Raw genomic sequence first — 144,179 nt, forward strand, 5'->3', positions numbered from 1 at the left:
TTTTAAATATATTTCATTGATTTTCTACAGGGAGGAAAAGAGAGGGATAATTAGAAACATCAATGAGAGAAACATAGACAGGCTGTCTCCTGCACACTCCCCACTGGGGATGTGCCCGAAACCAAGGTACATGCCCTTGACCAGAATCAAACCTGGGACCCTTCAATCCACAGACCGACGCTCTATCCACTGAGCCAAACCGGTTAGGGCAATAGAAGATCCTTTTGTATAAACCATGAGCCAAATTGTATTGCAGTTACTGTCATGACATACAGGGTCATGGCGGACAGAGCTCTGTTATCCTACAACACTAGGGAAACTCAACCCAGTGCCTGGCACTGGCATCATAAAGGCATGCCATTGTATTCCAAAGAGAGATGTTTGCCTCCCCAACGTGGGACTGCTCCTTCTCCAGCCCCATGTGTTCTCTGCAGCCAGAATACTCGCTCCTATCCTAGCTATGCCCCCAGCTACATTTGCCTAGCCCAAGCTTAGGTTTTAGCCTTGCCCACTCTGCCTCCCTCCTCTCCAGACCTCAAGCACAATCTGCTCCCAAGACCACCTCTTGGTCCTCTTACCTGGGACTCTAGCTTGGATTCCAGGCAAGCGCAAGTGGAAGGCCAGTTTCTGCAGTCACTGGATCCCTGGGGAGTGGAGCTTATGTAGATTACAAAGGGGCTTGGCTTCCAAGGTGAAAAGGGTGGGAGGAGCATTTGGGTTTCAGTCCAGAGGAAAACAAAGGCACCCTGAGGAATGAGTCTGCCTATAGGAGTCTTCCTTGCCATGGGAATCTCATCTCTCTGCTGGTTCACAGGGATAGCAGGGAAAGTCACGAAGGCCCTGATGCTCAAACCCCAACCAAGTCTTTGTTTCACCAAATAGCCCTTGGAAGTTAGCAAAGGGCACATAATATGTAATCCAGGGAGAGGGGGGGAAAGGGAGGTCCTGTCTCTCCCCAGAAGTCCTGGAGTGGCTTTGACCAGAATTAACAATCCCCTAACAGCAGCTCTCCTGTGAAAAGTAGGAGAGGTATCCAGCTGTCTCTAGCTGGCAGGCTTCCCAGATCTGGAGAAGGAGGGGAGAGTGCCTGAACAGTTTGGGTAAGAAGGAAGACTCTACATGGCCTCACCCAGTTGTGGTCATTTCAACATTCCTGAGGTGAGTGTGTGACAATTTTTATCTTCAGTGACCACTCATACTGTAGGTCAGAGTTAAGTAGAGAAACTGAAGATAAATTAAAACCCAAATTCTCTTTCAGAGAAAAACTAGAGAGCATCACGTTTCTTAGCAGCAGAATTTCCTCCTAGGTAGAGATCTCTTTTTGTTGTGACAATTTTGATACTGTTTGAGTGAGAAATAGCAAAATTCCCTCCATGCTCTAGATTTATTATTTTTTTCTAGGAAAATTATTTTATTTAGCTATAATAACAATCTCCAACAGCTTGAAATAAAAATTTCCATTCTTTTCCATGGAATGGTATGGTTTGTATGTCATTTTCTTTCAGAATGTCCTGTTTTTCATTAAAATAACTTATATACCACTCACTGTGTTCCACTTTCTATTTAACACTCAGATATGGGCTTTTGGAAAGGACATGTTAGTTCTGATCAAATAATTGAACCGATACTCCCTCCCCTGGAAAATGACCTTGAGGCCACTTTACAATGGACATTCCCTCTTGCTTAGACCACATTCCACTTGCTGAGACCATTATCTCTCCCCTCCAGACCTTCCTAGGATCCCGACCACCCAGAGAATTCTCCTCCCAGAAATGCCCAACTAGAGTCCTTTAAAATCTCTGACTCCCTGTCCCTGTGTGCTGGCACCATTTTGGGTCTCAGCCCATCTGGTATCCAGATGACCTAATAATTTTAGAATCCCTTACCACTTTGGTTTCATGTGTTCCTCCTTTGGCGACCCTACCAGACCACAGTCAGCAGCTCCATGAAGTAGTGAACTGGTCTTTGTTTTGGAAAGTATTGCAGGTATTTATCCAGAAATAATTTCAATAAATTGTGAACCATCATCAAAACCTGCTTCGTTGTTAATTGGCAACTCCCACAGTTTTCCCTCTTTTGTTCACTGGCTCATCTTTTCAAAACCATTCCGAAAGGACTGTTCATTCACTGCAGCTAACTGCTTAGAAATTCTACATCCCAAAGTGAAGGTGCTGTTTCTGTTTCAGGTGCCTCCTCAGTAACTGCTTTAACATAAAAAAAAATTAATTTTTTTATGAATATATTTTTCCTAAAACAGCTGACAGACTCACTGGCTCTGAACTGCAGGGACATTCAGGGAGGAACTGGCCTCAGGGTGAGAGCTGTCCATGCTCTGGATTGAAAGTGTCTCCGTCCAAATTATACTTTAGCACCTTAAGAGCTGGGCAAGTTACACAACTTGACTTATTTCCCTGCTTCGCAGTTTCCTGGTCTCTAAAATGGGGATAATGATATGTAACTTTTAGATTTGTTATTACACTGAAATAAGGTCAGATGTACAAAGCGCTTCAAGTAGTGCTTAGAAAGCATCTATCAATGGTAGGTCAGTGATTGTTCATAGGGAATGGTGTTGAGATTCTGTGCAAAGGAAACTATTTAAATAACATTGGGTCATCTCTGAATTGCTTTTTACAGGGAGTGGCGTCAAGTAATAGGCAGACCTTGGTTTTGCTAAAAACTTGAGCTTAAAATAGCAGGCAGTTTTGAAATCCTGGAGAGAGGAGGAAAGAGGTAGAGGAGAGAAGAAAGGGACCTTGGTAGAAAGAACAGAATTCTTTTAAATCAAATTTCAAAATTGTCTTCTGCCATGATAGCCAAGACATCTTTAGTCAAGTCAACATTATTTGCTAAAGTGCGGGAGTTTGGAAGTAGCAGGGGGGTTAAGGAAGCCATGGCATAACGTGAGCTTTTAGTTTCATGTTTCTGTAGTTCACCCACCACCTCACCCTCCACCCATGTTTTGTTTGTCTTAGTCCTTAGATCAGTGGTTCTCAACCTTCCTAATGCCGCCAACCTTTAATACAGTTCCTCATGTTGTGGTGATCCCCAATTTCATTGTTACAAATTGAAAATAATTAAAGCATAGTGATTAATCACAAAAACAATATGTAATTATGTAAGTTTTTTTCCAATGGTCTTAGGCGACCCCTGTGAGAGGGTCGTTCCACCCCCCAAAGGGGTCATGACCCACAGGTTGAGAACCGCTGCCTTAGCTAGTACTCTTGTAATCTTGAGTGGGGTTGGGAGGAAAAATTTTCATACCCATTTAGGTTCCTGCTTGTGGGCCTGTGAATTAGCTGATGAAAGCCAGATTAACAGGAGAGACCAAAGTTTATTCACATGCAGATGAAGAAGCACAAAAGGGAGGAGAAAGGATAAACTGGAGTGTTCATGCAGGCTCCCAAGACCACAGGACATTATAAAACCACATCAGTGACGGGCCTGATCCCAGGTGCAGGTGGGAAAGTGAAGGGAAGTACATTTTTGGCCCTCCCATAGATGCCTGGAAATTAATCTCTGAAATCCTCCTAGAGCAGTGGTTCTCAACCTTCTGGCCCTTCAAATACAGCTCCTCATGCTGTGACCCAACCATAAAATATTTTTGTTGCAACTTCATAACTGTAATGTTGCTACTGTTATGAATCATAATGTAAATATCTGACATGCAGGATGGTCTTAGGTGACCCTTGTGAAAGGGGTCGCGACCCACAGGTTGAGAACCACTGTCCTAGAGCCAAGGACAAAAGGATAAAATGCTTTCAAGGCTGTGCAGGTTATCATTCCTATTGATGTTTCCCATTTTATTAGACTTCTCATTTCTCTTTCCAAGTCCATTTCACTTCCATCCATCCAACAGTGTGAACTGGGAAAAAAAAGGGTTCCAACATCTGAGCCCTTGTTTGAGGCCAACCAGGTACAGGTTGCACTTTCCCAGAGGGCGGCTCTGACCTGTGTGTGAGCCCACCAGGTGCAGTCAATAGCCTGGTCTCTAGAGCACACAGAGAAGGGCCCAGTCTCCTCCCTCTCACCCTATGCCTCCCAACACTATCAGTTTTCCTCAGCCCCAAGGACAGAGTGCATCTTCCCTATGTCCTTTCCCACCCCAAGTGCCACCCTGGGTCTTCTTAATGGAGGTCAGGTATTGCTCAAGGTGTCTGAGGGAAGACAGACTTGGGAGAAGACCTAATTACCTTTCAGCCTACGTAGTGCAGTGGTCTCCTTGGTTCCACCCATTTTAGGAAAGTCTTCCTGCCCTTCCCTTGTAGGGCCAGCACCAGTGCCTCCATTCCTTATTTAAGGGTAACCCACTTGTGCCAGCTCTTGTGATAGCTTATCACAGTGCCATTAATTATTGACCTGGATTTTTGAGTGAAAGAAAACAGCTGATAGGTCTGGCCTGGTGGTTCGGTTGGTTAGAGCATCATCTTGTGCACCAAAAGGTTACAGGTTCAATCCCTGGTTGGGTTGTGTGTTGGGAGGGGAAGATGGGGGAATGACCAATGGATGTTTCTCTCTCAAATCAATGTTTCTCTCTTTCCCTCTCTTTGTCTCCCTTCCTCTCTCTCTAAAAAAAATAATCAATAAACACATATTTTCAGGTGAGGAAAGAAAGAAAGAATACAACTGATAAGAGAGGAAAGCAGGACACCTGAGGGAGCTAGGGAGCCTGAATTCTGCAGTTTCCACCAGAGCCACAGACCTTGTCTTCTCCTGAGAAGAGCTAAGCAGTAATTCGAGGACTTTGTTTTAGATCCAAGTGCTGAAAATTCTCTCCCCAGAAGCAGCCCCTACAGTTGTAATGCAAATTAGACATTGATAGGAGCTCAGTACAGGTGAAGATGAGGTTATCAGAATGCAATGGGAGAAAAGGGGTTGAGTGGGGGGAATCGGGGAAGATTTCAGAGCAAAGATTACCTTGGGAAGACTTTTAAAGATAAATAGGTGATTTTTTACTAGGCATATAAGAAGGGCAATTCAGATTTAAAAAAAAAAAAAAAAAAAAAAAAAAAAAGGCCAGAAAGAGAAGTAGACGCTCATGGTAGAGCACTGTGTATTTCCATATGACTGGGAGGAGGTGAAGGATGGCACAGAAAAGAAAACTCTGGACCCTAATAGAAGTACCTTCAATACCAAGCAAAACACTTCAATATGTAAAACATAAAGACAGTTACTTTGAACTCAAGGAATGGAAGGACATAAACAATGGAAAGGAATTTCCATCATTTTCCCATTATACACACAAGGAGACCGAAGGTTACAGCAGTCCCAAGGTCAGACAACACCTTGGCAGCAGAAACAGAAACCAGCCTCAGGTCCCCAACTTCCAGGGCAGTGTCCTCACTACACTGTCCTGCCTGATGTGCCCTGGGTGGGGAACATGCCCCCAGGATGTGCACCCAAAGGACTACAATATCTCATGAAGTTGATCTTTTCTTCTAGTTCTGATTTCCTTGAGAGTTTTCCCACTGCCCTTCCTACTATGAAGTGTGGTGAATGAAGGCAGGATAGCTTTGCTGCTGCCCCACTTGTGGAGTTCTGGAGGCTGGGGACTCATACTGAGGTACCATCAGGGGTACTTCCATTGCAGCAGCTGGGGTGAGGGAAGTGGAGGCAGAGAGTGAAGGAGTGGCTCAGGGCTCCCACCTCCAGGCTCTGGGTGCATTGGTTGATTCTACCAGAGACGCTGGAGGAAGGGGAGCAGCTTAGGAGGAAGAGGTCCCCAGGAGAATATCTACTCCAAGCAGCATCTCTCCCTCTCTTTAAGAAGCCTCACCTGCTGGCTCCATCAAGGAAGCAAAGTCTTGAGAACACTCATTTGCTTAGAAATTTTGGGGGTCTCACATCTTCCATCTCCTGCTTTCCTCCTTGTGTTAATCATCAGGACTGGTGCAATGAGCACAATAGTGCTTCTTTTCCCAAAGCTGGGCGATATTGTCAAGAACAAACCACGTGGATGAGTTTGTTCATGCAGGCATATCAAGTGAAGAGAATTCAGCTTTAACCTGTTAAGGGGACAACTCTTACATCTGTTAATATAAAAACTATTTAAACCTGTAAAGAATTTTTGTGAGTTTATTTGAGCCAAACTGTAGACATATGCCAAGAAGCAGAACCTCAACAAATTGAGATAATGCTCTGGAGAATGGTGGTTTACATCTGTACTTATATATTGCAATCTAAGGAAGGGACATAGGTGAGTTACATGAAATCCATTGGTGATAGATTAGAGAGGTTGGAGAAAGCAAAGCAGGGGGTGGGGGAAATCCCTGTGATGGATAAAAAGTAAAATGATGCACACATACTTAGGTGGGTGCAGGAACAATACTATCTAATAAAGAGGTAATATTCAAGTTGACCATCACTCCAACACACAAGATGGCCTCCCCCATGTGGACACAAGACGGGCTCCAGAAGATGGCCAGCAAGGGAGGGCAGTTGTGGGCAATCAGGCCTGCAGGGGAGGCAAGTTGGGGGCAACAAGGCCTGCAAGGGAGGGCAGTTGGGAGGGACCAGGCCTGCAAGGGAGGGCAGTTGGGAGGGACCAGGCCTGCAAGGGAGGGCAGTTGGGGGCAATCAAGCCTGCAGGGGAGGGGAGTTGGGGGAACCCGGCCTGCAGGGGAGGGCAGTTAGGGGTGACCAGGCCATCAGGGGAGGGCAGTTAAGGGCAATCTGGCCAGCAGGGGAGTGATTAAGGGGCTATCAGGCTGGTGGGCAGAAGTGGTTAGGGGCAATCAGGCAGGCAGGCGAGCTGTTGGGAGCCAGCTGTCCTGGAATGTGAGAAGGATATCCAACTGCCCATTTTGGATATCCCTTGAGGGATTCCAGATGGGAGAGGGTGCAGGCTGGGCTGAGGGACTCTCCCCCGACCCCCACATGAATTTTGTGCACCAGGCCTCTAGTTAACATGATAATAAAGGAATTTGTGGTATCTGTCCTGGTGCCCAGCACATTTGGTTGTGCCCCAGGGGGTCCAGAAAAAGGGAAGTTATAAGTTACTCAGACACTTCAAGGGTATGTTATCATAGATGCAAAAAGACACATAGGCTCAGTTAAGGTAAAGGTTGACCTTGTCAGTGAAGATACTGGCCTAGGACATAACTGCCCACCGTAACTGCTTTTAGTTAAACTTCAATTTCAGACCATCCTTTGTGGTTACTTTACGACTCTGCCCTGCAGGCCTTCCCTGAGCTTGTCAGGTTAGCATGTGGCCCCTTTCATCCACACATCTAATTAAGTGGAGCCTTTTATTGTCTCACTAAGTCCAAACTTCTGACCTACTGGCTGACCTGTTTTGACTTGTGTATTAACATAACTTCTTTCATTGCACTCTGATCTGGCAGGAGTTCCCTCTCTCTGAATATGGGTCTCACTTCTCCAGAAAGGCTAACACTTAATCCCTCTCTGCTATTTAGCGTACTGCCCTAAACTCACCTCTACTTTTTTTCCCCCTTTTTGCCAGTTTATCTCTCACAGAGGATCTAGAAAAGCAGATCTCAGCAGAGCTATGGTTGTTTTATATGAACAGGAGAATATCCCACTGTCAGCAAGAACATGTGTGAGCATAAGTGTTGGTGCAGGACACCCAGCCCCCTCCACCAGCTGGGACACCAGGCCTCTGTCAGCAGGTCATGCAGTGACTGTGGTCCAACCATGTCACTTCTCTGAGCCTTAGAATTGTTTTCTGAGAAATGAAAGCGTGAAGAAAGATGATTTCTAAGATTGCACTCAGTTAAAACAATTTTTCAGTGTTTTCTGTTTCTAAAGATCTTCCTATCAATACTTCCCAGAAAGAAAGATTGGATCTCAATATAACATCTACAGTATTTCCATAAGATTTTTATGTGCTTTTATGGCAGTACTCACCAATTATTTGCCTTCAGTTTAAACAAAAAAGAAATTCATTCACGAGGAAATGCAGAAAGGGAGAGAAAAATTCTTATTTACCCCCACTCCCACCCTCCTGAATTCCTGTCAAAATACCAGCAAAAAAATGAATTTTTACCCCAATATGGATATTAGTATTTCTTTTCTTTAAAAATAGGTTTTTTCATTGATTTCAGCGAGGAAGGGAGAGGGGGAGGAAAAGAAGCATCCATGATGAGAGAGAATCATGGATTGGCTGTCTCCTGCATGCCCCCTACTGGGGATCAAGCCCACAACCCGGGCATGTGCCCTGACTGGGCATGGAACCTTGACCTTCTAGTTCATAGGTCGATGCTCAACCATTGAGCCACACCGGCCGTGCTTAATATTTTTAAAAAGGCACAAACTCTGACCTTTTATTTAAAAAAACAATGTGTTCAGAATAGAAGTTTAAAGCTTTAATTGTATAGCTGAGTTGCACAAAAAATAAATATTGCAATTTAATATACTAATTTACTATATGTTGATTTTTATAGTAGGGAAAACAATGTCAGCCTGTATGTGGTTCCATCATCAATTCATTGGGTAAATGAAAATTTTAAGAATACAGTCTTATCAGAGACCCAGAAATTAGAGATAAATCTAGGAATAGAGTTTATAGAACTATAGGCTCTCAATTAATTTTGGGAGCAAGTCAATAGTAAGTAATTATTCATAAAAAAGCTCTAGTATATATTTCTGTATGTTACCAAGTGGGTGGTAAATATTGAAAAGGCACAAAATAATAAAATACCTGATAAACAAATAGAAATATGTTATTTGTATTTTCATCACCTATAAAAACATTGATGTTTTAGTGCATAATTCTCCACACTTTTGTCTATGCTATGTATATGTTTTTATAACATACAGGATATTGTATACTATGTATATACTGCTTTAGATTCTGCTTTTTTTAAAAATGCATCTGGGCTTTTGTTAAAATTAAATTTCTTAACTTAGTAGTGAACAAATATATGTTCACTTTGGATTAATTTATTGACGTTTACACTTAAAATTTGTTCGTTTTTCTTCAAATATGTTATATTACACATAACAACAAAAAAGCTTATTCAAAACTATGCATCATAAACATTTATTCCAAGTCAACAGATATCTATATTATTCTGAAGGCTTTGTAGTATTTCATGTTAAGGATGTAGCAAGATCCATCAAACAAATTCTCTATTGTTGGACTTTAATAGCATTTACAACTTTTTACATGTATGCATTCTAAAAATAAAAACCCATTTAGTCCGGCCGGTGTGGCGCAGAGATTGAACATGGAACCATGAACCAAGAGGTCATGGTTTGATTCCATTCAGGGCACATGCCTGAGTTGAAGTCTGGATCCCCAGTTGGGAGCATAAACGAAGCAGCCAATCAATGTTTCTATCTCTCTGTCCCTCTCCCTTTTACTAATACTCTCTCTAAAATCAATAAAAAGATATTGAAAACAAACAAAAAACAACATCTAGCCCTCCCCAGGTAGCTGTTGGTTGAAGTGCCATCCCACACACATGACGTCTTTGTTTCTAAAGGACAGTAAAAACAGTCTCAGCACCATTGTGGGGACTAGGGAAATCTTCAATTAGCCAAGACCCTCCCTTTGTGTCATTAAGAACCTAATAATCAAGCCATAAATATAATCGCTAGAAACACAAATGACATAATTATCTGAACAGCTGGTTGCCAACTTCCCAAAAGCAGCCTCAGTATTCAAAGAGCTGCTTAAACTACACAGCTACGAACTAGTTAGTTAGTGCAGAATGATAATTGTGTTACACTTCATTTCAAGCAACTTTTTTTTTTTTACAGATAAAGTAAAATATTTTTTGAATTTAGGGAACTACTCAAAGTAGGTTTCCCTTAAACAGCAACTTTCACAGGCACCTTTACAATTAGCTTGGGTTTTCTAGAAATTACTAGTTAGAACCTGATAGCTGTGTAGTGCATTGGGAAGCTTCTACTCTAGGAACCTTAGATGTTCCTTGGGCCATACATGTTCTCTTTCTCTGTCCCTCAGTTTCCTCATCTGTAAAATGAGAATTTAACACAATGGTCTCCAAGGTCCCTCTCTCTTATTCTATGACTGCAAGGAGTGCCCAGGTATTGTAACAGGACTCATAGAAAAAGAAGGTATTCCAGTAATTAAGGAGAAAACTATCATTTGGCAAAGAGGATAGGAAAAGCCATTCCAGGAAAAGTGGAATGGCTCTGGCTTTTGTCAAAAGTGCAGATGTCAGGTAATAAGCAGGCAGAGGTAAAAGGCTGGTCAAGTTATTGTTGGAAGCATTTACCAGTGTGTTCCACAAATTAAAGTAGATGGCTAAGAAAGTGGACCAAAGCAGGATGGCAAAACCCCTCTTTAGGAGTTTCCATTATTCTGTATTTGAGCAAAAGCAAACTGTAAATAGTTATTCTCAGAAGAACACCTTGAAACATTTGGTTAAAAGAGAATGGGCATAAAGCCCAGAGTTTGTGAAAAAGTGAATGATTAATTATTTTCTGTTTGGAAATAAAGCCATGTCAGCAGGCCTGTGTCCCATTCTCCCTCTATCAGAACTGTCTCCCCTTCCTGGAAGTGGAGGCGTGATCCTTCTTTTCATGTGAGCATCATCCTCTTTTAACCATTACTTCTCTTCTTAAGTAAGTTTCATGCCTATAGACCAAAACTATGTAAGAGTTATAAAGAAATGTGGAGATTAAACTCTTCCCTCCATCACACAATTTTACTATTAGTCTTAAGGACAGAATTAAACATGTGTACTCTGTATAAAGGGGGAAAGTGCACCAGCACTAGAGTCCTTAAAAGGAGAACCCACCCTGTCTGTGCAGGGAAACTGTTGGCTTGAAGAAGGGACATAGAAAAACATTTCAGAAAAATGAGAATAACTTTCAAGTTCAAGCTATCAGAACATTTTTAAATATATGAATATATTTTTCAATTGGTAATTGTTTCACATTACAATCACTGGCAAAGATACAGTGTTTATTAATCATAAACTATAATAGCTTATATTTTGAAACACAAATAGATAAGCATTTAGATGCACTTTAATAAAATGGTAAAACTTTTCCCCCAAAAAATAAATTTCTGTTTCCTCATAACCTCATTGTGCCAAGCTGAAAATAAAACAATTAGGATGAAAGCAATCATTTACCATTCACCTGACTCTGCATTGTCAACCATGTAGGCAGGTTGTGGGTTTCCCCAAGGTTGCTCAGTGAAATCCTAGAGGCAGAGAAAGGATGTGGCTGTGTTCAGAGGCTGGAGGCTGCTCCCGCCATCACTGCCAAACTAAACCCAGAGGCTGCTCTGTCTGTGTGAGCTGGGCTGGAACTGGTGTTTCAGGCCAGGGGTCTGTTTGTGTGTGAATGTGACATTGGAGTGGAGTCCCTTGTCTCTGTTGTTAGGCGATTCATCAGGGAAGGGTTGTGTTGATCAAGTCATCTTGTCCCCAAAGGCTGTGGGAGGTGGCTGCTGCCTCAGTCTCCTGGGACTGCTGAGGCAATCAGGGTGTTGGAATGGGCCTGGCAGCCATCTTCCCTAACAAGTGACTGGTTGATAACTTTTTTAAAAAAAATAATACTTTATTGTTGAAAGTATTACACATGCCCCCTCCCCATCCCCCATTGACTTCTTCCAGCCTTCCCCCACTCCCTGCCCTGGCCTTCAGCACCCCATAGTCTGTATCCAAGGGCCATGCATATATGCATACAAGTTCTTTGGTTAATTACCTTCCACCTACCCACTGTCCCCCACCTTCCCTCTGAGATTCCACACTCTGTTCCATGCTTCCATGTCTCTGGATCCACTCTGTTCATCCATTTATTTTGTTATTTAGATTCCACATATAAGTGAGATCATGTGATATTTGTCTTTCTCTGACTGACTTATTTCACTTAGCATGATACTCTCCAAGTCCTTCCATGCTGTTTCAAAGGGTAAGAGATTCTTCTTTTTTTACTGCTGCATAGTATAAATGTACCACAGCTTTTTTATCCACTATCTCCTGGTGGGCACTTGGGTTGTTCCTAGATCTTAGCTATTGTAAATTTTGCTGCTATGAACGTAGCGATCCATACATTCTTTCTGATTGGTGTTTTAGTTTTCTAATGATATATTCCTAGAAGTGGTATCACTGGGTCAAATGGAAGTTCCATATTTAATTTTTTTAGGAACCTCCATATTGTTTTCCATAATGGCTGCACCAGCCTGCATTCACACCAGCAGTGTACTAGAGTTCCCTTTTCTCCACATCCTCCCCAGCACTTGTCATTTGTTGATTTGTTGATGATAGCCATTCTGACAGGTGTGAGGTGATATCTCATTGCTGTTTTATTTTGCATCTCTTTGATGATCAGTGACTTTGAGCATGTTTTCATGTCTCTTGGCCATCTGTATGTCTACTTTGGAGAAGTGTCTATTTAGGTCCTTTGCCCTATTGTTAATGGATTGTCTTCCTTTTGCTAAGTTGTGTGAGTTCCTTATATATTTTGGATATTAACCCTTTATCAGAAGTATCATTGCCAAATATATTCTCCCATACAGTGGACTCCCTTTTCGTCTTGTTGATGGCTTCTTTTACTGTGCAGATGCTTTTTTATTTTGATGTAGTCCCATTTGTTTATTTTCTCCTTAGTTTCCTTTGCCCTAGGAGATGTGCCAGTAAACATATTGCTATGTGAGATGTCTGAGATTTGCTGCCTATTGTTTCTTCTAGGATTTTTATGGTTTCATGACTTACATTTAAGTCTTTTATCCATTTTGAGTTTATTCTTGTGTATGGGGTAAATTGGTCTAGTTTCATTTTTTTGCATGTATCTGTCCAATTTTACTAGCACCATTTATTGAAGAGACAATCTTGACTCCATTATATGCTCTTGCCTCTTTTGTCAAATATTAATTGAGCTCAATGGTTTCCGTCGATTTCTGGGGTCACTGTTCTGTTCCATTGCCTGTTCTTCTGCCAGTACCAGGCTGTTTTGATTATGGTGGCTCTATGGTATAATTTGAAATATGGTATTCTGATTCCTCCAATATTGTTCTTCTTTCTCAAGATTACTGCAGCTATTTGGGGTCTTTGTTGATTCCATATAAAATTTTGAAGTATTTGTTCTAGATCTGTGAAATACGCCATTGGTATTTTAATAGGGATTGCATTGAATCTATAGATTGCCTTGAGTAGTATGGACATTTTAATGATGTTCATTCTACCAGTCCATGAAATGTGATATATTCTTCCACTTGTTTATATCTTCTTCTATTTCTTTTTTCAATGTTCTGTAGTTTTCTGAGTATAGGTCTTTTGCCTCCTTGGTTAAGTTTATTCCTAATTAGATTAATTTTTTGTTGCAATGGTAAATGGGATTATCTGTTTAGTTTCTCTATCTGAGAATTCATTATTGGTGTATAAAAAGCCATCAATTTTTGGGTGTTGATTTTGTATCCTGCTACATTGTTAAATTAATTTATTAAAACTAGTAGTTTTTGGTGGGGTCTTTAGGGTTTTCTATGTATAATCATGCCATCTGCAAATAATGAGAGTTTTACTTCCTTCATTCCAATTTGGATGCCTTTTATTTCTTCTTCTTATTTGATTGCTGTGACTAGGACTTCCAGTACTCTGTTGAATAAGAGTGGTGAAAGTGGACATCCCTGTCTGTTCCTGTTCTTAGGGTAAATGGTTTTAGTTTTTGCCCATTGGGTATGATGTTTGCTCTAGGTTTGTCATATATGTCCTTTATCATGTTGAGATATGCTCCCTTTATTTCCCCTTTGCTGAGAGTTTTTATAAAAATGGGTGTTGGATTTATAGAATGTTTTTTCTGCATCTATTGATATATCACATGATTTTTGTGTTTCAATTTGTTTATGTGATGTATCACGTTTATTGATTTGCAAATATTGTGCCAGCCTTGCATCCCTGGAATAAATCCCACTTGGTCATGTTGGATGATGATCTTTTTAATATATTGCTGTATCCAATATGCTAATATTTTGTTAAGGATTTTAGAATCTATACTTATTAGAGATATTGGCCTATAATTCTCTTTCTTTGTAGTGTCTTTATCTGGTTTTGGAATTAGGATAATGCTGGCCTCCTAAAAAGAGGTTGGAAGTATTCCTTTATCTTGGATTTTTTTTTGAATAGTTTTAGGAATATAGGTGATAGCTCTTCTTTGTATTTGGTAAAACTCCCCTGTGAAGCTGGCCAGACCCAGGCTTTTGTTTGCTGGGCGTTTTTTGATTATTGCTTCTATTTCATAAGTTGTTATTGGCCTATTAGGTTTTCTGATTCTCCCTGATTTAGTGTTAGGAGATTGTATTTTTCTAGGAGTTTCATCCACATTGTCCAGCTTGTTGGCATACAGTTGTTCATAGTATTTTCTTACAATCCTTTGTATTTCTGTGGTGTCAGTGGTTACTTTTCCACTTGCATTACTGACTTTATTTATTTGGGTCCTCTCTCTTTAATTCTTGATGAGTCTGGTTAATGATTCATCAATCTTGTTTATCCTTTCAAATAATCAGCTTATGGTTTCATTAAGTTTTTGTATTGTTTTCCAGTCTCTGTGTCTTTTATTTCTCCTCTAATGTTTATTATTTCCTTCCTTCTACTTACTCTGGGCTTTTCTTGTTGTTCTCTTTTTAGTTCTCTAAGTTGTAGGAGTAAATAGTTTATTGTTATTTTTTCTTGTTTTTTTGAGGTAGGCTTGTCGTACTATGAACTTCCCTCTCAGGACTGCTTTTGCAGAGATTTTGGATTGTTGTGTGTTCATTTTTATTTGTTTTTAGAAGATTTTTGATTTCTTTCTTGATCTCATTGGTAACCCATTCATTGTTTAATAACATGCTAGATAGCTTCTATGTGTTTGAATGTTTTTGGGTGTTTTTACTGCAGCTGATTTCTAATTTCATTCCTCTGTGATCTGAGAAGATGCTTGATATAATTTCAATCCTCTTGAACTTGTAGCACTTGCCCTGTGTCCTAACATGTGGTCTATCTTTATGAATGATCCATGTGCAGTTGAGAAGAATGTCTATTCTGCAGCTTTGGGATGAAATGTTCTATAAATGTCAATTAAATCCATCTGACCCAGTGTGTCCTTTAGAGTCACTGTTTCCTTGTTAAATTTTTGTCTGGAGGATATATCCAGTAAAGTCAGTGGGGTGATAAAGTCCTCTATGATGACTGTATTATTAATTCTTTCCTTAAAGTGCTCTAGAAATATATATATATATATATATATATATATATATATATATATATACATGCTCCTATATTAGGTGCATAAATGTTTACCAGGGTTATATCCTCTTGTAGGATTGATCCCTTTAGTATTATGTAGTGACTTTGGTTGTCTCTTGTGATGGCCTTCATTTTGATGTCTATTTTGTCAGATATGAGTATTGCTACTCCAGCTATTTTTCTTTTCCATTTGCATGGATTTTTCTATCCCTTCACTCTCATCCCATGTGAGTCTTTTGTTCTAAGGTGGGTCTCTTGTAGACAGCATATAGTTGGGTCATGTTTTTGTATCCATTCAGATATCCTATGTCTTCTGATTGGAGCATTTAAGCCATTTACATTTAAGGTTTTTATTGATAGGTACTTAGAGATTGCCATTTTAATTCTGTATGCCTAGGTTTGTCTCTTTATTTTTTCTTCTCATTACAGCAGTTCCTTTAGGATTTCTTATAATGCTGGCTTGGTAGTGATGTACTCTTTTAGCCTTTCTTTGCCCAGAAAGCTCTTTTTTTGAACATCTATTTTGAATGGTAGCCTTTCTGGGTATAGCAATCTTGGTTGCAGATCCATGCTTTCCATTACCTTGAGTACTTCATGCCACTCCCTTCTGGCCTATAGAATTTCTGATGAGAAATCAGGTGTCAGCCTTTTGGGAGTTTTTTTGTAGGTAACAGTTTTCTTTTCTCTTGCTGCCTTTAAGATTCTCTCTTTGTCTTTAGTTTTTGACATTTTAACTATGATGTTCCTGGGCATGGGCCTGTTTGGGTTCTTCTTGCTTGGGGTTCTCTGTGACTTCTGAAATTGTGTGACTTTTACCTTTAGCAGGTTAGGGAAGTTTTCTGCCATTATTTCTTCAAACATGTTCTTTCTTCCTTTCTGCCTCTTCTGGCACACCTCTTATTCTAATATTGTTACATTTCATGTTGTCTCACAGCTTGCTTAAGCTGTCCTCCTATTTTTAATTGTTTTTTCTCTTTGAGTGATTTTTTTCAACTGTCTTCTAATACAGTGATTCGATCCTCAGCTTCCCCTAATCTGTTCTGTCTTCCTTCCAATGTGCTCTTTATTTGTGCTATGTCATTCTTAATTTCTGTATTCATAGTTACTATATCTTTTCTCATGCTGTTGAGTATCTTTACCATCATTACTCTGAACACTATGTCAGATAAATTTCTTTTTTTAATAAATCTTTATTGTTCAGATTATTACAGTTGTTCCTCTTTTTTCCCTCCATAGCTCCCCTCCATCCTGGTTTTCACCCCACCCCATGCCCTTACCCCCGCCCCTCCATTGTCCTCATCCATAGGTGTAAGATTTTTGTCCAGTCTCTTCCCGCACTCCCCACACCCACTTCTCCCCAAGAATTGTCAGTCCACTCCCTTTCTATGCCCCTGATTCTATTATATTCATCAGTTTATTCTGTTCATCAGAATTTTAATTCACTTGCTTTTTAGATTCACTTGTTGATAGATATGTATTTGTTGTCACTTTGTTGTTCATAATTTTTATCTTTACCTTTTTCTTCCTCTTCTTAGAGAATACCCTTCAGCATTTCATATAATACTGGTTTGGTGGTGATGAAATCCTTTAGCTTTTTTTTTAATCTGTGAAGCTCTTCATCTGACCTTCAATTCTGAATGATAGCTTTGCTGGGTAAAGTAATCTTGGTTATAGGTTCTTGCTATTCATCACTTTGAATATTTCTTGTCACTCCCTTCTGGCCTGCATAGTTTCTGTTGAGAAATCAGCTGACAGTCATATGGGTACTCTATTGTAGGTAACTAACTGTTTTTCTCTTGCTTCATTTAAGATTCTATCTTTGTCTTTTGCCCTTGGCATTTTAATTACGATGTGTCTTGGTGTGGTCCTCTTCAGATTCCTCTTGTTTGGGGTTCTCTGTGCTTCCTGTACTTGTAAGTCTATTTCTTTCACCAAGTAGGGGAAGTTTTCTGTCATTATTTCTTCAAATAGGTTTTCAATATCTTGCTCTCTCTCTTCTTCTTGCACCTCTATAATTTGGATGTTGGTATGCTTGAAGTTGTCCCAGAGGCTCCTTACACTATCTTCATGCTTTTGAATTCTTTTTTCTTTTTGGTTTTCCAGTTGGGTGTTTTTGCTTCTTCGTATTTCAAATCTTTGACTTGATTCTTGGGATCCTCTAGTCCAGCGGTTCTCAACCTGTGGGTTGCAACCCCTTTGGCGGTCGAACAACCCTTTCACAGGGGTCGCCTAAGACCATCCTGCATATCAGATATTTACATTACGATTCATAACAGTAACAACATTACAGTTATGAATTAGCAACAAAAATAATTTTATGGTTGGGTCACAACATGAGGAACCTTATTTAAAGGGCCAGAAGGTTGAGAACCACTGCTAGTCTGCTGTTGCATCTCTGTATATTATTCTTTATTTCAGTCAGTGTATGCTTAATTTCTGATTGGTCCTTTTTCATATCCTTGAGGGTCTCACTAAATTTCTCGGAGGTTTCTAGAAGACCCTTGAGTAACGTTATAACTGTGGTTTTGAACACTATATCCAGTATTTTGCTTTCATCCATTTCTTTCATTTGTGATTTGTTTCTTTGTCTCTGGATTTTGGCTGCTTCCCTGTATTTGTTTCTATGTACTGGGTAGCTGCTAAGTCTCCTTGAGTTGATAGAGTGGCCTTGTGTGGTTGTTGTCGTATAGGGCCCAGTGTCTCAGCCTCCCCAGTTATATGAGGTGGACGCTCTTGGTGCACCCCTTTGTGAGCTGTGTGCACAGTCTTGTGGTTAACCCTTGATTGCTGTTGGTATCACTGGGAGGAATTGACCTTCAGGCCAATTGGCTGTGATGACCAGCTGTGTCTACACTGGAAGATCTGTTGCCCAGGAGACACCCTTATGGGGCAGGATTTGCTTCAGTAGGGCTTTGGTGTTCACTGAGTCTGCCTCTTGAGTGTGTCTCTTATGGATGTGAAGAGTTGTGATCTGATATGGTTTCACTCTGACCATTGGGTACACTGGCTCTTGGCTCTCCAAGGAGGCACAAGGTCCGCCACTGTCTGCAGCCATCCAGCAGGAGCTACAGAGAGATCTGAAGATTCCTCCTCTTTGTATGGGGTTTGGAAGTTCCCAGATGAGGCACAGTTGTGAAGCAAGGCCACTGCTGCTGCCAGGTAGTGGGTCTTCTTTTGGAATCTCTGGGGCTCTCTGACCCAGCTGCAGTTTGTTTTAGGCAAAAGAACAGGCCATTCATATGCAAAAGCTGCTGCTCACAGCTTGGGTGTGGTTGTAAATTGGGTGGGGCAGGGTCTCTGGAAATCACTAGGGTGGAGCAAACAGCAATGGCTGCCCTGAACCAGAGAAGTCCCTGGTTCTCTGTGTCCCATGCCCCTGTGCAGGAACAATGATTGCTGCGAACACCTCTAAGTGTAAGCCGCCCTCCTGTTCCTGTCCCAATGCCAGACATTCCAGTTTCTCCCTGTATGTGTCTGGGTCCCCCAGAGTCTCACCAGGAACTGGAGTTTAGAGCAAGCGGGAGCTTGTATCTCCCTTCTGGCTTAAAAAGCTGCACATCCAGGTGCAGCACTTTCCATGCCTCTGCACCTCTTACTGGTTTCAATGCGCTTTCTTCACCTCTCTAGTTGTGGAACTTCCACTCAGCCAGCTTTTCCGCGGTTCTGGATGGTAGTTGTTCTGCTGTTTTTGGTTTTGATGTGGTTGTGAGAGGCAGCAAGTATAGGTAATTACCTATGCCGCCATCTTGATTTCCAAGATAAATTTCTTATCTCTGTTTTTCATTTATCTGTTCTTCTGGAGAATTCTCTTGTTCTTTCATTGGGGGTTGTTTCTTTGTCTCCTCATTTTGGCTGCCTGTTTGTGTTTGTGACTATGTATTAGGTAGATCTGCTATGCCTCTCAATCTCTAGTGCAGGACAGTGTCAAACTCTATTTCAGTGTAATTAGATCAGGCAAAGATTCAAAGCCTCCAGAGAACACTTCTGTCTACAGATAAGATTCTGTCTTGAATTGCCCTCAGGCAATTGTCCACAAGTGTGGCAAGAGTTTTTTTTCAACCTGGTGGAGCAATTGCTTCTGCTGGGAGGCTAACTGCTATTCTAAGTCTCTTAATTGGCTTCATTATCTCCCCAACAGAGAGGCAAGGTGTTTTCCAATAGGTGTGTCAACTGTCTTCTCCCCAGGCAAGGCTGCCTGTATAGCAAATGTCTGCATGAGAAAGATGACTTCTGCAGCATGAAGGAATGACTTAGCACAGAAAACCAGGTGTCTGCCTTCTGAACTCTAACCCCAGAGCCCCCAATCCTGGCTTCTGCTCACAGAGCTCTAGTCCATTCTGCCCTCCCTCTGCCAGAGCACAAGGTGAGTGGTTCCATAGGGAATTTTGTGCCTTGGTCCTTTGAGAGTGTGCCTGAATTTCCAGCCATTTATCCCTGGCAGACAGCAACCCCACTGACTTTCACAGCCAGATGTTATGTGGTACCCTTCTCAGTTCCAGTGCTCTATGCTGGAGGGCCAGCTTGGGGATTAGACCCCAGCATTCTCACTGGTAACTGCCCACAGCTGAGATATCGCTCCAAAACTTCAGTTGCTTCCAAGCCAGCCTTTTGGTGACTCCACCCCACTTACCAGTCTCTATGCAGTTTCCACTTTTGGTGTTCCTTAATAATTTCTTAGAGCTCACTTATTCAGTGTCTCTTTAACCCTTTGTATGCCATAAGCATCTATAGACACTTTTAAAATCATTTTTCATGAGAATTTTCAACTGAAAATATTCAAGAACACCTGAATTGTGAGTTGTATTTATTTTTATAATACTCATTGCAAATTGATTTTTTAATTAAATTCAAAATATTGTGGCATGTGGGGATGGTTTCCATTTTGGACATGTGGCAGTTAACTGGTTAAAAAGTGATATGTGATTAATTTAAAATAAGTTCCACTGTCAAGTAGCTTGTCTGCCCACAAAAGGACAATGAGGATTTGGGTGCTCTGCTAGGTGCCAGTAGAGGCCCCACTCTATGAACCCCATATCCTGTTACCTCTCTATGCTCCTAAAAGACATTGAACTTTGGTGTTTGGCAAAACAAATGTTCTGGTTAAGTCATGCCTGTCCCTTCCTCTAGAGCAGTGGTTCTCAACATTCTGGCCCTTAAATACAGTTCCTCATGTTGTGACCCAACCATAAAATTATTTTCGTTGCTACTTCATAACTGTAATGTTACTACATGAATCGTAATGTAAATATCTGATATGCAGGATGGTCTTAGGCGTCCCCTGTGAAAGGGTTGTTCGACCGCCAAAGGGGTCGCGTCCCACAGGTTGAGAACCGCTGCTCTAGAGGCTTCAGTAACCCTGAGGCACCAAGTACTGAGGGAAAGCTGTTTATGGCAGTTTGCTTGGTCCTCTTCTCACTACCCCCAACTTTTTTCCTTTTAGCTCAGGATTTGGTTGGGGATGCAGGGAAGAAGGGAGAGGACAGGAGTTGGGGGGATAGTGAAGGTCAGGTAGGACTGTATCCCAACACAACTGAAAAGAAGGTGAAGTTTGTCTTTTTTGGGGTTCTCCATGCTGCCCATGTCACCAGAAAGGGATAGGACTGGGCCCCATCAGGTCTACCCAGGCACGGTTTGGGATTTGTGGGTTTTTTACTTCATGTAGGAAATAACTCAAGACACAAGCCCAGCTGATTTTGCAACTATGTTTAATAAAGGTTAGGTTAGTAAAACAAAGGAAGGACTTAGGATAGAAGAAGCAAGATGACAGTAACAGAAGTGACCCTCGACTGGGCTGCCTAGACTCAGGAAAGGAAGTCAGAGTAACAGAAGTGAGCCAGGGCTGGGCTGCTAGATCACCGAGAAGTACAAGTCTGAGTGACAGAAGTGAGCCAAGTGGGGACTGCTTTTGGCTCACTGAGAAGGTAGGCAAAAGGAGGGCCCTCAGAGCTTAGGAGAAAGTATTATTACCCACATGAGGAAAGGGAGGAAAGGGTGTGCTCAGGGGAGAGCATGCACTTGGTCCTTTGTCTTGAGGATTTTATGTGTTTTCTGTAGATGGGAATTTTGGGGAGACCTCAATCAGATTATTTATCAGCTTTTTAGGTGTGTACTTTAACATGCTTATGTATCAGATGAGAGTATAGCAGGGTTTGGGATCATTTTCTAATCACCTTTACCTCTATCTTGGATTTGTCTGGCCATAATTACTTCTTTGTTGTTGTTATTTATTCCCGTGACTTCCTTGGTTCTTGGGTTTAGTTGGCACTAATGGCACTGCACGGTCTCTGTTCTTTATCTACTTGACTAGGGTGATTAAGCTACTCACTCTATGGTTTGGGAGTAGAGCTGTAAACCACCTGCTCCTAAGTGTCCTTGGTTAGGGAAGATAGGGTCTTATGATTTATTAGCTGGTTGTCACGATTGCTTGGCCCTTTGTTTAAATATTTTGTCTCCATTTCCCTTATTCTATTGGCAGAGAATTTTCCTAGTTTTTTATTAACCTGCCTCATCCACTTTTCTTTCTCCTTAAGTCCTCAGGCCCTTCCAGTTACCAAAACTGTTCCTAAGATAGGCTCCAGAGCAGGTGCCCAAGCATGTGTAACCCACTGGCAGCTGTTTAAAGAGTTAATCTCTCCTAAGGAGTGCTTTGGAACAGGGACCGGTACCTTCGAAGTGAGGGCATATCCGTGGGTTTTAAGGATTTATCAGTAAGCTAGAAGCAGGGCTTTACTGGGACTCTTGGAAGCCTTTCTACTCTACCTGCCTTGTTTGGTAACCATTACCAAACCCAGTTGTGCTGGTGAGCCCTGGGAGAAGCCAGGATAATTTGCATGGTTGGGGTCCCCAGAGTGAGATCAGAGAATACATTTTTAAACCATGAAGATAATAAAAAGCCCTTGGGGCCTAGGTGTCATTCACTGTTTTAGAAACTAAGACTGTAGAGATGAAAAAGACAATTATTCTTTTCTCAGGGTGTTCTATCAAATGGAGAGACAATGAGATCAATTAACCATTAAAGGAGTATTGGTTATCAGTGGAAATAATCAGTTTCGCAGCTGTGCTACAGGGAACAGAATTGGGACGGGGGAGGTGGGGGGAGGCTCCTGGTTAGTCTCTTTTGAACAGCTGAGGATGAAAATAAGGAGAAGCCCAGGAAATATGGCAAGAATGTTTCTGAGGCTTAGTAGCTGGGAGGTTGAAGTCAAGGGCAGTGGGTACTAACAGCTGTCACATAACCTTCTCTACAAGTGCTTTCCTGGTTCTGTGAAATCTATGAATAACCTACTTATTGGCATGGCATCCTTTCATGAAACCAAATTATGTGGGTAAATAGGGCAGGGGAACAGCATTCTGCTGGGAGACCAGTTTTTGGAGTGGGCCCATAGATCAGAAACAGCATCTTCTGGATCCAGATCATGTATGTGAACAATGAAAGCTTGATCATGTTATGGGCAAGAGTAAGACATCAGAAAAGAGGCAGCTTTGGGACAAAGGGCCATGCTTATCAATATTAAACATTGCCTCCTGGAACAAATCTTTAATCCACTCCAAAGGGTAAATATTTGACCTAGTCATGCTCAAAGAAAAGGTGAATGAACTCTCCTTGTTGTGCACAAGCAGTGTCCTTAGTTTTCATATCTCTGCCAGGATTAGGGATCTTTGGAACTAGTTTCCCCACCCAGTTCATTTGATCACTATATAATCAGAACCACAGGGGTCCAGTTCCCACAGCTGGAACCCATCTCCAGAAACAAAGAACCGGAAGCCATCTTCAGTTGGAGGGATTCTTCCAGATTTTTGTAAGATTCTTACCCCTGAGTAACCTATTGCTGTATTTGTTTATATATACATACTATTTCTAGCCATCTAGCCACTTCAATGAAACATCTTTTTCTCCCTTTAAAGCTTCTGGGTCCAAGCTTATGAATTAAGAAAAAAAACAAATCAAATTCTAAAGTTTAAAATGAAAGCAGATTTCTTTTGGGATTGTCTATATATGTGTGTGTAAAGAGAGATTAGTGAGACTGGGAGCAAATTGAGGTTTAGGAGGAATTCCTGAATTGGGATAAAATCCCCAAAGTCCTGGGGAAGCCAATTGCTGAAGGGCATCTGGATGCCCCCAGGGAATAGGCATTAAATGTGGCACAGTGAGGAAAGAAACCAAAAGTATGCTTTTAGTTCTGTTTTCTTCTAATCTTCTCTACTAATATTTTCCTTTAAAAAGTTTTGATTACTCCTTAAGAGCCAAGTGGAATACATCCAAGATCAAAAGAAGGTACATTGGCAGGTTGAAGGGAAGAAAGAACAAAAAGAGATAAAGGGAGGAGTATGCATTGGGTGTTATGCTTTCACTTTGAGGGATACTGCCCTAGAATATATAAAATTGTGAAGCCATATGTATGGAAATTATAACCATAGTTACTAATCATAGACTGTCAAGTTAACTCCCTAGTGTGTAAAGTTGGATGGACCTCTTGAATTCAAAACATTGCCTGTGGAGAGAGGAAAAGAATATTAATTCTTGTGAAGATTGAAGAATTGTTTTGAGACAGATGATTAAGTTAGTCTGAAGAACAGTGGGGAGAAATTTCACTAACAAAAAGTTGACAGTTATGTGCTTGAATATGGAAGGTTATGTGCGAGTGAGTTTGGCCACCAGATGTGAGCTTCTAAACCCTTGGCCTAGGCAGATTCACTAGAGTAACAAAAATAATGTCTCAGACTTGTTTTCTCCCAAATTCATTTTACCACTTTGGGGAAAATTTAGGATTGAATATATGAGTGAGCAAGTTGTGAGTGGGGGAGCAGATATTAGATAGAGGTGGCCATGATGTGTACCGACTGGGATTTGCTTTCTGGATGTCTTAGGAAGTCAAGATTACAATAAGCCTGAGCAAAATTTAGCTGAGTCCTTACAGAATTAATGTGCAAGTTCTGCAAATTACAAACAAAGTCTTTCCTTTACCTCTCCAGACTGGGATGGGAGGCCTTCAACCTTCTACAAGCAAGTGGCTTTGTAGGATAGAAAGCCCCTGTGTGGCATCAGTCCAGGGCCTTAATTAAAGGTGGTCTGTAGGCTTGGCTTACACACTGAGCCTTAAGAAATGATACATTTCAGTGAGATTGGATCACAGGTTTTCTTATCACCTACTAGAGGCCCAGTGCATGAAATTTGTGCAGGAAGAGGGTTCCTCAGCCCGGCTGGCACAGTCTTTAATCCAGGACCCCTTGGGGGATGTCTGACTGCCGGTTTAGGCAGTCAGACATCCCTCTCGCAATCCGGGACTACTGGCTCCTAACCACTCACCTGCCTTCCTGCCTGAACACCCCTAACCACCTCTTCCTGCTGGCCTGATGCCCCTAACTATTCCCCTGCCAGCCTGATCACTCCATAACTGCTCCCCTGCTGGCCTGACGCCCCTAACTGCCCTCCCCTGCTGGCCTGATCCCCCCCTAATGCTCTCCTGCTGGCCTGACACCCCTAAATGCCCTCCCTTGCCTGCCTGATCTCCCCCTAACTGCCCTCCCCTGCCAGACTGATCACCCCCTAACTGCCCTCCCCTGCCAGCCTGATTGCCCCTTAACTACCCTCCCATGCAGGCTTGATCGCCCCCTAACTGCTCCCACCTGCCTGCCTAATCGCCCCTAACCACCTCTGCCTCCGTCCCTGCCACCGTGGCTTTGTCTGGAAGGACATGTGGAAGATGTCTGGTCTAATTAGCATATTACCTTTTTATTAGTATAGATTTCTTTCACAAGGTGTCTACCAACTAAACTTATACAACCTGTCTCTATAATTCCACTAGACTTTTGCTAGTAAAACTGGAAAAGATTCTCTTATGCTTAATGAGAACCATGGAATTTCAGACTTTAGTTTTAGCAAACCTCTCTTTCTACAGATGAACAAACTTAAGCCTTAAGAGAAAAATTAAGTCAATCACTAAAAAAAAAAATAAAAATATTGTGGATCTACTGTGAGGCAGGCACTGTGATTCAAGGTGAATAATATGAGCTCCCCGCTCCTGTAGCATATACACCAATAGGAAACACTGACAAGAAGACAGATAATTGTTTGCCTGGAATACATGGATAAAGGCTTGGAAATTACACCCATGAAAATTGGAAATAGGTATATCTTTATTTTGTGACATCCTTGTGGGCAGATCCTGAGTTTTGTGACTTTTGCTTTGACACTGTATCTAATCGGGTGTCCTTGGTCTTTATTATTTAAGCATAGAGTGTTTAGACAGAAACTCCAGACAGGCCCAGCAGCTCAGACCCCCTTCTTTGAACAACAATATCCCCACAACCTGTACAGCACTGGCACCTCCTACCAGGACCCCTGGTCTCCAATACAGCATGGAAGACATTGGCAACATTTCTATCCACCACTGCCACCTAATGACTCTTTTGGCTACTACAGCTCTACTTCCTGATTTTGAACTCTGGGATTCTGGCCCCAGGCAGAGAGGTGTTGACTTGGTGACCCTAGGGCTAGGTCCTGTTCCATCTTGGGAACCTGAGATTCTATAATTGCCTTTGATGTTAGAAGGCAATATTTGTCTATCAAAGAACAAGAGACCTAAATGAATCTAAATCAATAAAACTTAGATGAGGTCTTCCACAAAACTAGAAAAAGAAAACACACCCAGAAGACTAAAAAGCACAATGTAAAGAGCTTGGCAAATGGGGAGCATGGCAGGCCAGCAGCTGTGCTGAAGCAGTGGGCGCGTATGAATACTTGTTATTCTTTTAGGGGTGCCTTTTCCCTCTTCAGTCATGTACCATTTTTTTGCTCAAGTCCCAAGAACATGCTTTCACTTGATTCTATTATAAATTATAATTAATGTTCTTAATGAAAATTTTTTCAGCTGTTATTTATTTCAGTATTGTGGAATGACCAAACATTTTCTTAGTGTATAATTTCATATTCTTCAACAGTGTGTCAAATTTGTGTATCGTTATTATGAAACAGACAAGATGAATCAATGCCATATGATGATGAGAAGAGTGTTCACTTTGCTCCCTCTCTCACATGCCTTCCCAGGAAATCATCAGATCCCTGGATTTACTGGTCTTTCTAGATTCACAGTCATACTCCAAGGGCTGTTTAGTAATACTACAGGCTTAGTGCTAGAACCTGTGGCATTTTTAAGGGTGTAAAAATATTTGACATAAAAATGTTTATTGATGTACATATAAGAAAAGTTCAAAATAAAGATTACTATTTAACTTAATGTCTATTAAAATGTACCATTTGTTTTCTTTTAACTTAGGATTTATATGAATTACATCACACTTAAGAATAACTTGAAGGTCAAATTTTTCTTCCGTTGTAAGAATTTCTTATTATGTGTGATGGTTGCTAAGAAATCATAGCCAATCATAAAGTAAATAAGTTGCTCATTCATAAACAATTTGAAAAACAAAATTATAAAAATTATTTTCAAATTTATTGTGAAAAGTCATTTTTATTATGGGATGTGGGAACACTGACATATATTTGATATAATATGGGGGAAGATATGACAGTTTTTAAAGGCTCTGAATGTTGTTTAAATTTTTCTCCAAAGAACTAAAAATATTGTCAGAAACTTCCAAATATTTTTCTGGAAACACCAAATATTTTTCAATTCTTCAATCTTCACATTTCTTAACACATAAAGTTTTTAACATTAATATGAAATTTGTTTTCTATTTTGTTATAATCTACAAGTGGCCTTCTGCATGAATCTGTGTGTGAGTAGCTCACTGACGCTTGCCTCAGCTGGCCGCCTCGCCCACTGCTGCTCATAGCTCTCGGCTGCAAGTAGCTTGCTGCCCCACCCTCCTGTAGCTCTCAGCCACTTGTAGCTCGCTGCCTCTCCCTCCTGCTGTTAGGTCGTTGTGTGATGGTGTCCAGGCCAATTTGCCTATTACCCTATTATAAGTATAGATACTTGTTTAATTCTATTTTTAATAGCTATCATTGAGAAAATCATACTCCAGAAAGAAGCATTCTGTTTATTTGATAGGTATGTTTGAGCGTGTGTGACACACTGCCCCTAGCAAGTGTGAATTCCACAGTTTAGACAGAAAACTCTTGAGAGATGATGGCAACAATCCTCTTCTCTTTCTTATTCTTCTTTTCTGGAAGATGTTACAAAATCATTACAGCAAACTGTAAGGACTTTGGCTTGATGAAAGTCCTGAGGAGGTTTTCTTTGTTTTTGTTGTTTTATCACATAGTAACATCATTTGCCTATTGTGTAACAGTGTGTGTACATTTATTGGGGAAACTAGAAAATACGAGTGTTCTCTGAGAATAATTCACCTTTTTCCTAAGAATAAGCTTGAATTCCTCTTCCTCCAGACTTCTGTAAAAGTTGACCCAGAACCACTTCCAATCATTGCATGAATTCTTCTATGCTCTTCTCTGTTTTTTTCTAACTAGTATATAATAATTCCACCTTTAGCCACAAACCAACTAATTCTTAGGGAATTAAGTCTGTCTCCCTTCACCTCAGGGCAAAACTGCTCTCAACTGCTCTCCTTATAGCCAGCTGATTTATTGACTTGAATACTTAGAATCTTGTCTTTAACAAACCTCTTATTAACCCTTCCCTGAGCTCAGAAGACCCTCTTTGCCCAGGCCAGTGTGGTTCAGTTGGTTGAGTGTCATCCCATGCTCCAACAGGTTGCCAGTTTGATACCTGGTCAGGAAATATACCCAGGTTCTGGGTTTATTTGGTTTTGGTGCATACAGGAGGCAGCCAATGGATGTTTCAGTCTCATGTCTATGTCTCTCTCTCTCTCGCTCTCTCTCTCTCTCTCCCTCCACCTTTCCTTTCTCTCTAAAATCAATAAAACATATTTTTTGAAGTCCATCTTCTTTATAGGCTTCCTATCTTACTGTCTCATCTCAGTGAACTGGAGCTCCTATTCCTTCCCCATGGATGCTACATCTCCTTTTAGGGAGGACTTGGTATGTCTTAATGCTCTCTGTGTGCCAGGACCGAGCACAATGCCTTGTACCTAGAGGAGCTTATGTAATGTTTGTTATTCAATTAATTAATAAATGGATTAGAGTGTGAATGGATATTTTAATGCTATGACTGATAGACAGGTAAGTACTCAGAGTCTTAAGGGATATGAAAGAATGATTAGGGCAGGAAGTTGTGTTCAGGAAACTTAGATTGATTTTCCAAAAGAATGGATTGACAAGAAATGTGAGATTAATGAGGAATAGGAAAGAAAAGATATAATGTAGGTGACTGAGGATACTGGACTCATGATGCCCTATCACTAGCCCAGCAGGTCCCTGTCCTTTTAGTCTCATTTGCCCTTTCAGCCTAATTTGGCCTACCGTAACTTTTGCCCTGGGCAGGAGCCTTGTTGGAAGAGATGATGATGGGCCTGGGTCCCCTGTTGTTGGTCTTCATGCTGGGGCCCTGTCTGACCCCACCGACCCTGGCTCAGGATGATCGCAGGTACAGACACTTCCTGGACCAGCACTATGATGCAAATCCACGTGGCCGGAATAACAGATACTGTGATACCATGATGAGGAGACGAGGCTTGACTTCACCCTGCAAAGACACCAACACCTTTATTCATGGCACCAGTAACAACATCAAGGCTGTCTGTGAAGATGAGAATGGAAAGCCTTATAAAGAAAACTTCAGAATAAGCAAGTCTCCTTTCCAGGTCACTACTTGCAAGCTCAGAGGAGGGTCCAACCGGCCTCCCTGCCGGTACAGAGCCACAGCAGGGTCCAGAGACATTGTTGTTGCCTGTGAACATGGCTTGCCTGTCCACTTTGATGAGTCTTTTTACCGTCCATAGCCAGCAGGCCACTAGCCCAGAGTTGGCTCTGCCCTCTATTCCTGGCATTTCCCCTACACACTCTAGAACAGGATGGCCACATTCATTGCCAGGGGCCCAGAAAATGAGCTGCCTGGATCTTTTGTTTTCTGTTTTACAATATATTAACAAATAAAAATGTCTCTGAAATCAGTAAGAAACATCAAAGTCTTCTCCTCAATTTGGCCTATTGATTTTTCCCCTTTTTCTCTACTCAACTGCCCGCAGACAGGATTACATGGAATACAAAGGCCTTTTCCCCTCTCAGTTACTTCCTTCTCAGTCAATAATAGGGAGGTAGACCTTCCCTTTTTGTGAGTGTAAGGATGTTAAATTCATCTTACAACAGAACTGGGAAGTTCCAGGGCACATGGCTGCTAAGCAGAATTTTCAGGAGGGGCAAATTATTTTTGCTGTCAAATAAGTCAATATTACTTTTACTAGTACAAATGTTAAACTTTGAGTAGTAGTGTTTAGAACTAAATACCAACAGATTAATTAAACTTTATCTACCTATCTCTTAAATTTTTGCATTTTTAAAGATATATTTCAAATAAAACACAAGGCATATTCATTAATAGATTCAAATCTATACTCTAAATTTTCTATAAGAGGCAAACCAGATTAATAAATTTATTTCAGTATCCTGTATTCCAAAATACCTAGATATTTAAATTTTTTTTACTATTTAACCCAGCAAACTCCAAAGTTTTAAGTTACCAAAAACTTTGGAAAACTATGTTTAGGCATATATATCTACCAGTGAAAAAGCTTTATCATAAACCCTTTATTTTAATTACATCTATTTATTATGTTTTAACAATGTTGTGATTTTAAAGCTAATTGTTTTTACCCAAGGCATTTTCTTGGCAAATTTTGTAACAGGGGTAACTCATTGGCCTTCAGTGGCTTTAATGTGAAAATGCTATTTTATTTTATTTTCCTTTATGAAAATAGGAGTTGCCTCTCCCCTGCCCACCTTCACTGCTATTTCTGCAACTTACTGGAGGGTTTTTCTATAGAGCTGTTCGTCCCAGTGTTATGGGCAAAAATAGAACATTGGGAACTAGTTATGGTTATGGGAAATATTAATCTGTTAGCCATGATTGCCTAACCAGGACATAACACCTGGCTGGGAGTCATACGTCCCCTCCCTTCTTGGAATGTGGTACATTCTTATTCAAGAACTGCCCATTATCATGGAAACATTAACCTTGTTGCCCAAACAATGGAGTCCCAACCCAGACTGCATTGCTTACTTCCCCATGCCCATAATCCCTACTTCCCCATGTGATCTTTGTCCCTATATTCATAAACCAGAGAACAGCAAACTAAAGTCCCCAAAAGATAGAAAGCCAAAGTTACATTAGACACACAGACAGAAATCTCACCAGCTAAGAGTTCCTGGTGACTGATGCCCTAAGAGGGAGAGCAGAAAGAGTACACTCTGACAATCTCTGTCCCATGTTCAGCCTCGATACACATAACTGGGCTTCCCCAAAGCAGGACATGCCCCATCTGTAAACAAATTAACCCAAACAACAAAGAAACACAAAACATCAACAGAAACACTCTTATGCAGGTGCTCACAATGCACTAAAATTTACACCACAGAGTGCCCTGCATTAAAAAACCACTGAAGCAGAGCAATATCTCCTGTCCCTGCTCGGGGACTGACCCTCCCCTGAACCTCAGCATTCTCCCAAATAGACTATTAGGGGAAGAATTATGTCTAGGCTTAGATAGAATTTTTGTTTCCCATCCTCAGAAAGTCCCTTGTGACTCTGTTCCTGCTCAGTCCCCTATATTGGAGATGTCTCCCACTATGCTCAATCCCCCCCATTATATGTCTCGCACTCCCCGAGATCCTTTTGTCCCTCTCTGGCCATTTCCCTTGTGGGAGAACAGAAGAGCAGATCAGAACTCCGCACTTGCTTTATGTGTCAGACATTTCCCAGTCACATATACCCGACCTCCAAGGATACCCAACCACCAAGATGGTATTTCCACCTTGGAACATGCATGAGACTTGCCTGTTTGCTGGGCATGTACCCTCTTTGTATCATTTTCGCCACCTTCCAAAGAAAAACAGTCTCGGACTTATCTATGGCCCCTGCAAAGAGACAGGGCCCAGGCAAAGGGCCACCCAAAATTGGGTGGGATGTGTCTACCCTTCAACCAGGGTCCCTTCCTAGTCTGGGCACAGATATCCCAGACACGCCCCCAAATTTTGAGAAATGGCTCACTTGTCTGAATTTGAAATGATGGACTGAGAAACAGAAACATGGCAAAAATGAGACTATTAATAACACTCTCAAGAGCGGGTGTCCATCATATGGCACACAAGTTAGGAGGGGAAGATAGACTATTTATGAGTCCCTCCTTTGGTTCCTCATTGACTGAGTCCTATGGGGTCACCTGTTTCTTCATACATCGCCTAGGTCTTGTTGTCTCCCATTGGCCATTTAAAATATTGGCTGAGACCCTTTTCTTTTCTTTAATTTTGGCTGAGACCTTTCTAGTTGATTCCACCTCCCTTTGTTTAGGGGAACCTTCTTGGAAAAATGTGCTATCAGCCACATGCACAGTTCTCATACCTTCTCCCCACTCCCCACAACCTGTTCGCTCTAAGGAAATTCAGTAACTGCCTGGCCACATGATATTTCTTTTCTATAAAGTTTGAATCAGAGGCATGTTTCTGACACTGAGCACCTACCATATACCTGGCATTATAAGTACTTAACATTGATTTATCATTTATTCTTCCTAAGATCCCTAAGTGAAAATTATTATTATGCTCACTTACTTAAGAGTAATAATGCTGAGAGAGGTGAATTAATTTCCCCAAGATCATATAGTTAATGTGGCAGAGCTAGTTCTTTGGGATCACAGTATCAAAAGAAGTTCTTATTGAGAATCAATATCATAGAGTGGAGAGAAACTTTGGGGCAAGCTCTGACCAAAAGTATATGTTGGGATAGTTTGGGGATCATTTCATTATCTGTTGAAGCTACAGCCTTAAGATACTTTCATTGATGTCTACATTGGATTCTGTTGGCAAATATTTGTTGATGTCTTATTAAATCAATTGGTTATTGTGGCTGTGGCTGTGGATTTGCTCTTGCATGAATAGTTTAGGTCATCCTGTAGCCAGTTATCTTTCTAAATCATATCTTGGACACAAAGAAGCAGGATTAGAAAATGTAGATAAAACCATGCAAAATCAGAGGTGAAAGATTAACCACGCAAGATTAGATTTAGGGAAAATAACCCAAAGTGTATTGTTGTGATTAAGCTATTAACCAAGTGCTAAGTGTTCCTTCAGAAATTCTATCCATTAGTCTAAGGATGAGGAGTTAATCAAGCATCATTTCTCCCTGCTCTCATATCTCATATATACAGCTATAGGCACTGGTATGTGACATAGAGCTTTCTAGCTTTTTGTATACAGGCAAAAGGCGGCTGTGACTATAGGAGATAGCAATTTAAAGAATGAAGTTATGTTTGAAACTGGTATGCAGGTCCCTAATCAGCCATTTCAGTCACCCAAACAGTGTGACCTGCCATCATGAAGAGTCTTTGAAAACAAAGGACAGTAGTACCCATAAACATCAAACCAGGACTTCAGCTATGATCCTCCCTTCTACTGCATGTGTAAAAAATGGGTCTGTATGACCCTCAAAAAATTGTCCTTTCTGTTTTGGGTTGCTCACTTCCTGTTGAGTCAGAGATTAATTTTATTTCCTCTAGTACAGCGATTTTCAACTGGTATGCCGCAAGAATTTTTAAAACACACAATACCTGACTATTTAGTCAGGAGCACTGACCTCTTTTCCCTTAGATTGTCAAATTAAAAAATGACAACCAACACAATAGCTGCCTGGTGTGAATGAATCAAAATTATACCTATTTATTTTGTCAGATTGACAAATAATATATTTTTTGGTGTGCTGCAGAATTTTAGTATTTACTTTATGTGTGCCATGAGATGAAAAAGGTTGAAAATCGCTGCTCTAGTGAGTCAGCCCTGCCTTATTGCCATGGTCAAGGAGATTCACAGTTCATGAGTTCATAAGGCCAATCCCAGGAATGACCGTCAGGTGGCAAGATCTAGCTAGCTGGTGTTGGTGAGCAATTCCCACTTCCACTCCTCCCCTGTTTCACCCCTAATTATACTCTTTTGCTAGAGAGAAGCAACTCTGAACATAAATGTCTTGAGTATCCTGAATATTCGGGGAGTGGAAACAGAGAGGCTGTAGAAAATGTGGGAAAAGCACTGATTTTAGAGCCAGATAGGTCTGGGTTTTCTTTTCTTGGTCAACAGAAGCAATGTTCTGACACTATATGGCAATGCTTTCTTTGTTGTGGCTCTGAAGGTTTTTGTTTAGTTTTTGTGTTGTTGTTTTTAAGCTCTATAAAACATACGTTTATTTTCTACTGTCAAAAGTGCCAACAAGCCCTGACCGGTTTGGCTCAGTGGATAAAGCGTCAGCCTGTGGACTCAAGGGTCCCAGGTTTGATTCCAGTCAGGGGCATGTACCTTGGTTGTGGGCACCTACCCATTAGGGAGTGTGCAGGAGGCAGCTGATCGATGTTTCTAACTCTCTATCCCTCACCTTTCCTCTCTGTAAAAAATCAATAAAATATATTTTTTTAAAAAGTGCCAACAAAATGAGTCTGCAATTAGAGACGACAGAAAACTAGCAACAGCTATTGATAAGACAGACACAGTATCAATGATACATGCATGATGATGGAATATATCACCAAGGCCTAGTTTTTAGGTTGTGCATAGAAACAGCAAGGGAAAAAAGACAATCCAAGTTCTCCTTTGTGGAGATTGTGCTGTTGAGATTTATTTTTTAAATTTATTTTATCAGTTAATTCCACAAACCTGGGAAACATCTTCATTCCCTATACCCATTTCATTTCATTTGTTCATTCCCTTATTTTGTTTATTAGTTTACTCAACCAGTATATACTATCTTCAGAACCCTTTGGCTGGATACTCTAATTTTTATTTTGTGAGGTTTTTTTTTTTTATAGGATTAACAAGATTTCCAAAAAGACTTGATTTTAATACCATAAAAAAATACAGCCCCATGAGTGAAAAGATCAAATAATTAAGAAATACACATGGGAGAACCAAGATGGCGGCGTAGGGAGCGGACCTGTGTGTGCTGCTCTCTCACAGCATCATTGAAACTATCAACTATGAAGTAAACAACCGCCACTCAGAACCATGGGGAAGTTGGCCCAGTGGGAGATCTACAACTGGAGGAAAAGAAAGAAGCGCAGTGAGACTGAGTGGGAGCTACGGAGGCACCAAAACCAGAGGTACGCAGTCACACGCCACGCGGGCTGCAAATGGATTCTCGGTTTTTTACGAACCCTCGAATCCTCTGGGCTTGCTCGGGGCGGGTCTCTGAGGCCCCAGATCCCACAGGGAGAGGCGGCCACGGCCTTGCAGTGGTCGGAGAGCGAGGGAAGCTCTGATACGAGGCTGCTCGCCGGCACCGAGGGACAAGAAGTCCTGGTGTCCCGGGGAGGCGAGGGGCGCGGAGACGCCGCCATCGCTATTTCATCCACGCTGGTGACTCCCTGTGACCCCGCCCTACCCTCAGGGCTGTGCCAGAGGCACAAGAGGGAATGACTGTGCTTTTACAAACTCTCAAATCCACTGAGCTGGTTCGGGCGGGTCTCTGAGGCCCCAGGCCCCAAGGCGAGAGACGGCACAGCCTTCCAGCGGTCAGGAAGCGAGGGAGGCTCTGGCGCTCGGCTGCTCGCCGGCACTGGGGGACGCAAAGTCCTGGTGTCCTGGATAGGCAAGGGGCCGCTGAGTCTCCGCCCCGGCGACTCCCTGTGATCCCGCCCTAAGCAATTTACATTCCCATCTGGGCTGTGCCAGACCCACAAGTAGAAGCGCCTTTTCTTCTGCAAACTTTCAAATCCACTGAGCTGGTTCAGGCGGGATCATGAAGCACCAGACCCTACAGGGAGAGGCAGCACGGCCTTGCAGCCATCAGAAAGCGAGGGAGACTCTGTTGCACAGCTGTTCGCCGGCACTGGGGGACACAAAGCCCTGGCAGAGAGTCAAGGGGCCGCGGAGACTCAGCCAGTGCTATTTGCTCCGCCATGGCGACTCCCTGAGTCTCAGCCTTAATCAATTTACATCCCCATCCAAGCTGTGCCAGGTGCACAAAAAGACCCACCTGCGCTTTTGCAGCCTATCCCAACAAATTGCAGACTTCAACTGCTCGCAGCCATGAGAGACACACTCAAGAAGCAGACCCAGGAGAACCAGGATGGCGGCATAAGGAAGAGACCTGTGCGTGCTACCTCGCACAACAACATCGAAACTACCAAATATCAGACAAACACCTATCATACAGAACCTTGGGAAACTTGGCCCAGTGGAAGCTCTACAACTGGAAGGAGAGAAAGAACATTGAGACTGAGTAGGATGTGACACCAAGTACAGAGCCCAACCCAACAAACTGCAGATTTCAACTCCTCGCATAGAAAGAAGCGCATTGAGACTGAGTAGGATGTGCTGACGCACCATGTACAGAGCCCATCCCAGCAGGCTGCAGATTTCAGCTCCTTGCATCTGGGAGGGACGCAATCGGGGGGGCAGAGTCGGGTCCGGGGCCGGCCAGGGCTGGGCCTGACTCGGCCGGCACTGTGGAACTGCTGTACCAGCAAGCGCACAAACATGCCCACTGGTCCCAGTCTCTGGTGGGGCGCTGGGGGACAGCAGACAGGCAGTCTGTGCACTTGGTGGAGGGCAGGAGCGCTGGATGTGCAACCACCAGGAATGCCTGGAGATTTTGTCTAGTGGGGAGCCGCCGGCAGGGGACAGAGGGCCAAACTTCCTGTTTCCCCGGTAAGGCTGGGATGGCCCCAGTGAGGTTGAAACGGTCCAGGTGTGGTAGGGACGACCCCGGTCAGGTCGAAACGGCCCCGGTGTGGTAGGGACAACCCCGGTCAGGTTGAAACAGCCCCGGTGTGGTAGGGACAACCCCGGTGAGGTTGAAACGGCCCCCGTGAGGTAGGGACGACCCCAGTCAGGTCGAAACGGCCCCGGTGTGGTAGGGACAACTCCGGTCAGGTTGAAACAGCCCCGGTGTGGTAGGGACGACCCCAGTCAGGTCGAAACGGCCCCGGCGTGGTAGGGACAACCCCGGTCAGGTTGAAACGGCCCCCGTGAGGTAGGGACGACCCCGGTGAGGTTGAAACAGCCCCCGTGAGGTAGGGACGACCCCAGTTAGGTCGAAACGGCCCCGGCGTGGTAGGGACAACCCCGGTCAGGTTGAAACGGCCCCCGTGAGGTAGGGACGACCCCGGTGAGGTTGAAACAGCCCCCGTGAGGTAGGGACGACCCCAGTCAGGTCGAAACGGCCCCGGCGTGGTAGGGACAACCCCGGTCAGGTTGAAACGGCCCCCGTGAGGTAGGGACGACCCCAGTCAGGTCGAAACGGCCCCGGTGTGGTAGGGACAACTCCGGTCAGGTTGAAACAGCCCCGGTGTGGTAGGGACAACCCCGGTGAGGTTGAAACGGCCCCCGTGAGGTAGGGACGACCCCAGTCAGGTCGAAACGGCCCCGGCGTGGTAGGGACAACCCCGGTCAGGTTGAAACGGCCCCCGTGAGGTAGGGACGACCCCAGTCAGGTCGAAACGGCCCCGGTGTGGTAGGGACAACCCCGGTCAGGTTGAAACGGCCCCCGTGAGGTAGGGACAACCTTGGTCAGGTCGTAATGGCCCCGGTGTGGTAGGGACAGCCCCGGTCAGGTTGAAACGGCCCCGGTGTGGTAGCGACAACCCCAGTCAGGTTGAAACGGCCCTGGTGTGGTAGGGACGACCCCAGTGAGGTTGAAACGGCCCCTGTGAGGTAGGGACGACCCAGGTGAGGTTGAAACGGCCCTGGTGAGGCTCAGACGGCCCTGGTGAGGTTGAGACTACTCCAGTGAGGTTGGGACAAATAAAGGGGACCAGTATGGACTGATGAACAGGGGTAGATACAGAAGCAGAGCAACATTGAACAGAATGTTAAACTACAATGGGGAGCCTGGGGAGGGTTGGGGGGGGATTAAGAGACCAACTGAAGGACTTATATGCATGCATATAAGATTAACCAATGGACACAAGACACGGGGGGGGGGGCGGGGGGTAGGGGCCGGGGGAATGTCATGGGGGGGAAAAAGGAGACATATGTAATACTCTTTGTAATACTTTAAGAAATAAAAATTATTATTGAAAAAAAAAAAAAAAATTCCCATAATGCAGGGGCTGATCTACCACGATTTAGAGAGAGAAGCAGAAAGATAGTCTCTTTTTTAAAGGAAAATATAAAGGAAGGGGAAGATGGAGATGATCTATGGGAAAGCAAAGGTAAACAAAGGCAATAGGAAGTGTAAAATTCTAGTTCTTTATGAAATTTTAGTTATTTATTCATAAAAAATATGATGTAGTATCATGTGAAAGTCTAACAACTCTAAATTGGTATTAGAGTGTACCTATATTTTGGGAGCTATCAGGGGCAGTATGCCAGTTTTTGTCTGATAACTGACACAGAATCAGGGAGAGAATGACTGAATGAATAAGTTGAGTTGAGTTAAAGATGACCTTTCTTTGAACTAATGGGAGCTTGTGTCTGAGATAGTTCATATGTTAGAAAGGTCAAAGAAAAATAAATCATCAAATATCTTTATATTTGTCAATTTTTAAGAAAAATATTATACATCATTATTGTTTGTTTTGATGCATGCTACTATTATTATGAATGAGATTCAGAATCATTGGTTTATTAGCTATTTACATTTATTTACATTTTTCTTATGTCTACTGCATTATTGGTGTTCATTCATTGGTTATTGTGCTGTTTAGATATTAAAATAAATAAAAGTTTGTGTGCCACTTATGTATTACAAACAAACAAACAAAAAAAAAAAAAAAAAAAAAAGAAATACACATGGCCAGTTTTTAAAATAGCCATGGGGATGTCAAGTACACATAGGGAATATAAGCCAATAGCATTGTAATAACTATGTATGATGTCAAATGGGTACTAACTAGGCTTATGGAGAGACCACTTTGTAAGATATATAAATATCTAATCACTATGTGGTACACCAGAACTAATATAATATTTTTTTTAATTAAATCTTTATTGTTCAGATTATTACAGTTGTTCCTCTTTTTCCCCCCCATGGCTCCCCTCCACCCGGTTCCCACCCCACCCTCTGCCCTTACCACCCCCCACTGTCCTCATCCATAGGTGTATGATTTTTTTTTATTAAATCTTTATTGTTCAGATTATTACATTTGTTCCTCTTTTTTCCCCCCATAACTCCCCTCCTTCCAGCTCCCACCCCACCCTCCGCCCTCACTCCCCACCCACTGTCCTCATCCATAGGTGCACGATTTTTGTCCAGTCTCTTCCCACATCTCCCACACCCCTTTCCCCCCCAAGAATAGTCAGTCCATTCCCTTTCTATGTCCCTGATTCTATTATAATCACCAGTTCATTCTGTACATCAGGTTATTTATTCACTTGATTCTTAGATTCACTTGGTGATAGATGCATATTTGTTGTTCATAATTTGTATCTTTACCTTTTTCTTCTTCCTCTTCTTAAAGGATACCTTTCAGCATTTCATATAATACTGGTTTGGTGGTGATGAACTCCTTTAGCTTTTCCTTATCTGTGAAGCTCTTTATCTGACCTTCAATTCTGAATGATAGCTTTGCTGGATAAAGTACTCTTGGTTGTAGGTTCTTGGTGTTCATCACTTTGAATATTTCTTGCCACTCTCTTCTGGCCTGCAAAGTTTCTGTTGAGAAATCAGCTGACAGTCGTATGGGTATTCCCTTGTAGGTAACTGAGTTTCTTTCTCTTGCTGCTTTTAAGATTCTCTCTTTGTCTTTTGCTCTTGGCATTTTAATGATGATGTGTCTTGGTGTGGTCCTCTTTGGATTCCTTTTGTTTGGGGTTCTCTGCGCTTCCTGGACTTGTAAGTCTATTTCCTTCACCAGGTGGGGGAAGTTTTCTGTCATTATTTCTTCAAATAAGTTTTCAATATCTTGCTCTCTCTCATCTTCTAGTACCCCTATAATTCTGATGTTGGTACATTTGAAGCTGTCCCAGAGGCTCCTTACACTATCTTCATATTTTTGGGTTCTTTTTTCATTTTGCTTTTCCAGTTGGGTGTTTCTCGCTTCTTCGCATTTCAAATCTTTGACTTGATTCTTGCGCTCCTCTGGTCTGCTGTTGGGAGTCTGTATAATATTCTTTATTTCAGTCAGTGTATGCTTACTTTCTAGATGGTCCTTTATCACACCATCGAGGGTCTCATTAGATTTCCTGTACATCTCATCAAGTTTATCGACAGACTCTAGAAGCCTCTTGAGAGACCTCAAAAATGTGGTTCTGAACTCAATATCCTCCCTTGATAGTTTTGTCCTGTTTCTTTGTCTCCGCATTTTTTACGCTTTCTTGGTACACCCCCTTGTGGTCTTTGTGCGCAGTCTTGTTCTAGTTGAGCCTTGATTGTTGTAGTTAATACTAGAGGGATTTGACCACCAGGCCGACTGGCTGTGAGAATCAGCTGTGTCTGCCATGAAAACTTCTGTCCTCTGAAGAGGTGCTAATCTAGCCTTTGCCTGAGGCTATCCGGCAAATGCCTCTGTGCAGGGCTTGGGCGGGGGGATCAACAGGGCGGAGGAGGGAGCAGTTATGGCTGCTCTCAGTCAGTCCCCAGGGGCTCTGCCTCTCTGTCCCAGCAACCGCTGCAAACCTCGGAGGGACCGTAGCCAGACAGTCCTGCTTCTCCCGTTTGAGTCTGGGTCCCTAGAGACTCACCCGGATCTGGAGCTCAGAGTCTGAGCCTCCCTCAGGATTGAAACAGACAACCGCGCCCTCAGCCACCAGCCCGCGCCTCGCACACTCCGCACCTTAGTATTTTACTTCAGCACTGCGCCTCCTCTGATTCTCGGTTCCTCCTAGTTGTAGAACTTCCACTCAGCCAACCTTCCTGTGGTTCTGGATGATGTCCGTTCCGTCTTTTAGTTGTATTTTTGAAGTGGTTGTTTGAGACAGCAAACTCCGGCGTTAACCTATCAGAACTAATATAATATTACTAGTGGCCCAGTGCATAAAATTCGTGCACATTAAAAGGGAATTAATTAGAGGAAATATTTTATTATTGCTATTTGCCCTTTCTCTATAATAGAAGTGTCAGAGATGAAAGAAAATTAGTAAAATGTATATAAAATAATATATAAATTTATTAATAAATAAACAATAACAAAATGATATAATAACAACAAAGACATGATATAAAAACAACAAAAACATGATATAAAAACAACAAAAACATGATATAAAAACAACAAAAACATGATATAAAAACAACAGTGATACAAAAATGACTGATAATTGACTAAACTTATTCTAATATCTCCCTTATACCACATTAAGAGTAAAAACACTTTCAGAGTGCTTGACTAATTTCCCTTGTGATGAAGTACTTAGAACTTTAACTGTAACATCACATGCTCTTCAAACTCGAGAGAAAGCAACATATAACTGACCATGTCCAAAAACATGGGTTCAGGTAGGAATATTTCTACTCTGTCTAGAGTTTGTCCTTGTGATTTATTAATAGTCATCGCAAATTCTGGCACCACGGGAAACTGTTGTCGAATTAATTTAAATGGGAGGTCAGTGTCAGATGGGGACAAATCAATTTTTGGAATCAGAGCAACCTCTCCCTCTTCAGATCCTGTTAATACATCAGCTTTGATAATGTTAGGTGGTAATCTTTTGATAATAAATCCAGTAACATTACAAAGACCCCATTTACTATTAAGATTTCTCAGTAGCATGATGATTGCACCCACTTTCAATTTTAATTTATGACACGGCATTCCCAAAGGAGTGATACTATTAAGAAATTCAATGAGAAAATTTTCCTTTTCATCATCTGTTGAATCAATGGAATCATCACTCAATTATGTGTGAAAATCTCCATTGAATATATCGAAAATTTCTTCATTTTATTTTTGAATGTGCTCATTTTTTGGATAAAGAATTGCACATTTAGATATCTTTTTAATATTATCTATAGATATACTATTTCCAATGTTAGCTTCAATAATAGATCCATTACAAATCATTTCAATAATATACATTCCTAGATGAAAACTGCTATCAAGTTTGCCATCTCCAAGTTTTACTAACCATTCACTATAAGCAGAATCCTCTAATCTCATATTTGTTTTAAGAGACAACTTTCTGAAACATCCCCAAACATTAGAGTACTTTAAACTCGTTTGTACTATGGCTGATTACATTGCATGTGGTACAATACTGAGACATTGTCGAAAATCCCCTCCAAGAAGGAGAACTTTCTCACCAAATGCAACATTCAAATTCATAATTTCTCTTAGTAATCTGTCTATGGCGTTTATAGCATGTCTGGATACCATGGTGCATTCATCAATAATGAGACATTTGGCCTTTTTAATGGTTTTAGCAACTTCACTCTTTATATTGAGTCTAGAAATTGAAGTTTCATTTAATGGAATTGGTAATTTATATTGGGAATGAAAGGTTCTTCCACCAAGAAGTAAATTTGCAGCAACTCCTATAGACACTGTGGGTAAAACAGTACCACCACGACCTCTAATATAATGTATTAAAACTTTATAAAGGTATGTTTTTCCATGACCACCTGGACCATCCAAGAAAAAGCATTTGGGGTGTACGGTTTGATCTTTGATGGCTGAAGTTATAGTCTGAAAGGCTGCCAACTGTTCATCATTCAGAGAATTTATCAAAACCCCTGCCTGTCACCCTAACCGGTTTGGCTCAGTGGATAGAGGGTCAGCCTGCGCACTGAAAGATCCCAAGTTCGATTCCGGTCAAGGGCATGTACCTTGGTTGCAGGCACATTCCCAGTAAGGGGTGTGCAGGAGGCAGCTGATTGATGTTTCTCTCTCATCAATGTTTCTAGCTCTCTATCCTTCTCCCTTCATCTCAGTAAAAAATCAATAAAATATATTTTTTTAAAAACCTCTGCTTGTTGTCGCTCATATGATTCATCACATGTATTTGTATTCATTAATAAAAGATAGTCCAGAAGTTTGAAATGTGAACATTTCATTCTATGTCATGTGAATACCTCTTGAATTTCATTAAGTGCATGCATTACACAGTTTATACAGGCACCTTCACTTTGGTGTAATTTCCAACAAAAATCTTCAATAAAATGAGATTTATTCTCATCCCATAATTTGTCTGCATCAGAAGGACAACCAAACACACGTATGTATGCAAAAAGTCACTGCGCCGGTCCCCACCCACTAGCTCTTGCCTGCATGTGCCTCCGTCGGGAGCGGCCTCCGCCTCCGAGGCAGCCTGATGTTAGCGCTGGACAGGCCTGCACACCCCTCTGCTGGGGGCAGAAGTCCCCGCCCCCGTCCCAGCCCATGAGCTCCTCTGTGCACATAGCCCATTGACCGGTCATGACTGGGACACTGTTAGGACCAATTAACATATTATCTCTTTATATATATAGATATGTCAACTGTAATTGGAAAAAAATACTTAATTTAAAAAAATAGACTCATGAAAGGAAAGGCTAACTCTAAATGTTACTCTACCCTTTTTCCACACCTTCCTCAATTTCCAGATGTCAGGAATTAAAACCAGTTCATAAACTCTCATTGGCATATCCTGTCTGTACAAACTTTTGGGAATCAGAGTCTCCAGGGAACCAAACACTCTCCAAAGATCACATGACTAGAAAATTTCCTCAAGAGACAGACAACTGCAGTTTCATTTAGATCTGCCTTTTCTCCCTTTTCACACCCTGACCATACAGGACACATACACCTGGACATCCAGCCTGTCAGTCTCTGCCCTGAGTCACTGTACTGGCTACAGCACCGTCTCTCTATAAGAGAAAAGCTCTTGCTTTCAGAGAAGATCATGTTTGCAAACTTTTTACTCTTGGTGATCCAGTGATGACAAAAGTTGTAAGCAGTGAAGTGGGGAGGAAAGAGTAGGCTGTAGAGTTGAGGAAATATCAGCTTGCCATTCTCAACTCCTCTCTCTGATGCCCATTTCTTACCTTCCTTTCTCCTACCTCTTGGTTTCTCTCCAGGCACCTCCAAGGCAGTGATGGCTCTCCAGAAGACCCTTTCATCGCTTCTGCTCTTGTTGCTGACCCTGCTGGGGCTGGGGCTGGTGCAGCCCTCCTATGGCCAGCCCATGTACAAACGATTCCTGCGGCAACATGTGGATCCTACAGTGACAGGTGGCGACGTTAAATACTGTAACTTGATGATGCAAAGACGGAGGATGACTCAGTTTCATTGCAAACAATTCAACACCTTCATCCATGAAGACATCTGGAACATTCGTAGCATCTGCAGCACCACCAACATCCAGTGCAAGAATGGCAAGATGAACTGCCATGAGGGTGTAGTGAGTGTTACAGATTGCAGAGATACAGGAAGTTCCCCAGCCCCCAACTGCAGATATGGGGCCAGGGCCAGCACTAGGCGTGTTGTCATTGCCTGTGAGGGTAACCCCCCAGTGCCTGTGCACTTTGACAGATAGATACTACCCTGAAGGGGTTATGGCCCGTGGTTGGCCTTTAACTTACTCCTTGAATAGCAATGAGTAATGCATTTGAGCTGTCTCAGGTTCTGTCTTCTCTGGTTATGTCTACTTCTTTTTCTCTATATTACCAATTCTCTTAAATGTATCAAAGAGAAATGGAGGCATAAACCTAATTTGGGTGTGGGCTTTTCTATAATAAACTTTTCAGTAAATTCTTCTGCTTCCTAATACTGGTCAGCTTAACCCTCTCAACATCCTATACTCTGGAATGCAATCATTCTATGTATGATATAGCATTTCAAGTATTTTAAGGTGCTTCCATCTCAGTTATCTCATTTTAATACCATCACACCCTGTAATGTTGATGTCGCTACATATAGGGCCCAAAATTAAAGGATTTGCTGAAGAACATGAAGTTAGTGGAAAAGCTGAAGCAAAATAATCCACTTCAACTGGCTACTAATCTAGGACTTTTTCTACTTCATCACAAGGAGTGTTTTGAAAGTATCTGCTTTCTGGTATTCCCAGCAGTCAGCTGTTGGGGGAAGCATTAAAAATTTGGAAATATGAACTGGCAAAATGAGAGCTCTGTCTGTAATTTGGCAACCTTGTTATGTTTGGGTCTAATAAGATTATGATACAAAGAATATTTTTTCTCTTCCTAAACTTTTTTATCACTGTAGCAAGTCAGAGTATTAACAATGCACTAGATTAGATCATTAAGACTCATTCACTCTTCCTGACTGGAAAGATTTTTCATGTTTTCCGTTTAATAAAGAACTCAAGCCCAGCCAGCATGGCTCAGTGGTTGAGCATCGACCTATGAGCCAGGAGATCAACAGTTCAATTCCAGGTCAGGGCACATGCCCGGTTGCAGGCCAGTCCCCCTTGTGGAGCATGCAGGAGGCAACCAATCAGTGATTCTCTCTCATCATTGATGTTTCTATTGCTCTTCCTCTCTGAAATCAATTAAAATATATTTTAAACAAAAACTTAAACTACAGAAATCTGTGAAGATGGTGCTATTGTTCTTGTGTGGGATTTTTTTTTCTTCTACCCTCTTATTTTCTAGTTTATAAACATGCACCAACACCTTAATACCCTCAAAAACTGGTCCATGAAAAAAAGCCTATAGGATCTATGACCAGGACACAGAAACATCTGTATTTTTACTAAAGACTATTCTCACACCACTCCCTTCTCCCTTTGAATGTTTTGAAACAAATTGGGGAACAGAGATGTATGAAGACACCAGCAGCTAAAGAAGGGAAGTATGTATCTAAGAGTGTGTGCGCGCACATGTGTATATGTGTGTGGGTTTGCTCGCGTGTGTATGTGTGTGTGTGTGAAAGGATTAAACTGAAAATACTTAAATTATAGCAGATATACATTTTTTATATTTAAGGTGTGCAACCTGATTCAGTATACATATGCATTGTGAAAGAATCACTACAATCAAGCTAATGTGACTCCATTTTGGACTGTTTTCACCTCCATTCTTTTCAACACTACTGAACATCGTAGCTTAGCCCAGCCAGTTTCTACTGAATGCATATTGCTTTCACACCATTGTAAAGTCAAAAAAATCATAAGCATGAAAAATCATGAATAAAAGTATGTGTCATGTTTGTTACGCCATGACACCAACAAAAACTTACTAAATAACCAAATTCCACTTTCAGCCTTTTCCAGAGATGGAATTATAAACCACTTAATTTGGAATTTCCTGATCAGCACTGGTAAGGTAATCTGCCTGATATGACCCCCTGCCTTCCCCTGAATGAAGGTCTCCTGCTTAAAATAATCCAGTCTTTAAGTACATAGTCCCACTGTCTTTCTGCCTATAAAAACCTTCCATTTTGTACAACTCACCAAAGCACCTTTCTAGTTGCTAGATGGCATGCTACCCAATTCCTGAATTGCTTAATACAGCCAATTAGATCTTCAAACTTACTTGGTTGAATTTTGTTCTTTAACTCCTGCCCCCAGGGCCTTGGATTCCTTTGTACCTAGAGGACTGTCTTTGATGTATGACCCCTTTGCTCCAGGCTCTTCTCAGAGTGACCCCCAGTGTTCTAGATGAGGAGATAAACAGGTGCACAGAGTAAGGCTGTCCCCTCTTCCTCCACCACCACTGCCAATCAGTTGGAACATTGCCCCTCCCACATCTATTCTTTTCTTCACTGCCTCAGACTTCTTATCTCTAAGAAAAGGGAAAGGACACTGACTCTGCTCTTTAGATTCACACACTAATCCCCACGGACCTGTGAAGGTGAGTATGGAATCTGAATAGGGCAAGTTAGAGTTAGAAGGGTTGGTACTGAGCATGGCTGGGGGAAAGGCCCAGGAATACTGGAATGGGTTTGCTTGACCTTCTAGGTGGTAGAGTTGAGAATGCAGTGATCTGAATTTAACTCAGCATTAATCTAACTAATTCACACCTCCCTTCCTCCCCAATATTTTCAAGCATAATACATTGAAGCAGCTTAAATCTTGGTCTTCTCATCCTGTTTAGGCCTTTTGAACTAGGGATAGGGTGGCACCAATGAGAACCTGCCTATCCTTTGTTCTGTGCTTGATAGAGGACTAGAGATCCCCAAAAGTGCTGTCACACAAATCCCATTAGACTCTCACAGGTCATAAGGGAGCTACTATTAGGCTCATTTGAGGACACCAATTTTGAGATACTGAGAATCAGGTTAGAGTTTCTGTAGGACCAGGTTAACTCCTTGTGCTAACCGAGGACAGGGAGCTGGATTAAAGGGGAAACTTTTTCAAACATCTCTAGGCCCTGATTTTTGACCAGAGTAGCTCCTGTGAGGGCAGTTTTGATCTTGGTATTTGGTTGCTTAGAACACTGTTTCAAAACTGCATTTTCTTTATGATGGTATTCTTAATGGCAAATCAAGATCATTCAGCATGATTTAGGAAAATGGCCTCAGAGAAGGCAAGTGGGCAGTCAGAAGTGCTACCATGTTTCAGGCAGGCATTGGGGAAGTGCTATGAGGAAGTCAAGATGAGATAAGCACCACTTGAAGAGTCAGTTTTAATTGCAGCCTGGGATTTCAGAGAGCCAAAGCTTCCTGCTTGGAAAATGTTTCCCAAGTCTACTCATCTTCTACATTCCTTTAAAGCAGTGGTTTTCAACCTGTGGGTCGCGACCCCTTTGGGGGTCGAACGACCCTTTCACAGGGGTCACCTAAAGACCATCGGAAAACACATATATAATTACATATTGTTTTTGTGATTAATCACTATGCTTTAATTATGTTCAATTTGTAACAATGAAATTGGGGGTCACCATAACATGAGGAACTGTATTAAAGGGTCGCAGCATTAGGAAGGTTGAGAACCACTGCCTTAAAGGGAGACAATCTTTTCTACTTCACATACATAAAATTTAAAATAACATTCTCTTTCAGACACACTTTCTTATGAGAACCCATCTGGACTGTAAAACAGAGCTAGCTAGAATGCTCCTTGTTTTGGGTGAAGAGAAGGTGTTTGGAATTCTCAAAATAAACATCTATTTTCTACAATTTTGTGCTTGTCTCACTCAGGCTCTAGCATATTTTCAGTTCTTGAAAATGTTATTATCTAATGAGATTTATCATCTTCTAGTTTGGAACCAAATGGTAAAATTGAGCCTAAATATCTACAATGGAATTTTAAGGTGGAGCTCAGCTCAGGGCAGTGTTGCAATTATGTTTTCCTCTCTTCCATGTAGACCCACAGGTGATCCTGGTGACTGAGATGTCCTCCTCTCTGAAGGTCCCAGGTCCTCTCTTGCTCCTGCTGTTCCCCTTATGTGGGCTCCATATACACAGCCAGAACCTTTCCTGGAGGGAATTCATGAAACAGCACCACCTGAGCACAAGCTGGGAATTCAATGAGTACAGATGCAATGATCTCATGAGAGAAAGAGAAGCTCCAAAAGACAGGAACTATCACATCTTCATCTATACCTTCTGGCACAAAATCGAGCATATATGCATCAGGAACTGGAGAGATCGCTACAGAAATGTATATATATGGGCCCAGTATCCCTTCAAAATAATCAAGTGTTACCGGAGGAATAACAAAAAGGGCTACAAAGAGCACAGGAGTTACAGCTACATTGAATTCCATTGTGGCATGAACGGGTTTGTTGATAGCATAGAGGACATCCGGCTGTTAGAGGTTATCAGTAGCCTCTAACCACATGCCCTGGTTTTAGTAGAGTGATGAGTGTTTCCCAAGTGGTGGGCCCTGCCCACATGAATAGCCCTTACTAATCACTACTTTGCATTTATGTGCCAATGTTTTCCAACCACTTAGAGTTATGTATCACATGGTTTCTTAATATTATAACTTTACCTATGTTGGTTCTCTGCCTGGAATACCCTTCTGTTGTCATTTACCTGCTCTACTATTATATATATATATATATAAAATTCTTGCAAGGGGCTCGGCCCTCGCAGCCTCGGCTTTGTCCGGAAGGTCGTCCGACCGTCTGGTCTAATTAGAATATTATGCTTTTATTATTATCAATAATAATAATAGTATATATAATAATATATATACTGAATCATATGCTGAATCATATATGCATATATATGCATATATATCCTATATAATAAAGAGGTAATATGCAAATTGACCCCCACACCCTCACATCACAAGATGGCCGCCCCCACATTGTCACAAGATGGCTGGCAGGGGAAGGCAGTTGGGGGGGACCAGGCCTGCAGGGGAGAGCCTTTGGGGGTGATCAGGCCGGCAGGGGAGCAGTTAGGTATCAATCAGGCCAGCAAGGGAATGGTTAGGGGGTGATCAAGCTGGCAGGCAGAAGTGGTTACAGGCAATCAGGCAGGCAGGCAGGCGAGTGGTTAGGTGCCAACAGTCCCAGATTGTGAGAGGGATTTCCTAAACCGGCAGTCGGACATCCCCTGAGGGGTCCCAGATTGGAGAGGGTGCAGGCTGGACTGAGGGACAACCCCCCCCCCCCCCCGCCCCAGTGCACAAATTTCATGCACCAGGTATATATATATATATATATATATATATATATATATATATATATGATTCAGCTCACATGGCATCTCTTTTTCACTAACCCAGGAATTTTCCTGGTATTGATTTCTTATACCTACCCAAGCTGAATGATCCTCCCTTCACAATAAATTATATAATTCCAATGTGTGTGACATTTATATGTTATATGTGCAGAGTATGTGTGGTGATTGGTATAAGTATTATATATAGACTAGAGGCCCGGTGCACAAAAATTTGTGCACTCGGGGGGGGTGGGGGGTCCCCCAGCCCGGCCTGTGCCCTCTCGCAGTCTGGGACCCCTCGGGAGATAACAACCTGCTGGCTTAGGCCTGCTTCTGGGTGGCAGAGGGCAGGCCCAATCCCTAGGTGCAGCCCCTGGTCAGGCTCAGAGCAGGGTCGATTGGGGAGTTGGGGCACCGCCCCATCATGCACAGAGCAGGGCGGATCAGGAGGTTGCGATGCCACCCTCAGGCACGCTCAGGGTAGGGCTGATTGGGGGGTTGGGGCACCGCCCCCTGTCACACTCAAGGCAGGGTCAATGGGGAGGTTGCGGCGCCACCCCGTCATGCACAGAGCAGGGCCGATCAGGGGGTTGGGGCGCTGCCCCCTGTCATGCACAGAGCAGGGCCCATCAGGGGGTTGAGGAGCTCCCCGCTGTCACTCACAGAGTAGGGCCAATAGGGGAGTTGAGGCACCGCCCCCTGTCACACACAGAGCAGGGCGGATCAGGGGGTTGGGGCACTGCACCCTGTCACACTCAGGGCAGGGCCAATGGGGAGGTTATGGTTCTACCCTGTCACACACAGAGCAAGGCCCGTGGAGGGGGGTTGGGGCACCACCCTCTATCACCCACAGAGCAGGGCTGATCAGGGGGTTGGGGCACCGCCACTGTCACACTCGGGGCAGGGCCGATGGAGAGGTTATGGCTCTACCCTGTCACACACAGAGCAGGACCCGTGGGCCGGGGGGGGGGGGGGGGCGAGGGGGGTTGGGGCGCTGCACCCTGTCAAACACAGAGCCGCAGGGCAATCAGGGGATTGGGGAGCTCCACCCTATCAGGCACAGAGCAGGGCAGATAGGGAGGTTGTGGCCCCGCCCCCTGTCACACACAGAGCCGCAGGGTGATCAGGGGGTTTGGGCGCTGCCCCCTGTCACGCTGATCCCGGTGCCGGGAGCCTCGCTGCTCCGCTGATCCCAGTGCCGGGAGGCATATTACCCTTTTACTATATAGAATAGAGGCCTGGTGCATGAGTAGGGGCTGGCTGGTTTGCCCTGAAGGGTGTCCTGGATCAGGGTGGGGGTCCCCACTGGGGTGCCTGGCCAGTCTGGGTGAGGGGCTGAGGGTTGTTTTCCGGAAGCGAATGACTGAAGCTTCCAACCGCTCCTCGTTTTCTTTTTTTTTTTATTCTGGGCCAGCTTTAGCTCTGAGGCCTCGCTGCTGAAAACATCGATACAATGTTGCTAAAGCCCGGTTGAATGAAAGCCAGTTTCTGGTGTTTTGTTTAGCTTCTTATTTGCAACATAGTATATAGTTGCTTAGAGTTGCAACTCAGAGGCCCTCAGCGCAGGCAGGGAACGTTGGAGTCCTCCTTCACTGAAGCAAGCGAGCCTCATGTTGACTTCCAGCTGCCTGGCTGCCGGCCGCCATCTTGGCTGACAGTTAATTTGCATATACTCACTGATTAGCCAATGAAAAGGGTAGCGGTCATACGCCAATTACCATGTTTCTCTTTTATTAGTGTAGATTATACTTGGATGAGATTTATGCTATGTGTAGTTTAAGGTATTATATGTGTGTAATATGCTTATGTGTATGATGAGAATGTAAACGTTTATGTACTAGTTGGGGAAAAGTTGTGACCCAGCCAATGGTTGTGTTGACATGCTGAATTTCACTCAGCTTGGGAATGTGGGGATGGGCAGAGCTGATTTAGTATAACATGTACTATGGTCCTAGCTCTGTCTACATTGGTCTTCTTCCTTTCCCATCTTTTGGCTTGGTACTTTCTTTTTGACTTAGATAAAATCAACATCACAAGTGCCCATCAATCATCTCTTCTCCCTGCCTTCAGAAGATAGAGATTTCTAATATAAAAACACAGGCTGTCATCGGTATGAAAGCTATAAATTCCCAAGATTATAAAGAACCTTCCCCATTGGCTAAGGAATGATGGAGATTCCTACTGGACTCATTTATTAAGAATATCACTAAGGCCCAGCTGCTGTTGTTCCATGGTTGGTTGTGGACCCATGAACCATGAGTTCACTGCTCAATTCCCGCTCACATGCCAGGGTTTCAGGTTTGATTCCCAGTAGAGGGCCTGCATGAGGCAGCCAATCAATGATTCTCTATCATCATTGATGTTTCTATTTCTCTCTTACTTTCCCCTCCTCTCTCTCTAAAATCAATAAAAACATATTTTTTAAAAATATCTCTAAGGAAGCAAATGCAATTTAGCTGGGATAAGGCAGTAATTTCTTGAGAAATAATACACTCTGCAGAAGATATTAGCATAATTGAGTTTATCTGATAATAATCATTTTCACTTGTCAGAGAAATAGTGTGGGGTTGGCAACTCTTCTCAGTAATGAGGCTCCAGACTTAAATTTTGTTGTAAGGAAGAGGAAGTAAGTTGGGGGATGAAATGTTGAGGACACAGTAAGTATAGTCCACTAGAATTCTGTTTGCTACGTGAGGGAGAGAGATACAGAGTAAGAGAAATATTCGCTTCACGTAACTTTGCCTAAGGCAGGTATGGGGAGAAGACATACCAAACATTAAAGCAGAGTACCTTGTGTTCTTTAGCCTCCTGTATTACGGAATGATTCCAGCCTTGAAACAATTACAGAAAGGGTCATGGTATTAACATTTCAACTAGGTGACTGCACACCTGCCTATAACTCAGATCTCAATGAATAATCAATAAATGTAGCTTGGTCATCATGTTTCAAGGACAGCTCCTCAGCTTTGCAGTTTTTCAGTGCACCTGGGGATGAGCAGACACCCGGGAGATGATGACCTATAGTATAGGTCGGCAAACAATAGGTCCACTGGTCGGCAAACTCATTAGTCAACAGAGCCAAATATCAACAGTACAACAATTGAAATTTCTTTTGAGAGCCAAATTTTTTAAACTTAAACTATATAGGTAGGTACATTGTCATTAACTTAATTAGGGTACTCCTAAGGCTTAGGAAGAGCCACACTCAAGGGGCCAAAGAGCCGCATGTGGCTCACGAGCCTCAGTTTGCCGACCACAGACCTATACCAACCAAACTCACAAGAGACTAGTGTCAACCCAGTAGTTCTTCCTCAATGATCAGTTCACGTATGGAGAATACTGATTGTTTTTTCTCATTTGATAAATGCTGTTTCAAAATGTACTGGCATATTTTAGGGTGACCTATTCTGGTCTCCTATAGGGGAGTTTCACAAATACCTCATTTAAAAAATTCTTTAAAAGATGCTTTTATGAAAGGGTGAAAAGATGTTGGTTCAAAACAGGAAGAAAATATATTTAAGTGTATTTAGTATAAATAGCATGTGTTGTTGTTTCTTGAGCATTCTCATAACCACTTACCCCCATTTGGATAGCTGCATATTCACTTCCCTTAGGGAATTATCCTTTCCCTTTCCATGTGCAGTTTGGTGAGGCTGTCCATCCAGGTTTCCAATGTCCTCTACAGAGCCAAGTGAGGATCATGAGAGCCAAGCAAAGCTAACTGGACACTCTTGTAGAAGACTAGAATATACCACCCTAATGTATGCCCCTTTGACTTAAGAATTATTCTGAGAAACAGCAGACAAAGGAGAAGTTCTGAAAGCAGAGTATAAATTACTCATTTGTGAATAAAAGAAGAGGGTCTATGGAGAGTAAACTCCTATGGTGATCTGATCATAAATTCCCAATTCGGCAGGTCATGGTGGGTAGTCAGCCACAGGCATTAACTGTTTAGTAAAAAGTCACTTATGTAAGCCCTGTCCATTTGTGTGTGTGTGCATCTACCTTTGAAATGAGCAGTAACACCCTCAAGAAGGCATATAATCTTGTTAACTATCCTGTAATCCAGAGGTCCTCAAACTACAGCCCACGGGTCACATGCGGCCTGCCAAAAACATTTATCCGGCCCGGCAGGGTGTTTTTGCCACCGCTGCCTGTCCTGCTTAGCAGCCGACTCGTCCCGGGCCCGCAGTGCGCATGTGTGGAATGTCTGAGGGACAGTGAACTGGCCCCCTGTTTAAAAAGTTTGAGGACCCCTGTGTAATCCAATCACCACCTTGTTTTCTCTCACCTCTTCCTTATTTTTCTTTCTTAATTGCAAATGCATAAAGGAAGCTGCTATTCTCCAGATATTTGAGTTCTTGTTCCCTGCATATGTTGTCAATTTGGCTAAATAAAATAAAAATTCTCCACAGGTTTGGATGTTTATTTTGTAGACACTTTTGCAGGGTAATTTAGTTACTATATATATATATATATATATATATATATATATATATATATCCTACCTAATAAAAGAGAAACATGGCAATTAGCCATACCTCCGCTACCCTTCCCATTGACTAATCAGGGCAATATGCAAATTAACTGCCAGCCAAGATGGCGGCTGGCAGCCAGGCAGCTTGAAGCGAACATGAGGCTTGCTTGCTTCAGTGACGGAGGACTCCAAAGTTCCCCGCCTGCCGCTGCCGGCCTCTGAGCTTGCAGTTTGAAACATTGTAACAAATATAGAAGCTAAACAAAACCCCAGAAACCTGCTTTCAGCCAGCCAGGATCTCAGAGTTGGAGTTGAAACGGTGTTTCGATTATAGAATCCAAACAAACCAGATACCTGCTTTCAGCAGCCAAGGCTTCAGAGCTGGAGCCAAGCCTCAGAGCTAAAGCTGGCCCAGAATAAAAAACAAAAAAGAAAAAAAGGAGCAGTTGGGAGCTTCAGTCACCCGCCAACCTGAAAACAGCCCTCAGGCCCTCACCCACACTGGCCAGGCACCCCAGTGGGGACCCCCGCCCTGAAGGGGGTGTGACCAGCTGCAAACAGCCATCAGCCTCTCACCCAGGCTGGCCAGGCACCCAGCGGGACCCCCACCCTGATCCAGGACACCCTTCAGTGCAAACCAGCCAGCCCCCACCCATGCACCAGGCCTCTATCCTATATAGTAAAAGGGTAATATGCCTCCCAGCACCGGGATCAGTGGAGCCGTGAGGCCTCCCAGCACCAGGATCAGCATGATAGGGGGCAGTGACCAAACCCCCTGATCGCCCTGCAGCTCTGTGTGTGACAGGGGGTGGGGCCAAAACCTCCCTATCCACCCTGCTCTGTTCCTGACAGGGTGCAGCGCCCCAACCCCCTAATCGGCCCTGCTCTGTGTGTGACAGGGTGCAGAGCCCCAACCCCCTCTGATGGGCCCTGCTCTGTGAGTGACAGGGGGTGGCGCCACAACCTCCCCATCGACCCTGCCTTGAGTGTGACAGGGGGCGGTGCCCCGACCCCCAAATCGACCCTACCCTGAGCGTGACTGAGGGTGGCATCGCAACCTCCCGATCTGCCCTGCTCTGTGCATGACAGGGGGAGGCACCCCAACTCCCCAATTAGCCCTGCTCTGAGCCTGACCAGGGGTTGCACCTAGGGATTGGGCCTGCCCTCTGCCACCTGGAAGCAGGCCTAGGCCAGCAGGTCGTTATCTCCCAAGGGGTCCCAGACTGCGAGAGGGCACAGGTCGGGCTGAGGGACCCGCTCCTCCCCCGCCCCGAGTGCACAAATTTTTGTGCACTGGGCCTCTAGTGTGTGTGTATATATATATACATATATATATAATTTGTATTTGTAAGGGTGTTTTCCTCTCTGTACCAAGAAGAAAAAGATGACTCTAAGTCACAATAAACTCTTATTAATGGAGAATGCAAAGAGTTACATTTTAAAAAATCCTAGTTTACTGTGCTTTTTCTTTGTCACTGATGCTATTCCAGACCTATACTAGATATCAGCCCCTCCCTCAATCACTGACTAATTATGAACATCTCTACATCCCACCTAAGCATGAAGAAGCTACATAAGAATGAAATCAGCCTCCATCAACCCCAGTTTACAGAAACGTCAGCTAACAGGGAAGGGAGAAATGCTGGGCTGTTAGGCATATTTTCTACTTTTCCCCTGGGCTCAGTACTTTTCCATTTTACCCCATTTGGGACTCCCACTCTCCCTGCGGTTTTCCTGTTATTCTCATTTCAGATTTTGCAAGATATGACTAATGGCTTCCAGTTTCCAGTAAACCACCTACACTCAGCCTCCCGCCAACAACCAGTCCAAACGGTTGCTCTGACCTCCATAGGAGATATAAATGTCCCACACTCCCTACTCTTGGTTGCTGACACTGACACATTGGTCTCAGCCTGCTGTGAGAGAATACAATAAAATTTCTTAACTCTCTGGGCCTGGCTCCAGTCAACGCAAACCTAATAGCACCTGTCCATAACTTGCCTCTCCCACACTCTTCTTCCTTTATTTTAGCTGAAGATGGTATGTAACTCCAAGTTTTAGCAACATCTTTGAGTTACTCATCTTTGAGTTTTTCTCATGTGTGTATGAGATATCCATGCTAATAACTTGTTTGTTTTTCTCTTGTTAATCTGTCTTTTGTTACAGAGGCTTTATCTGAGAACCTAGAAGGACAAAAAACAAAGATTTTTTTTCTCCCCCACACTGTCCTCAGAGTCTGAATTTCAAGTAGTGATATAAGGTTTAAAAAAACAATTTGAAGTGGATTTATGTCCATTAATCCCTGATCCTCAGTTTACCTAAACTTATTGGGTTCCAGGTATTTCCAAAGACCAATTCTGCTATATTTTTTTCATATTGTAATTTCTCCCACATTCTTCCAATAAATCCCCACCCTACTCTCACCACCATTTACACTTTTTCCCCCTTAAGTTACCTCAAATTGCTTGTTTGATTGCAACCAAAACACTAATGAATAAAATTAATTTGCAACATTTGTGATCTTCATGATCACCAGCATGATTATGCCGTCCAAATTTTGGAATTTTTCATGTATACTAGATGCATATCCTACAAGAAATATCAACTTTCTTTAGTATAGCATATAATCTCTTCTATAATCGGTCTGCTCACCTCTATGGTCTCATCTCCTATCATTCACTTCACTTTTCTTTTAACAGCAGTCATACCTAGCCACATACAGATATAGGAATATACCATCACACATTTCAGCCACTGAAACTCTTTCCTTACTTATTGCTACTGTCTTATGTTTATATCTCAATTTAGTTCCATGACTATTGAGAAGCCTGTAAGTTCTAATTCATGGTGATCCCTCCCACCTTTTAAAAAACAAAATTCAATGGAATAAATTTGAAGACCTAATTGGCTTTATTACACAATTCATACATCTGGCAGCATCATATCTAGCAATTAGAAGGGTGCTCTGAGGGGTTGTACAAAATGGAAGGTTTATAGGAAGCAAGATGGGCAACAAAGCTAGTAATGAAAGAATTATTTTGGGTCTGGAACAACTTTTCTTTGGGAGAAGGAAAGAGGGAGGGATTTATTATGTAGAATAGAGGCCCAGTGCACGGATTCATGCACCAGTGGGGTCCCTTGGACTGGCCTGTGGGGATCAGGCCAAAACTGGCTCTCCAACATCCCCCAAGGGGTCCTGGATTGCGAGAGGGTGCAGGACAGGCCAAGGAACCCCACTGGTGCACAATTGGGGCCAGGGAGGGAACACAGGAGGACTCCAGTGCCTGTTCAGCCCATCTCACCCAGTCCCGATCTGTCGGACCCCAGCAGCAAGCTAACCTACCAGTCAGAGCATCTGCCCCCTTGTGGTCAGTGCATGTCATAGCGATGGTCAAACAAAAGATTGGACACTTACCACGTTAGGCTTTTATTATATAGAACTAGAGGCCCGGTGCACAAAAATTTGTGTACTCGGGGGGGTCCCTCAGCCCTGCCTGTGCCCTCTCGCAGTCTGGGACCCCTTGGGGGATGTCCACCTGCTGGCTTAGGCCCACTCCCCAGGGGATAGGGCCTAAGCTGGAAGTCAGACATCCCTCTGGGAGCCCTCAGGGGATGTCCACTTGCCAGCGGGGAGCAGGACTAAGCTGTAGTCGGATATCCTTAGCCCTGCTGAGGATGCGGGAGAGGGTCCCGCAACCACCGCTGTACTGGCAGCCGTCAGCCTGGCTTGTGGCTGAGCAGAGCTCCCACTGTGGAAGCACACTGACCACCAAGGAGCAGCTCCTGCATTGAGCATCTGCCCCCTGGTGGTCAGTGTGTGTCATAGTGACCAGCCATTCCCAATCATTCTGCTGTTAGGGTCAATTTGCATATTATCCTTTTATTATATAGGATAGAGGCCTAGTGCATGGGTGGGGGCCGGCTGGTTTGACCTGAAGGGTATCCCGGATCAGGGTGGGGTTCCCACTGGGGTGCTTGGCCAGCCTGCGTGAGGAGCTGAGGGCTATTTTCAGGCTGGCCACACCCCCTTCAGGGTGGGAGTCCCTACTGGGGTGCCTGGCCAGCCTGGGTAAGGGGCTGATGGCCGTTTTCAGGCTGGCCACGTCCCCCGGTGACCCAAGCTCCCAGCCTCTCCTTTTCTTCTTTTTTTTTTCTGGGATTTATTTATCTTCTATAATTGAAACTTTGTAGCCTTGAGCAGAGCCCAGGACCGGCCAGGGCAGATGGGAAGCTTGGCTTCCTCCATCACTGGGGGCAACCCAAGCCTCCTGCTTGCTCCAGCTCCCTGGCCACCACTATCTTAGTTGGAGTAATTTGCATATTCTCTCCTGATTGGCTTGTGGGCATGACTTGTGGGCATGGCTTGAGCATGACAGAGGAATGGTTAATTTGCATGTTTCTCTCTTACTATATAGGATTGTCTCTTCCTTCTATGGGGAATGGAGAGAGCCTACTAGACAGATTACTTTACTGGGCTTGACCAAAAAATTCCACACTGGTTGATTAAGATTATGCTTATGGGACAAGTTAAGATTGCAATTAGATCAAGTATTAAACCTGTATTTGGTATTGTTTAAAAAAGAAGGAAAGAAATACCCCATAGGCCCAAAATGGCATCATTTGTGCTAAAAGCCTATGATAACAAACTCAAATTCTTCCTATGAATTGTAGGGGAAGAAGAAGTTTTCTTTGACTGTCTTTGGGTCCCTGGCTGGTTCTAAAAATTAAACTGACAAAGACAGATCAATAGAAAAAAATGTACAAATTTTATTAAATTTTTACATGTAGATGGGAAACTTCATGAGAGAATAAAGGCCCAAAGAAGTGACCAAAGCAGGAACATTTTATACCTTTTAGGAAAAAAAAAAAAATTTGTGAAAATTTGACAAAACAAAGGGGTTTGGTCCATAGGTAGTAAATGGTAAAAATAAGGGTTAGTTAGGCAATCTGGTGCTTTCTCTGGGCTGATTAAGAGTCTGTCTTCAATAAAAGAATTTATTTCCTGCCTTTAGGCTGAAAAGGGAGGTTCAGGAGCTTTTTCAGCATTTACTGATTCTTAATTGGCTTTAGCACAAAGTAATGTTTATATCAAAGAGCCATATTTGGGGGTGACATATTCTGGTTTCCTTCAGCATAAACGTAAAATCTCTCCATTTATTTCCACCTATTTTGATTTCTTCTATCAAAGTTTTATAGCTTTCCTCATAGTGATCTTGTACATATTTTGTTAGATTTATACCTAAGTATTTCATTTTTCTTTAGTGCTAACGTAAATATTTGTGGTTTTTTTAAATTTCAAATTCCAATTGTTCATTGTTGATATATAAGAAAGCAATTGATTTTCATATATTAACCTTGTCTCCTGCAACTTTGTTATAAATAGACAACATTTTTACCTTGTAAGTAATCAAAGTCATTAAAAGCATTATGATCCCTAACCAGTTTGGCTCAGTGGATACAGCATTAGCCTGAGGACTGAAGGGTCTGAAGGGTCTCAGAGCGTGTGCGTGGGGCAATCAATTGATGTGTCTCTCTTGTGTCAATATTCCTCTCTCTCTCTCTCCCTTCCATTCTCTCTAAAAACAAATAGAAAAATATCCTTGTGTGAGTATTAACAACAACAATAAAAAAGTATTAGGCAAGAGTATTCCACTATTATTTTAGGCTGAAGAGACTAATCTTCAAGTAATATGTAGAATACATTGTGTGGATGAAAGGGGACACATGTTAACCTGGCAAGCTAAGGGAAGGGCTGCATGGCAGTCTTGCAAACTCTAAGACCTAAAGTAACCACAAGGATGGTCTGAAATTAAACTTTAACTAAAAGCAATTATGGTTGGTAGTCACTTCCTAGGCCAATATCTTCCCTGACAAGGTCAACCTTTACCTTAACTCAGTGGTTCTCAACCTTCCTAATGCTGTGACCCTTTAATACAGTTCCTCATGTTGTGGTGACCCCCAATTTCATTGTTACAAATTGAACATAATTAAAGCATAGTGATTAATCAGAAAAACAATATGTAATTATATATGTGTTTTCTGATGGTCTTAGGCGACCCCTGTGAAAGGGTCGTTCGACCCCCAAAGGGGTCGCGACCCACAGGTTGAGAACCGCTGCCTTAACTGAACCTATCTGTCTCTTCGCATCTATGATAACACATCATTGAATGTCAAGGTAACTTGTAACTTCCCTTTTCTCTGGACCCCTCAAGGCACAACCAAATGCCCTGGGTACCAGGACAGATGCTGTTGCAGAATTTACCAGGCAGCTGAAAAACATACAACAGGTACTCAGAAAATTCAGGAAAAACCCTTTATTTGTAGAAGTACTAGTATGGTGACTCAGGGGAGCCCATTTCCAAAGCCTGAGTGATTAATATGGACAAAGCTTTCTCTTTATGCCTTAGTTTCTTTGTTCCCCAAAAATGAATCAAGCTTCTGGACTTTTCACAGGCTTTGCAGTCCCCCATGAGTTGGGATGGGGGAAGTGAGATTACACTCAGAGGCTAGTCCTCTCTGGCATCAGAGCTGCCAACCCCTCTGGAGGTTGTATATGGATCATGGTTTATGGCGTCTGTAAAATGGGAGTATTCCAGGAAACAGGTTCTGCAAGGCAGGACAGACATCACAGATAAGAATGGAGTTAATTATCGGCTAGCAAGAGTGTGCATCACAATGCAGGTTACTGGCACAGATTCAGATAGCTAGCCCCCCCCAAAAAAAATGTTTTATTTTTCCCTTTCATTCCCCCCTCTTGATCATCAAGCTGATATTCAGCCTTGGAGATTCAATAGAAGACTCAAAGCTAGGGAGTAGGGTGTTCAGCAGCTCAAGTCTTTTTCATCATCATCACCCAAGGGATTGTAGTGGCAGTCCAGAGATCTGGTCTGGAGTAACATCTGGGACTTCAGGTCTTACCGATTCTATCTCTATTAGCTGTTCTAAAACCTGCTGTCTTTCTTAGAGGAAGGGAGAGGGAGTTTACACAGGTGTCTTCATTTCTGGCTTCAGAGCACTTAGAGTGGTGAGAAGCACATCTCAGGGTCCCATCTATTTCTCCTCCAGTTGGCCCATTGTCCTTGCTCTGCTCATGTCTGTCTAACTGCCTAGCACATCCCCTCAAGGATCTTGGCTCTGAATTCTTTCAGGGAAAGTGGAGGTCAGTGGGCTCCTCTTAACTGCTTCAGTGCTAAGGAGGAATGAAGTTTTCTCTCAGAGCCAAGAAATCCTTGCTCTCTGTCAGAGGGACTATGAGGCCTGGGCACAGAAGGAGGTGGGCTTGTGACCTGGTGGAGACAAACTGTATTATAAAATTTAGTATTATTGAGCAATTAGAACAGCAAGAATTACAACAACTGGTCTGGTGGAAGGGAAAAGAAAACATTTCATAGCCAAAACCGGTTTGGCTCAGTGGATAGAGCGTCGGCCTGCGGACTGAAAGGTCCCGGGTTCGATTCCGGTCAAGGGCATGTACCTGGGTTGCGGGCACATCCCCCGTGGGAGATGTGCAGGAGGCAGCTGGTCGATGTTTCTCTCCCATCGATGTTTCTAACTATCTACCTCTCTCCCTTTCTCTCTGTAAAAAATCAATAAAATATATTAAAAAAAAAAAAAAGAAAACATTTCATTTCTCATAATTTCTTACTGAAATAGAATATTTCTCCTTAAAATTACCCTTATTTATATTAAAGAGCCAAATTAAGACCAATTTATCTATTGCATTAAGTTTAGTTTCAGTTTGGCCTGATGGTTTGTATAAACACAACAAGAATGGTAACTGACCGCCTTTGCCGGAATTTCATGTTTGAGTCTCAATGTGCCCCTTAGGGAAGAGAAGCCAAGCCATCCAGCTGCCATCAGGTCTTCCTGCTATATCTGCTGGGTTAAGTGAATTCCTCACCAAAATCTGTACCTGCAGTGGCTCCATCTGGGCTCACGCCCTAAGCTTCAGGACCCACCTCAGCAGCCCTCCTACTCGTCACAAGCTAGAGGGTGTGGGGGTTTGGCAGGGATGCAGAGGCACCCTCGCTGCTCCCCTTCCACTCTGACCAACTGCCAGCGATGGCAGAGTATGGGCCTGATGCTCCAGCGCCATACATTGTCAGGGCCACCAAGCAAGATACCAGGCTTTCTCCATGGCACTCTTATTGACTTCAAGTCTTCAGAGTCCAGACATGACTCTTTAAAACATGACACTCCAGTCAAAGTTTTCAGTCAATAAAACCACCATTGGAAACAAGTCTTATTGAATTTATGCAAAGAAATGAATTGCCATGATTTATTCATTAAGAATTGCCAAATTTCAGAGAGGTCATATAGGGAGAAAAATACACTAACTTGCTTTAAGATCTTCTGATTTTCCCTGCCAGTTCTTTCTATGGACTCTTCAGAAGATGTAATATTTTTCCAAATGCATTATAACAAAACAGTAACTGTCTCCAAATGACAAGGAGAAATTTTAAATGACATGGTTATGGATTTCATTATAATGCAGATGTCATGGAATGTTGTTCTTTCTGTAAAGCCCAACATTCTATAATATTATAACTAATAACCATTAGTTATAACTTTATTTGACAAAAGTACCTATGTACCTTCAGTATAAAATTTTCCTTCGTGAGAGAGAAAACAAACATTCGAGGCATTTCAGAGCCTATAAAGACAATTTTAGATCAAGAGAAAGTTTTTTAAAATTGAAACTCTTGAAGGATTGTCAAACTTAATTTTACCAAAAGATTATATATCAAAGTGTATTAGATACAAACATAAGCTAGCATACTTCAGTTCCCATTATTAAAAGATGGCCTTTTTATTTATTTATTAAATACTTGATTAATATAATCATTTTACTAGAAAAAAACTAACCAAAATAAGGCTTATTTTCTAACTTCATTTGTCCTTGACTGGAGCGTCATGTTTTAAAGAGTCATGTCTGGACTCTGAAGACTTGAAGTCAATAGAGTGCCATGGAGAAAGCCATACAGCAAATGACAGTACTTGGATTTCTACTATCAGTCTCCCTGAGTACATTGACATAAGCTATTTACCCACTGCTTAGGGAGGCAAAATGCAAATCATTTACTCTTAAGTGTCCTTGGTTTAGGGAAGATAGGATTTTCTAGATGGCTGTAAACTGCTGCTTTACTATCTCAGTTTCCCTGTTCTGCTTGTTTTGGTTTACTGTCCTGTGACATTTATTCAATTTTCTTTTACCATTTCTCCCTACAAACTTTCTATAACTTTCACCGACATTCTTACAACTTTCAGAAACATTCTTACAACGTTCAGAAATAACCAGCTTTACAAACCACCTTCTTTCTCCTTCAAAATGCATTTCCATGCCTTATGTTTTCTCTATTGCACCAAAGCCATACTTTCCTTCCAATTAGTTAGAATTCTTTTTTTTTCTTTTTTTTAATATATTTTATTGATTTTTTACAGAGAGGAAGGGAGAGAGATAGAGAGTTAGAAACATCGATGAGAGAGAAACATCGATCAGCTGCCTCCTGCACATCTCCTACTGGGGATGTGCCCGCAACCCAGGTACATGCCCTTGACCGGAATTGAACCTGGGACCTTTCAGTCTGCAGGCCGACGCTCTATCCACTGAGCCAAACCGGTTTTGGCTAGTTAGAATTCTTAACCTTAATTTTTAGGTGACATGTAAGTGATTAACATTCCTCAGATTAGCAATACATTTATATTTTAAGAGAGATTTCAAATAAAATACAAGACATTCATTAACAGATTCAACTTCATTCTCTAGATTCTCCAGAGGAGGCAAACTCAGCTTAGTTAATGTTTCAGTATTCTATTATTTCAAATATTTAGATGTTTATCATTTAACCCAGCAATGCTCTAAAGCCTTTAAGTTATCAAAGACTTTGGAAAATTATGTATAGGCCTAGAAGGCTGAAGAAAAGGGCAGGAGGGAAAGGGAGCAGGCCCCACAGCCTGTTCCCAGACCTCAAGCTGCTTGGATTCAAAACTGCCACATTTTTCCTTAGAGATAACATGCTAAGATCCTGAGCCACTTGTTCTACAGTTGTGAGCATTATGTTAGTTTTCTGTTTCTGCCTTTCTTATCTTTATGTACATAGACCTTCTGAGCCTTTTATAACAGCTCTTCTGCACTTCTATCCCTCCAGTTCTCTAACTTTGCTGTTTTCTTGAGATCTCAGGCCAACTATTGATGACAAAATGTAATTTTTAATATTTCTTGGCCCAACAGGTCCTCGTTGTCTGGTCCAGAGTACTTTCTTATTTGATCTTTTAGTCTTGAAACATTCAGAAGGCCCTTCTTCTTTGCCTTGCTGAATATTGAAGGCTTTATTTAGGTTCTGAGACCGGGGAACTGATTCCCTAATACCGTTAATTATTAGTTTCCTGAGAGATCTCTCATGTGTCTCCTATGGGTCTTGTTGTTAAGGTCCCACTGGGGCTCCCAGGTTTGGAAATTTTACATCTGCTGGAAAGACACCAGGGCCAGCCAGGTGCTCCCTTTCCCAGATAGCCATAGCCAACCTTCAAATCATTCCCCCTTCTTTTCCTGAGAATAGTATTCCCATGATAGACATTAACTCAGATCTGTGTATACACTTGTGGGCCCAAAGTTGGGTCTAGCTGGTCAGCTAAGTCAGGTGGGTTGTCCAGCAGAGGTTTTAACTTTTTTCCCACTGCTCCAACTCCTTTCGCAACCTGGAAAAGCTAGTTTGTGGAAGCACAGCTGCCTCAGAGCCAGTTGGAAGAGAAGGAGGCTGGGATTGTAAATTGCCATCTTGGCTGTTCCCTCAGATTGTCCCCTGGTCAAAAGGGAGGGGACATTTCTGTCTGCCCTTGTTCTCTTTAGGCTTCTCTACTTTTACACAGAGAAGGATGACTGGCCCCTTCCTCCAACAGAGAGCATAGTCATTCTCCTCTTGAGTGATTGGACTTGTATTATTAGCATATTTATCAATTATTACTGAAAAGCTTTATCATAAATCCTTCCTTTTAGTTACATCTATTTATTATAACTTAGCAACTTTGAGATTTCTAAAGCCAATTATTACCAATTTTGTAACAGGGATAACTCAATGTGAAAGTACCACTTTATTTTATTTTCCTTTATAAAAACAGGAGTGCCCCTGCTTCACAGCTGGAGGGTACTTCTACAGATCTGTTCCTCCCAGTGTTATGGGGGAGAACATAACATTGGGGACTAGTTATAGTTATGGGAAATATAACTATGCTGTTAACCATGATTGCCCTTTCTGTTCAAATAAAGGACGTACAAATCTGGCTGGGAGTCATATGCTCCCAGGATCAATCCATCCTCATTCAAGAACTGGCCATTATCATGGAAGCATCAACCTTGTTGCCCATCCCAGCCTACAGAGTTTACTTCCCTATATAATTTTTGACCCTATACATATTCACAAACCAGGGAAGAGAAAACTAAAGTCCCTAAAAGATAGAAAGCCAAAGTTATATTATAGACACACAGACACCTCACTAAGTAAGAGTTTCTGGTGGCCAACATTCTGAGAGGGAGAGCAGGCAGGGTCCTCAAGATAAAAAATTCTTGGCAGCTAATAGAACTTTCCTGTAGTCTCTGTCACATGTTTAGCCTCAGCACACCTAACTGGATTTCCCCAAAGTGGGACTTGCCCCACCTTTAAACAACAAAGAGACACAAAACATCAACAAACACTCTTATGAAGGTGTGCGCAACACACGAAAAGCTTACACCACAGAGCAATGTCTTCTGTCTCTGGTTCAGGAACGGCCCCTCCCCAGAATGTCAGCATTCTCCCCAATGGACTATTTGGGGAGAATGTATTTCCCAGGCCTGGAATTTCTGTTTCCCATCCTCGGCCATAAGCTGGGGTCCCCTTTTTTCATGGAGAGGCATCTGCATTGCAGGCAATGGTCTGGGCCCTTCTTAAAATTCTTTAGCATACATTCTAAGACAGCAGGTTTAGAGGAACTACTGCCCATGTTTGAAGTTAAACTGTGTAATCCCTCCCAGTTAACAGAGACAGGACAACCACAAGGTAACTTTCACTTCATGCAGACTCTCACACTCACATTCACACACCAGTCAGTCTGAGTTTCAACTTCCACCCATGGAAAGTCCCTGAACTGAGGCAAATATTTTGCATAGGCAGTGATCGGTCGCATCTTCTGCGCCTAAAGGCAGGACTGAACTCAGACTGGGTCCCCGGGGAAACTTACTGATCAGACGTCTGGTCCCGGAAAGGCTTTCCTGTCTTCCTTGGAGTCCACTGGAGCCCACAGCGGGTGGCCCGATCCAACTGAGTACGGGGAAGACTGGGACTCAGTCAATCGCTGATGGCGCCATTCCCTTCATTGTGGGGGCTCGGCGGAGAGGGCCCACTCACCTACTCTCATGCAGCAGTACCTCAAAAGGGCAACTCGGCTGCATGTTTCTTGGTCAGGGAACCAAATTATGTTGCAGAATTTACCAGGCAGCTGAAAAACAACAACAGGTACTCAGAAAATTCAGGAAAAACCCTTTATTTGTAGCTGTACTAGTACAGTGACTCAGGGCAGTTTGTTTCCAAAACCTGAGTGATGAATATGGATGAAGCTTTTCCTTTATACCCTTAGTTTTTGTCCCCCAAATATGTATCAGGCTTCTGGACTTTTCACAGGCTTTGCAGCCCCCCATGAGTTGGGATGGGGGAAGTGAGATTACACTCAAAGGCTTGGCCTGTCTGGCACCAGTGCTGCCAACCTCCTCCAGGGGTTGTATATGGTTCATGGTTTATGGCGTCTGTAAAATGGGAGTATTCCAGGAAACAGGTTCTGCAAGGCAGGACAGACATCACAGATAAGAAAGGAGTTAATTATCGGCTAGCAAGAGTGTGCATCAGAATGCAGGTTACTGGCACAGATTCAGATAGCTAGCCCCAACAAATGTCTTACGTTCCCTTTCAATATCTCAAATTCCTTCATTGTTGTTGTTGTCATGTTAATTGTTGACTGCTAACCACCTAAGTAATGTGTCTATCATTTCACTTTTTATCCAATCCCAGAGGTTTCTCCCCGACCCCTCTACTTTGCTTTCTCCGCCTCCTTAATCTATCATCAATGGATTTCATGTAACCCACTTACATCTCCTCCTTTAATGTAAAGTATAAAATAAGGTGAAAAAACTCCATTCCCTGGAGCATTATCCCAATCCATTGAGGTTCTGCTTCCCAGCAATTGTCGACAGTTTGGCTCAAATAAACTCACGAAAACTCTTTACAGATTTTAATGTTTTTACATTAACAGTTGGAAGGAATAGAGACTAGAGGTAGGGAGACCATGTAGGATGAGACAATGAGATTCTGAATAAGGGAACTGCAGCACCAATGGGAATATAAGAATGGATTCAATAACCAAATATCCAAAATTTCCCTTCTTCTTCATGTGTATGGGTCTCTTCACACGGAGTTTCCTTCTGGGGATGCCCTTACCATCCTCTTCATCTCACTTCTGAGAATCAAAACTCAGCTCAAGTGTTGTGCCCTCCAATGATCCCTCCTCTCTACTGTCTCCTCACACTTCCCTGTCCTTTCCTCTATCAGATCTGTCAGTGATGTTTATATTTATTAATATATAATGTATTTTTCTGTTCACCAGTCTCTTTTATTAGAACACCAGTCTCTTTTATTAGAAGAGATTCGTGCAATAAGCCTTCCCTTCTCCTGGCTGCCGGCACTGGTTTTCCTCCGGCACCAGGGACCCAGGCCTTCGATCCGGCTGGAGCTGCGTTCCATCCTCCATCTTCGAGGCCCCAGCCGGAGCCGCCTTCCGTCTTCCGTCTTCGCAGCTCCGGCTCACCTTCAGTCTTCGCTCCGCCACTTGGAACCTATGTATGCAAATTAACCGCCATTTTTGTTGATGGTTAATTTGCATATCATGCTGATTAGCCAATAGAAGGTGTGGTGAAGGTACGGTCAATTACCCTGTTTGTCTATTATTAGGTAGGATGAAATCTGAGTAGCTCGGTATCTGTTCTAATAATTGTCCACATAAATGAATAATTTATTCAAGTCTGTTGTTGGGACTTATAACATTATCAAGTATGTGGCAGCTATTATATCAGATTTACTCTTAAGAAACTGAAATCATAGAACTTCAAAAAACTGAAGCTTCAAATCAAGAAGGAAGCCAAAAACCCACATCAGGAAGTGATCAGTTCCTCAAACTGAGTTTTGAGTCACACTGTTTCTTTAAGTAAGCTTACTCTTCTTGTGCCTCTAATGATATTGATACGATTTTAAACAGTGAGTTTGAAGGTCTAAGTATCTCATCCAAATTGCACACAAAAAGATTATCTTCCAAGCCTTTCTCTTTCTTAAGGGCTCTGAACTTTTCCCTTGAGAAGGTAGGCAGCTCTGGAATGCCTGGGGAAGAAACAGCCTACAAAAGCCTCTGAGCCGGGAACTACTGCTTCTGTTTCCAGAGGGAGCACCAAGGTGGAAAGCTGGTAAGAGAAGCCTCAGGGCTGGGGAGACTAAGACAGTGAAGATGGCTGGGAGGTCCAAGTCAAATAGATAGAGGATAAATGTTTCAGGAGGAAAGAGACAAGGTTTCTTACAAGGGGGCCATCAAATCCATGAGTATAGGACAAAAAGAAGAATCAGGTCTGGCCAATAAGAGGAAAGGTCTTCTTCATATTCCTCCTCAGGCTCATCACAGAATTGTAAGACTCAGGTGAGAAAGAAGATGGTTAGAAGAAAAAAGAATAATGAAATCTTAAAAATTACAATAAAAATCTAAATGGTTATAAATAATAATTTTGCTCTTATTGCTTATACTACTACTGTTTCTTCCCTCTTCCTACACAGAAAGATGGTGCTAGATCTCTTTAAATGCTTTCCTCCCCTCCTATTGCTGCTGGGACTATGGGGACCAGTATATCCACTTTATGCTTTTCCTAAGAATCTCACCAAGGCTCAGTGGTTTGAAATTCAGCATATACAACCAAGCCCTCTCCAATGCAACAAGGCAATGCATGGTGTCAATAATTATACTCAGCACTGTAAGCGTCAAAACACCTTTCTGCATGACTCCTTCCAGAATGTGGCTGCTGCCTGTGAGTTGCCCAAGATTGTCTGCAAGAATGGCCGGAACAATTGCCACCAGAGTTCAAAGCCTGTTAACCTCACTAACTGCAATCTCACTGCAGGGAAGTATCCTAACTGCAGCTACAAAGATTCTGCCGAGTACAAGTTCTTCATTATTGCCTGTGACCCCCCTCAGAAGAGAGACCCTCCCTATCATTTGATTCCTGTACACTTAGATAAGCTTGTTTAAAGTTTTTATCATTTTGCCTCTCACTTGGTTCAGATTCCCTTCTGCCTTTCCTTATGTTGATTCCCTGGTTCCCGTAGAAGAAAAAAGGAAGATATTGGAAGAATTAAAGTGTCAAGGACACCAGACCAGAGTTGGGACATAAAGAAATTAGGATTCTTTCCTGCTTTTCTGCCTGTTTCAAAGAAAAGCAATAAGGAAGAGGGCAAAGAAGTGTCCAGACCTCCATTTTTTTAACCTGGGAACTTCTGCCAAGCTTTGTTATACTGTATTAACAACAATAAAACCACTTTCTGCTGCATTCCAATGAGTGAGTATGAGTGAGAACCCTTTTGTTACCAGAAGAGGACTGACACCAAGGCGGGTCTGTCCCAGCACCCTTTGGAAATAGAAACTTCTGTGGTATCACGGGAAAAGAATTTCAGGACACTCATGTAGGAGGAGTTTAGCAATAGTGGCAAGATTTATTTATTTATTTATTTTTATCTTTATTGTTGAAAGTATTATAGATGTCCCACTTGTTTGTTTGTGTCCCATTGACCCCCTCCACCCCCGTACCCACCCTTCCAATGCCTTCACTACTCTATTGTCTGTGTCCATGGGCTATGCATATCTATCCTATCTAATAATAGACAAGCATGGTAATTAACCATACCTCCGCTATGCTTCCCATTGGCTAATCAGCATGATATGCAAATTAACTGCCAACAAAGATGGCAGCCTGCAGCCATGCAGCTGAAGGGAACAGGAGGCTTGCTTGCTCCAATGATGGAGGAAGCCAGGTTCCCCACCTGCCTCGGCCTGCTCTAAGCTACACTCTAAGCAACAAAGTTGCAATTATAGAAGCTAAACAAGCTCCAGATACATGCTTTCAGCCAACTTTGGCCTCAGAGCTTAGAGCGGCGGTGATGGCAACAATGTTTCAATTATAGAAGCTAAACAAACCCAGATACCTGCTTTCAGCCAGCCATGCCTCAGAGCTGGAGCCGGCTCTCAGCTCCAGTGACAGCTATAGAAGGTAAATAAATCCCATAATAAAAAGAAAAAAGAAAAAAAGGAGAGGCTGGGAGCTTCAGTCCCCCACCAGCCTGAAAAAGGCCCTCAGGCCCTCACTCAGACTGGCCAGGCACCCCCGTGGGAACCCCCGCCCTGAAGGGGGTGTGACCAGCTGCAAACAGCCATCAGCCTGTCATCCAGGCTGGCCAGGCACCCCAGTGGGACCCCCACCCTGATCCGGATCACCCTTCAGGGCAAACCAGCTGGCGCCGCCCCCCCATGCACCAGGCCTCTATCCTATATAGTAAAAAGGTAATATGCAAACTGACCCTAACAGCAGAAAGACTGGGAATGACTGGTCACTATGACACACACTGACCACCAGAGGGAAGACGCTCAATGCAGGAGCTGCCCTCTGGTGGTCAATGCACTCTCACAGGGGGGTACTCTGCTCAACCACAAGCCAGGTGTTATGCCCAGATTTCAAGACCCCCCCATAGGACACCACCAGGGAGCGCCGAGTTCGATGCAAAAGCATAGTCTTTATTCAAGCTCAGCTTGGTCCCTCTGCCTCCATTACTGGATGCGAGAGACTCGGAGTTTTATAGGGCTTGGGGTCGGGGGGCGGGGAGGGCAGTGAGGGCTATACTCAGACCACTGATTTGGCCGATTCCTGTTGGTTGAGTGAGGGCCGGGGGCTAATGACACAAGGGCAGGGTGCAGCTAGGGTCTGGTTACACAAAGACAGGGGGTGGCTAGCATACTGTTGGCCTTGGTTTGTCTTCCCTTGCTTTCCCATTGGTTGAGATAAGGGCAGGTTGAGTAACTGATACATTCTATGGCTTTTTCTTGGAAGAGGGGTTAGGGACACAGCTATCAGTCCCATTCTGTCCTTTCACAGGCTGATGGCTGCCAGTACAGCAGTGGTGGTGGGAGCCCCTCCTACCTCCTCAGCAGTGCTAAGGTCTGCTCCCTGCTGGCAAGTGGGCATCCCCCAAGGGCTGCCGGGCTGCCAGAGGGATGTCTGATTGCCATCTTAGGCCCAATCCCCCAGGGAGCAGGCCGAAGCCAGCAAGTGGTCATCCCCCAAGGGGTCCCAGACTGCCAGAGGGCACAGGCCTGGCTGAGGGACCCCTCGCCCCGAGTGCACAAATTTTTGTGCACCAGGCCTCTAGTATCTACACTAATAAAAGAGAAACATGGTAATTAGCGTACAACTGCTACCCTTCCCATTGGCTAATCAGCATATCCTTATGCAAATTAACTGTCAGCCAAGATGGAGGCTGGCAGCCATGCACTGAAGCGAGCAGGGAGGCTTGTTTGCTCCAGTGACGGCGGGCTCCAATGTTCCTCGCACTTGGCGGCCTCTCAGCTGCAACTCTAAGCAACTATGTACTATGTTGCAAATAAGAAGCTAAACAAAACCCCAGAAACTGGCTTTCATTCAGCCGGGCTTAAGCCAGCCGGACCACAACATTGTATTGGTGTTTTCAGCAGCGAGGCCTCAGAGCTAAAGCTGGCCCAGAATAAAAAAAAGAAAAAAGAAAAAAAGGAGCTGTTGGGAGCTTCAGTCACCTGCTTCCGGAAAACAGCCCTCAGCCCCTCACCCAGACTGGCCAGGCACCCCAGTGGGGACCCTCACCCTGATCCAGGACACCCTTCAGGGCAAACCAGCCAGCACCTACCCATGCACCAGGCCTCTATCCTATATAGTAAAAGGGTAATATGCCTCCCAGCACCGGGATCATCAGAGCAGCAAGGCTCCCGGCACCGGGATCAGCGTGACGGGGGCAGCGCCCAAACCCCCTGATCAGCCCTGCTCTGTGCCTGATAGGGGGGAGCTCCCCAATCCCCTGATTGCCCTGCAGCTCTGTGTGTGACAAGGTGTGGCACCCCAACCCCCCCACCACGGGCCCTGCTCTGTGTGTGATAGGGTAGAGCCATAACCTCCCGGCCCTGCCCCGAGTGTGACAGTGGTGGCGCCCCAACCCACTGATCGGCCCTGCTCTGTGAGTGATAGAGGGTGGCGCCCCAACTCCCCTCCACTGGCCTTGCTCTGTGTGTGACAGGGTAGAGCCATAACCTCCCCATTGGCCTTGCCCTGAGTGTGACAGGGTGCAGCGCCCCAACCCCGTGATCCGCCCTGCTCTTTGTGTGACAGGGGGCAGTGCCCCAACTCCCCAGTCGGCCCTGCTCTGAGCCTGACCAGGGGCTGCACCTAGGGATTGGGCCTGCCCTCTGCCACCCGGGAGCAGGCCTAAGCCAGCAGGTCGTTACCTCCTGAGGGGTCCCAGACTGCAAGAGGGCACAGGCCGGGCTGGGCGACCCCCCCCCCCCCCCGGCCCCGAGTGCACAAATTTTTGTGCACCGGGCCTCTAGTATATATATAAAAGCCTAATATGCAAAGTGTCCCCTCGGGAGTTCGACAGTCTGGGAGCTCAATCACTCACTCTGACATGTGCTGACCACCAGGGGGTGGTGTGGAATGAAAAAAGGCCCTGACCAGAAGCCAGCAGCTGGGGAAGGGAGGCGCTGACCAATCGGCGGCTGACAGCCGCTAGGGACCCTACCCATGCACAAATTTCGTGTATGGGGCCTCTAGTATGCATATAAGCTCCCAGGTTAATCACTCCCCAACCTTCACCTTCCCTCTAAAATTCATCAGCCTGTTCCATGCTCTATGTCTCTTGGATCCATTTTGTTCATCAGTATATTTTGTTCATTAAATCAATGGCAAGATTTATTAGAGCGACAAGTGATAATAAGCTTTCAGAGAGGCAGAGAGAGCAGACAGGCTATAGGATAGCTGCGTGGACTCAGAAAAGGAAGTTACAGAGGCAAGAGGAGAGTCCTCTGCTCTGTTTGCTGCTCCCCAGATTGCAAGTCTTGCCAGGACCCTTTGAGTTAGGAGAAAAGAAGGCAAAATTTTGGGCCCAAGAGAAGGAAGGGCAGGGGCAGGCTCCAAGAAGGACACACACTGTGCTCTTTGCCTAGTTTCCATATATTCTCTTGGGTTCGGGAAAGCCCAATCTTTCTTTTGGACCACCCAACCCTTTCCTGGCTTTTCCAGGCTGTGTTTGTGTCTTCCCCTATCCACTTTTCTGGATTCTCTGGGGCCTGTGCCCTTCCTCAATCCGATCCTTTCCCCAGACTTTCCCAGCTAGTGCCCTTCCCTTGTATGGTCACCATTTTGGCTTCTACTGCACATGCCTCACAGTTCTGCTTCATCACTTGGCTTTTACTGGACATGCACCATGTAAAAGGAATTCCCCCTTGCTGTTTTCTCCCTCCCCTCTCCTCCCCCCTCCATTAATCCAGTAAAATTAAGCCAGTTACCCTTTGGAGTGACTGTAAAGCTATCTTTCCTGCCTGGTCAACTAGGTGGGGTGTTTTGCTGTTTTGGCAGAACAATGCTAATTACTCCCCAAGGTGACTGTTCCATTCATCCCTTCCTCTTTTGTTATTACCTAACTAACTGTATGCTCTAATACTTCACACCATTGTCAGCCTAGAGAGATCTTGGCTTGCATTTGCCAGTTTTCCAAGGAGAGCAATGTTAGCTCTAGGAATCAAGCACATCAAACTCAAAGGCTAACACGGGAAGAATAAACAAGGTTTAAGTTTATGTGGGCCACAAAAGAACAAAAGCTTCAATTTTCATAGAAATGTAGGTTTATTTCAATAGAGACATGCTAAATACAAAGGGCTGAAATAAATGAGTAATTGTTAACATAAAATAATAGAACATTTTAATAAAAATTAATATTTTTCTTGAACATTAACTTACCAGACACCAAATAACTGCACAAATAAGCTTAAAGCAAATAAACCTATTTTTCTTGTTCTCCAAAAGTGAAATATTTCCTGTTGTGCACACCAAACAGGTCAGTCCAAGACTAATGACCTGGCAATCAGCTGCTAAAATATTTGCTGCTAGTATTAGTGGAGAGAAATGGTGCGCCTGCAAGTAAGGCGCATAAGGGAAATGAATGTAACATGATGATAGCAATGAGTCATTACTGAACGTTGTAGTTCGTTATTAATAATTATGTATAACAGTATATTGTAAAAAAAAAAAAAAAAAAAACCTCATCTGAGTCTTATATAAAGACTCACAGCAATGTTTGTCTGGATGAGAATCATTACCTCCACAGCCTGTGAGGTCGGCTCAAAGAACAGGCTTATTGGGAGTCTGTGCCATGTTCTATCCTTATGCTATTTCCTTTTTATGACAGAATGACATAAAAGACATAGAGAAACAAAATAACCATTTCAGTGAGAAAAGGATCAATTAAAAAAATAATATTTAATTTAAAAACCCCAAGAGTCACTAGGCCCAAGAGTCTAGATCCACAAATATTTTCTCCTGCCAATCTAATTTAGAAGAGAGAGTTTCACCACTTCTAATTTCCACTGGACCCTGCAGACAAGAGATCAGAGAGGCTGACAGGCTAAAATGCTAACCACCTCTGCCAGCTGTGGTAAGACATCCATAATCTGTCAGCTGCAGAAGCAGTCCAGGAACCAGCAGTGTCCCAGCCAGTATTCTCCTAGCTGGCTCGCCAAATAGTGGGGGCGTAAAAAAAATATTAATACTCTTCCTCTCGCTTTCTAAGTTCTTCTAGCTGTACTAATAACCAAATAAACAGAGATAGATAACAGGAGAAAATCAAAGTTTAATGCATGTACATGGGGAATTCACATAGGCATAAAATGTTCAAAGACAGTGAAGTAACATTGTGAATGTATAGGATATCAGATTTCAGGAGTGAGAATGGGCGATCTATAGGTAGTGAGGAAGAACAGAACACACAGGGCAGAAAAATCCTTGTGAGGCGACTCAGAAACAGGGAGACACAGGGGTATCTGACTGACAGGTCCTTGTTTGAAGCCCTCTTGTTTACCACACTCAATGGAAATGAGTCCAAGTCCTCAGTCTGAATCTTTTGGGATGGGAAAGGAAAAGGGTCAAAGGCCCTTTCCAAGTCTTTTGTTTTGTAATAAACATCTTAAAATCAATATCCCAAAAAGGTAGCTAAATCCTTTTTTAACATCATGTTCTGCAAAATAGATGTTTTGTCAATTAAATGTTAACGAGAGAGGGTATTTGGCAAAACAACTATAATAGATAAAAGCTATAGAACTGTCAAGAGGATAGTAAGACCACCTTCCACCAAATTTGTGGCTTAAAACCAACAAAGACCAGCTTAATCCAACTGTCGTGGGAGAAATGAGTGGGTAAGATTTCCCTGACACTAGTGGGCATGGGGTGGCTCTTGCTACAACTTCAAAAAATGAATTTCCTGAGACTCCCATAGGAGGATGAGTTGTGTTTATTGGAATTATATGTCTCAGGTTGCAAAGTACCATGAAAGTACTTCACACAATCCTGAAAGAGGTGTAGCTGGTGGTCCAGCAGAGCCAAAAGCAGGGCCAGTGTTCAGAGCCTCTGTTCCATGTTGCAGCCAGGCACAGTTCAGGATCAAGGAGATTTAGTTGATTAATTTATTGTGTGGAGTCCACATGGCCATGAGACACATGGAGGAATGCAGGAGAACACACCCCGTGCAACAGGAGTACCAAGAAAGCAAGAGGACCAAGGGCCAAGGGACAAGAGAGAGGGATCCTTTGTCCAGGAGTTTAAATATTCAAGTTTCTCCCACTTACAGTGGCCATGCCTATTGTGGCCCCTGACTTGTTCCCAGGTGTTACTGACAGATAAGCACCTTCCATATCACTCAGACCTTACTGGGCATGTGTCCAAACAGCCTTTGTCAAGTCCCTTCCCCCATTGATCTATGGGGAACAGACTTGGAGAATTACAGCTATCTACCAAGGCTGTATAAAGGGCATGCCTATATAATCTAGTCTTCCCTTTACTCCCTTTCTGTTACATAATAACCAGATTATGTCAATGGTATCACAACTTGGTGACTAGTTTCACCAAACCATAAACCCTGCCCTCATTATGCAATCATTTTACTACATTAGCATGCTAAACAACACAACCTGAGCAGCCCTGATCAGTCATGGAAAGCCCATAAAAGAACACAAAATGTCTGACAGAGCTCCTCTGAGAAATCCCCATCCCTTTCCCCAAAAGATCCTGAATATACCCCCTCTTATTAAATACCCAATCCCTGATTTAATGAACCTCAATAAAGGAAGCAATTCTTCTAAAGAGGGCTGTTGTGTCTGTGGAGTACCCATTCTGTCTCATGGCTTCACCAATAAACTCACTTTCACTTTAAACTCTATGCTGGCTTGTGTTTGAATTCTTTCCTGTGTGAAGTCAAGCACCCAAGGTGAATCTCAGACTGTCAGGTCCTTGGACCCATAGCCTACATCAGTAACTAGAATATTTATGCAAGCATTATTTTACAGGCCCTCCAAGTGGCCCACGGACCATGGAAAACTTGTGGTTCCCCAGAATCGGCTACTACCAAGTGACTATGGATCATGGGACAACTGATCTCATCCCATTTCCAATTCCTACATCCACACCAAGGCCCCTATATAAGCCATCCACAAGAACCTCTCAGAGAGCTCACTTCCCTTTTCTGGTTGCTCCCTTGTGTACAAGCTGTCTGCAAAAAATACATGTGCCTGATCTTGTACAGAATCCAGTGCTTATTTCTATGATATGGAGACTCAAGAACCTGGCTTTTAAGATAGGTGTTAACGTAGAAAGCATATAAAGAATTTTGTGGTTTATTTGAACCAAACTATCGACATATGCTGGGAAGCAGAACCTCAACAGATTGAGATAATGCTCCAGAGAATGGCGGGTTACATCGGTATTTATACATTGCAATCAAAGGAAAGGGACGTAGATGGGTTACGTGAAATTCATTGATGATTGATTAAGGAGGTGGGATAAAGCAAAGCAGGGAAACCTCTGGGATAGAGTAAAAAGTGAAATGATGGACATATGTTTCTTTTATATAGATGAATACAGGATAGTTTAACATAATTAACAGTTGACAATCAACTTGACAACAATAACAATGAGGGAATGTCCTGGTGCCATTTGTTATGCCCTGAGAGGTCTGGGGGGAAAGGAAGTTATAAGTTACCCAGGCATCTCACACATATGTTATCTTAGAGGCAAAAAGGTAAATGGGCTCAGTAAAGATCTAAGTTGATCTTTGTCAGGGAAAATACTGGCCTAGGACATAACTACCCACCATAACCACTTTGTAGCTAAATATTTCATTTTCAGACCATCTTTTGTGGGTTTTTTAGGTCTCTGAGTTTGCAAGACTGCCACGCAGGCCTCCCCTGAGCTTGTCAGGGTAGCATGTGGCTCCTTTCATCCACATAGGTAACAGTAAATGAGGCCTTATTTGTTGTTAATTGTTCATTAAGATCAGTAAGGGAGTGAGAAAGAAGATAAGCTATAGGGCGCGGCTATAGGGTTAAGCCTCGGACTGACCTGTTGGCAAAGCCACAAACAAGTCCCAGCTTAGAGGGCACAGTCCCCTTAGCATAATTAGGCTTGACCTTATGACACTCCCTAGATCTTACCTGGGAAGCTAATGGGCTGAGGGAGAAGTAGCAAGTGCTGCCAAAACAAGTGAAACTCACAAGAACTTTGTAACTATGGTGACCACTACCTTGTTTACCTCTGACTATAAAATAAAGGCTCAGCTTGCTTCTGGATCTCTCTCTGTGGCCTCAGCCAGGCATAGGAAGATCCACCTAGACCAGTGATTCTCAACCTTCTGGCTCTTTAAATACAGTTCCTCATGTTGTGACCCAACCATAAAATTATTTTCATTGCTACTTCATAACTGTAATGTTGCTACTCTTTTTTTTAAAATATATTTTATTGATTTTTTACAGAGAGGAAGGGAGAGGGAGAGAGAGTTAGAAACATCAATGAGAGAGAAACATCGATTCAGCTGCTTCCTGCACACTCCTTACTAGGGAGGTGCCCGAAACCAAGGTACATGCCCTTGACTGGAATTGAACCTGGGGCCCTTCAGTCTGCAGGCCGATGCTCTATCCACTGAGCCAAACCGGTTAGGCAAATGTTGCTACTCTTATGAATCGTAATGTAAATATCTGATATGCAGGATGGTCTTAGGCGACCCCTGTGAAAGGGTCATTCAACTGCCAAACGGGTCGTGACCCACAGGTTAAGAACCGCTGACCTAGACCCAGCTTATTCTCCTTGTCTGTCATTTCTTCATCCATTCGCCACCCTCACTCAGGCTTGTGAACCCTTGACTGAGCTGGCTCGGCCCAATAAGAATTGGAGAGAGGAAGGTGAGAAAACACCTTTCCATCTACACTTACTGCAAACCACAAAGAAACACAAAGTACATGTGAACTCACTGAATGATTTGTCCCCCAGAAAGTGTCTCCTGGGAAACAGTGTTGAGATGCTTCCAGGCGTGCCACTGTCTAGTCTTCAAGAGGTACTCTTTCATTTTGTACCTGAAACAGTGAAATGCTTACTCTCTCTGATATCTTAATTTTAATCCGAATTTCTCCCATGGCCTTCCAGCTAATATCTCCCACTATAGATATGCTAAATAACTGGTGGAATTCTGCTTAAGGTTTGAGCTTTTATAAGAGCAGCCACTTGTCAGAAGGAGCCTTTTCCAAAGAGGTGGGGATATATATACAAAGTAATGACAGTTCATCAAAGATTTACAGGAGTCTCCAGACTAGACTCAGTTCAGCTGGGGTCAGGGGACAGATAGGAACAAAATAATTTAGAAATTTCTTGCTCTTTCTTGGACCCTGGTCATGCCTAACTACCTAATATCCTACCCACCTCCCCATCCTTCCCTTTCCTTGACATAAATAAACCTGAAATCTGCGTTCTCTTAACATGGAATTGTGGACGCTATAAGGCACCCCTCCCCCTCCATCTTCTTGAGCTGGATCTTCTTGGTCAATGAATATTTGCTTACTTCAAACTCTGATGTTTTAAATATTGTTCTTTTGTGTTTTTTTAAGCATTGGGCACACAAACCTTGTACAGGCAACAAAACTTCTAGGTAGGATCTCCATCATAAATGTGGAGAGCTATATCAAATCCAAAAAAAACAATATTAAAGTGCTTTCTACCATGAGTGAATAGATCCAGAGCCCCTAGTGATCCCACTTGCTCTGTGAGGCCTGAATCAGACTAAGAAGGCAAGCATGGGGTTTGGGAGCAGGCCTTCACTTCACAGAGAGAAAGCTCAACATGCAAATACTGATGAGGCAGCTCTTGGAAAGGAGTCTGATACGATGACCACTTACTGTTAATTGAAGGACTCATTTTAATTGTGGATTTAATACTAGACTGGGGGACAATTTTCTGATGGAACTGAAGGAAGAATTTACCACAGAGAGAGGCAGAACACAGTATGATTTTCTGCATATGTAATCAGTGGAGGACACCAGATGTTTCACCTTGATCCTTGACTTGGGCTAAGAAAAAAATTTAGAGCCAAGGAACTCCAGTACAAGCAAAAGTTTATTTAGGAAGTCACAGGAGTAGAAGAAATAATCCATGGAAGAAGTGAGCCAGCTAGACTGCACAGACTCAGGAAGCAAGTTACAAGAGGCAAACAAGGGCCCTTGGAGCTTAGGTGAAAGAAAGCAAAGATAATGCACCTGAGGGAAGAAAGAGGGAAAGAAAAGTTTGGGCATGCTCTAGAGCAGTGGTTCTCAACCTTGGCTGCACATTAGACTCACCTGGGAATCTTTTATATACATATATTTTATTGATTTTTTTTACAGAGTGGAAGGAAGAGGGATAGCGAATTAGAAACCTCAAAGATAGAGAAACCTCAATCAGCTGCCTCCCACACATCTCCTACTGGGGATGTGCCCACAACCAAGGTATATGCCCTTGACCGGAATCGAACCTGGGACCCTTCAGTCTGCAGGCCGATGCTCTGTCCACTGAGCCAAACCAGTTAGGGCTGGGAATCTTTTTAAAATCCTGATTTCTGGGCCTCATCCTCCGGAAATTCTGTTTCTTTGTTGCTAATGTTGTGGCCCCACCCCATAACTAAGAAACAGAATTTCTGGAGGATGAGGCCCAGAAATCAGGATTTCAAAAAGATTCCCAGGTGATTTTAATGTGCAGCCAAGGTTGAGAACCACTGCTCTAGAGAGAGAGTGTGCACCTGAGGGAAGAAAGGGATAGGGAGAAGTATAGGAGAGAGAGAGAGAGACAGAGAGACAGAGAGACAGAGAGACAGAGAGACAGAGAGAGAGAGAGAGAGACCTGGTCCTTCATCTTGAGGGCATCTATTTCCCAAAGGCATGGATTTTAGGAGAGATCTCAGGGAAGGATCTGGTTCCAAAGCCAGCCATGTCATTGCTTTATCTGGTTTTGCTGCTTTTCTGGGCCTGGAGCTGAAACACATCTGAGGCCTGGATGTTATCTCTAGTTTGAACAAAACTCTGTCTGTGGTCAACAGATCCAAGGCTTTGTTTTTAAGATTATTTGATTCGGGTCAGAACCTATTGTCCTGGGAGCTTAATACTTAAGGGAATGGTCATGCTAGGGCTTGCATGAGAGTTGTATGATGCTATTTTCTGGCCCCCTTGTACCTCCTCTAAGGGTGTCTCACACATGACTAGCAACATTCCAAGGAACGAAAGTTCAGGGGAGAATCTGAACTGCATGACCAGCGATATGAAAGGTCAAGGCATATAAACTGTATGACCAGTGATCTGCTAGGGGAGGAAAGGTCACCTTGGGGGTGAAGTCCCACCATACAATACTTGCTTACGAAGTTTCCCCCATTGCTAGGCACCCGGGACTGTCTATCCTGGTAACCTTCTGTATCTGGCCTGTAGTTTCTACTCTGGTCATATCTGTGTAACTGCCTACAATATCAGATACACTTAAAGCTGCAAGGGTAAGGAAGAGCTGGGACACTAATATGTGTTTATCTGTGTACTGAGAATGTAGAATTATTGAAGCTTGTTTGGTTTAAAGAATCTTCTGAAAATTAATATTATTCTTCATTGGACATGATTATCTCTGCCTTCAAGCAGATACCCATGTTAGTACCTCCATTTTAAGGTTAATCTGCCTGGGTTAGTCTTCTGGTAACAGAGTAGGCATCTAGACAGGCATGAGCAGAGCAGGAACCAAAGTCCTGAGTGGAAATTCCTGGGTGCCTAACAAGGAACAAAACTAGAGAAAACAAGTATTATAGGCTTGCATCATACTCCCAAGGTGACCTTTCCTCCCTAGCATGTCACTAGTCATGCAGTTTAGACCCTTTGACCTTTTATATCATTAATCATGCAATTTAGATCCCCTTTTTAAGAGGAACAAGGGGCCAGAGAATAGAATCATACAACTCCCGTACAAGCCCTTGCATGACCATTCTCTGAAGCATTAAACCCCCAGAAAAATGAGGTTCTGACCCGCATAAAATAATCTTATGAACAAAACCTTGGATCTGTTGACCACAGAGAGCGTTTTGGTCAGACTAGAGATAACAGCTAGGCCTCAGTTGAGTTTCAGCTCCAGGCCCAGAAAAGCAGCAAAACCAGATGAAGAAATGACATGGCTGAGTTTGGGACCAGATTTAATTACTAATGATCTCCTACCCTAGCACTAAACAGTCAGTAGAGATCACAACCCTGAATGGACACACTTTTGGAAGCTGATGCATATTCTATCGAGATCCATCCCTGAGAACTCCCCTAAAATCCCCACCTTTAGAAAACAAATAAAAGAAGAACCCAGCAGGTGCTCTCCCTCTCTTGAGTACACCCACACCTTTCTGCACCTTTTGTCCCCAGGCACACTCTCTCTAGCATGCCTGTGCCTTTCCCCATCTTCCCTCGGGTGCATTATCTTTGCTTTCTTTCTCCTAAACTCCAAAAGTCATTCTTTTGCCTCTGTAATTTGTTTCTTAAGTCAAGCAGTTCAGCAGGCTCACTTCTTCTAACTTTTGCTGTATTTGAGTTCTTGGCTCTGAATTCTTTCTTAGCCAAACCAGATGTAATCACTAATGATGCCCTACCTCCTAGCACTAATCAATCAGTAGAGATCACAACCCTGAAAGGATTGGGGTGTAATTCTGCCATGTTAATCAGAAGGGACTAGATCAGTGATGGTGAACCTTTTGAGCTTGGTGTGTCAGCATTTTAAAAAACCCTAACTTAACTCTGATGCCATGTCACACATAGAAATTTTTTTATATTTGCAACCATAGTAAAACAAAGATTTATATTTTTGATATTTATTTTATATATTTAAATTCCATTTAACAAAAATCAACCAAAAAATGAGTTCGTGTCATAGGTTCGCCATAAGTGGGCTAGATAGTACTCCTTTTTTTGTGGGGTAGCAATAAGTCTCCCCACAGAACAGAGACCTCTGATTTATCGCCTGATGACTGTTTCTCTTGTTGTGCCTGACCCCACCAGGACAGGACTCCACCTTCTCCCAGTCTCCACCTATTCAGACCACTTTCTTTCCCATTGGCACCCTGGCTGTGCAAGTCTGAACCTGGACCATCTGTTGTCACCTAGCACTTTATTCCACAGATGGAGGTCCCAGTGGTCTCATGACCCAGGTGAAAGATTACATGAGTGGAGCCATATTAAAATAGAGCCTAAGGGAGAAACCAAGATGGCAGCATAGGTAAACACCTGAAATTGCTGACTCGCACAACCACTTCAAAAATACAACTAAAAGGAGTGCAACTCTAGTCAGGGCCACCGGAACAAGCGCCTGGGAACAGCCTCAGCGCCAAGGGCTACAACTCCCGGCATGCCGTGAAGCGATGGCCGAGGTGCGGGGGCGGAGCCCGGCCCTGTGGCTACCGGCTCGATGGCCCGGCCCCCCCAACCCCCCCCTGCCGGATCGTGCACACGAGCCGGGCTCGAGAGCCATGGAGGAGCCGCAGCCCAGGCCCAGCCCGCAGGCTCCTGCAAGCCGCACCTGGAGAAGCTGACCCTGGGGGTCACCCGCATCCTGGAATCATCCCCAGGTGTGACAGAGGTGACCATCATAGAAAAGGCACCTGCTGAACATCATATGATTTCTTCATGGGAACAAAAAAATAACTGTGCTGCCTGAGGATGTCAAGAATTTTTACCTGGTGACCAATGGCTTCCACATGACATGGAGTGTGAAGCTGGATGAGCACACCATCCCATTGGGCAACATGGCAATTAATAGTATCACAAAACTGACTCAACTCAGCCAGTCTTCCATGCACTCACTTCCTAATGCACCAACTCTGGCTGACCTGGAGGACAATACACAAAAAGCCATTGAGAACCAGCCAGAGAAGCCCCACTTTGACTCTCACACTGTGATATTTGAGTTGGACCTTTGCAACAGGAATGGGAAGGTTTGCCTCATCCACAAAAAAGGGAAACCAGCATTAGCACAAGACACTGAGATCTGGTTCCTGGACAGAGCACTGTACTGGCATTTCCTCACAGATACCTTTACTGCCTATTACCGCCTGCTCCTCATGCACCTGGGCCTGCTCCAGTGGCATTACGCCTTCACCAGCTATGGCATCAGCCCACAGGCCAAGCAATGGTTCAACATGTATAAGCCCATCACCTACAACATGAGCCTGCTCACTGAAGAGACTGAATCCTTTGTGAACAAGCTGGATCCCAGCAAAGTGTTCAAGAGCAAGAACAAGATCTTAATCCCCAAAAAGAAAGAGCCTGTTCCATCTGCAGGCAGCCAGAAAGGGCCCTTGGGCCCTCCTTCCACCCTCTCCACCCCTAAATCCTCCTCTGGCTCTGGAAACCCTGTGTGGAAATGAGTCTTCCTCCCCTGCCCCCAGCTCCCTGCGACCCCACAGTGATGATTTCCATGCACAGATGCCCAGGGGGGCCCAAGCCTGAGGGTTTCCTCCCATCTGAGTGACCAAACCCTAGGCCTCTTACTCCCATGAATTAGCCAGGAGTTGGAAGGGCATACTCAGGTCTCCCCGAGAGTCCTCCTCTCATGCCACCCCTACCTCCAGAAGCTGTGTAAAATTTTAGATCTTGTTTAAAGTAGCCAAATAGATCTGTTCAGAGGTTCCTCTCTTCCCAGCAGCAGCCCCCCAGCAGTAACTGAGGAGTGCCCCAAAGAAGCCGCTAGTTTAGAACCACGATGTTATGTTGGTAGCGACTAATCACATGTTGCTATTTAAATCTAAGTTATACTACAAATCCATGTCCTTATAACGTATCTTGCATTATAGCCACACTGAATATTCATGTGGCTAGTGGATTCCACATGTACAGCGCAGAGATACTGGGACATTTCTATCACCACAGAAAATTCTATTGGATGGCACCCCATTAGAATCTTGCCACTGTTCTTCCTCAGTTCAATTAATATTTGTTAGAGAATGTTAATACCTTAATTTGATGATTATAATGTTCCATGGACACTCTTGAAAATATAATTATATGTTCTTTATATCCACAAATCTGCATTTTTTTCCAGTTTTTTTTAAATAAAGTTTCTTGCTTCCAAAAATAAATTCAACTAAAAGACAAAATGGACATCATCCAGAACCACAGGAAGGCTGGCTGAGTGAAAATTCTACAACTAGAAGGAAAGAGAAAAGCACACTGAGACTTAGAGGAGGTGCAGAAGTAAAGGGCAGAGGTATGGAGACGTGCATGGAAAGAGCTGGTAACTGAGGACACGGTTGTCTTTTTCAATCGGGAAGGAGGCACAAGCTCCTGACTGCTCTGAACTCCAGTTCTGGGTGAGTCTCTGGGGACCCAGACTCATACAGGCAGAAACTGGACTGTCTGGCATTGGGCAGAACTCCAGGGTGGCTTTCTCTCAGAGGTACTTGCAGAGATTACCGCGGGACACTGAGACCCCGGGCTTCTTAAGGCAAGGCTGAAGATCATCCATAGCTATTTGCTCCACCCTGTTGATTCCCTGAAACCCCCACCCCACCCAAGCTGTGCACAGAGGCTCTTGCATATGAATGACCTATTCCTTTGCAATCTAAAATTACCTAACAAACTGCAGCTGGGTCAGAGAGACCCACAACATCCAAAAGAAGGCCCAAGGCCCCACAGCAGCTTGCCTTGCTTTATAGCTGGGCCTCATCTGGGCACCTCCAAACCCCAAACAAAGAAGAGGAATCTGCAGATCTCTCCATAGCTCCTGCTGGGTAGCCTCAGGCAGAGGCTAAATTACCACCTCCTTAGAGATCCAAGAGCCAGTGTACCCAGTGGTCAGAGTGGGACCATCAAGATTATAACTCCTCAGATCCAAAAGGGTCACACCCAGGGGGAAGACTCAGTGACCACCAAAGCCCCACTGAAGCAAGTCTTGCCCCAGAAGGGTGTCTCCAGCACAGAAGTTCTCCCACTGTAGACACAGCTGATTCTCATAGCCAATTGGCCTGGAGGTCAATTCCTCCCAGTGATACCTACAACAATAAGACTTAACTACAACAAGACTGTGTACAAAGCCCACAAAGGGGTGCACCAAGAGTATCCACCTCAGGTAATTGGGGAGGCTGAGCCACTTTGCCTTATAGGACACCTAGCACAGAAAGCCACTCTATCAACACAGGGAAGCAGCCAAAATGCGGAAATAAAGAAACAGGTCACAGATGACAGAAATGAAAGAAAGCAAACTACTGGATATAGAGTTAAAAGAGAGCCTAAGTAGCCATTACAGAAGAACTGCTCTGAACATCTTATTTTTCTTTATCTTACAAGCTGAACCAAACCACCATAATTCCAAGAAGGCCAAGACTATCCTATTTGTAAAGACTGGTGAAATTAGACTTTGAGAATGACCAGATTGCTATCCAACAAATTAAATACAATTTCAGGTGAATCTCAAGCCAACCCATGAAGGACAAATCTAACCCTACCTCATCTAGCACCAATAAACTTCTTTAATACAACTTACCTCATCTTTCTCCCTTTTTCCCATAAAAACTTGAGCCCCTATAAAGGGAGAACACTATTTGAGTTTCTGCCTGAATTTATTCTCCCGAATTGCAATTCCTTTGGATCTTAAAAAAAATGCTTATTGCTTCTCATTTTTGCTTTCTATTTTTTCAATTAATACCCAGAAAGTACAAGGACCCAGAAACCAGCTCTGGTGATGTACAGATACAAATGCAGCAGAACACCAAGTAAGCATTCTTAGAATCTCCACTAAAATGTTAGCACTGGCAGGAAGAAAACTGATGAGTTTTAAGCTTAAGAAGAAGAGTGAGATAAACTTAAGAAAAATTATATCTAAAGGAAACAAATCTAAAAAATTAAAGTTTCCTTTCTCTCCCTTCACCCTCCACCCTCCTGCATCCTCACCGCTGGTAAGGAGTGAGACTCCCATTACCCCAGAAATGTAGGAATGTCTGGCGGCTCTAAACTACAGACCCTCCTACTTATACAGAAGTTCCCAGGGCTAAGAATTCAGTTTACAGAAGAAATATAGCCACTTCCATCATTTTTAAATGTAGTATATAAAGACAATAACAGAAGTAGTTAAACTGGATGGAAGTAGGGCCTTCCTCTCCCTATGACCTTGTCTAGAGTCAGATACAGCTGTAAAACAAAGGGACAAATAAAATGACTAAGTGATGACAGAAGCTGAGTCTGTCCAAGAAATGTAAGGAAGCTTTGCCAAGAACTAAACAGACCCACAGGCCAAGTACCCTGGGAATCTGTGAGAGCCGCCAGCTCAGGCAGAGCCACAAGTCCACAGCATGTAGTGAAGCAGGAAGACTCGGAATTTTTTTCTTGAGTTGACTCTGGTGGCAGAAAGGATGACTGGGAAGCAAGGAAACATACTCCCAGCTGTGCCACAAACTAGCAGCAGCCCTGAGCAAGCCACTTAACCTTTCTGAGATTCAGGTTGCTCCTCTATAGAAAGCAGGGGTTACATTAGGACAGAGGTGCCATGTACATCCTTACTCCTCTCAAGCCTTCTGTAGAGGCTACTGTGAAACTACATCATTGTTTAGAAGTTCTTCTACAGCAGTTGAATGAAAGTTTGTACACAAGTTGAAATCTACTTTTTTTCCTTCTAAAATCCCTTCTAGCTCCTAAACAGACAGTTCCAATTTTCCAAGTAAGAGATGGTCATTTTCTAATTTAGTAATAGCTCGCTCAAACAGAAAGAAAAAAGAAAGAGAAGAGAAAAGAAAATTTAGTATTATAATTTCATACCCTCCTCCCCCTCCCCACTCTGAAGCTGGGCAGGGTCTTCCTGATGTCACACTGTCCTTCCTTCTGTGTCAGAGATTTTAGTAGGTTCACCCAGCATGAGTGTCCTCTGCAGCACCCTTCTATCTAACCAGCCCACACTTGTTAGTACATGCAGACCCAGGGAAAGGTCCCAGGACTAAAAACCTACTTCACTAAGGGGAGGGCACGGAAAGACCAATGAAAGAGGCTGGTCACTCCAGTCTGGTAATTAATAGAATTCACTAAGGGAAACTTACATACAAGGCCCATCTTGGGTGGCTGTGAGATAGAATGGATCCCTGGGACACCTGGCAGGTGCCAATGAATTTACTTAGGCTAAAAGGGGTGGGGAGTAATCTGGGATAATAATATGTGAATGCTACGAGGTACAAAAATCACTTTACATGTTTGACAAGATCAGGACAATAGCCTATTTCGGGAAGGAACAAGTCACTGGAGGCAGGGGAGGAGTCAGAATGAACATCAATTATGATCTGACAGTCTCTAAGGGGGATTTATGGGAAGCAATCTCTGTTCTGGGCCAGGTCCAGCTCACAGGACAGGAATCATATCATGGAATAGTCTTTCCTCCACACTTAAAATTTTATGTTTGGCATCAAGGAATCTACTTGAAAAGGGATTATCTCCAAAAAGAATTCTCTAAAAGCCAAGAGTCAGAGAGGAGGCATTTAATGATTCTACTTGCTGCTCACCAAAGTTAACCAGATTTACAGTTCTCACCTTCTGGCAGGAAAGCAATCACATTAACAGTAACCTGAATGGAGACAGCTTCAGGAAGCCAGGTAGTTGCAACTGAGTTTTATTGAAAGAAGCAGTAAAATGGTTCACATAGGACCCACCTCACAACCCACCCCTCACCCTCAAACCATGCAGGACCAAGTCTCAGGCCAGGGAAACACTTTAGTGTTGGATAGGAGTCCTAACTTGAGTCATTTCCCTCAGTGCTAGCAAGGAGGAAGGGGAGACAGGTGACCCGATGAGGTGGGGCATCTCACTGCTCTGGTCTCAGGTGGAGACCTCTACTGAAGCATGAAAGTGGACGGGCACATACGGGTTTCCCCCACAGACCACGATGATGTGCCTCTCTTTGTGGCTGGTCTCGTAGTCACAGAAGGGGTACTCAGAGTTGCTCTTCACACGACAGTCCGTGATCTTCATGCTGGAGCTGCTCTTGTGGCAGTTGGGCTTCCCATTCTTGCAGATGATGTTTCCCTGGAGGCAAATGGCCTGGACATCTACCAGAGGCTCATGAATGAAGGTGTTCACTGGCTTGCACCGTCTCTCTGTCATAAGCTGGTGCCTCATCATTTGGTTGCAGTAGTTGGAATTGCTGCTGGGGCCATCTGGGTCCATGTGTTGCCGCTGGAACATCATGGCTGGTGATTCCTTGCCCAGGGAAGGCTGGACCCACCCCAGCACTAACAGCACCAGGACTAGCAGTGGGAACAGGATGAGGGACTTCTCCTGAGCCATGGTGGCCTCAGTCCCCTGGAGGAGCCTAGCCAGTGAAGGGAGAGAGGAGGAAAAACATCACGTTAGAAGAGAACCCCAGGTGCCACCTGTGATCTCCCTGGCTTACAGTCTCCCTTCAGGTCAGCCAGAAAGACACCCTTCTTCCTGCAAGATTTTCCAAGTGATACAACACATGTACACACCTCCAAAGAATTTGACCCCTGCTAGTGACAGGGAGCCGGGTCTTCCCTTCGGGGTGTGACCTCCAAAGTGACCTAAAATCTCAGGGGTCCTGTTTTTGAATACTGGAGGGTTTTTATCTGAAATACAGTTGTACTCAGTGTTCTAGTGGGTCAATAGAAGATATTTTTGTCTAAATCATGAGCCAAATTGTATCGCAGTTACTGCCATGACATACAGGGTCATGGCGGAAAGAGCTCGTTGTTCTACAACACTAGGGAAACTCAACCCAGTGCCTGGCACTGGCATCATAAAGGGATGCCATTGTATTCCAAAGAGAGATGCTTGCCCACGTGGGGCTGCTCCTTCTCCAGACCTATGTGTTCTCTGCATCCAGAATGCTTGCTCCCATCCCAGCCCTGTCCCCAGCTACATTTGCTTAGCCCAATCTTAGTGTTTAGCCTTGCCCACACTCCCTCTCTCCTCTCCAAACCTTAAGCAGAAGCTCCTCCTAAGACCACCTCTTGGGCCCCCTACCTGGGACTCTAGCTTGGATTTCAGGCAAGAGCAAGTGGAAGGCCAGTTTCTGCAGTCACAGGATCCCTGGGGAGTGGAGTTTATGTAGATTACAAAGGGGCTTGGCTTCCAAGGTGAAAAGGGTGGGAGGAGCATTTGAGTTTCAGTCCAGAGGAAAACAAAGGCACCCTGAGGATGGTGGGAATGGCCCAAGCTCTCTTCTTTTCAAAATTGCTAGGGGGAATGAGTCTGCCTATAGGGGCCTTTCTTGCCATGCGAATCTCATCTCTCTGCTGGTTCACAGGGGTAGCAGGGAAAGCCACTAAGACCCTGATGCTCAAACCCCAACCAAGTTTTTATATTTCTCTGGGGACCATTTCACCAAATAGTCTTTGGAGATTAGCAAATAGCACATAATATGTAATCAAGGGAGAGGGAGGAAAAAGGAGGTCCTCTCTCTTCCCAGGAGTCTGGGTTTGACCAGAAATTTCCTAACAGCAGCTCTCCTGGGGGAAGTGGGAGAGGTATACAGCTGTCTCTAGCTGTCTGGCTTCCCAGATCTGGAGAAGGAGGGTAGAGTGCCTGAACAGTTTGGGTAAGAAGGAAGACTCTACATCAAGCATGTCAAACTCAAAGGCTAACACAGGCCAAATAAACAAGGTTTAAATTTATGTGGGCTGCAAAAGAACAAAAGCTTTAATGTTTATAGAAATGTAGGTTTATTGTAATAGAGACATGCTGAATACAAAGGGCTGAAATAAATGAGTAATCATTAACATAAAGTAATAGAACATTTTAATAAAAATTCGTATTTTTTCTTGAACATTAACTTACCAGACACTGAATAACTGCACAAATTAATAAGCGTAACACAAATAAACCTATTTTTCTTGTTCTCTGAAAGCAAAAGATTTCCTGTTACACACACCAAACAAGTCAGTCCAAAACTAATGACAGGAAATCAGCTGCTAAAATATTCTCTGCTAATATTAATGGAGAGAAATGGTGTGCCTTCGAGTAAGGCACATAAGGGAAATGAATGCAACATGATGATAGCAATGAGTCATTAGTGAACGTTGTAGTTCATTATTAATAACTAGAGGCCCGGTGCATAAAAATTTGTGCACTCGGTGGTAGGGTCCCTCAGCCTGGCCTGTGCCCAGTCACAGTCCAGGACCCCTTGGGGGATGTCCACCTGTTGACTTAGGCCCACTCCCTGGGGGATCAGGCCTAACCTTGCAGTCAGACATCCTTCTGGCAGCCAGGGAGCCCTCGGGGGATGTCCAACTAAAGGCTTAGGTCCCCAACGGATCAGGTCTAAACCGTTAGTTGGACATTCTTAGTGCTGCCACGGAGTTGGGAGAGGCTCCTGCCACCACCACTGCGCTGGCCAGCCATGAGCCAGCTTTTGGCTGAGTGGCACTCCCCATATGGGTCTTCTTGGTCCCGCCCTGCCTTGCCTTTTTTTCTTTTCTAAGACATTTCACTTTATTTAAAAGAAGCCAATATACAGGATATAAAGGGTATGATATTTACAACAGTACAGTAAACAGGTTGGTTTCCCAGTAGGATCAGTAGTCTTTCAGTAAATATAAACCCCCCTTCCCCTTGATGCTATACCCAGCTGGCAGACAAACAGCAACAGTGGGGTGGGATGGGACTGAAGGATAGAAAGTCTCCCTGAAGGGATTAAAAATCACGTAGATGCTAAAATGTCCACAAAGTGGTCTCGGGGGTGAGGGGTGCCTCTGCCTCATTCCTTTGAGGGCTTGGCAGCAGGAATGTTGTGGGATTTGCCCCAACTAACACACGGCCCACCCTGAGCCTGTAAATCTTCCACCCATGGAATATTCCTTCCTGAGAGAATCAGCCCTAATCCCTCAGCCAGGGCCTGGAGGAGCAGCCCAGGCCTTGGGCACAGCCAGGACTGTGGACATTTCATGGCCTTTCCACTCCCACTCCAGCTGCCTCACAACTCTGCACTGCTCCCCTCGCCCACCTCCCCCACCACCCCATCAGGACCCATGCATAGGAGGGGACACTGGTTTTCCCATGCCCATTGGAAACTGGCTGTTTCTGTTTTCTGGAATAAAAAGGTTCCTGTGAGTCGGGTAAGCTCTCTGCTTGGCAAGAAGTTCTGAAACAGAGCCACTGACCACACCCACCTCCTCTGGGCATGGAGCAGCTTGGGCCCTTGGAGCTCATCTCTCCGGCAGAACTGAAGGGAAGACTGTGTATACCCTTCTGTCCCTCACCCTTCACATGCCCAGAACCATCAGTGTCACACTTCCTAATTCCTATCACTGTATTTCATTAGTTCCATACTGTTTTACTAATCCTGAATTTAAACAGATTGGTTCAAAAAGAGATCATTCTATTTTTAAAGTAGTTAGTGATGTACCTGTGAGTTTTGCATGGACGAACTAAGCACATGACCCTTTCTTGTATGTCAGAACCTGCACACACATGTAAAAACAGGGCCCGTTTTTCACAGATGTGAAACCACTGTTTATTTGTAATAAATAATTACACAATCAAAAAAAAAAGAAATGGCTTCCATGTGTTCTGGGTTCCTCCCTGCCTCGCCTTCTGGGACATAATCGGTCCCCTGCGGCCAAGCAGTACGGCTTCCACGTGTCCTGGGTCCCTCCCTGCCTCGCCAGGATGCAATCAGGTCCCCCAAGGCCAGGCAGGAGCCTTGAGAAATATCAAAATTCCCTCTATGCTTTAGATTTATTATTTATTCTAGGAAAACTATTTCCATGGATTTCCATTGAACATACGGACTTCCTTTTAGATTGTCCTGTCTTTCATTAAAATAATTTCTAAACCACTCAGTGTGTCCCACTTTCCGTTTAACACTTAGATATGGGTTTTTGGAAAGAACACAGGTCGCCAGCTCCATGAAGTAGTGAACTGGTCTTTGTGTTGGAAAATCCTTAAGGTATTTATCCAGAAGTTATGTTCATTAAATTCCAAACCATCGTCAAAACCTGCTTCGTTGTTAACTGGGAACTCCCACAGTTTCCCCTCTTTCGTCCACTGGATCATCTTTCAAAAACCATTCCGAAAGGGCATTCATTCACTGCAAATAACTCCCTAGAAATTCCACATCCCAACGTGAAGGTGCTGTTTTTGTTTCAGGTGCCTCTTCAGTAACTGTTTTAACATCAGAAACATTAAGTTTCTTCTCCTTGAATATATTTTCCCTAAAACAGCTGACAGACTCACTGACTCTGAACTGCAGAGACATTCGGGGAGGAACTGGCTTCAGGGTGAGGGCTGTCCATGCTCTGGATTGAGACTCTCAGTCCAAATTGTAGTTTAGCACCTTAAGAGCTGGGCAAGTTACAGAACTTGATTTATTTCCCTTTGTGAGAATAAGCAATCATCTTTTCTGTCAAAGAACGGTTTAGGCAGTCGCCATGTTGGTTGCATGATTTGCAGCTCCCCTGGGCACCGCCATCTTGAATAGCAAAGGCCAACCCCTCCCTTTGAATTAGCCAATTACAAAAGACTGTGAGCCTGAGCTCCAATCAAGAGTGAGGGACAGGTCGTGTGCATCAGGATTAAAAAACTAGGCAGACGCCTACTCAGTGTACCTGTGCTTGCAGTCCATGTGTGTGCGTGCCCTCCTGCAGGAGTAAAGATATTTGCCTAGCTGCCTGTCTCTGTGTTCTACCAGTATGCTTTGTGTTCTACCAGGACCCCTGAATTTGGGGCCTTGCCTTATTTCTAACACCTGTTCCTCAGTTTCCTGGTCTCTAAAATGGGGATAACAATATGTACCATTTAGATTTGTTATTACACTGAAATAAGGTCAGATGTGCAAAGTGCTTCAAGTAGTTCTTAGAAAGTATCTATCAATGGTAGGTCAGTGATTGTTCATAGGGACTGGTGTTGAGATTCTGTGCAAAGGAAACTTTAAATAACATTAGGTGATCTCTGAATTGCTTTTTACAGGGGGTGGCGTCAAGTAATAGGCAGACCTCGGTTTTGCTAAAAACCTGAACTTAAAATAGCAGGCAGTTTTGAAATCCTGGAGAGAGGAGGAAAGAGGTAGAGGAGAGAAGAAAGGGACCTTGGTAGAAAGAATAGAATTCTTTTAAATGAGGTTTTAAAATTGTTTTGCCCATGATATCCAAGACATTTTTAATCAAATCAACTCTTATTATCATGAGTGGTGTTAAGAGGAAAAGTTTTCCATTCATTTAGGTTCCTGTTTCAGGGCATGGGAATTAACTGATAAAAGCTAGATTAACCGCAGAGACTAGACAAAGTTTATTCATGTGCATATGAAGCGCAAAAGGGTGGAAAGAGGATGAACTGGAGTGCTCAAGGCAGGCTCCCAAGACCACAGGACATTATGAAGCCACATCAGAGACTGGCCCGATCCCAGGTGCAGGAGGGAAAGTGAAGGGAAGTACATTTTTGCCCCTTCCATAGATGCCTGGAAATTAATCTCTGAGCTCCTCCTAGAGCCAAGGACAAAGGGTAAAATGCTTTCAAGGCTGTACAAGTTATCATTCCTGTTGATGATTCCCATTTTATAAGACTTCTCATTTCTCTTTCCAAGCCCATTTCACTTCCATCCATCCAACAGTGTGAACTGGGAAAGAAAGGGGTTCCAACATCTGAGCCCTTGTTTGAGGCCAACCAGGTACAGGTTGCACTTTCCCAGAGGATTGCTCTGACCTGTGTGTGAGGCCACCAGGTGCAGTCAACAGCCTGGTCTCTAGAACACACAGAGAAGGGCCCTGTCTCCTCCCTCTCACTCTATGCCTCCCAACACTCAGTTTTCCTCAGCCCCAAGGACAGAGTGCATCTTCCCTATGTCCTTTCCCACCCCGAGTGCCAGCCCTGGATATTGCTCAAGGTGTCTGAGGGAAGACAGAGACTTGGGAAAAGACCTAATTACCTTTCAGGATAGGTAATTCAGTGGTCTCCTTGATTCTACCCATTTTAGCAGAGCCTCCCTTCCCTTGTAGGACCAGCACCAGTAACTCCATTCCTTATTTAAGGGTAACCCACTTGTGCAAGCTGTTCTGATAGCTTATCACAGTGGCATTAATCATCGAACAGGATTTCTGAGTGAAAGAAAAAGAGCTGATGCCCTGGCCTGATGGTTCGGTTGGTTGGAGCATCATCCTGGGCACCAAAAGGTTGCAGGTTCAATGCCTGGTCAGGGCACATACTGAGGTTGTGGGTTCAATACCTGGTTGGGGTGTATGTTGGGAGAGGGAGATGGAGGAAATGACCAATGGATGTTACTCTCTCACATTAATGTTTCTCTCTCTCTTTCTCTCCTTTCTCTCTCTCTCAAAAAAAATCAATAAACATATTTTCAGGTAAGGAAAGAAAGAAACAACTGATAAGAGAGGAAAGCAGAACACCCAAGGGAGCTAAGAGTCTGAACTCTGCAGTCTCCACCAGAGACACAGACTTTGTCATCTCCTGAGGAGAGCTAAGCAATTAATTCAAGGACTTTGTTTTAGATCCAAGTGCTGAGAATTCTCTCCGCAAAAGCAGCCTCTACAGTTGTAATACAAACCAGACCTTGATAAGAGCTTGGAACAGGTGAAGACCGGGTTATCAGAAAGCAATGGGAGAAAAAGGGTTGAGTGGGGGAAATCAGGGAAGGTTTCAGAGCAAAGGTTACCTTCAGGACAACTTTTAAGGATAAATAGGTGTTTTGTTTTTTTATTAGGAGTAGAGGAAGGGCAATTTAGATTTTTAAAAAATGATAAAAGTCCACAAAGAGAAATAGATGCTCCTGGTAGAGCACTGTGTATTTAGAAAATAACAAATTCCTCCACATGACTGGGAGGAGGTGAGGGATGGCACAGAAAAGAAAACTGTAGGCCCAAATAGAAGTACCTTCAATACCAAGCAAAATACTTCAATATGTAAAACATATAGACAGTTACTTTGAACTCAAGGGATGGAAGGACACAAGCAATGGAAAGGAACTTCCATCATTTTCCCATTATACACACAAGGAGACTGAAGGTCACAGCAGTCCCAAGGTCAGACAGCACCTTGGCAGCAGAAACAGAAACCAGCCTCAGGTCCCCAACTTCCAGGGTGTGCCCTGGGTGGGGAACATGCTCTCAGGATATGCACCCAAAGGTGAAATTGATTTCTTCTTCTAGTTCTTATTTCCCCAAGAGTTCTCCCACTGTCCTCCCTGTTGTGAAGTGTGGTGGGCAAAGGCCAGATAGCTTTGCTGGTGCCCCCACCTATGGAGTGATGGGGACTGGGAACTCATACTGAGGTACCATCAGGTTTACTTCAATAGCAGCAGCTGGGGTGAGGGAAGTGGAGGCAGGGAGAGAATGAGTGGCTCGGGGCTCCCAGCTCTAGGCTCTGGGTGCATTGGTCGATTGTACTAGAGACACTGGAGGAAGGGGAGCAGCTTAGGAGGAAGAAGTCCCCAGGAGAATATTTACTCCAAGCAGCATCTCTCCATCTTTAAGAAGCCTCACATGCTGGCTCCAGCAAGAAAGCAAAGTCTTGAGACCACTCATTTGATTAAAAATTTTGGGGAACTTACATCTTCCATCTCCTGCTCTCCTCCTTGAGTTAATCATCAGGACTGGTACAATAAGCACAATAGTGCTTCTTTTCCCAAAGCTGGGAAATATTGTCAAGAACAAACCATGTGGATGAGGAAGTCCATGCAAGCATATCGAGTGAAGAGAGTTCAGCTTTAACCAGCTCAGGGGACAAGTCTTACATTTAATTAAGTGGAGCCTTTTATTGACTCACTAAGTCCAACCTTCTGACCTACTGGCTGACCTGCTTTGAGTTGTGTATTAAACAGTCCTGATGCCTTCTTTCAATACACTCTGATTTGGCAGGAGGTCCCTCTCTCTGAATATGGATCTCACTTCTCCAGAAAGGCTAATACTTAATCCCTCTCTGCTATTCTGGTACTGCCCAAACTCAACTCTATTTCCCCACCCCCCCTTTTTGCCAGTTTATCACTCACAGAGGATCTAGAAAAGCCGACCTCAGCAGTGCTATGGTTGTTTTATATGAGCAGGAGAGAGTATCCCTCTGTCAGCAAGCACATGTGTGAGCATAAGTGTTGGTGCAAGACACCCAGCCCCCTCCACCAGCTGGGACACAGGTCTCTGTCAGCAGGTCATGCAGTGACTGTGTCTAAACCATATGACTTCTCTGAGCCTTAGAATTGTTTTCTGAGAAATGGAAGCGTGAAGAAAGATGATTTCTAAGGTTGCACTCAGTAAAAACAATTTTTCAGTGTTTTCTGTTTCTAAAGCTCTTCCTCTCAACACTTCCCAGAAAGAAAGATTGGATCTCAATATAACATCTATTTCCATAAGACCTCTATGTTTTTTTAAAGAGCCAAAGTTGCTTTTGTGGCAGTATTCACCAATTAATTGCCTTCGGTTTAAATAAAAAACAAAGACCATTCACACAGAAACACAGAAAGGGAGAGAAAAATTCTGATTTACCCCCACTCCCACCCTCCTGAATTTCTGTCAAAATACCAGCAGAAAATGAATTTTTACCCCAATGTGAATTTTTGTATATTTCTTATATTAAATAAAATGCACAAACTCCTATATTTCAATGAAAAAAAATCAAATGTCTTCAGAGTATAAGAAGTTTAAAGCTTTAATTCTATAGCTGAGGTGGCACAAAAAAATATGTATTTCAATATAATGCACTAATTTATTATACGTTGATTTCTATAGTAGAAAAAAAAAAAACAATGTCAGCCTGTCTATGGCTCCATCATCAATTCATTGGGTAAATAAAAATTTCAGGGATACAGTCTTATCAGAGACCCAGAAATTAGAGATAAATCTAAGAATAGAGTTCATAATATTGAACTAGAGGCTCTCATTTATTAATTTTGGGAACAAGTCAATAGTAAGTAATTATTCATTAGAAAGTTCCAGTATGTATTTCTCTAAGCTACCAAGTGGATGGTAAGTATTGAAAAAGACACAAAATAATAAAGTTCCTGATAAACAAATAGAAATGTGTTGTGTTTTCTTTTTTTTAATACTTTATTGTTGAAAGTATTACATGTCTCCTTTTTCCCTCATTTACCTCTCCCAGCTGTTCCCACCCCCCAGCACATGCCCTCACCCCCCTACTATCTGTGTTCATTGGCCATGCTTATTTGCATGCATATAAGTCCTTTGGTTGATATCTCCCCCTTGCCCCCACCCTCCCCTGCTTTTCCTCTGAGGTTCAACAGTCTGATACTTCTATGTCTCTGGATTTATTTTTGTAACATCAGTTTATGTTGTTCATTATAGTCCACAAATGAGTGCGATCGTGTGATATTTATCTTTCTCTGACTGGCTAATTTCACTTAGCATAATGTTCTCCATGTCCATCCATGCTGTTGCAAATGGTAAGAGTTATTTCTTTTTTAAGTAGCATAGTATTCCATTGTGTACATATACCATAGTTTTTTAATCCACTCTTCTGCTGATGGGCACTTAGACTGTTTCCAAATCTTAGTTATTGTAAATTGTGCTACTATGAACATAGGGGTGCATATATCCTTTCTGATTGGTGTTTCTGATTTCTTGGGATATATTCCTAGAAGTAGGATTACTGGGTGAAATGGGAGTTCCATTTTTAATTCTTTGAGTTTATGATTTTATCTTATTTTCTGAATTCCAAGTTTTTGTCCATAGATGTTCATAGATGGCCAAAAGCATTGACATTTGAATGGCAGGTCATAGCAAAGGGGCTAGTGAAGTGTCTTCCAGGTCCTGCTTTGTTACTAATGGAACATCCAACAGCAAAGAAGGTGCACAAGTCCTGGGAAAGGATGAATCTAGGGGGCCTGGTTTAGGTGATTCACTTACAAAGACGAAGAACACAAAAAGACTATCCAGTACAAATTCAAAAAGTTATTCTTTTAGATCTCAAATACATGTTTGTTGCCTCTCACTTTAGCCTTTTATTTTAAGGTTAACAACCACATAAAAATTAGTCAAGAATCCTCTGAATGAACCCTTGGATTCCAAAAATTCATCTATCAGTATCACCTACCTGGAGGAGGAGTCCAAAATTCTAGGCATCTTGTGGGGCTGGAAAGGACCCCAGAATGTCTGATTTAAAAAGCCCATATTTTAAACAAAACTTTAAAATTGTTTTCTAAATAGAGAAATAACACATTTAATACAGAAGCATTAAGGAATCTGGAAAAAATAACAAATCTATAAGAAAAATAGTCAACTATAATTTCACAAACCAAAGATACTATTCATATTTACTAATTTCTAACCAGTGGTTTTAATTATATTTAAAATTAAAATATGTGATGTAATACATATTATTTTTTGCTCTGCTTTTTTGCTTAGCATCCTATAAACTTTCTCCTGAAGTGTAATGTATATTGGCAGCAGAGTTTTGTATCCTAGATGGTGTCCTCATTGTTGAGTATTTCAGTTATTTTCTCTACTCAGGACAACAGCCTGAGAGCTGACAACTGGGTTTGAAATTTTGCCCTCAGTGATGGCCTTTCTTGATGTGCTGTTTCAAGTGCATGCGATTACCAAGGCAGGATTTGTTCTTAAAGTTCTTGTTCTTGGTTTTAGTTTAGAGAGTTAACAACAGCCCTCACTGATGGCCCGACAAAAATGCGGTTAAATACTAAAGAGCACGAGCACATAAAGGCTAAGGTAAACTCAGAAATCTGTTCTTTGCAAGTTAGGCTCAACTCCCCTGTCTAAAGGGAAGAAATTCTGGTCTTCACTTGGCTCTCGGAATTCCGGTGGCGCAGCGCCCCCTGCGGGCCAATGCGGTATCCGCATGCTCCGTAAGCCGACTCCCAAGGCACTGCTACAGCAAGGAGTTGCCAGGCTGGCGACGTCTCCTCCAAGAAGTGGCTCCTTCCTGTGATTTGCCCCTCGATCAGGGTTTATTTCTATAAAGGAATCGGGTTTCCCTCTCCGGTGTGTCCCTAATCCCCTCCGCAGTAGTCACTGGGGAGAAGAGAAATGAAGGTTGGGCAGGGAAGAACCCGAACCAGTGCCAAGGGGGTTCTTATTAAAGCAACTCCTGGAAAAATCAACCCAACCAATCCAGGCTTGTGTAGCCTCTCAATGAACGCAAGGCTTTTCCAGAGTAGATGACTTAATGTGGGCTCCCTCCCCCCTAACTTCTCCACCCCCATCTTGTCCTGAACCAAAAAACCTGGACACAGTGACAAGAGTGTAGGGTGGAGAGCAGAGTTGGGGTGGAAGGAGAAGCTGTGAGAGAGATGCAGGAGCTCGTGACTGGGAACAAAGAGGGATCCCTATATAAAGGAATAAGCATTTACAGGGAAGACTGGCTGGGCCTCAAATATTTGAAGGTATACAGTGCAAGTAACTGAGCCTCCCATGTCAGGTCTGGGGGGGGCCTGGTCATCCAGGTGAATAGGTGTCCCCTTCTCACAGGCCACAAGGATGGGCCTTGTGGAGTCCTTGTTATGGTAGTGGCAGTGTGTGTGTGTGTGTGTGTGTGTGTGTGTGTGTGTGTGTGTGTGTTGGAGGCACGGGAGTGGCATCTCTGCACTAGCAAAGCAGTCAGTGACTCTGCCATTGTGAGTTCTGTTGTAACCATTCTGCACGGAATGACTGTTGGTGCAGGGCACACATGGAATTCTACAGAAATCTGCTATGGTGGCCAAATCCTCCCGAATAAAGGTGTTGATCTGCTTGCATTTACACCTATGGATCAGCCAATATCATCTCATCGTCAAATCACAGTATCTACCAGTTGTGTCTTCCAGGAACCCCTGACCTGGGGTGGTCTACATGTTGTGGCCTAGAGTGAAGACAGTTTGCTCCAAGAAGAGAAGGAGGAGAAGCAGGGTCCACATCAGATTCATGTTTCCTGTGAAAGCAAGTCAACAAAGAGCAGGGTCAGAGACCTGGCTATGGTCCCTTTCTAAGAACTCTTGGCCCAAACACTTAAAGTCATAAACTTTCCCCTCCTGAGCTATCTACAATTATTCTCTTACACTCATGGCAACTACTGTTTCACATCCTCCTCCCAGCTCACACCTCTTCTTTTCTCTAAGTAAGAGGTGAGGAGAGGAGAGAATGACTTGTCAGAAAAGGAGGATCCTTTCACTCACTCATCCCTTCTTGGGACTGTCATACAAGGTTATTTCAAATTCAAAGTGATTTTTGATCCTCACTTGAGCAGACCAGCTAACCTATAAACTTCCATTTCTAAAGTGTTTACATCCATCAGCCATCAACACTACAGCCTGTGATGGAGGTGAGTATCACTGCCAACCCTTTTCAACAAGGCACTGGCTGGGAAAGGAATTGACAGATCCATAGGCCTTGCATCTTACAAAATATTTCCACTTCCATGAATATGTATACCTGTTTTAACTTCTATGAAGAAGAAAAAATTGTGAGCATTTCAACTCAAATGGGGTATTTCATGTTTCCCCCACATATTTCTCTGACTCACAATAAAAATTCCAAATGCTTCCATGTCTAGGGCCTGTCATTAGGAAACTTCTCAACTGGTGATCAGGTTAGCTGAGTAATGACTGGGTGTCAGGTTCCTGTCTCTGGATCTAATACTCTGACTCCTTTTTTGAGTACCTGGGAGTTCCAGGGAAGGGTTTTTTCAGAACAGATGACCTCCACAGAGACAGATGTGTCCCTCTCAGAAATGGGTAGTCCTAGCACAAATGGAACCTCCATTGCCTCTGTCCTTTCTCTAATCCCATAGAAATAATATTGTGCATATTTTCTTCCCAGACCTTAGGGTGAAGGCCATAAGGAAAACTCTCAGGCCTGTCAATGATCTGAAACAGATTGTCTAGTAGGACTAATTAAATGTTTACTATTTCACATCTAGAGTGTTTATCAGCATCACACAGACTGCCTATGACATTACTATAAACATGAAGACAAAAACCTGTATCTTGGGGCCTGTCCCAGCTTGCTATAGGAAGTCTGCAAATCACCTCATTCTTCTACTCCTCATCTCTAAGGTGAAGGGTATATAGATTAAAGATCGCTTTCAGCCCTGTCATTCTCTGTCTTTCACTCCCTAGTTTCATGTTACTGTGTATGATCGTGTGTGTGTGTGTGTGTGTTTGCATATTGCTTTATATATGTCCAAGTAAGGAGAAATATTTTGTTTCCAGTTGGATTTCTATTTGAGAATTGTTAATCCAATGATGCCAAATTTTTCTTAAAATCAGTTGTTAGTGACTTTAGGCTAATAAAGTAATCACTTTTGTGTAAAGATTGCATTGGTTTTGTTTCCACGATTAAAACTGAGTGTTCTTGATAGGGGGTGAAGGTGCCTGAGACTTGGATCTCCATTACAGTAAGGCAAGGGAAGAAATCAGCACATATAACTTTGCAGAACTCAAAAATCCACTAGTTTAGGAAATTTGCTAGTGAAGACAGTGGGTGGTACACACAGTCAACCAACAAGCTGTGAAGTAAGTAGACTTTATACATGTTGCTGCATTTCTTGAGCAGTTTGGCCTCAAAAGCCTTCTGTCTAACTAGACAACCAGGCAAAAGCTGACTAATTTCTGGGAAGAAACAGAGTTGAGACCAAATACCTAGATTTCAATAGCCTTTAACTTCTTGGCCAAAAAAAAAGAGGAACTACAGCTTTTTGAACTTTACTATGCTCAGTTATCATTGTTTGATTCACACAACAATTTCAACAAGTATGTGTTAACATTTACCAATTTCACAATTTCAGGCATTCGTGGCCCTGAATAACTGATCATTCAAGTTAAAGTGTCCAGTCCTCTTGAATGCTCTACTTTGGGCAAGTTGTATGTATAGGACCTCATTACTTAGAAGTAGCTGAGCTCTGATTCAAACCAATGTCCTTTATATGACCTTAACTTTCTGAAGAGGGTATGTGGCAGGCAGCAGGACAAGAAAAGATTTAGAAATTTATTCTTCATGAAAAACGATTCAGCTTTGTACAAATAGAAAGGTACTTTTGTAGTGTGAGGCTAACCTAGGCCCCTGAAGATAATCAAGAATAAAAAGCACATTATCTAAAATTAGTAGTTGTGATTGGTGGCAGTTAATGAACAATACATGGCTTACCCAACAAACTTTATATGAGGAAATTTAGTTTTAGGTAAAATGATTTCTTATTTTAAAAAGTATTTTAATAAATTGAACATGAAAGAGAGCTGGTGACACATCATGTAGTTACAAATATATGCAGTGTTGCTGACTTCAATTTTTATAGCAGATAGAAGAAGAATAGATGCAATCAAGTTAAGATAGAAAAGTATGGACCAAGAGGCCTAGCAAAGAGTTTTCAAAAATGGATTAAATAACACCTGGGGACATTTACAAACCATTATCAATGACTGACACTGATGTCAGCACTCTTACAAGAAATAAAGGGGGAAAAAGTCAACCACAAAACTGAAACTAAAACAGTTCATTTTCTCATTAGAAAAGAACAATAACATTAAAAAATACTACCTTATAATATTGTATTTAGAAATACAGACCAATGAAGTGGAGTGAGGGAATGAGGAATGAGTCCTAGGAACCCTGTGATAATTGGGCCTTGGCTGCTCACAGGAGACTGAGTACCAGAAGAACGTCTATCATGGAGGACAGTGTGAAATACCACAGGAGCACACATTTATGGGAGCCTGTTCTGTGCTTACCAAGGAGCTGGAGTTGGGACAAAAAACAGCCTCCTTTTTCTCAGGAACGTTCACGACAGTCACCCTGGTACCAGAAGGGAAGGACAGCAGGGATAAGGGGGGTAAAGTGGTGTGGAGAGCTGTGACCCACTGGAGGAGGGGCCAAGGACAAACAGCAGGGTGGGGAGTATTGGTTGTTTGGGGGTGGGCCAGCCTTCACTTCATCTTTTAGAAACTATATTCCAGTTTTCTTTGGAAAACAAATCTTCCACCTCACCTCAGTCTGTGGTTTGGGTGGACTGGCTCTACCACAGCTCCAATGATGTGCTGATCAGTGCCTGTGCCTCATTTCCCAGTGGTTGCTTCTGAGATGGGCACTTGACCCAATTAGAGACATTTACTAGGAGTATCAGGGGATGAAGGCAAGTGCCATTTTCTGCTGGACTTGCAAGGTCTAGAGTAGCTGCAGCCATCGTACAAATATGTGAGGGATGTCTGACTGATAGTGGAGCTTTGGTGGAGGAAAACGGAGCATAAAAACCAGATAAAGTAAGTTCTGTTTTCATCATCTGAGTCCTGATAAGCAGCTCATTAAGCCATAACTATCCTTTATTGCTTACCATGTTTAACTGTATATTTAGCTTCTTACGACACCAGAAAGATCACATAGTTGGAGAGAATGGGGTTTTGAGTTGTTTTAAGTGGCAGAAAGAAAAGTATAGTGAATTTTAGATTAGAAACCCATACAGTGACATTTAGTCATTCCTAAAAATGCAAGAATAGCATTTTTTTAAAGTAAAATAGTCAACGCAGGTCTCCTTGAAAAATGACTTGCAATCATACTTGAGGAAGTGAGGAAGTTAGCATGCACATTGGAGATGGAGTAAGGCTGGGGTGGCCCTAAGAGGGGATATACATGGTGTCTTCAAAGAATGGCAAAGAGGCCAGGGAACTACAGAACATGAGTGAGAGGGAAAATAAGCAATTCATTCTGAAGTAACAGGTTGGAGAAGTTAGATCCTGTAAGAGCACATGAGCTGTTGTAAGGATTTTAACTTTTACTCAAAAAGAAACTAGAGAATTTTTAGCAGACTTGCATCATCTGAGTTGTTTTTAAATGATCATTCTGACTGCTCTTGCATAGTAGAGGTCAAGGGTGGATGCCAGAAGCCCAGTAATCCCAGTGAGAGGTGATGGTGGATCAGATTGGAGGTAGCACTGACATCACTAAGAGGTTGTCAGACTCTGTATGTGTTTTGAAGAAATAAACAAGAGACTTCACTGACAGGTTGCATGTGGGCTGTAAGAGAAAGGATAATTATTTAAGAATTTTAGATAGAATTACCTTCAACTGAGATGAGGAATGTTGAAGAGAGGAGCAGGTTAGAGGGAGAGTAGGAAGTATGAGAAGTATTTCCATTGGAAACATGTTAGATTTGATATGCTTAATTAATAAGACACCCAAGAGGAGATGTTCAGTAGAAAGCCTAGGGTTCAAGAGCAAAAGCTGGACTGAAGGTTTTAGCTTTCTTAGAAAACTGGTAGTTTATAACATTGAGAGTAGGTAGGGTCATAAAGGGGAGTGCCTATAGATAGAGGACAGAGGGAATAACTTTGCAAATCTCCAACATTATGGAGCCACAGAGAAGGGGAAGGCCTGATGAAGGAAACTAAGAGTCAGTGATGTGGGGGAGAAAAATCAGAAAATGGTGCTGTGCTATAAGCCAACTCACATCCTTGACACAACTATCTCTCTTGAGGGCACCAGGACTGATCTCATGATGCTTTTCACCCCTGTTTCTGTCACACAAAAACTCATTGCCAGGTCATTCTTATCAAGGAGCAGGGCATAATCAACTCTGACAATGTTGTTGAGCATGGAAAATAAATCCTGTTAGTGGGGGTGGGTCTTACGATAAAAATTTTACAACGGCCACCACTATGATGGAGTTGAGGAGTATGGGGAATTGACTGAAGTGATGTCCAAATTTCTGGGTCTGGAAAGACTGTCTTCTTCAAGTGATGAGCAGGAATATGGTCCACACTTGTGCTATCTCTATCCTAAAGGAGGAAATGAGTAATAGAGTATCTGCATTTATTTCCACTGAGATAGGGTTCTCTCCTTAACCATACCCCAGACTCGCAGTCCTTCATATTCTCTGTGTTTCTGCATCTCTCCTCATCCTCTAGGTACTCACTTGAGCTAATTACTCCATCACACCCTCCTTCCTTCTCCCACATTCATCTCTACCTTCCCCTTTCTTTTCTTCTCCTCCATCTCATTACCTTGACTAGAAGGTTCTCTTGGAGATCTCTATTGATTACAGATCAAACCGTATTGTTTTGGGATTGCCACATAGTACTAATAGAATCTTCAGAGCAAGAAAACATCATTTTAATACCCCCTTCTACCATTAATTTTTTAATGAGCTTGATATATAACCCAAAAATACACTATATCACAAGAAGAAAGTGAAAGGTGTTGTTGTTTTTTAATAAATGTTGTCAGGAGTTCTTTTCATCTCAGATTCTATTTAGAAATCTAATACCCAGAATAAGGAATTTAGGTGTGTGGGGAAGAAGAGGGGGGGGACTTTGATTGACATTTGTGAATTATTTGTCTATGTAAATCTGATTTTCCCAAAGAATTGTGCTTTTAGCAAAAGGTAAAATTATCTAAAATAAAATTGATCTTATTTAAAGATTGCATCATTATTTAAAGACTATTCAAACAATTTTTAAACAGATTTTGTGGTAGGGAAGATAATAAATCCTGTCACTCAGAACTGTCATTCTACTGAGCAAGGGCACAGATCAGCACAGAAGATTATAGGGTGATTTCAAGCCTCTGACACTAGATTAGAGGACTGATAGATACACTGGAAGACACCTCTCAGTCAGCAGACATCAATGTAGTTTGTAGTTTCCTCCTTGGTTATCTCTAATAAGGTCTGTTCCATTCACTACCTTTGTTTTTTGTTTTAACTTTCATATATATATATATATATATATATATATATATATATACACACACTAGAGGCCTGGTGCACAAAAATTTGTGCACTCAGGGGGGGTCCCTCAGCCCGGCCTGTGCCCTCTCGCAGTCTGGGACCCCTCAGGGATGACCACCTGCTGGCTTAGGCCTGCTCCCCAGGGGATTGGGCCTAAGCTGGCAATCAGACATCCCTCTGGCAGCCCAGGAGCCCTCAGGGGATGTCCACTTGCCAGCGGGGAGCAGGCCTAAGCTGCAGTCTGACATCCTTAGTGCTGCTGAGGAGGCGAGAGAGGCTCCCACCACCACCGCTGTATTGGCAGCCATCCCTGTGGGAGTGCACTGACCACCAGGGGGCAGCTCCTGCATTGAACGTCTGCCCCCTGGTGGTCAATGTGTGTCATAGTGACCAGTCATTCACAGTCGTTCTGCTGTTAGGGTGAGTTTGCATATTACCCTTTTATTATATAGGATAGAGGCCTGGTGCATGGTGGGGGCCAGCTGGTTTTTCCTGAAGGGTTTCCCAGATCAGGGTGAGGGTCCCGCTGGAGTGCCTGGCCAGACTGGGTGAGGGGCTGATGGTTGTTTGCAGCTGGTCACACCCCCTTCAGGGTGGGGGTCCCCACTGGGGTGCCTGGCCAGCCTGGGTGAGGGGCTGATGGCTGTTTGCAGGCTGGTCAAGCCCCCCCCCCCCCGTGGGGACCCTCACCCCATGGAGGTTTGGCCAGCCTGGGTGAGGGGCTGATGGCTGTTTTCAGGCTGGCCACACCCCCTTTAGGGTGGGGGGTCCCCACTAGGGTGCCTGGCCAGTCTGGGTGAGGGGCTGAGGGCCGTTTTCAGGCTGGCCAAGCCCCCCAGCAATGCAAGCTCCCAGCCTCTCCTTTTTTCTTTTTTTTTTATTCTGAGATTTATTTACCTTCTATAATTGAAACTTTGTTGCCTTCAGTGGAGCTCAGAGCCAGCCAGGATGGGCGGGAAGCTTGGCTTCCTCCATCACTGGAGCAACCAAGCCTCCTGCTTGCTCCAGCTCTGTCGCTGCCGGCAGCCATCTTGGTTGGGTTAATTTGCATATAGTCACTCTGATTGGCTGGTGGGCGTGACTTAAGGTGTGGTGAAGGTACGGTCAATTTGCATGTTTGTCTTTTAATATATATGGTGTCTTTATTATTGATTTCAGAGAGGGAGAGGGAGCGAGAGATAGAAACATCAATAATGAGAGAGAATCATTGACCAGCTGCCTCCTGCACACCCCACACTGGAGATTGAGCCCGCAACCCAGGCATGTGCCCTGACTGGGAATTAAACCGTAACCTCCTAGCTCATAGGTCAACACTCAACCACTGAGCCACGCCAGCTGGGCCACCTACCTTTGTTTTAACAGTCAATCAAGAGTCCTGTAACTTCTTACACCCAAGAGAAAACTTTGTTTGATAGGTGCTATGTATCCCAAGATATCTTGGCTTTGCTCTTTATTTATATGCATTATAATTTTCCATTGAGCATTGGAAATGAAGGAAGTCAACACCGAATGGGTGTACATATTGCATTCTAGACATTTATATTAAGCCTCACAACAATGCTGTCCTATAGGTAACTCTCTCTTCCTCTTTTCTAGTGATGATATAGAATGGCATCTATGCTCAGGATCCAGAGTGACATATCATCAGATGTATTATGTCTGTACCATAAGGAATTTTACTGTTTTCCTGGGAGAAAAGAGAAGGCAAGCTCATTGTCTGAGGTCACATGGTTGGTAAATAGGATAACTGTGAGTCAAACTTTGATCTTTCTCTTTTAGAAGCCCATGTACTTCTACAGAAAACCAAGTTTGTTCCTCTTAAGGAAAAGTGTAAGGCAAGGAGGAGACTGAGATGGAGTAAAGGACAATGCCCCATGCAGGATATACCCTGGTTTTTTTTTCGTTGTTGTTTTTGTTTTGTTTTGTTTTTTATTTTTCGCTTAAAGTATTACAAAGGGTATTACATAAGTGTCCTTTTTTCCCCCCCGCCCTTGACAAACCCCTACCCTCCCTTACCCCCCAGTGTCTTATGTCCATTAGTTATGCTTATATGCATGCATACAAGTCCTTCGGTTGATCTCTTACTCCCCTCCCTCCTGTCCCCCAACTCTCTCTGGCCTTCCCACTGCAGTTTGACAATCAGTTTGAGGCAGCTCTGCCTCTGTATCTATTATTGTTCAAAAGTTTGTAATGGTCTTTATTATCCATGAATGAGTGAGATCATGTGGTATTTTTCCTTCATTGACTGGCTTGTTTCACTTAGCATAATGCTCTCCAGTTCCATCCATGATGTTGCAAATTATACCCTGGTTTTGAAAGAAGAACATACCTTCACAATGTAGGAAAGTAAAGAAAAGGCACCATTTACTAAGAAAATTGGCAGTAATAACTATTGTTGGGAAATAAGTAGATTAGCACAAACTGAAAAATTCTGGAAAGTAGACTATAGACCTAGGAAAAACGCAACTGTTTATAGACATTAGGCATCCCTGAACACAGCTCCATTTCACCTGTTCTTTTAATTAGTATTATTTTATCACCTCATGTTTTTACACAGCTTGGTCCTAAGCAAAAATATACATAAAATCATGGACCAATGTAAATTATCACATAACACATGACAATGAACACTTTTCAAGAGCAATAATTTGAAAATACCATATTGAAAAAAATGGTTTTAATGAAAAATAAAGGACCCAATGACAGCAGAAAAAAATGAAGCCCAAAGTCAGTGATTTGGGCCATATTTATAAAATTCCACACAAAAGAGAGAACAAATCACAATGGTACTGTATTCTCATTACAAAATGGTGCTCTAATTGTTTGCTAAGACAGTTCTCCAAATTTAAACTGACCTGACAAAAGATGGAATTTGTGTGATTTTCTCTTTCGCTGTGCTCTGATTTCATGGGTAAAGCAAGATGTTAAAGGGTAATTTTTTCTCTTTCATTTTAGGTAACGCTTCCTAAAAAATAGGGAGTTGCCAATATGATTTGCTTTCCACCAAAATAGGACTTGGTCAGAAAAAGATGAAACCTGAGTTCTCATTCTAATGCCTTCACCTTGGGGAGTAAGGAAAACAAACAAGCCTGCTCTAGCTCATCGGAAACAGCACAGAGGATTAGAGCAGTACTAGATATCACATTGACAACTTGATGATAGGATCAATATTCCTTATAAAGATAGCTTTTACCATATGTAATGTTCTGTGCAACACATTTTACATACATGCATATATTCCACTTAAATTTCTTCTACAAAACTGTTATGTCTGTATTATTGTTATCAGTGTTTTACAGATTAGAAGACAGGCTCAGAGAGAGATAGTAACTCACCAACTCTTTTAATAAAGGTCTCTGATTTTAAAAAGTTGGGACTGAAAACTGGACAAGGCTATTCAAAACCTATACTCTTTATCACTGTACCACAATACTTATAGAATCATTTTATTCACAAACATGCCAACACCCAACATAATTAATTAATTTTCTTGAACCCTGAGAACTCAGTTAATACCTTCATGTACTTAATATACATTGGTTCAATTTCAATTGAAGGAAACTTTCCAATTGTTTTTGGAAAACACAGTATCATCCCTCCTCAGACATACCTGTCCATAATGCCATCTGATTTATCTTTATCCCCTCTCCAGGGAGGGGAAGTACTTCTTATAGTTGAGGAAAAGAAGAAAGGCTCATTCCTTTCCTATGCCATTCCAGAAGCCTGATTATAGATGTCCAGTTCTGCTTTTGTACAGTGGTCTTCAGAGATGTGTAAGGACCCCTATACAAAAGGAAAGCAGGGCTGGGGCCACCTTGCTGACTCCAAAAGACCAAGGAGAGCCCAACACACCAAATGTCTTTTGATCTTAGCTAAATCCCACTCCATTCACTGCAATTCCATTTACCTGAAACATGTTATTAGGACAGTCCTTCAAGCGGTACCAACAAGCAGTGTTCACTGTTCTTCCCCCACAAGATCCTGCATTAGGAAAGCCATGTGCAGGAAGTCACTGTCAGTTAGCATCTCCCTATCAGCAACTTAAAGGCAGACATTGCAAGAGTACCCTGGGCTGAAGAAATTGCAAATGATGGGCTCATTGTTTTGTACATGGGCCCCTGTTAAAAGAGACATTGACTAATGCTGAGGCCATTGTTTTCAACACTGGTTTTTACCACAGATGCAGAAGTCTTTGCCTGAGACAATACCTTAAAATGTTCCTAGATTTCAACAGTGACTTAATAACACCAGGACATCATTCTGACTATTCCTTTCAGTGGAAATATGAGTCAAGTCCAAAAATGTGCACTAAATTGGTCTGCAAGGGAGTCTGTGCTAATGAAAAACAAAACAGAGTCTCTGAAAAGTTCCTTCTTTCTATTAAAGACAAACTTACATCAAAGTTACAGTGTACTTTAATAAACATAGGCATTTTTATTAATTTTATAATTTTCCTGCCTCATATAAAGAAGTCCTCCCCAGTGAGGTTGAAGCAGCCCCGGTGAGGTTGGGACGGCCCCGGTCAGGTTGAAACGGCCCCGGTGAGGTTGAAACGGCCCCAGTGAGGTAGGGACGGCCCCCGTGAGGTTGAAACGGCCCTGGTGAGGTAGGGACGGCCCCGGTCAGGTTGAAGCGGCCCCGGTAGGTAAGGGACGGCCCCGGTGAGGCTGAAACGGCCCCAGTGAGGTCGGGATGGCCCCGGTGAGGTTGAAACGGCCCCAGTGAGGTTGGGACTGCTCCAGTGAGGTTGGGACAGATAATGGAGACCAGTATAGACTGATGAACAGGGGTAGATGCAGAGGCAGAGCAACATTGAACAGACTGTCAAACTACAGTTTCCTGGGAATCTGTCAAACTACAGTTTCCCAGGGAATCCTGGGGAGGGTTTGGGGGGGAATTAAGAGATCAACCAAAGGACTTATATGCATGCATATAAGATTAACCAATGGACACAAGACACTGGGGGGGTAGGGGTCGGGGGAATGACAAGGGGGGAGAAAAGAGACATATGTAATACTCTTTTTAATACTTTAAGAAATAAAAATTATTTTTAAAAATTTTTTTAAAAAAAGAAGTCCTCTCCAATAGATCTTGAATATCAAACTAGATTTTCTGTACTAGTCCTGGAGGAAGAAAAAAAAAAGAGCAGTTGAAATGTCTAGATGAAAGCTGTAGGCAAAACATCCAGAAAAATCATAGGAGGTGTGCTCTGAATACAATTTTAAAGGAAAAGCATGGTTGCAAATTGGTAGGGTGCTATGTGAGTAGCAACTCAGGACACTTGTAACAAGACTGATAGGTCATAAAAGCATTGTCCACAGGAGCCAGGCAGGAGCCATCACTGAGTGAACAGACAGGACGTGAATCAGGAGGGAGCAGTAGGAGACCCCTGCACAATTGCTCTCTTCAACAGACTTAGTTGCTGACTCAGCTCTAATTGATTCATTATGGTAATGGAAACTCAGTGCACCAATCCTGATTTTTACAAATAAGATAGACATGCAAATTTATGTGAACTCTACCAGTTTGAAAAGTGAACATCAAAAATCCACTATTATAAGGAACACTGAATGTGCTGATCAGAACAGGTTTTTGACCAGATACACTCCTGTGACTGCAGTATATGCCTTTTACCTCATAATATAGACACTGGGTTACAGGACTTTCTACCTAATGTGGCTGTCAGCAACACAGAGGAGTGACTCTACATCTAATGCAATTTTACATCTTCGTCACTTATGAAAATTATTTCCATAAAGCATACATTATAAAAATATCTGTAATGGTGACAATAAAAAATTTAGTGATCTAAAAAAAAACTGCCTCATGATAAAATATATTAATGAATTTCAGCAAGAAGAAGATTTAAGGCTGAGTGTTACTAGCTCTGCACGTGGTCCTGACCAGGTCACCACTATGTCCTTATTGACATAACAACATCAAGAATCAAAATATCGAATTTCCAAATAACAGGAATAAAGGAAGGTAATAAAAAATGATGTGAATCTTTTTGTTGAAAGGGTATATGATACCCTTTAAGTGTTGAGTAAAGTTTTCTAACCTACACGTTTGACCAGAAATTTAACACCTTTTTACTATGAGGCTTGCTCCACTGGGATGTCCGTCCGCTCTCTGCACAATTTCCTTTAAATGTCACTACATGCTTACTCTGGAGCAGATTCTACAGAAAGACTTTCCCCTGGTTGTTTTCAAGTTATAACACTTCACAGAAAGTGAACAAAAAAATCAAGCCATGTGTTAAAACATGTGAAAGTGAATCTCATACAAGGGGAGCAAACAACAAACCTCAAGGATATGTAAGAAACTACACCTTCAGGATTTTAAGCAGCAAGGAACTCAGAGCTCAAGGTGGCAGCACAGAGAGGTGATGAGATGGCTGAGGGGGAACAGGGAGATCACTCAGTGAAGGGGACCTGGGTTCCCCCTGTGCAGACAGCTCTTGGGCTCCCTTTGTTCTGAGAACTAGGCCTGCCTTTCTGTACTTCAGTCCATCAGTGCCCTCACCAAGTTGAGTTCTAAAATCTATGGCCATTCTGTAGCCAGTGGGCAGTTTTCCCTACAGAAACCAGAGGCACGGGCAGAGCTCTGCTCTGCAGGAACTCTTGCCATTAGAGTTGTACCACAGAAGCAGCAGCCAGCTGTCCTGGGGTATGTGTTCATCAGCAGAGGACAAAACAAGAGGCTCATTGCAAAACTGGGCCATGTGCCAATCTGTGGGATTCTGCGATCTTAGATTCAAACCCCTCCTGGCTCTGCTGGCCCCACCCACAGGGGCTGCTCTATATCTTCAGTCCACAGGACAGAGGAGACCAGCTGCCCCTGAGACCCGGGACCACCAGCTGGATCTGTTCTCACAGCAGCCACAGCACTGGACTGGGTAAGACAATGACCCCCTCCTGGGGTTGGGACAGGAGGACCAGTGATGGGACAGCAACTGCCAGGGGACTGAGCTTGGGCTAGTACCCAGGACACAAGACAGACTTGGGGGGCTGAAGGGAAAGGAAATAGGACCTTGGTGACAGCAGGGGCCCTTCAGGGTGACAGATGAAGGGGCATGTCACACTGGGCAGGGATGGAGGAGATGCTTCTCTTTTGACAGGAAACATGGTTCCAACACAGCGGGATTCCCAGCTTTGTCTCCTTCTGCTGCTGGGGCTCATGGGAATGGTGATCTCCTTCCATGCCCCACCTGGGGGTCTAAGCTGGGCTCAGTGGTTTGAAGTTCAACACGTAAACATGACCAATGCTCACTGCACCATTGCAATGCAGCCGATTAACCGCCTTAATTATGTGAGTTTCCAGAGGCCGTGCAAAGGCCAAAATACTTTCATCCACACATCGCTTGCTGCTGTTGTTAATCTCTGTTCCGGGACAAATATAACCTGCCGTAATAGGGTTGATAAAAATTGCTATAGAAGCCGAGTTGCAGTGAATCTTACCTACTGCAACCTCACAGGACCGGCACGACATTATAATCAGTGCCAATACCAGCAAGTAGCCTTACTGAGAAACTACAGTGTTGCCTGTGACAGTGGACACATTCCAGTTCACTTCGATAGAATCATCTAAGCTCTGTGCCCGCAGTCACAGCCATGGTCCCATGCCGCCATCCACCCTGGATATCAGCACCAGTCTCACCACCAGCCCACAACCCCTTTAAGCTCTGCTGCGCTGCAGCTCCTGTGCACCTGCAATAAACTCCTTTGCAGAATGACCTACCAGTCTCTGTGTCTGTTTGTGCCCCTCTGCTGTCATGTAGACACATCTGATCAAGAGAATGTTTCCCTTCCTCTCATATGAGATCTGAGGTACATAGAGAGGCATGAGTGTAAGAGGCTCCTTGTAAAATGAAGTGACTCAGAATATCCTCCCTCTCTGCCTCACATTGAAAACCTGAAGCTTCAACTGACCTGTGTATTTCCATCCCAAGAGGTAAATGGGCCCAGTTGAGTAAATAGGAAGCAAATGCCTTTGATTCTGTCTGATTAAGGAGCAATAAATTATGAGAAATGCAAACTTGTTTGTTGTAATCCAAAACAGGGATAAAATACCACGTGTGATTTTTAGCTACGGAGATATTTTTCTGTAAAAGAGCACATCAATTCCACAGGTATTACTGGTTACACTAGGGCTGGATCCTGGGTCCAATGTGGAATGAGATCACCTGTTCAGGTAGTATATTCACAGGTTCTAGTGCTGCCTAGAGAAGATAGGAAATCTTCCCTGGCAATTTCTATGTCCTGAAAAAGGGAACAGCTGGTCCCGTGATTGTGGAAGGGCAGGGAGGGAGCACACAATTGGGATGTCTCAGGATGAGGATGCTCTTTCCCATTTTAGCCTCCACTGCTGCCCCCATGGGGGAATCAGTGGCTCATTCACACTCAAGTCAGGAAGGAGCACAGGCTCCAGGATTTGGGGCTTGAAGAGCCACAGAGAGAAGGACTGGATAATGAGATCCCCTTTCCCGCTTCCATCACAGGGCTGCACTCAGGAATGAATGAGGAGCAGTAAGGGAAATTCCTTAAGAACTGTGGTCAGCAGCAGCATTCATGTGATTGTATGATGGGGGAGGGGGTGTCTTTTTGGAGTGTCTGACTTAGGCTAGAGCCGAGGTGACATCTCATCAAATCTGCACTTCTGTTCTTGGCACTGGGAGTCCTCAACTCCCTTTTCAAGGCCCTCAGAGATGGTTCCCATTCCAAGCACTACTCCACAATGACTTACATCTTGCTCTTATTGGTACTACAGCCAGCAGCTGCATTTGAGCATTTTCCCAGAGAAGCCTTGGTGGTTTTGCACTTCCATGTGTGTTGTTGACTGAAGGTATTACACAGGGGCCCTGGGCTTGGGAAGTTGCCATGCTCAACAGAATCTATTGGCTTTAGGTAAAATAAGTCGTGGCATAACTGTATTCCTTCTTCATAGAGACACAGAACAGCAGAAGGGGGAGACTGAACACAGCAAAGATGGAATCACTATCCTGTGAAGGACATGGTCTCTTCAGTCACCAGTTCACATGACTTTCCCAGTCTAGGACCAGCATCTTCCACACCTCAGAAGAGGGGTGATCAATCACCCACCTGCCCCAACCTCCCTCTGTATTCATTCCTTCTCCCAGTCATTTCTTCTTTCATCAGGATATATCTGTTGAATATGTTTTGTGTTCCAGACACTATTATAGGTACTAATCATGCAAAGCAAACAAAGACAGGTTTCTTCTCTCATGGTGCCACATTATCCTGGGACTAAGTGGTAAACATATAAGGTTACTTTTCCTCCTGATAAGTGTCAGGAAAAAAAAAATAAGACAGAGCAATGTGATGGAAACAGTTTGGATGTGTCATGGAAGTGACAGCAGGGAGTAGGCAGGCAAGGCCTGTAAAGGGCAACAAAATCTGAGCAAGATGAGAAGCAGTTGGTCATGCAGTGACCAGGAGGAAAATCACCCCAGCAGAGAAAAGAGCACATTCAAAATTCCTAAGATAGTCACAGATTTAGCATGTTGGAAAAATAAAAGTCTAGTCTGATAGGACTAGAGCATTAATAACCATGAACATTAATGATGGATTTTATGAGATTCAGACCCTTCAGGGCTGAGGAGACCTGGGTAAAGAGGGTTTTTTAATTGAGAATCAAATGAAATGTTTAAATAATAGGCTGAAATAACCTGAGATTAATTTGGCTGCTGTGCTAAAAATGAATGTATACTCATACATTTTTGATAGTGCAATTGATGGTTCTTTCTATTCAGATTTAACCTATTGGAATTAATAATTATTCAAAGTGTGCATACATTTTGGGGTGACACCCTGTATGTATTTCCTCACTCCTTCCCTGGGATGTAACTCTGATGGATTCAGATCTAAATTCTATCTCTTTCTGATTTCTCTAAAGGATCCTGACCCTCACTTAATCCTTATAACATCATATACATTCCTAAAATATATTAATTTTCTGTCTATACCTATGCATTCCATTTTGATCATATTGCATTTAACAAAGAACAATTGAAAAATGGTTATGAAAGGTCCTAATAGATCAAGAGTCCCAACATCCTCTAAAGAATGGGGGAGGCCCCGCCTGTGTAACTCAGTGGTTGAGCATCAACCTACAAACCAGGAGGTTACAGTTTGATTCCCAGCCAGGACACATGCCCAGGTTTCAGGCTTAATCACTAGTACGGGGCAGTCAGGAGGCAGCCAATCAATGATTCTTTCTCATTGATGTTTCTATCTCTCTCTCTCCCTCTCCCTTCCTCTCTGAAATCAATAGATAATCAATAAAAATATTTTTTTTAAAGAATGGTGGAAATTTAAGAGGGAAAAAGGCCAAATATCCCTAAAGAAAGAAGGTCCACACTCTACTTTAGTGACTGTTCTCCTGTCTGATCCTCTTGTTCTCGTAAGTGCTTCTCAACTCTACCATAAACTTCTTCACATTCCTTGATATAGAACTTTCTCCCTTTCTCTAGCTGGAAGGAAGAGGTGGATTGACTAATACATATATTTTATTCTGTGTAGGTGTGTTCTCTATACTTATTCTTATATCATTACTTAAAGCTCCACAGTTAAAAGTATGAATATTTAGAGTAAAATCTTAAGTCACTTTTTATAACTTTGACTCAGAAAAATATTTTAAATTCCTCCATGAAAACAGTCCATCGTTATATATACTTCCTGGCGCACAAGGTCCTACATTGAATGCCTGTCTAAGTTTCTCATCTCTGTGCCTTGATCTGGTTTCTCATCGTCTCACTGGTGGACCAAATGGAAGGAGGGAGTGTATACTGAGACTCAAAAAGACAGCTACAGACCAGACACCATCTCTTCAGTAAACATCAAGCTCCTATGACAACCTCAGAGCAGTGAGGCTTTGGGAATGCAGAGATAAAGTGAGGAGGCTCCTACTGCTTCAGGGGATCTAACAATGACTGAGAATCCCAAACAGGTCATGTTTGAAGGGTCCGTTCCCTTAGTTATGGATACCCACAGCAGAAGCAAAACCTAAGTCTCTTATCTCCCTCTCTTGTCCTGGAGCACAGACATTGTGGAAAGACGCCATACAAGTCTGAGCCATAATAAACACACATGATTTCCTTGGACAAATTGCCTATAAGGAATCCTTTTATGACATTATTTCACAGTGTATGTCTACATTTATGATTGCGGTATTGGGCTATGAAATGACTTCAACTAAAAGAATAGAATTCTCAGAACAAGGAGCTGTAAGATTTAGTCCAGATTTTTCACTACCTGGCTACAGAATTTTGGAAGATCATTCCAACATGCTGTTCTTCCTCTACAAATAATGGGCTTGTATTAATGGTCTTCCAGCCTAGATACTTTGAAGTTCTTTGAGTCTGTAAGGGAGGAATAATTTTCTGTGTTTAGTTGCTTATGTTATTGCAGATGTGTAATTGTGTAGTATTTTAAGTACATATTTGTAAATTATTCAATTATTTAAATTGGCTTTTTCTTATAAGATCTGTGAATTTGATAATGAAACAATTTCATATGCACATTTTATTACTTTAAGACTCCACAGTAAAAAATAATAATAAAAATAAAGAAAGAAATAAAAAGTTTAAAAAACTCCACAGTAAAATTTAAATGTATTTTCAGTAGGGAGGCTATTTTGGTCTCACCCTCAGAACTAACTTTGCATTGGGTGAGACAAAACAAAATAGCACAAAAGCTTAAGGTTTTATTTCAGGAATACCTAGAAGAGATGGTGAGACCATCTGGGTTAGTGGACTTGTGGGAAACCTGGAGAAATCAGTCACTCATCAAGTGCAAATGTATCAGATACCCCTGGAACAGGAAGCCCTTTTCTTCTTTCTTTAAACTGCCTCTAGCCTAGTAGAAAAGCAAGCGGGTAAACATTATCTTCAAAAGAAGCCATGGGTGAGTGGTGATACATAGAGCCCACACTCAGGTCACTCAATCTGTCTCATTGGAATATTTCAAAAGAGTCCCTTAGGACCAATAGCCAACCTTCTTTCACAACAAGTTACCTGATCAAACGTTATAAACAAACCCATGAGGAGCCCTTTCTGCCCACATGCTTGTGGAATGCCACCTGTGCAAAACTATGACTAAATATTTTCTATTACAATCACCTGGGAAGCTTTTCATACTAGGGATTCTTGGGCTCCGCTCCAGATATACTGACACGGAATGTCTGGATGTAGAGCTCGGGATTCAGTGCTTCCAGATCTTTCTTCAGGTGGTTCTGACATAACCTGTCCCAGCCTGACATTTGAGGCCTACTTTTTTCTGACCCTGACTTCAGAAGCCTGTGGTGGAATTGGTAATGTCTTGTTATTGGGACTACTCCAAGGTGAGAGGAAGTGGAGGTACCATTTACCTTGGAGCCCAAGGTAATTCCAGCTACAAAGATTTCTAATCAAGTACCTGTAACTTAGGATAGGCCTGAGATACCTTGACCCAATCGGTACCTGAGTGCACACAACTGACCTACCTGTTGAGGCATTTTCGGGTTTTTGTTTTTACACCTCTCCTCCTTCCTTTCCTTTCTCCATGTCCCGCCCTGTACCCCGACCTCATCCAAGCAGCTTACTCCTTCAGTCCCCCAGGATGCCCCTAGGCAGGGTCTTATCTTCGTGGCCCGATTCTCTGCTCATCCCCCACCAGGGACGCCAGTGAACCACGTGCCCATCAAGGCGAAGCAGGTGCTGGACCTGTACGTGCTGTTCCACCTGGTGACCGCCAAAGGCGGCCTGGTGGAAGCCATCAACCGCAAGGTGTGGTGGGAAGTCACGCGCGGACCCAGCCTGCCCACCACCACCACCTCCGACGCCTTCACTCTCCGCAACCAGGAAAGCCAGGCGGGAGCACCAGGCCAGTGGGGTCCAGTGGGGTGGGGTGGGGTGGCGTGGGGTGGAGGAGCGTGGAGGGAGGGTAGGGGAGGGGGCGCAAGGCGGCTCCTGGCGGGCGGGCATCTGGGTGCAGGTCTTGATCAGTAGGGCCTAGCTTCCCCATTGCACATATCCCACCCGCCCCAGGTACATGAAGTATCTATACCGCTACAAGTGCGAGACTCGGGGTGCTCAGCTCTCCCGGGGAGCTCCAGACCACCATCGACAGCAACCGGTGTGAGGAACGTCCTCAGGCTTACCCATTTTCGTCTTAAATGAAGGGAGAAATGGTTGAAGATTTTTTTTTTAAATACATTTTATTGATTTTTTACAGAGAGTAAGGGAAAGGGATAGAGAGTTAGAAACATCGATCAGCTGCCTCCTGCACACTCCCTACTGGGGATGTGCCCACAACCAAGGTACATGCCCTTGACCGGAATCGAACCCCCCCTTCAGTCTGCAGGCCGATGCTCTATCCACTGAGCCAAACCAGTCAAGGCATGGTTGAAGATTTTGACTGAAACCCTCTGTGGTTAAAATGCCTCAGCCTCGTTGCTTTGTCACATGTGCCTAGAACATAACTGGCGCCTGTAGATGCTCAATAAAATTTTTGGAATAAATGAAGAGATAAAGATTGTATTAATTTTTTATTTTTGCATAATAAATTACCACAAACTTATCAGTTTAAAAACAACATACAATTATTATCTCACAGTGTTTGTGGGCCAGGAATCCAGGCACAGCTTATCTGGGTCCTCTGCTCGGGGCCTCATACGGATGCAGCCAAGGTGTTGGCCTGCCTATATTCTCGTCTAGAGGCTGAATTAAGGGAGAATCTACTAGTATTCCCAAGTTTATTTACGTTGTTGGCAGGATATATTTCCTTGCAGCTGTATGATTGAGAGCCCATTCTCTTGCTGATTGTCGGCAAGGAGCCACACTCAGCTACTAGCCACTGTCAACAATGTCTTATCCATAATCCCTCTCACAACAGGGCAGTTTAGAGAGACTACCTCACCTCCTCCACACACTCCAAACTTCTGGCCAATGTTCTAGAGCAGCAGAAGTCAAACTTTTCTGCCCTTCATTCTCCTTTACACTCTTAAAAATTAGTAAGCTATCCAAAGAACTTTTCTGGGTTATATCTATTTATATTTATCACTAGAGGCCCGGTGCATGAAATTTGTGCACTCAGGGGGATCCCTCAGCCCGGCCCGTGCCCTCTCACAGTCCAGGCACCCTCGGGGGATGTCCAACTGATGGCTTAGGCCCGCTCCAAAAGTTGGATATCCTTAGCACTGCCACAAACGCAGGAGAGGCTCCCACCACCACCACTCACCAGCCTGAGCCCGGCTCAGGGCTTCTGGTTGAGCAGTGCTCCCCCTGTGGGAGTGCACTGACCACCAGGGGGCAGCTCCTGGGTTAAGAGTCTGCCCCCTGGTGGTCAGTGTGCATCATAGCAACCAGTCATTCCGCTGTTCAATCAATTTGGATATTAGCCTTTTATTATATAGGATGTTACAAATTTAACACTAAGAAAACTTTTAATATTTATTCATTAATTCATTTTAAAATAATAATAATGAACTCATCATATATAGACATGGAAATCATACTTTATGGAAACTAATTCAATTTCCCAAAACAAAAATTAATATGAAGAAAGGCATTGTTATACAGTTTTTTAAATTTCTTTAAAGCTTGGCTTAAAAATAGATAGCTGGATTGTCATATCTGTTTTTCCAGTCAATCTATTGCATAATGTTATTTTTTGAATTACATAAAGAAAATCTAGTCTTTAACGGATATACAGTTGTATAGATTAGGACTTCACAGACATACCAAAAGGGTTCGGGGGACCATCAGGGTCATTGGAACACACTTTGACAACTGCTTTACTAGAGAACAAGTAGTATACTACATAATATTGCAAGCACCCCTTTAGAAACACATATTAAGGGTAAGTAAGGGAGACCAATGAACATCAAGTGTCTGTGCTGTGGTAAAACCACTTAACTCAGGTACTCAGAAGTATCATGTAATGATTATCTATCTATTTATATCTATGGATAGATAGATAGATAGATAGATAGATAGATAGATAGATAGATAGATACATTAAACGACAAAAAATAATTTTAATACTTGTGTTTATAAAGTTTCCATATGAGGGAGAATGACAAGGATCCTTGTGGATATAAAAGGTAGAGAGAGCCATTACAATGCAGATTTAGTTCATCTCTCACATTCTAAAAATAGATTTTATTCAGGAAACATTATTACCTAGGGGGGGAAACCCTGATAAAGCAGGTATTTCAGCCTGGATGATATGCACGTCTTCAAGATGAGAATCAGAGGCAACCTGGATGGATAGAACTTCCCTAAACCTACTGTGCATCCTGCCTTCCTCTGAGAAGCAGCCCTCAGTAAAGAAGAGCACTCCAGCTTCGAGGGAGACACTCAATGTTCTGCTACTGCCTGCTATTACGTCACTATCAGGGCCTCAGTGTAATCTGTAAAATACCAGCCTTATAGACTACTGTAAGACTCATATGAGTCCATTTAAATAAAGAAGTTGTTTTACAGACTTTCAAGTTGCTCTAGAATATGTTCAATGTGAATATAAAAATAAGTTAGTTGTCCATTCTGGCATCTTCATTTGTCTATCACATATTTTTAAAAGTTCTTATCTTAACGCTCTTCAGTATTAAAATATCAAAGCTTGATCCAACTCATACTGACTTTCTGGGTTCTCATTACCAAAATAAATAAATAACTGAGTACCCAAACATGTTCACGTTCCCCAGGCTTCATTAGGTCCAGTGACACCAGGTGCATCTGGAAGAGTTCTCTGTTGTCAACCCACAGTTCCCCCTACCCCACACTCACGCAAGAGCTTTAGAACATCAGGTCCTGGAAGACTGAGAGTACATGGAGTGACTTATCAAAGGCACATACACTTTAGATAAATACATGGGGCTTGATGTTGCCGCTTTGTTCCAGTACATTAATTCCAGCCTGTTTGTACTAGTAAAAATTGAGAGCTGAGCCGCGGTGGCTCAGTGCTTGAGCATTGGCCTATGAACCAGGATGACATGGTTTGATTCCTGGTCATGGCATTTGCCCAGATTGAGGGCTCAATTCTTGATCCTGCAGGAGGCAGCGGATCAATGACTCTCTCTCGTCATTGATGTTTCTATCTCTCCCTCTTTTTTCCTCTCTGAAATGAATATGTATATTTTTAAAAATTTAGAAGCAAACAGAATATCCTGAATATGGGACTGATTAAAATATGATGGTATATCCTTACAACGGAATACTAAGCAGCTATTAAATAGAAATGAGGTACTCTTGCTACTGGCTTGGAATATGTTCCAAGTACATTGTTATAGGCAAAGAAGTAATGGTGTAGAGCACTGTATAAAATGTTACTATTTGGGGGGAGGGAGGAAATAAACACATGCATCTATATACATGTCAGTAACCTTACGTATGTAACATACATATATACATAAAAACTATAAAAGGTAGAAAAAGAGCTGAATAATTATTGCATCTGGAAAAGAAAGTAGGGCCTACATGACAAGGACCCGAGGAAGACAGCCTTTTTACTAGACTTGCTCTCTTTATGTTCGAATTTTCGTCTGCCATCTGCAGGTACAACGCGTCCGTATTTTCTTATAAAGGAACAAGTGAGACTACCTCACGGAAGCCCTTACTCAGCTGAGTAAGGAAGGGTCCCTGGGGATAGAAAGTTCAAACAACTGAGGTCTGAAATGAAACAGAACCACCACAGAGATAACGCGTCCGGTTGATCTCGAAGCCCCCGCCCCTCACTCCGCAGCCAAGAAGCAGTGCTGCAGACACCTCCTCCTTCCTCCTTCGTAAGGAGAGTTAATGGGACTCAGCAGGCGCCCATTATTTAAAGCCCATCTGTTTATTTCCCCGCGGTTTTTCTCCGTCATTAAAAGAGGCATTTGAGGACTTACATGCAAGCATATAGGCCTAACCAATGGACACAGACAACAGGGGTGTGAGGGCATGAATGGGCGGGATAGAGGGTAACGCGAGGATAAGAACACATATGTAATAACTTAGTAAAAAAAAAAAAAGTGAGAAAAATAAGAGGCTTTTGAAAGTTGGAGACTATCTCTATGGTCCCGGCCGCGCAGCGCCCTCTACCGGCCAGGAGCGCGGGCGAAGGCGCAGAGAGTGAGAGGAGGGCGCCCCGGAATCGCGCACCCCCTCCCCGCAGCGCCTCGGTCTGGGCTGTGCCCTCTAGCCTGGGCATTGTGGCTATAAAGGAAGCGGGAGGCCCTCCAGACCCCTCTCCAGGAGCCCGGGGCCCGCCCCCGTGAAAATGAAGAGGCCACTGTGGGCCGGTCACTCGGTGCCCAGGGGCGGCTTCCCCAGAGTTTCCTTAGAGCCACACGTGAGCACGTGGGACCGTGAGCCCGGAGAGTAACGTTGCAGGTAGGAGCACGTCTCTCCGGAATAGATGATCCCACCCCCCCACACCCCCCCCCTCCCCCCCCACACCCGCCAGCCCATCAGCACCGCGCTATGCTTTAATTATGTTCAAATTGTAACAATGAAAATACATCCTGCATATCAGATATTTACCGTAGGATTCATAACAGTAGCAAAATTACAGTTATGAAGTAGCAGCGAAAATAGTTTTATGGTTGGGGGGTCACCACAACATGAGGAACTGTGTTAAAGGGTCGCGGCATTAGGAAGGTTGAGAACCACTGTTGGGCCTTCCTCCTCCCTCCTTCCTGCCCAGAAAGAAGGCAGGAGTTTCAGCGAGAGCTGGGAACCTGTGGAGAAAATGGCCAGGCGGAGGCGCGGCCTGATCTCCGCCCTGGATTTCGCGGCAGCTCCTGCCCTCTGCTGGCAGGAAGGAGCACTTACACCATGCGGTCATTGAAAGTGGTTAGAGGGCCAACTCCCGCTCCACTTGGCCACCAAGGACCCTCTCCAGAGGCTGAGAGGCAGCTCCGTGGGGTCAGCCAGGAGTGCGGATTCCGGAGAGGTAGCATTAGAAGAATGAACTGAAATTCCTCACAGATAAAGAGGTGTTCAATACAGGGGGAGGAGATGTCTATACTAGCCTTCCTGTAGGCCTCTTGGAAACCAAGGCGGAGATGTCAGTGGCACAAGCAGCTGGTAAGGGCTGGCCTGGAGCCCAAATCAATCAGTGACCTTGACATGTCAGGATCTTGTGTAGTGGCAGTTGGTTTGGGGAGACTTACTCAGCGAACATTTCTTGAGTATCTATGTGCCAGGGACTGTTAGAGGTATGTGGAAGTCATCAGAGAATAAAACAAACCAACAAATAATTTTTAAAGACAGACAATAGACATAATAGATATGTAAATTATATAGACCTTTAAGATGATAAGCTCTTTGGGGAAAATGTAGCAGGAAGGGGAATGGGGTGAAACTAGGGGTAGCATTTTTTAATAGTGTGGACAAAAAGTGACCACATGCTAACCTGACTAGCTCAGGGAAGGCCTGCATGGCAGCCTTGCAAACTCAGAGACCTTAAGTAACCACAAAGGATGGTCTGAAATTAAAACTTTTTAACTAAAAGCAGTTTACGGTAGGTAGTCATGTCGTAGGCTGGCATCTTCCCTGACAAAGGTCAATCTTTATCTTAACTAAGCCTGTCTATTATCTTTTTGCCTCTACGGTAACATATCATTGGAATGTCAAAGTAATTTTTCTTTTTCTGGACCCCTCAACGCACCACTCTGCGAAGACCACAAATCCCCTCATTGTTACCGAGTTAATTGTTGACTGTTAACTATCTTATACCCACCTATGTAGAAGATATATGTGTCTCTCATTTTATTTTTTATCCAATCCCAGAGGTTTCCCTGCTTTGCTTTCTCCCACCTCCTTAATCTGTCACCATTGGATTTCATGTAACCCAGATATGTCTCCTCTTTTGATTGTAATGTATAAAATAAGGTGCAAAACTGCCGTTCTCTGGAGCATTATCTCAATACATTGAGAGTTTGCTTCCCGGCAATTGTTGACAGTTTGGCTCAAATAAACTGACAAAAATTTTTCACAGGCTTGAATGTTTCTTACATTGACAATAGGATAGTTAAAGGAAGCCTCCTTGATAAGGTGTGAATGTGGTATGGTAGTTAGCCTTGCATATGTCTAGGAGGAAATGTCCTAAAGCAATCATGTGCCTGTATCTTTCAGGAACAGCAAAGAGGCTAGATACTAGAAAAGCATGAGTGAGACGGAGAATAAATAGCAGATTTGTTCCAAAAGGTAAAGCTGTGGGAAGACAGATCACTTAAGTGTGTAAGAACTTTCGTAAGGATTTTAGCCTTTACTCGGGATGAAATGAATTACATGATCTGAGAAACATTTTGAAAGGATTACTCAGGCTGCTATGTATGAGGTCAAGGGAAGAAGTAGGGAGTCCAGGTCAAAGACTTGTATAGTAATCCTAGTAGGAAGGATAGCTCTCTCAAACTAAGTGGTAACAATGGAGGCAGTGAGGAACAACTAGATGCTGGATGTGTTTGAACGTAAGAACAGCTGACTTTACTGACATATTGAAAGTGGTACAAAAGGAACCGAGAACGCCAACATTGTTGACCTCAGAACAAAAAGGATAATGTTACCTTCAACTGAGGTGGTGAATGTTAATGGAGGAGCAGTTTTAGGGGATGAGTAGGGGAGAAGATAATTATTTCCATGTGGGACACATTAAGTTTGAGGTGTCTATTACACATCCAGTGAAGATTTCAAGTGGACAGTTACTATACAAGTCTCAAGTTAGGAGTGAGAGCTGAGCTAAAAATGTAAATATGGGAACTGGAGAATCAGTGGCATTTAGAGCCTTGAGACTGTGTAAGATCACAAAGAGAAACAAACAAATCACTGACTCATGGGGCTCTTCAAAATTCAGATACCAGGAGAAGAGGAGGAACTTGTGAGGAGGCTGAGAACAAAAGCTGAGGTTATGGAAGAGGCGCATCAGCGTGCAGCTTGACATGACTGTCTGCCTTGAGAGTACCAGGACTGATCTCAGGATGCCTTTCATCCTTTTCCTGTCACAAGAAGCCTAATTCCCAGGTCAGCCTCGTCAAGGAGGAGAGGGTGATCACCTGTGCCGAATGCTGCTGAGCAAGGAGAATCGGCCCTGTCAGGGTGGGGTGATCTTACTTCATAAGCAAAGAGTGTCTCTAATCCCTATTGATGGAGCAGAGGAGTCTGGGCTGTTGATTAGGGAGATTTACAAAGTTCTTGATGTAGAGGAAGACAGTCTTGTCTAGGAGAAGTGAGAAAGAAGAGGGTCCACATCTAAGTCATGTTTTCTGTCCTGGAGGAGGGAATGAAGAGACAAAGAAAGGCATCTGTGTCTCACTTCACCTGATTTACCTGGACCTCAGACCCTCAGTACCTCACATTCTCTTTCTCCATCTCTTCTCATTCCTCAAACTACTCACCTGAGGAACTCACTTTGACATATCCCCCTTCCTCTTACACATTCAGTTCCAGCACCTCACAAATTCTTTCCAGCTCAAACTCTTTGTAGTTTTCTGAATTCCTGATTAAGGAGTAAAAGTGTGTGTGTGTGTGTGTGTGTGTGTGTGTGTGTGTGTGTGTGAAGGAATGTCTACAGAAAATGCAATCCACATTTTTTAATTTTTCTGCTATGTAAATCTGATTTTTTTAAAGATTATACCTAAATCCTGATTACCTGAAATAAAATTATTGTATTATATATTTATATATGTATGTATATGTCATGGTTAACTTTATGTGTCAACTTGATTAGGCCATGAGGTGCCCGGATATTTAGTCATGTTTCTGTGAGAGTATTTTTGGGTATGATTAGTATTTAAATCAGTAAACTAAGTAAATCAAATTACTCTCCCTAATGTGGATGGGCCTCTTCCAATCAGTTGAAGCCTGAATAGAACAAAAAAGATGACCATTCTCCCAAATAACAGAGAATTCTCCTGCCTAATGGCCTTCAAGCTAGGACATTGGCTTTTCCCTACCTTCTGACTCAAACATCAGCTCTTCAGGGGTCTCAAGACTGCTAGCCTTCAAACCGGCACTGTGAGCTCTCCTGAGTCTCCAGTTTACCATGGGTCTCAGGATTTGCCTGCCTCCATAATTGCATGAACCAATTCCTTATAATAAATGTATTGATAGATAGATATTTAGATAGATATAGCTTCTTTGATGAAATCTAATATAGTGTATACACTGAGAGGCCAGATTATTATGATCGGCCAGATTATTATGACCACCCCATCAGTACTTCATTGACACTTCCAAAAATATTGAATATTGAGCCCTAACCGATTTGGCTCAGTGGATAGAGCATCGGCCTACAGACTGAAGGGTCACAGGTTTGATTCCGGTCAAGGGCATGTACCTTGGCTGTGGGCACATCCCCAGTAGGGGGTGTGCAGGAGGCAACCGATCGATGTTTCCCTCTCATCGATGTTTCTAACTCTCTATCCCTCTCCCTCCTTTCTGTAAAAAGTCAATAAAATTTATTTTTAAAAAAGAATATTGAATATTGAAAACTCCCTAAGCAAATACTCTCAAGGTTTTGTTATTATTATTATTATTTGCATAACTAATTTACTTCATTGTACTGATGGGGTGGTCATAATAATCTGGCCAGTCATAAAAGTCTAGCCACTCAGTGTATACTTACTGTTGTTACTTTAAGACTATTAAGAAAAACATGTAACTATTATATTGCAAGCAACATGCAAATTCCTATTCCTCAGAGCTGTTTTTTAATTGTGTGAGAGATAAGATCAGCATAGAAGACTATGGATGATATTATGCCTCTGAGACAGCCTAGGTGTAAAGATTGACTAATCAGCTCATGCACTAGGGAGTATCAGTCCATCAGCAACATTAATGAAGTAGTTCCTGTCTTTGACTGTCCTATATAATAAAAGGCTAATATGCAAATTGTCCCCTCGGGAGTTCAACCAACTGGGAGTTCGACCACTCACTATGATGTGTGCTGACCACCAGGGGGTGGCGCAGAACAAAGGAAGGCCCCAGCCGGCAGCCCACAGCCAGGGGGAAAAAAGGCCCTAATCAGCCCTGATCGCCGGCCAGGCCTACAGACCCGACCCATGTACAAATTTCATGCACCGAGCCTCTAGTCTATATATATATATTTATATTTATATTTATATTTATATTTATATTTATATTTATATTTATATTTATATAAAATGCTAATATGCTAAGTGTTCGTCTGAGTAATGACGTCATGTAGCAACACCTGATTTCCTCTCCCTAGTGACTAGCCTCCTTGGAGTTTCTTCAGCCCAGGAACATAACTTGCTTATCATTTTACACTGTAATCAAATGTCTGTGAAGCATTTTCCCATGCCTCATTTCATTTGATCCTCACAGAAGTCCTGAATTAGGTAGATAGGAGACTTGGTAGGGTCCTATTTTCTTTTCATTAGCCGGAAAAGGAGATTTAGAAAGCTTAGAAACTTGACCCGACTGAAAAGAAGTAAGAAATGGTGAACCTTGAAAATGACTTCACGTTTTCTTACTGCACAGAATATAGTCAAGCACTGCTGCAGGGGTAAATATTTTACCCTTTGTTCTCCCTACATGATCTACAATAATAATCTGCTTCGTGTTGATATTTACTGATGCGTTGCTGACAATTACCTGAAAGAGAAGTCGGGGTGCTTTCGTGGGCTGGAAAAAGTTCAGCTAAATCAGAAAACAGGTCTAATTAAGCAAGTTTATTCTATATCTATAAAAGGCTAAGTTGACTCATGCATGCGCAATACATATAAAGCTCTTGCTGGCACCAATTGCACACGTGTGTTTTGATCTGTCATTGTCGATTGTGAATTTGGTGGACATTTCTATTATAGACAAAGGGCAAACAGCAATAGTAAAATATTTCTTCTAATTCATTTCCTTTCAATGTGCACATATTCATACACCGGGCCACTAGTCCCCAATAAGATTCACCAACCTCTGGTCTAATAGAAAAACAAAAGGCCTAAAACTCATTAAATCTAAAAAGAAGCTTTGACAGGTGCTATACAGCCTAAAATACCTCAGCATCATTCACAATTTTTATGCCTATGAAAATAAATGCAAGGAGTGTTGGGATGAACAAGGAAACCACCACCTCTTGGGTACAGCTATTTCATACAAGACATTCGGATTAAGCTTCACAATATTGCTGTCCAGTTGGTAACACTCTACACTTTTTAGTTTGGTCACCTGTGCTCAGGATCCAGAGTGACCCACCATCTTGTCTATGTAATGTAAAGAATTGTACTGTTTTTCTGGTAGAAAAGAAAAGGCAAGTTCCTTGTCTGAAGTCATATGGTTGTTGACTAGCAGAACTGTGAGTCAAAACCTGATCTGTCTTTTTTTTAAAGCCCATGCGCTTTAACAGTCAAGCTCATCCCTCCTAAAGGAAGTATGTGAGGCATGTGGGAGACTGAGAGGGAGTAAGGGATGATTCTCCTTGCAAGAAGACATTCTAGCTTTGGAAGAACATACCTTAACAGTTAAGAAGCCAAAGATTCCTCAGAAAGGCAGCAAAGGGAAAACCCCAACGTCGAAAGGTATCACAGTAATGACTATTGTTGGGAAATAAGTGGAGTGGCTCAAATTGAGAAACCTGACAATTAGGGCGTAGTAGACTCAGGTAAGCCTGACTGTTTAGGGCTTCCCAGACATGAGGCAACCTGCACCATAGCTCCATTCCATCTGTATTAATTATTTCCTTTTTATCGACTCACTGTTTCACACAGCTTTGTTCTAAGCAATAATACACATGAAACCACAGATTTGTTACATTGATTACTCATTAACATTGAAATAACACTTTTAATATCAACCTGTGTACTCCCTAACATCAGTCATCTCACAGCACCAGTTGTACACATTTCATAAATTTACAAACAGCTTTATCTTGAGCTTTAACATTAAAAATTCTACCTGGAAAAAATGCTTTAAGAGAAGAATAAAAGACCCAAGAACAGTAGAAATAATGATGTCAAAGGCCAAATATTTGGTCATAATTATCCAATTGTGTTCAAAAGAGGGGTTAAACCAAGCAAGCTCTATAGTCTCATTATTGTGGAAGTGTTTCTAATTGCTTGTCAAGACAGTTTTTCATATTTTTCATAGGGTTAATGAAAGAATTCTGTGACCGTTTATTTATGTTTGCTCTGATTCCATGAGTAGAGTATGTTAAAAAGCTGACTCTGCTATATTGTACACCTGAAACTAATATAATACTGTATGTCAACTATAATTGAAACATTTTTTTATTTTTAAAATGCTCATTGTTTCTGCCTCAGTTTTAGCAAGAGTCCCTGAGAAATAGGGACCAATGACTGATCCATCTCAAGTCCACGTAAGCAAGATTCCGTGAAAAGGAAGATGAAACCCTCCTTGGCACCTGTAGCTCACTGTCCAGCCCCAATCTATCAAAGAGCTTGCAAAGACCTAGAAAGAAGTAAAAATTTCCTCAATATATAGTACATGGTAGTTATATTCTCAGCAAATTTTTTGTTTTAAAATTATGAAAAATATAAAGGAATTGGTTAGAGACTCAGATAATTATAAGCTATTTTCTCATCCACATCCAAGAGAGGAATCATAAGTTGTAGGAAGTGCACAAATTCTTTATTTTTCAGGACTTTTCTACAGTGTTGCTGTACACTGAGCAAAACTGGAGCTTACCCATTAAATGCCAATACTAACCCCCTCTCAATCAGTATAGTTACCAAAAATACCTCTAGAAATTTCAAAGCCACAAAGTCACTGAAAATAACTAGTCTAGATTATTCAAGGAGAATCGAAGATGGCAGCATAAGTAAACACCGGAGACTGCTGCCGCAAACAACCACTTCAAAAATACAACTAAAAGACGGAACGGACGTCAACCAGAACCACAGGAAGGCTGGCTGAGGAGAGACTCTTCAACTAGAAGGAAAAACAACAGCATTCCGAGGCTCAGAGGAGGCGCAGTGTGGAAAATTTAAAGGTACGGTGGTGCGCGCGCAAAGCGGGCTGGTGGCTGAGGGCGCTGTTGTCGTTTTCAATCAGGAGGGAGTCTCAGACTCTGGGCTACAGATCCGGGAGAGTCTCTAGGGACACAGACTCAAACAGGAGAAGCGGGACTGTCTGGCTACAGTCCCTCCGAGGTTTGCAGAGGTTGCTGGGACAGAGAGGCAGAGCCTCTGGGGACGGACTGAGAGCAGCCATAACTGGTCCCTCCGCCCGCCCTGTTGAGCCCGTGCGACCCGCCCCGCCCAAGCCCTGCGCAGAGCCATTTGCCGGATAGCCTCAGGCAAAGGCTAGATTAGCACCTCCCCAGAGGACAGAAGTTTTCCCACAGTCGATTCTCACAGCCAGTCAGCCTGGTGGTCAAGTCCCTCTAGTATTAACTACAACAATTAAGGCTTAACTAGAACAAGACTGCGCACAAAGACCACAAGGGGGTGCACCAAGAAAGCATAATAGATGCGGAGACAAAAAAGCATGACAGAAATGGAGGATATAGAGCTAAAAATCGCAATTTTGAGGGCTTGCAATAAACTTGAGCAGAGTCTCACGAAAACTAATGAGACCCTCAATGCTATGATAAAGAAACTAGAAAGTAAGCATACACGGACTGAAATAAAGAATATTATACCCAATAGCAGACCAGAGGAGCACAAGAATCAAACCAAAGATTTGAAATACGAAGAAGCAAAAAACACCCAACTGGAAAAGCAAAATGAAAAAAGAATCCAAAAGTGTGAAGATAGTGTAAGGAGCCTCTGGGACAGCTTCAAGCGTACAAACATCAGAATTATAGGGGTGCCAGAAGATGAGAGACAGCAAGATATTGAAAACCTATTTGAAGAAATAATGGCAGAAAACTTCCCCCACCTGGTGAAAGAAATGGACTTACAGGTCCAAGAAGCGCAGAGAACCCCAAACAAAAGGAATCCAAAGAGGACCACACCAAGACACATCATAATTAAAATGCCAAGAGCAAAAGACAAAGAGAGAATCTTAAAAGCAGCAAGAGAAAGAGACTCAATTACCTACAAGGGAATACCCATAGGACTGTCAGCTGATTTCTCAACAGAAACTTTGCAAGCCAGAAGGGAATGGCAAGAAATATTCAAAGTGATGAATACCAAGAATCTACAACCAAGATTACTTTATCCAGCAAAGCTATCATTCAGAATTGAAGGTCAGATAAAGAGCTTCACAGATAAGGAAAAGCTAAAGGAGTTCATCACCACTAAACCAGTATTATACAAAATACTGAAAGGTATCCTTTAAGAAGAGGAAGAAGAAAAAGGTAAAGATACAAATTGTGAACAACAAACATGCATCTATCAACAAGTGAATCTAAGAATCAAGTGAATAAATAATCTGATGTACAGAATGAACTGGTGATTATAATGAATCAGGGACATAGAAAGGGAATGGACTGACTATTCTTGGGGGGGAAAGGGGAATGGGAGATGCGGGAAGAGACTGGACAAAAATCATGCACCTATGGATGAGGACAGTGGGTGGGGAGTGAGGGCGGAGGGTGGGGTGGGAACTGGGAGGAGGGGAGTTATGGGGAAAAAAAAAAAGAGGAACAAATGTAATCTGAACAATAAAGATTTAATAAAAAAAAATTTAAAAAAAAAAAGAAGGTGTCTGAGCATGTGCGCCCAGGCTCCCAGCAGCCCCTGCGAACTAGAGTGCCAGGAGGGACCTGCAACCCAGGCTCTTGGCCAGCCCAGAGCCCGGCAGCCCACCAGAAACGCAGGCTTTTGACCCGCGCCCGCCCCAGTCAACCCAGTGGACGCAGTCTGGTTGGACTGAAGCCAAAGCTGGACCTTTGCACCAGGGAGGGTGAAGAAGCTGATTTTTTAACCAGCTCATCCTTTTCTGCAGATTCAAGCAACAGCGGCCTCCTGATCACCACACGCTCTGCCTGGGGAACAGTTGCTGTGTGTGAAGCCTCCCTCCACCAGCCAGAAGAGCCACCACAGCTGTGAACAGCACCCACCAGAGGCTCTGCTATCAACAGAGGAGCCGCTGCTACCACAACCGCCCAAGGAGCAACCACAGCCCGAGGAGCCACTGCCACCCAGGGAGCAGCCACTGCCACCCAGGGTCCAACCACTGAACGACTCAACAACTAGTCATGTCAGTGAGATCAAACATGGGTAGACAAAGAAATCCCCAAAGGAAAGAAAAGGAGGACTCGCCAGAAAAGCAGCTAAGTGAGACAGAGATATGCAACATGACGGAAAAAGAATTCAGAATAAGGTTCCTAGAGTACATGCACCAGATGTTCAAGAAGCAAGAAGAAACAGATGAAAAACTCAACTACTTATGCAAGAAGCTAGAAGAAACAGATGAAAAAATCAACAACTTAAGTAAGTCCCAAGAAGAAATGAAGAGCGACATAGCTTCAATAAAAAACTCCATTGAAAGTATCAACAGTAGACTGGGAGAAGCGGAGGACCGAATTAGTGAATTAGAAGACAAGGAAGCAAAACACACTCAAACTGTACGGCAAATGGAGAAAAAAATTAAAAGACAGGAGGAGAGCCTAAGGGAGCTTTGGGACAACATGAAACGAAACAACATACGAATAATAGGGGTGCCAGAACAACAGAAAGATGAACATGGATTAGAAAACCTATTCGAAGAAATAATATCAGAAAACTTCCCTGAGGTGGGGAAGAAAAAAGTCACACAAGCCCAGAGAGTCCCAAACAAGGTGAACCCGAAAAGACCCACACCAAGACACATCATAATTACCATGGCAAATGTTCAGGATAAAGAGAGAATCTTACAGGCTGCAAGAGAGAGACGGAAAGTAACATACAAGGGATCTCCCATTAGATTATCAAATGATTTCTCAACAGAAACACATCAGGCCAGAAAAGAATGGATGGAAATCTACAAAGTGATGCAAAGCAAAGGACTGAATCCAAGAATACTCTATCCAGCAAGGCTATCATTCAAAATTGAAGGGGAAATAAGAAGCTTCACAGACAAAAAAGGGCTAAGGGAGTTTATCACCACCAAGCCAGCCATGCAAGAAATGCTAAAGGGACTGGTGTAAAAAGAAGAAATATCAAGCTCAGAAAGAAAACAGCCACACACACACACAAAAAAAAGAAATGGCTACAAACAAGTACCTTTCAATAATAACTTTAAATGTAAATGGACTAAATGCTCCAACCAAAAGACATCGAGTGGCTGAATGGATAAAAAAACATGACCCATACATCTGCTGTCTACAAGAGACCCACCTCATTAGAAGGGACTCACACAGACTGAAAGTGAAGGGATGGAAAAATATCTTTCACGCAAATGGAAAGGAAAAGAAAGCTGGGGTAGCAATACTTATATCTGACAAAATACATCTCAAAGTGAAGGCCATAACCAGAGATAAGGAAGGCCACTTCATAATACTAAAGGGATCAATACAACAAGAAGATATAACCCTGGTAAACATATATGCACCCAATGCAGGAGCACCCACATACATAAGAAAACTTCTGGAAGATATCAGGGGAGAGATCGACAACAATACAATCATAGTAGGGGACTTTAATACACCACTGACATCACTGGATAAATCCGCTAGACAAAAACTCAGCAAAGAAACAGCAATCCTAAATGACTCACTAGATCAGATGGACTTAATTGACATCTTCAGAACACTTCACCCCACAGCTGTGGAATATACATTCCTCTCAGGTGCTCATGGGACATATTCAAAAATAGACCACATATTGGGTCACAAGCAAAGTCTCCACAAATTCAAGAAGATTGAAATCATAAAAAGCTTCTTCGCAGACCACGATGGCATAATGTTAGAAATAAACTACAATAAAAACAACCCAAAATACTCAAACACTTGGAAGCTGAATAGCATGTTATTAAATATTGATTGGGTTACCGATGACATCAAAGAAGAAATTAAAAACATCCTGGACACTAATGACAATGAAAACACAACAATCCAAAACCTCTGGGACACAATGAAAGCAGTCCTGAGAGGAAAGTTTATAGCTCTACAGGCCTATCTCAAAAAACAAGAAAAAATGGTAGTCAATCATCTAACTCTACAACTCAAAGAATTAGAAAGAGAGCAACAAGAAAACCCCAGAGTGAGCAGAAGGAAGGAGACAATAAAGATTAGAGCAGAAATCAATGAAATAGAGACCAAAAAAACAATACAGAAAATCAATGAAACCAAGAGCTGGTTCTTTGAAAGGATAAACAAGATTGACAAACCCCTAGCCAGGCTCACCAAGAAGCAAAGAGAGAGGTCCCAAATAAACCAAATCAGAAATGATAGAGGCGAAATAACAACAGACCCCACAGAAATACAAATGATTGTTAAACAGTACTACGGGCAACTCTACTCCAACAAACTAGACAACCTGGAGGAAATGGACAAATTCCTAGAAAAATACAACATTCCAAAACTCAATCAGGAAGAATCCAAAAATCTCAATAGGCCAATAACTATGGAAGAAATTGAAGCAGTCATCAGAAAGCTTCCAGCAAACAAAAGCCCAGGGCCAGACGGCTTCACAGGGGAGTTTTACCAAACATTCAAGGAAGAACTAAAACCTACCCTCCTCAGACTACTACAAAAAATTCAAGAGGAAGGAACGCTTCCAAGCTCATTCTATGAAGCCAGCATCACCCTAATACCAAAACCAGGTAAAGACATCACAATGAAAGAGAATTACAGGCCAATATCCCTCATGAACATAGATGCCAAAATCCTCAACAAAATCTTAGCAAATCGGATCCAGCAGTACATCAGAAGGATCATACACCATGACCAAGTAGGATTTATCCCAGAGATGCAAGGATGGTACAACATCCGTAAATCAATAAATGTGATACATCACATAAACAAATTGAAAGAAAAAAAACCACATGGTCATATCAATTGATGTAGAAAAAGCATTTGACAAAATCCAACACCCATTTTTGATAAAAACTCTCAGAAAGGTGGGAATAGAAGGATCATACCTCAACATAATAAAAGCCATATATGACAGGCCCACAGCCAACATCATACTCAATGGACAAAAACTAACACCATTTCCCCTAAGAACAGGAACAAGACAGGGATGCCCACTCTCACCACTCCTGTTCAGCATAGTACTGGAAGTATTAGCCATTGCAATTAGGCAAGAAGAAGAAATAAAAGGCATCCAAATTGGAAAAGAGGAAGTAAAACTGTCCTTATTTGCAGACGACATGATATTATACATACAAAACCCTAGAGACTCCATCAAAAAGCTACTAGACTTAATACATGAATTTGGCAATGTAGCAGGATACAAAATTAACCCCAAGAAATCTGAGGCATTTCTATACACCAATAGTGAACTTTCAGAAAGGGAGATCAGAAAAACAATCCCATTTACCATCACACCAAAAAAATTAAGATACCTAGGAATAAACTTAACTAAAGAGGTTAAAGACCTCTACTCAGAAAACTACAGGACGTTGAAAAAAGAGATAGAGGAAGACATAAACAGATGGAAGAACATACCATGTTCTTGGATTGGTAGAATCAACATCATTAAAATGTCCATACTACCCAAAGCAATATACATTCAATGCACTTCCCATTAAAATACCAATGGCCTTCTTCAAAGATCTAGAACGAACTCTCCAAAAATTCATCTGGAATAAAAAAAGACCCCGAATAGCTGCAACGATCCTGAGAAAGAACAAAGTAGGTGGGATCTCAATGCCAGATATCAAGCTGTATTACAAAGCCACTGTTCTCAAAACTGCCTGGTACTGGCACAAGAACAGACATATAGATCAGTGGAATAGAATAGAGAGCCCAGAAATTAGCCCGAACCAATATGCTCAATTAATTTTTGACAAAGGAGGCATGAACATACAATGGAGCCAAGATAGTCTCTTCAATAAATGGTGTTGGGAAAATTGGACAGACATATGCAAGAAAATGAAACTAGACCACCAACTTACACCATACACAAGAATAAACTCAAAATGGATAAAGGACTTAAATGTACGACAGGAAACCATAAAAATTCTAGAAGAATACAAAGGCAACAAAATCTCAGACATATGCCAAAACAATTTCTTCACTGATACAGCTCCTAGGGCAGTTGAAACTAAAGAGAAAATGAACAAATGGGACTACATCAAAATAAAAAGCTTCTGCACAGCAAAAGAAACCATCAACAAAACAACAAGAAAACCCACCTCGTGGGAAAACATATTTGCCAACATCATATCTGATAAGGGCTTAATCTCCAAATTTTATAAGGAACTCATACAACTTAACAAAAAGAAGATAAACACTCCAATCAAAAAATGGGCAAAGGATCTAAATAGACACCTTTCAAAAGAGGACATTCAGAAAGCCAAGAGACATATGAAAACATGCTCAAAGTCACTAATCATCCGAGAGATGCAAATCAAAACAACAATGAGGTACCATCTCACACCTGTCAGAATGGCCATCATCAACAAATCAACAAACGACAAGTGCTGGAGAGGATGTGGAGAAAAAGGAACACTTGTGCACTGCTGGTGGGAATGCAGACTGGTGCAGCCACTATGGAAGGCAGTATGGAGGTTCCTCAAAAAATTGGAAATGGAACTCCCATTTGACCCTGTGATCCCACTTCTAGGAATATATCCCAAGAAACCAGAAACACCAATCAGAAAGGATATATGCACCCAGATGTTCATAGCAGCACAATTCACCATAGCTAAGATCTGGAAACAGCCTAAGTGCCCATCAGTAGATGAATGGATTAGAAAACTGTGGTACATCTACACGATGGAATACTATGCTGCTGTTAAAAAGAAGGAACTCTTACCATTTGCAACAGCATGGATGGAACTGGAGAGCATTATGCTAAGTGAAACAAGCCAGTCAATGAAGGAAAAATACCACATGATCTCACTCTTTCATGGATAATTAAGACCATTACAAACTTTTGAACAATAATAAATACAGTGGCAGAGCTGCCTCAAACCGATTGTCGGACTTCAGTGGTAAGGCCAGGGAGGGTTGGGGGACAGGAGGGAGGGGAGTAAGAGATCAACCGAAGGACTTGTATGCATCCATATAACCATAACTAACGGACATAAGACACTGGGGGGTAAGGGAGGGCAAGGGCTTGTCAAGGGTGGGGGGGAAAAAGGACACTTATGTAATACCCTTTGTAATACTTTTAGCGAAAAATAAAAAAAAATAAAAATAAATTTAAAAAAATTAAAAAAAAAAAAAAAAGAAAATAACTGGTCTAGAAGAAGAATGAAAATTTGTGTAAAATTACTCTTTTTCTGTGCCATGACGTGATTAAATAGGAAAAGCTCAGAATGCATTTTAGCCAAATCCTCACATCCTAGCTGTGGATATTTGATTTCATAAATCTTCATTTATTCTTAAGGGGTTCTAACAATGTTCAACTATTCATTCATTCCGCATACACATTCTAAGTTTTATTATATGCCTGGCCCTCCTCTAAGCACTGGAAATGAAAATTAGGAATAAAGACAATTTTGTGTCCTCCAAAGCTCTAATCACAAGACTGGACGCTCATGGGCAATTATGATACACAACGATATGTCAGGATCATAGAATTTTTTCTAGACCAAATGACTAACACAAACAACAAGGCCTTGTAACACCGTGAAGTTAGTTCCTTTCCATTCCCTCTTGAATGATAAAAAACTGACAAGAAAGATCCCTAGGAAGTCTCTGCAAGGCCTCCCTGCAATACCCCTCCTCGGTGAGACCTAACTACTGACCTACTGACCCAATCCACCTTCCATATCTGTGCCAATGGCAAGGTGATCTATTCAGAGCATCCCTCAGAAAGTGATTCCCTCAAGTGTATTACTGCAGCCTTTTCTATACTTTCCTATTTCGTTCCAGAAAGTTGATCAAAAGGGTCAAGATCTGCTTTTGTTCAATGGCCTACAGAGGAGATATGTAGGAGGCCCCATACAAGAATAAAGCAGACCTAAGAGATCAGGGAGAGACCAGTACACCAATTGTCATTTGAGCTCAGGTTACTTAGCTCCCTCCATTGATCGCAAGTAAAATAACCTGCACCATGTTATTACAACAGCCCTTTAAGTGATACCAACAAGCAATGTGTGTTGTCATTCCCATAGATAGCTAGAGCATTAGGAAATCCATGTGAAGGAAGCTACTGATGGTTGGTGTCGCTTTATTAGCAGGTATTATCACTGAGCAGGCAGACATTACAATAGTGCCCTGGGGAATTGCAAATGCTGGACATCAAGATGGCTTTGAGCAACCCTGTGGCCAACGTTCTCAACAGTTGTTCTTGCCACAATGCAGAAGACTTTTTCCTGGGACTATATCATAGAATGTTCTTGATTACAAATACTAGCATAATAAAATTAGCTGATGATTCAGCGGCTGCTATGACACTGATGTGGTGATTAAACTAATGAAATAAGAGTTCATATGTAGCAGCCCTTTGATATTAAAGACAAAATCAGGATCGAAGATGGCGGCATAGGTAAACACCGGAGACCGCCGCCGTGGACAACCACTTCAAAAATACAACTAAAAGTCGGAGCGGACATCAACCAGAACCACGGGAAGGCTGGCTGAGGAGAGTCTCTTCAACTAGAAGCAAAAACAACAGCATTCCGACGCTCAGCGGAGGCGCAGTGTGGAAAATTTAAAGGAGCGAGTCTCAGACTCTGGGCTACAGATCCGGGCGAGTCTCCAGGGACCCAGACTCAAACGGGAGAAGCGGGACTGTCTAGCTACGGCCCCTCCGAGGTTTGCAGCGATTGCTGGGACAGAGAGGCAGAGCCCCTGGGGACGGACTGAGAGCGGCCATACCTGCTCCCTCCCCCCCCCCCCCCCCCCCCGCCCTGTTGAGCCCGCCCCGCCCAGGCCCTGCGCACAACCATTTGCCGACCGCCTCAGGCAAGGGCTGGTCTAGCACCTCCCCTGAGGACTGAAGTTTTCCCACAGCTGATTTCCACCGCCAGTCGGCCTGATGGTCAAATCCCTCTAGTGTTAACTACAACAATTAAGGCTTCGCTAGAACAAGACTGCGCACAGAGACCACAAGGGGGTGCACCAAGAAAGCATAAAAGATGCGGAGACAAAAAAACATGACAGAAATGGAGGATATGGAGCTAAGAATCGCAATTTTGAGGGCTTGCCATAAATTTGTGCAGAGCCTCACGAAAACTAATGAGACCCTCGATGCTACGATAAAGAAATTAGAAAGTAAGCATACACGGACTGAAATAAAGAATATTATACCCAATAGCAGACCAGAGGAGTGCAAGAATCAAACCAAAGATTTGACAAAAAACACCCAATTGGAAAAGCATAATGAAAAAAGAATCCGAAAGTGTGAAGATAGTGTAAGGAGCCTCTGGGACAGCTTTAAGCGGACTAATATCAGAGTCATTGGAGTCCCAGAAGATGAGAGACAGCAAGATATTGAAAACCTATTTCAAGAAATAATGGCAGAAAACTTCCCCCACCTGGAGAAAGAAATGGACTTACAGGTCCAAGAAGCGCAGAGAACCCCAAACAAAAGGAATCCAAAGAGGACCACACCAAGACACATCATCATTAAAATGCCAAGAGCAAAAGACAAAGAGAAAATCTTAAAAGCAGCAAGAGAAAGAGGCTCAATTACCTACAAGGGAATACCCATACGACTGTCAGCTGATTTCTCAACAGAAACTTTGCAGGCCAGAAGGGAATGGCAAGAAATATTCAAAGTGCTGAATACCAAGAACCTACAACCAAGATTACTTTATCCAGCAAAGCTATCATTCAGAATTGAAGGTCAGATAAAGAGCTTCACAGATAAGGAAAAACTAAAGGAGTTCATCACCGCCAAACCAGTATTATATGAAATGCTGAAAGGTATCCTTTAAGAAGAGGAAGAAGAAGAAAAAGGTAAAGACACAAATTATGAACAACAAATATGCATCTATCAACAAATGAATCTAAGAATCAAGTGAATAAATAACCTGATGTACAGAATGAACTGGTGACTATAATGAATCAGGGACATAGAAAGGGAATGGACTGACTATTCTTGGGGGGGAAAGGGGAATGGGAGATTCGGGAAGAGACTGGACAAAAATCATGCACCTATGGATGAACTCAGTGGGTGGGGAGTGAGGGTGGAGGGTGGGGTGGGAGCTGGAAGGAGGGGAGTTATGGGGGGAAAAAAGAGGAACAAATGTAATAATCTGAACAATAAAGATTTTAAAAAAAAAAAAAAAAAAAAAAAAAAATAAAGACAAAATCATGCTGACAATTCAGGGTAACTTCATTAACATGAGTTTGTATTGATTCCTGTTTCAAATAAACAGATCCTCAGCCCAAGGTCTTTCCTATCAATTAGATCATTTGGATTTAATTTGGAGAGAATGGAGGGCAGTTTAAAATTTGAAAATGGAACCTATGGTAGAAACTACTTAAAAAGTGTGTTTGGGGATATGCTCTGAACACAATTTAAAGGAGGAGGATGGTCAGGGGTTGGGTAGAGTATTGTTTGCATCTCTCGCAGAACCTTAACAAGCTTGATGGGTCATAACACAAATGTCTACAGGAGTCAGGCAAGTATCATCGCTGAGTAAACAGACAGGCTGAAGTCAGGAGGGAGGAGTAGAGTCAGTGAAAACCTCCTGAACTATTGCCCCTGTAAGAAATGCAGCTGCTGGGGTCAGAGGTCAACCAAAGGACTTGTATGCATGCATATAAGCATAACCAATGGACACAAGCCACTGGGGGGCAGGGGAAGCCGGGGGAATATTAAGGGGGGGGGCGGGGGAAGGAGACATATGTAATACTCTTTGTAATACTTTAAGCAATAAAAAAAAATAATAAAAATTAAATAAATAAAAAAGAAATGCAGCTGCTGCTCAACTTCAGCTGATGGTTACATTGAGATAATGGTGGCTTAATGTGGCTCCATTTGGGGCTATTTTAAGGCAAGCCAGGAATCCAAATTTTCTATAGTGAAACTCTCTGTTAGGAAAGGTTATCACCAACTCCAAACAATTATTTTTAAAACAAACAACAAATTTAGAAACCCACTGAATAAGCTAATCAGAGCAGGGCTTGGTCTTGACTGCAGTATATGGGTTTTGCTTCATATTATAAACACTTGAGTACAGCTGTCTCTACCTATTGAGACTATAAGCTTACAGAGGGGCTGCAATATACTTAATTCATTTTTACATCCTCATCTTATATAATAAAAGAATAATATGCAAATTGACCGAACAGCAGAACGACTGGTTGCCATGATGTGCACTGACCACCAGGGGGCAGATGCTCAATGCAGGAGCTGCCCCCTGGTGGTCAGTGCACTCCCACAGGGAGAGCGGTGCTCAGCCAAAAGCCAGGCTGACGGTGGGTGAGTGCAGCGACCCGCCTCCTCATCTGTCGGACATCCCTGAGGGCTCCTGGACTGCGAAAGGGCACAGACCAGGCTGAGGGACACTCCCACCCCCAAGTGCATGAATGTCATGCACCAGGCCTCTAGTCACCTATAAGAATGTTTCAGTTGAGAGATATGAAAAAAAAACTTGCTTAATAACAAAAGAAATTCCACATAGCAAGATGACAAAGCAAAGTGATCAATTAAAATGGCCAAAAGTCAACATATTTGTTTATTCAGTATGTTCTAAAAACACGTGTCTCACATGCAGTCATCATGACAGGGGTCCTTGGAAATATAACAGATGAAAATCACCAGAATGGATACCCCCTTCCATTTTTCACATTCCATAGTACATATTTCATTATGGGAATAACATTACACCTAGAAAATAAACCTGATAGTACAGATTGGTTATCCTGGATGATTGTTCCTATTTTAGAGATGAAGAAACCGAGGCAAGAAGAAAAGGATTTACCCCAAACATACTGTGCATCCCAGCTCCCTCTAAGACACAGTTGGGAATAAATAGGAACACTTTGACTTTTAAGTGAGACACTCTTAGTTCTGCCACTACTATCTGTTAACTATGTGGGCCTCTGCTATCTTTAAAATGAAAATACTATTATCTACCTTGTGGGATGTTGTGAGGGTCAAATGAGTCAATTTCACTAAAGTGCTTACTCCACAGCAGTTGCTTGAAAGTGAGAACTTGCAATTTGTTCTAAGTTTTTCTAAATTTTCTAAACTAAACTAGTTGTCCTTACTTGTATCTAAGTTTATCTAACACATATAAACAGGTACTAATTTTCACTCTCTCCAGTAGTAAAGGACCAGAACCTTGAAACAGTAATGCTGACTTCTATGTGCAGAGCGGGTACTGGAAATGTTACAAGGAAAACATTCTACCGGTCATGTTATGTTCTGAAAAAATAATGCTCTTCCAGGCTTCCATGAGCCAGTGACACACGTGTGCATCGGGAAGGTTGGGTGTTGCCAACCCACAGTTCTCCCCACCCCACACATGCAGGAGCTTCAGTGTGCCAGGTCCTAGGAATGCTGGCAGTGAATGGGAGTGAGCTTGTCGCCAGCCAAATACCCGGGGTTTATTGTTGTTATTTTGGTCTAGGATATACATTCTAGCTTGTTTATACAGTAAAACCTCGATATAACAGACTAATTCAGGTAAGGGGCGTTCCATTAAAGCCGTAAGTCCACTATATAATAAAGCAGATTTTCCAAATGTGTATGTTAAAAAATTGACAAATTAGTTTACCTGTTTTTAGTTATGTAGACACATCTGTGTAATTTAAATTAATTTCACAAAAGAGTTTTCTATGTGTATTACTGTAATTTTTAAAATAAATCTTTATTGTTCAGATTACAGTTGTTCCTCTTTTTTCCCCCCATAGCTCCCCCTCCACCTGGTTCCCACCCCACCCTCTGCCCTTACCCCCCCCCCACTGTCCTCATCCATAGGTGTACGATTTTTGTCCAGTCTCTTCCTGCACCCCCCACACCCCTTCCCCCCTGAGAATTGTCAGTCCACTCCCTTTCTATGGCCCTGAGTCTATTATATTCACCAGTTTATTCTGTTCATCAAATTATTTATTCACTTGATTTTTAGATTCACTTGTTGATAGATATGTATTTGTTATTCATAATTTTTTATCTTTTCTTCTTCCTTTTCTTAAAGAATACCTTTCAGCATTTCATATAATACTGGTTTGGTGGTGATGAACTCCTTTAGCTTTTTCTTATTTATGAAGCTCTTTATCTGACCTTCAATTCTGAATGATAGCTTTGCTGGGTAAAGTAATCTTGGTTGTAGGTTCTTGGTACTCATCACTTTGAATATTTCTTGCCACTCCCTTGTGGCCTACATAGTTTCTGTTGAGAAATCAGCTGACAGTCGTATGGGTATTCCCTTGTAGGTAACTGAGTTTCTTTCTCTTGCTGCTTTTAAGATTCTCTCTTTGTCTTTTGCCCTTGGCATTTTAATTATGATGTGTCTTGGTGTGGTCCTCTTTGGATTCCTTTTGTTTGGGGTTCTCTGTGCTTTTTGGACTCGTAAGTCTATTTCTTTCACCAGGTAGTGCTGGAAGCTGGTCCATCCTTGCTGCTTGATACAGTCGCTGCAGGAAAGAAACATCTGCACAGCATATGTTTCAAGGGACCTGGCGTATATGGCATACTGTTCTTAATATGTTTGCTCCCCCTCTTAGCGCTATGTATTTTAACCAAAGTCACCTCTCTGAGAAAGGTTGTTTCCCCAGGTGGGGATTTTTCCCTGGAGTTAGGGAGGGAATAAAACCCCTTAACTAAGTGCCAGGCGGGTAATT

The 144,179-nt window shown here is 42.9% G+C and overlaps 7 protein-coding genes and 1 pseudogene across 7 annotated transcripts in view; 6 read left to right on the forward strand and 2 right to left on the reverse strand.

Annotated features, from left to right (window-relative positions):
- The window catches only part of LOC139003835 (ribonuclease pancreatic-like), a 2,561-nt gene extending 1,909 nt beyond the window's left edge, over positions 1-652 (reverse strand). Inside the window, exon 1 of the mRNA XM_070406186.1 lies at positions 579-652. The gene's annotated coding sequence lies outside the window, so the exon portion shown is untranslated. The remainder of the gene's footprint in view (positions 1-578) is intronic.
- Positions 653-22,876: 22,224 nt separating this feature from the next.
- Positions 22,877-44,209, forward strand: LOC139003842 (ribonuclease 4-like). The gene is made up of 2 exons (XM_070406199.1): positions 22,877-22,957; positions 43,169-44,209. The coding sequence occupies exon 2, from the start codon at positions 43,186-43,188 to the stop codon at positions 43,624-43,626; it is 441 nt and encodes a 146-aa protein (XP_070262300.1). The 5' UTR covers positions 22,877-22,957; positions 43,169-43,185; the 3' UTR covers positions 43,627-44,209.
- LOC139003845 (angiogenin-like) lies at positions 22,879-29,141 on the forward strand. Its single transcript, XM_070406214.1, has 2 exons — positions 22,879-22,957; positions 28,525-29,141. The coding sequence occupies exon 2, from the start codon at positions 28,542-28,544 to the stop codon at positions 28,980-28,982; it is 441 nt and encodes a 146-aa protein (XP_070262315.1). The 5' UTR covers positions 22,879-22,957; positions 28,525-28,541; the 3' UTR covers positions 28,983-29,141.
- Positions 44,210-47,382: 3,173 nt separating the features above from the next.
- LOC139003851 (epididymal secretory protein E3-beta-like) lies at positions 47,383-47,969 on the forward strand. Its single transcript, XM_070406226.1, has one exon. The coding sequence runs from the start codon at positions 47,383-47,385 to the stop codon at positions 47,824-47,826; it is 444 nt and encodes a 147-aa protein (XP_070262327.1). The 3' UTR covers positions 47,827-47,969.
- Positions 47,970-67,408: 19,439 nt separating this feature from the next.
- Positions 67,409-68,758, forward strand: RNASE6 (ribonuclease A family member 6). Its single transcript, XM_070406239.1, has 2 exons — positions 67,409-67,624; positions 67,986-68,758. The coding sequence occupies exon 2, from the start codon at positions 67,990-67,992 to the stop codon at positions 68,452-68,454; it is 465 nt and encodes a 154-aa protein (XP_070262340.1). The 5' UTR covers positions 67,409-67,624; positions 67,986-67,989; the 3' UTR covers positions 68,455-68,758.
- A 13,552-nt stretch (positions 68,759-82,310) lies between these two features.
- LOC139003864 (tubulin polyglutamylase complex subunit 2 pseudogene) lies at positions 82,311-83,213 on the forward strand (annotated as a pseudogene).
- A 4,354-nt stretch (positions 83,214-87,567) lies between these two features.
- RNASE1 (ribonuclease A family member 1, pancreatic) lies at positions 87,568-88,892 on the reverse strand. The gene is made up of 2 exons (XM_070406264.1): positions 88,804-88,892; positions 87,568-88,136 (listed from the first exon to the last, which is right to left on the reverse strand). Exon 2 carries the CDS (start codon positions 88,105-88,107, stop codon positions 87,640-87,642), a length of 468 nt encoding a protein of 155 aa, XP_070262365.1. The 5' UTR covers positions 88,108-88,136; positions 88,804-88,892; the 3' UTR covers positions 87,568-87,639.
- Positions 88,893-112,566: 23,674 nt separating this feature from the next.
- RNASE2 (ribonuclease A family member 2) lies at positions 112,567-113,031 on the forward strand. The gene has a single exon (XM_070406277.1). The coding sequence runs from the start codon at positions 112,567-112,569 to the stop codon at positions 113,029-113,031; it is 465 nt and encodes a 154-aa protein (XP_070262378.1).
- The last annotated feature ends 31,148 nt before the right edge of the window (positions 113,032-144,179 follow it).

This window comes from Myotis yumanensis, unplaced genomic scaffold, assembly GCF_028538775.1.
Source record: "Myotis yumanensis isolate MYYU_CA2020_CCGP unplaced genomic scaffold, mMyoYum1.0.hap1 SCAF_1, whole genome shotgun sequence".
Lineage (NCBI taxonomy): Eukaryota > Metazoa > Chordata > Mammalia > Chiroptera > Vespertilionidae > Myotis > Myotis yumanensis.

What these genes read in the sequence shown, in the direction of transcription:
- LOC139003845 (XM_070406214.1), top strand. Translation starts at nt 28,542, where the DNA reads ATGATGATGGGCCTGGGTCCCCTGTTGTTGGTCTTCATGCTGGGGCCC.
- LOC139003842 (XM_070406199.1), top strand. Translation starts at nt 43,186, where the DNA reads ATGGCTCTCCAGAAGACCCTTTCATCGCTTCTGCTCTTGTTGCTGACC.
- LOC139003851 (XM_070406226.1), top strand. Translation starts at nt 47,383, where the DNA reads ATGTCCTCCTCTCTGAAGGTCCCAGGTCCTCTCTTGCTCCTGCTGTTC.
- RNASE6 (XM_070406239.1), top strand. Translation starts at nt 67,990, where the DNA reads ATGGTGCTAGATCTCTTTAAATGCTTTCCTCCCCTCCTATTGCTGCTG.
- RNASE1 (XM_070406264.1), bottom strand. Translation starts at nt 88,107, where the DNA reads ATGGCTCAGGAGAAGTCCCTCATCCTGTTCCCACTGCTAGTCCTGGTG.
- RNASE2 (XM_070406277.1), top strand. Translation starts at nt 112,567, where the DNA reads ATGGTTCCAACACAGCGGGATTCCCAGCTTTGTCTCCTTCTGCTGCTG.